The 115,512-nt window shown below is 45.8% G+C and overlaps 4 protein-coding genes and 1 long non-coding RNA gene across 5 annotated transcripts; 1 reads left to right on the forward strand and 4 right to left on the reverse strand.

Annotated features, from left to right (window-relative positions):
- Positions 1 to 2,187: 2,187 nt before the first annotated feature.
- Positions 2,188 to 20,534, reverse strand: LOC149348147 (endothelin-converting enzyme homolog). Its single transcript, XM_089585752.1, has 3 exons — positions 20,413 to 20,534; positions 15,369 to 16,055; positions 2,188 to 3,156 (listed from the first exon to the last, which is right to left on the reverse strand). Exons 1-3 carry the CDS (start codon positions 20,416 to 20,418, stop codon positions 2,188 to 2,190), a joined length of 1,662 nt encoding a protein of 553 aa, XP_089441878.1. The 5' UTR covers positions 20,419 to 20,534.
- A 15,519-nt stretch (positions 20,535 to 36,053) lies between these two features.
- On the forward strand, positions 36,054 to 40,115 carry LOC149348148 (WD repeat domain-containing protein 83-like). The gene is made up of 2 exons (XM_089587954.1): positions 36,054 to 37,108; positions 39,854 to 40,115. Exon 1 carries the CDS (start codon positions 36,181 to 36,183, stop codon positions 37,099 to 37,101), a length of 921 nt encoding a protein of 306 aa, XP_089444080.1. The 5' UTR covers positions 36,054 to 36,180; the 3' UTR covers positions 37,102 to 37,108; positions 39,854 to 40,115.
- agt (O-6-alkylguanine-DNA alkyltransferase) lies at positions 38,873 to 48,010 on the reverse strand. The gene is made up of 4 exons (XM_089587955.1): positions 47,817 to 48,010; positions 47,098 to 47,271; positions 46,051 to 46,208; positions 38,873 to 40,052 (listed from the first exon to the last, which is right to left on the reverse strand). The coding sequence occupies exons 2-4, from the start codon at positions 47,250 to 47,252 to the stop codon at positions 39,745 to 39,747; spliced, it is 621 nt and encodes a 206-aa protein (XP_089444081.1). The 5' UTR covers positions 47,253 to 47,271; positions 47,817 to 48,010; the 3' UTR covers positions 38,873 to 39,744.
- Positions 48,011 to 62,983: 14,973 nt separating this feature from the next.
- On the reverse strand, positions 62,984 to 71,942 carry LOC149348150 (uncharacterized). The gene is made up of 4 exons (XR_016292724.1): positions 71,767 to 71,942; positions 71,613 to 71,670; positions 71,046 to 71,198; positions 62,984 to 63,164 (listed from the first exon to the last, which is right to left on the reverse strand). It is a non-coding gene; the product is annotated as an uncharacterized LOC149348150 (long non-coding RNA).
- A 3,101-nt stretch (positions 71,943 to 75,043) lies between these two features.
- On the reverse strand, positions 75,044 to 112,130 carry LOC149348151 (putative aconitate hydratase, mitochondrial). The gene is made up of 20 exons (XM_089587956.1): positions 111,938 to 112,130; positions 111,083 to 111,151; positions 109,929 to 110,008; positions 107,849 to 107,987; positions 106,055 to 106,093; positions 104,716 to 104,796; positions 103,551 to 103,643; positions 101,917 to 101,986; positions 101,032 to 101,172; positions 100,098 to 100,196; positions 98,121 to 98,225; positions 95,418 to 95,509; positions 95,245 to 95,350; positions 92,239 to 92,470; positions 90,269 to 90,453; positions 86,617 to 86,920; positions 83,568 to 83,661; positions 81,852 to 81,984; positions 78,191 to 78,312; positions 75,044 to 75,532 (listed from the first exon to the last, which is right to left on the reverse strand). The coding sequence occupies exons 1-20, from the start codon at positions 111,968 to 111,970 to the stop codon at positions 75,401 to 75,403; spliced, it is 2,349 nt and encodes a 782-aa protein (XP_089444082.1). The 5' UTR covers positions 111,971 to 112,130; the 3' UTR covers positions 75,044 to 75,400.
- Positions 112,131 to 115,512: the final 3,382 nt, after the last annotated feature.

A 115,512-nucleotide genomic window follows, 5' to 3' on the forward strand; every position in this document is an offset into this window, starting at 1 on the left:
AAAGGCGCCCAGCAGCCGTCCTTGCAAGCATGTGTTTGAGTGTCTTTTTTCACCTTTTTTTTTCTTTTCACACGTGCTTATTTCCTGATATTCTTTTCTCGTTCTCATCTTATATATTAAGTTGGAGACAGCCCAAGGTCGTGACAAAGCAAGGTCATGACCCTGCTTTTTGTCCCCGTCTTTATTCGCATTGCATGTGCCACACGCCTTTGAGAAGAGCTGTCAGTCTTGAAACGAAAGTACGCAATTGAGAACCGATGGAACGAAGAGGTTAAACAATGAAATCGGAGCGCGGTAGGAAACACCGAAGCGCGACATTGTTTTAGCACCAGAGTCGACGTTCACGACTAACGACAGCCAAGCGAAATAGCACGTTCCCATTTTGCTCCATGCATTCTGGCTATGGGTAATGCGCTCATTGATGAATCGGCTGCGAGACAGCTTTTTTCTACAAGGAAAAATAATTGAGGAGAAAGCGTTGCATCATACGGCCGGCCTCAGCAAGTCAGGGTTTCTTGACGCTGTTTCCATTCCTCTTTCCTTGGTGGGCTGTGCATATGGAATGGACCGCGATATATAAGTGCGACCCAGGAAGTTTTTAGCAGTAGCCTTTAGGGCAACCTACAGAAATAAAGGGCAATAACCTTCTTAATTTTCAGAAGGCATATTACCTGCGTCTCGAGGTCAGTTTCGAGGTTAGATTGGCCTAATTAACCGGCACCCTCGATTAGCCGCGCCCTATTAGGAAATTTTCATAGCAGAGGTGCAAGGAAACATTACAGTAGTACTGTAGAAATAATACGCGACAATGTGTGGAAGCCAAAAATCTACTGCGGATATATATACCTCAAATCCCGATGCCTGGTCGTGGTTTCTGTCGTGACGTACGGCCTGCCCAGCCAGGGGCACAGCCAGGGGGGGGGGGGGGGGGGGGGGGTGCTTTGGGGTTTCCGCCCCCCCCCTCCCCCCCCCCGAAATTTTTTCGAACTGTCACCGACTGCAGCATGGCCCAAGTACATATCGCTACTTCTGCTATCATAGCTTTGTTCTTGCCTGGATCGTCTGTCTTTCCGTGTGTAAAGTTTGCTACCTGTGATTGCGCAGGGTGTTTATTTGCCTTGTTTGACGCATTATACGGAGTGACTTTTGCTTAGGCGCGTAGATGTAATGGAGGCATACGGGTATTTAAATATCTGGTTGCGAGGTTTTGTGTATACATGCAGTGACTCTTTCCAGCTACACTTTTTTGTCTTTTGTCAAGTTGTTCAGTAAGGCATGTTGCCGGGCTAGTTGGTTTAGCATCTTGAAATTTGGAATAAAACCACCTTGGCGCAAATAACTTTATAACTTCCTCGTCTTTTTTTACCTTGTGAAGTTACTTGCACCAAGGTGGTTTTATTAAAAATTTCAAGTTGTCAAGTTGTATCTTCGCAATTCTAATACTCGTTTTATATTCGCATTTCTAATGCATATCTTGCAGAACTCCTCTTTTGTTCATGTGCTCGCTGTTGCGACTAAAATTTCGGTGCAATACTGCGCAGTACACTGGAATGGAGGACATCATTGAGATTTTTCCCTGGCCGTTGCATATGTAAAAAAATGTAATGGTTCTTGAACGACAAAGATTCATTAAAATATTTGTCCTCTACTTGCTCATTTCATTGCCTTTACGTTTTCATATAAGTGGCATGCACTGCTTTGTTGGTTTCGGGCTGATATAGTTGTAGACTTCGGGTGATATTTTCTTTACTCAGCAAATACTCAAAAACATGGAAGCACTGGTATTAGTTAAGTCTGCCACGATTTTTAAGACATACGAATATACATTATTTTATTTTAAAATATACATATTTTGCTTGTCAAAACAGTGAGTAGCTTTATCTAATAGACAACTTCATTGTCAATGGGAATGCGGTTATTATTCTTGCGTTTGATCGCTCCACAAGGCCGCGATGGAACGTGAGCCCCCCCCCCCCACCCCCCCCCCCCCAAAAAAAAAAAAAATTCTGGCTACGCCACTGTGCCCAGCAGCAAGCATGAACGTCTTTCAGAAGCGTTCCAAAACGCTCGTGGAAGCCTCTTTGTATTTGTGGTAGGATTGAGATTGTTCCTTAATTATATGCCGCCGCGTGGAGCCCTCTTGGACCCGAGCTATTTGAACGAGGCTAATGTTCCTCATCCACGCGGTCAGTGGAAGGTGCACCGCTCGGCCGGGTTGAGCGGCGCTCCGCTGGGACACCGGAAGGCGTCCGCGAATCGCTGCTGGTTGGCCACCGGCAGGTTGCAGCGCAGCGCCAGGGCCGGGTAGACGCCCGGGGGGCTATGGCGCAGGTACGCGTTCGGGCCGCAGAACTCGAAGCAGGACGCGACGAAGAACAGCTGCTCCTGCGTGTAACCCAGGAGTGCCGGCTGCTGCGGAAGCGTCGCGTACGCCAGGTGCGCCTTCTCAGTGCCGGCAGTGTCCGCGAACGTCTCGGACACGGCGGCGGCAGCGTGCAGCTTGTTTCGCGTCAGTTTCTCCAACTGGCCCAGAACGCAGTCGAATTTTTTTGTGAAATTCTCGTACGAGTGTGTGCTCCACCAGGTTATCTCGTCGCCCGTCCTGGTGGTGTTGCTCAGCTTCGGGTCGAAGCTGTGCGTCAGCTCGTGGCCCAGCACTTTGCCGATGGCCCCGTAGTTGACCGCCTCGGGCACGCCCATCGTCAGGAAGGGCGGGGCCAAGATGGCCGAAGTGATGACCATGAGGTGGTTCACGGGGACGTAATAGGCGTTCACTTCGATCATGTTGAGCGCGCTGTCCTCGCGGCGCACCACGACGCTTTCGTTCGGCTGGAGAAGGCGCTTGTACTTCTCCGATCGACGCCGCCACGCGTCCAGGAAGGACGCCAAGAAGGGCTGCGCGAACTCCGGCAGGTAGTCGTGGTACGCTTCCAGGGCTTCGTCGCTCTTCAGGTGTGCCGGCAGGGAAACCACCGACAGGAGACTCCCGACGTGCTCAGCGGCGCCTGCAGCTGTCGAGCTGTCCATCCACGCGAGGCTGGCGAAGTTCCTCTGCGTGCTGGTGCGCACGGCCATCCAGATCTTCTCGGTGGCGGCGACGGCCTCGGACAAGCGCAGTTCGTCGGCCAGCAAGCGGCTCAGTGCGTACGGGGCGACCTGCAGAATTGAAGGAGAAGCTCGCTTTTGTGCTCCTGTATGCACGGCTCATCGAAATAAATCGCTGCTGGTTTGGTTTGGTTTAATAGGGTTTAACGTCCCAAAGCGACTCAGGCTATGAGAGACGCTGTGGTGAAGGGCTCCGGAAATTTCGGCCACCTGGGGTTCTTTAACGTGCACTGACATCGCACAGTACTCGGGCCTCTAGAATTTCGCCACCATGGAAATTCGACCGCCGCGGCCGGGATCGAACCCGCGCCTTTCGGGTCGGGAGCCGAGCACCATAACCACTGAGCCACCGCGGCGACGCTGCAATGCTGCAAAGCTGCTTCGGCACTGATACATCATCACCCCCAGAAAGAAGCAACTGAGAAGAGAACGGCAAAATAACTTGTGCAAAAAAAAGGCAGTCAATAGTTATCAAATTCTGGAAAATCATAGGGGAGTGTTTTCTTTTTAATTTGCGTTGCTGATTAATATGAACTTAGTAGTGTAATCACTTTTACTGATATAGAGCAGGAATGCAGGACATTATACGTCAGACAAATAGACGAAGGTAGTGCTGATGAACTTTCTCAGGGTTAGCTAACATGCAACATAAATAGCTCCGAAACTAGAAGACTGGACGGCCGCTGCCACGGCTCTGTTGGTAGAGCACAGTATGCGACATACAGGTGTTGTGGGTTCGTAAACCGCTGGTGGCATGTGATCGTTTTTTATTCTACTTTATTTGCAGTTACTTTTGAGCAATAAAGTGATTACCCTATAAATTTCCCATTAAACAAAAGCAGAAATTAAAAACAATTTCTCTGTGCTTTCCTTGTTTCCGAAAACTTTTTGCTTCCTAGCCGCTTACTTCCCTACTTGTCTGCTGAATATGCCTAAAAAAACGATCAGTTTGTGCCTTGCTGTGTGTAGTAATTAACACGTTTGCAACTGCGAACATTTAGCAGCATCTCTATTAAGGCGGAAGCCTTTAATGTCTCATCGTTGTAAGCAGCAGTTGTCGACAGAAATGTCACGCTTTTCAATTGGTTGAAACGGTCGTGACGTCACAGTGCGCGTATTTAAACGGGGCCGATTGTACTTTCGCTAGTAACCATGCAACCAATTGAAGGGATCGTATAGTGGCGCTCCAAGTAGGTAGGGCTCAGCTTAGATAATCGTTTAATTACCCAATTAGCCTAATTAACTTTTCTAGTCAGGCCATATAAATAAATAAAGCCGAGTAGGAAATTGGTCGAGCTCGGGAATCGAACCCCGGTCTTCGGCGTGCGAGACGAGCAGGCTATCCACTCCGCCATGCCCGCTTTTTTTTCTTTATCTTCGAGATTGACATGAAAGCAATAAAAACACTTCAGCTACACTTGAGCTGATACGCGTGAAGTTAAAATTTCTTAAGTTTCACTAGATCATCTAGTAGAGTTACCCACTGGGGTGGGTCACGCTGCGCCTGGTAACATTCCCGCAGATAAACAGCACTTTCAACAAAGTTCTCACGTGTACTACGAGTGTTTATATCCGCATGCCTTACTTGCATTCGCGTCTTCCACAAGCTGTGGAGGCCAAGAAGCATTAATAAGTCATAGGGAACCTCTTTACGATCAACTGGTAGAAATCTGATACCATAAGGGTGCAGTGGTAGTTTTCTTGATGGTTCTCTTCAGGACATCCCAGAAAAGTATGGCGTCCCAGCAGTCTAGGAAAACATGTTCAATTGTCTCCGGCTGCTTACATAACAGGCAATTTGTTGTCCATGGGACAAAGATTCCTTTTTCATGGAGCCAGGTTTTAACGGGTAGTGTATTAGAGTGCAATTTGAAAAATAATGTTTTCACTGTCGGCCGGACCGGCATCTTTTTCACCCGTTTTAGAATATCCTGCCCTGGGCCTCCACGGTAAGGTGCACGATACAAAGGTGGCGGCAGCATAATATCAACCAGATCCTTATACAGCTTCTTTTTGGGAACTTTATCCAGGTATTCTAGCGAAAAACGCACTTCCAGCAACCTGAAGGAAAGGACAACCTCACGCAAATATCCGTTTACAGCAGCACACATGTTTTCACACGATGACACTATGATTCCGGGGAGCAGCCTTTGCAACCTCATTTGCATAACAGTTCTCAAAAATATGTCATTTTGATCACGAAGGAAAATAAAGCGCGACACCACTTGACGCAAAAACAAATGAACCAGTCCAACGCCACCGCTTTTGACTGAAATAAACAAGTTTGTTCGCCTGGTTTTCTCCCAGGTCGACGCACAGATAAAAACTGCAAACACTCGATGGATTTTTTTTAATATTGCTGCGCGACGCACAGAGCACATTCATCACGTACCATATCTTAGAAATCAAGAAAACATTGCACACAAAGGCACGTGAAAAGATTGACAGCTGCCTTCCTTGCCACTCCGCCATGCCAGCTCGATGGTTTGGAATGAACAAAGGCGCGCCTAGTGAATACGGTGTCATCGCTCACTCTCATCCTCCTCCCTTCCCTTCCGGCGAGGTTTAGGTGTCCACCGAGATATGGGAGACAGATACATTTCCTTTCCTCAAAAACCAATTTACCGACGAGCGAGGCGTAGAACCGAATGGGCGATGGCGTTCTATGGACTCCCTGGCAGCGTTGCAAGACGCTGTCGCGTTCCACTCTTAGAGGCGAAGCTTAACATCTTAACCACACATCAGTGCCACACTTTAGGTCAAAAAAGTGCCCCCCTGAATTTTGACGGGTGTCCACCGAGATATGTGAGACAGTCACTGCGTGATTTCCTTTCCCCAAATACAATTTTCATTTTCTTCATTACGGGACCTCTTTGTCTTCTTTCACTACCACTTCCTCCCTTCCTGTACGGTGCGGTTAAGGTGTCCACCGAGATGACTGAGAATTACAGCTCCATTTCCTTTCCTCAAAAAGCGTTGCGTTCAAAGGGCAAGGCATCGCGCTGAACGGGCGGTGGCGTTCCGTGGACTCCCTGGCAGCTCTAGAACACGCTGTCGCATTCCACTCCTAAAGGCGAAGCTTAAGCGTCGTTAATTACCAGTTAATTAGTATTCAGGCATTAATCGGTAATTCTGCACGATGGATTCAGGCATTAATCGGTCATTTTTCTGCACGATGGATATTTGTTTCTCATGTAAAGTTTCGCTGACTGATGACGAGGTTTTCCTAACATGTGCAGAATGTAAATCTTGTTACCACATTGGCACCTGCTCTGGTGTTGCCGAAAATGCCTGCAAGAAAATGTCGCAGGCCACGAAGAAAGCTTGGAAATGTCCAACCTGTAAAGCGACAAAATCTCGTTGCAGCAGCACTGAGGCAACAGTAGACCTTGCCCAAGAAATTGCAGAGATTCGCCGCATGCTTGCAGAAGTTCTCACAATCAAAGAGAAACTAGAAACACTCGAGACTATAAAAACAACTGTGGATGACATTGAGAAATCCGTAGAATTGATGTCAACAAAATATGATGAAGTCATAGCACGTATGGAAAAACAAAGTGCAGACATATCCGGTCTTGAAAAGCGTGTGGAAAAGCTCGAGACAAAGTTAAAAGAAGGAGAAATCGAACAGCTGAAAAGGGAAGTCAACAACCTTGAACAATATTCAAGGCGTCAAAACCTTGAAATCCACGGTTTGCAGCAGCATAACAGCGAAAACCTTCTAGAAAAGCTGAACCTTTTGGCTAATGATCTCGACCTTCCGCCGCTTTCCGAGTCCGATGTAGAAGCAATACACCGCCTTCCTACAAGAAAGGACGAAAATAATGTTGACAAGGTAGCTCCAGTGCTTGTACGTTTTGCTTCACGCATTGTCAGGGACAAATGGCTTGCAAAAAAGAAAGAACTAAGGGATGCAGATTCGAAAATCTTTTTGAATGAAAACCTGACAGCCCATAACAAAAAGCTACTGTGGCTCATGAAAACTAAAGCTACCGAAAAGGAATACAAGTTTGCCTGGGTGAAAAATGGAAAACTGTTCGTGCGGCGCAACGCGCGTGATAAGATTATCAACATTACAACCATTGAAGACTTGGAGCTGATACGATAACCCATGACCAAAATGCACTTTAACAGGTGGCCATTTAGAAATGATGGCTTGCTTTTCAGATCTGGATCATCCTCCAACTTTAGGCTATCACAGCGCAGATTCTTTCAGGCGTTGCAAAGCTCAGAATAGCTCTAGTTTTTCCTTGTTTCATTTAAACGCTCGAAGTCTAAGAAATAAGAAAGAACCTGTTGATTTACTTTTAGAAACTTTTCGTCATGAATTTGATCTCTTGGCATTTACCGAAACCTGGTTCTCAAATGAACACGACGTCTTTAATTTTGAAGGTTACAAATCTACATCAGTATTTCGAACAAAGAAACGTGGCGGAGGCGTTACGATATACATAAAAAACAATCTTAACTTTAATGTCATCACAGAATATACTGCTATAAATTCTAGTTATGAAACGATCATGATAGGATGTGTCAACACAATATTTGCTATCATGTACCGGCCTCCCAATGGAACCGTAGGTGTGTTTTTGGATTTTCTTGAAAATGTACTAGAATACTGTGCAGACATTGGCAAGCATGTTGTTTTATGTGGAGACTTAAATATTGATTTTGCCTCTCCTCAGCCTAACAAACAAAAGCTTGAAGATATCCTCCTTTGCTTCGGATGTGAAAACCTGATTCCTGTACCGACTAGAGTAACAGAAATATCTGCGTCCTTACTGGACCTGTGTTTTACAAATTATGATATGAATGACCTAGAAGCTGGAGTGTTATCATATGAAATAAGTGATCACCTGCCAATATTTTTATTTCTGAAGCACATTAAAACTAGGGAACCTCAAAATAACACCTCTAAAACCATAAAATATAGGAATTTTTGTGCAGAAAAGGTAACACTTTTTCAGAACTTACTAGCAGAAACAAGCTGGGAACAAGTATATTCTTCAGCCGATCCTGTTCTATAATATCTTTGTCAGCGAAGTTAAAAAGCAATACGAACTTGCATTTCCTGTCGATGAATTTCGAAAAACAAAAAAGGCAAGGAAACCCTGGATAAACGCTGCCCTTGTTAGAAGAATAAAGAAACGTGACAAGATGTTCGCACTATTTATCAAAACCAGGGATCCAAATACTCTTACTCAGTTCAAAAAATTCAGAAATAAACTTAATTCTGATATCAAACGTTCGCGAGCCATGTATTACGAAAGCAAGTTCACTGAGATTTATAACAATCCCAAAAAAGTTTGGACCACCGTAAATAATTTGATGTCTAAGGGTGAGAGAAGGGACCTTACCGAATTGACAATTGAAGGTGTGCCTTGCACAGGGACCCCGCTGGCAAACAAATTTAATGATCACTTTTTAGCTGCTGGGGCTCCCAATCCCAACATAGACAATAATATTCAGCATAAAACACACATGAAATCAATATTCAGGGACTCGATTTTCCTGGTTCCTACAACTTCAGAAGAAATTTGTGCCATTATACGACAGCTAAGTAATAGTAAATCTTCTGGAATAGATGATCTCAGGGTCCAACCCATAAAATCAGTAGCACAGCATGTCAGCAGTCCGCTTTCTCACATATGTAATTTAATCCTTTCTACTGGGGTGTTCCCTCATGAGCTAAAGATTGCGAAAGTGTCAGTAATTTTTAAAGGGGGAAACGAAAACGACTTAAACAATTACCGACCAATATCGGTTTTGCCAGTCTTTTCAAAAATTATGGAGCAGGTTATTTACATTCGCTTAATAAATTTTTGTAAACAAGAAGGTATAATTGCAGAACAACAATATGGCTTTCAGAAAGACAAGTCCACTGAAAAAGCATTACTTAACACTAAAGATAAAATAATAAGCAACTTTGAGCAAAAATATCATACAATAGGACTTTTCCTTGACTTCAAGAAAGCGTTTGATTCCATCAAACACAATATATTGTTGCAAAAGTTATACAACTATGGAATCAGAGGAATCGCATTTGACTTAATAAAAAGTTACTTAGATAGTCGACAACAATACGTGTAGATAAACCAAGCAAAATCAGGTCTAGGAACAATAAAATACGGGGTCCCACAAGGCTCCATCTTAGGGCCCTTACTGTTTTTGTTTTATATTAATGACATTATCGATATTCCACTTACGCCAGATATAATCCTGTATGCAGACGATACTAATGTATTTTTTTCTGGAACAGACTTAGAAATGCTTGAAAGGCAAACAAACAGCTGGCTAAGCAACCTATCACAATGGCTTAACATTAATCAATTAGCCTTGAACACTAACAAAACAAAGTACATTATTTTCCGTCCCAGAAATAAAGCCATCAGTAGAGAACCTATTATACAATTTCGTGGGGAACACCTAGAACGAGTAAACTCTCACAAATTTCTGGGGGTTATTTTTCAAGAAAATCTGAGCTGGTCTTTGCACATAGAAAAAATACGAAAAGATATTTCCCGATCAATCGGAATTATCTTTAAAGTAAAGAACTTACTACCAATGTGGTTAAAAAAACAGTTGTATTATAGTCTAGTTTTTTCTCGTTTGCAATATTGTATTCTTGTCTGGGGAACTACGACAAAAACAAACATGGAAAACCTGCTTATACTACAAAAACAAGCCATACGATTAATAGAAAACTCTCCATATAGAGCCCCCTCAGCCCCACTTTTCGAAAAACATCAGATATTAACTATCACGAATATCATGAACAAAAGAGTAGCTTTGAAAATATATGATCAAATAAAAATGGACCCGGCTGGGTTCTCGCAAACTTTCTTCTTTAGAGACCACGACCATAACCTTCGGCATATTACCTGTAGAAAAGAACTAGTGCGTACGAACTACGGTACACAAACGCTAAAGTATCGTACCCGGGTATTATAGAAATCATTCACGACAGTCGTTCCATGAAAGCATTTAGCAAAAAGCTAACCCATTTCTTTTTGTGACATAGCAATGGCTTACTTTTTCTGCACATATCTGCCCTATAAAAAAAAATAAAAAATCCATGTTCTATTAGAAAAGAAAACCTTACTTTGGCCGGCTTAGTTAAGCTCTTCATGCCTTTTGTTATGTTCAGGGACACCGATATTTGTATTTTATGTGCAATTCTGTGTAACAATGTTGACTGACGAATATACTTTTTGCAGCATTTCTTAATTGTGTGCCTTAAGTGAATATGTGCTGTTTTTCTTGTTTTTTCTTTTTTTTGTTTTCGTGTATAATGTTATATGCAATGTCTCTTTGGTGTTACGGTCTGTTTTCTTTGGTTAAACCTGCCCACTGCTCAGTTGTAGAGTGTAAAGGGGGCGGACGCTTCGTCAGGCAACTTTTGATTGCCTTTTTGTTCGCCTCCTCGGCAACCAAGTGTTGTTGAAATAAATCTGAATCTGAATCTGAATTAACCATTAATTAGTGGTTTGTCGTCACTTAGTAATTAGTACTCAATTATATGTGACGCCACCAGTGCCACAGAGGCAGTCAAAGTGGTGCGGAATACGCTTTCGCCTCTACGCACTTTAGACAGTCAATGTGCCCCCTGAATTTTTTGCAGTGCTCTCAACTGGGCCCTGAACTAACGAAGAGCCAGCGCTGGCATGCCGAAGTGAGCGGCCGACTGACCAATCAGCATCGGCCTGTAAGTGCGTCAGCAGCTGCGTCAGGAAACTGGAAGGCGCGCGCCACAGTTTCCGATAAGTGACAGGCAGGCCATGGAAGCTAAATGAGATGAAGCCTTTTTTCAGTCATCACGAAGGAAAGAGAAAAAAAAACGAAAGGAAAGCGGCGCAGTCGCGCAGTTGAACGTAGCATCCCTTTTAGTGCGCTAGCGCATTTAGTGGCCATTCCCCGCATTTATCCGTTGTGTGTTTGACTGTTGAGTTGGCGTTAAGGAGCTCATGTCGCACACAATCCGGAGTCGCTGTCGGTGCCGGTGCTGTCGTTGACCGTCCATCTAAAAACGGCGCACAGAAAACAAACACGAAAAACAAAGGAAGAACAGGATGGACCGTGAGCGAAAAATCCATGAAAAATACCCAGAGAGGCAACCAAGGAGGCAGGTGGGCCACACAGGTCACGTGACCATGAGCGTCATCACAACCTGAACAGCGGATAGTGAACAAACTGCGCACCGTGGCAGGTGGCAGTTAATGACTGTCTGCGAGAGGTTCCAGTAATATGCGTTGTGGGGATAGTTGGTTCATTCTCAGAAACCTTTTTTGCGCACACAAAGTCGACACAATAAGACAAGGAAGACAGGACAGAGCGCAAACTCCGGAGCGCTCCTTCCTGTCTCCCTTGTCTTACTGTGTCCTCTTTGTGTGCGCAAAAAAGGATTTCTTCGAGAAGTTGCTCGGGAAGAGCAACCTCTCGCGGGTCGTCTTTGTGTGCGCAAAAAAGGATTTCTTCGAGAGGTTGCTCGGGAAAAGCAACGTCTCGCGGGTCGTCTTTGTGTGCGCAAAATAGGACTTCTTCGAGAGGTTGCTCGGGAAAACAACCTCTCGCGGGTCGTCTTTGTGCGCTCAAAAAAGGATTTCTTCGAGAGGTTGCTCGGGAAAAGCAACCTCTCGCGGGTCGTCTTTGCGTGCGCAAAAAAGGACTTCTTCGAGAGGTTGCTGGGGAAAAGCAACCTCTCGCGGGTCGTCTTTGTGTGCGCAAAAAAGGATTTCTTCGAGAGGTTGCTGGGGAAAAGCAACCTCTCGCGGGTCGTCTTTGTGTGCGCAAAAAAGGACTTCTTCGAGAGGTTGCTGGGGAAAAGCAACCTCTCGCGGGTCGTCTTTGTGTGCGCAAAAAAGGATTTCTTCGAGAAGTTGCTCGGGAAAAGCAACCTCTCGCGGGTCGTCTTTGCGTGCGCAAAATAGGACTTCTTCGAGAGGTTGCTCGGGAAAACAACCTCTCGCGGGTCGTCTTTGTGCGCTCAAAAAAGGATTTCTTCGAGAGGTTGCTCGGGAAAAGCAACCTCTCGCGGGTCGTCTTTGCGTGCGCAAAAAAGGACTTCTTCGAGAGGTTGCTGGGGAAAAGCAACCTCTCGCGGGTCGTCTTTGTGTGCGCAAAAAAGGATTTCTTCGAGAGGTTGCTCGGGAAAAGCAACCTCTCGCGGGTCGTCTTTGCGTGCGCAAAATAGGACTTCTTCGAGAGGTTGCTCGGGAAAACAACCTCTCGCGGGTCGTCTTTGTGCGCTCAAAAAAGGATTTCTTCGAGAGGTTGCTCGGGAAAAGCAACCTCTCGCGGGTCGTCTTTGCGTGCGCAAAAAAGGACTTCTTCGAGAGGTTGCTGGGGAAAAGCAACCTCTCGCGGGTCGTCTTTGTGTGCGCAAAAAAGGATTTCTTCGAGAGGTTGCTGGGGAAAAGCAACCTCTCGCGGGTCGTCTTTGTGTGCGCAAAAAAGGACTTCTTCGAGAGGTTGCTGGGGAAAAGCAACCTCTCGCGGGTCGTCTTTGTGTGCGCAAAAAAGGATTTCTTCGAGAAGTTGCTCGGGAAGAGCAACCTCTCGCGGGTCGTCTTTGTGTGCGCAAAAAAGGATTTCTTCGAGAGGTTGCTCGGGAAAACAACCTCTCGCGGGTCGTCTTTGTGCGCTCAAAAAAGGATTTCTTCGAGAAGTTGCTCGGGAAGAGCAACCTCTCGCGGGTCGTCTTTGTGTGCGCAAAAAAGGATTTCGAGAGGTTGCTCGGGAAAACAACCTCTCGCGGGTCGTCTTTGCGTGCGCAAAATAGGACTTCTTCGAGAGGTTGCTCGGGAAAACAACCTCTCGCGGGTCGTCTTTGTGCGCTCAAAAAAGGATTTCTTCGAGAGGTTGCTCGGGAAAAGCAACCTCTCGCGGGTCGTCTTTGCGTGCGCAAAAAAGGACTTCTTCGAGAGGTTGCTGGGGAAAAGCAACCTCTCGCGGGTCGTCTTTGTGCGCTCAAAAAAGGATTTCTTCGAGAGGTTGCTGGGGAAAAGCAACGTCTCGCGGGTCGTCTTTGTGTGCGCAAAAAAGGATTTCTTCGAGAGGTTGCTCGGGAAAACAACCTCTCGCGGGTCGTCTTTGTGCGCTCAAAAAAGGATTTCTTCGAGAGGTTGCTGGGGAAAAGCAACCTCTCGCGGGTCGTCTTTGTGTGCGCAAAAAAGGATTTCTTCGAGAGGTTGCTGGGGAAAAGCAACCTCTCGCGGGTCGTCTTTGTGTGCGCAAAAAAGGATTTCTTCGAGAGGTTGCTGGGGAAAAGCAACCTCTCGCGGGTCGTCTTTGTGTGCGCAAAAAAGGATTTCTTCGAGAGGTTGCTGGGGAAAAGCAACCTCTCGCGGGTCGTCTTTGTGTGCGCAAAAAAGGACTTCTTCGAGAGGTTGCTGGGGAAAAGCAACGTCTCGCGGGTCGTCTTTGTGTGCGCAAAAAAGGACTTCTTCGAGAGGTTGCTGGGGAAAAGCAACCTCTCGCGGGTCGTCTTTGTGCGCTCAAAAAAGGATTTCTTCGAGAGGTTGCTGGGGAAAAGCAACCTCTCGCGGGTCGTCTTTGTGTGCGCAAAAAAGGACTTCTTCGAGAGGTTGCTGGGGAAAAGCAACGTCTCGCGGGTCGTCTTTGTGTGCGCAAAAAAGGATTTCTTCGAGAGGTTGCTCGGGAAAACAACCTCTCGCGGGTCGTCTTTGTGCGCTCAAAAAAGGATTTCTTCGAGAGGTTGCTGGGGAAAAGCAACCTCTCGCGGGTCGTCTTTGTGTGCGCAAAAAAGGATTTCTTCGAGAGGTTGCTGGGGAAAAGCAACCTCTCGCGGGTCGTCTTTGTGTGCGCAAAAAAGGACTTCTTCGAGAGGTTGCTGGGGAAAAGCAACCTCTCGCGGGTCGTCTTTGTGCGCTCAAAAAAGGATTTCTTCGAGAAGTTGCTCGGGAAAAGCAACGTCTCGCGGGTCGTCTTTGTGTGCGCAAAAAAGGATTTCTTCGAGAGGTTGCTCGGGAAAACAACCTCTCGCGGGTCGTCTTTGTGCGCTCAAAAAAGGATTTCTTCGAGAAGTTGCTCGGGAAGAGCAACCTCTCGCGGGTCGTCTTTGTGTGCGCAAAAAAGGATTTCTTCGAGAAGTTGCTCGGGAAGAGCAACCTCTCGCGGGTCGTCTTTGCGTGCGCAAAATAGGACTTCTTCGAGAGGTTGCTCGGGAAAACAACCTCTCGCGGGTCGTCTTTGTGCGCTCAAAAAAGGATTTCTTCGAGAGGTTGCTCGGGAAAAGCAACCTCTCGCGGGTCGTCTTTGCGTGCGCAAAAAAGGACTTCTTCGAGAGGTTGCTGGGGAAAAGCAACCTCTCGCGGGTCGTCTTTGTGTGCGCAAAAAAGGATTTCTTCGAGAGGTTGCTGGGGAAAAGCAACCTCTCGCGGGTCGTCTTTGTGTGCGCAAAAAAGGACTTCTTCGAGAGGTTGCTGGGGAAAAGCAACCTCTCGCGGGTCGTCTTTGCGTGCGCAAAAAAGGATTTCTTCGAGAGGTTGCTGGGGAAAAGCAACCTCTCGCGGGTCGTCTTTGTGTGCGCAAAAAAGGATTTCTTCGAGAGGTTGCTGGGGAAAAGCAACCTCTCGCGGGTCGTCTTTGCGTGCGCAAAAAAGGACTTCTTCGAGAGGTTGCTGGGGAAAAGCAACCTCTCGCGGGTCGTCTTTGTGTGCGCAAAAAAGGATTTCTTCGAGAGGTTGCTGGGGAAAAGCAACCTCTCGCGGGTCGTCTTTGTGTGCGCAAAAAAGGACTTCTTCGAGAGGTTGCTGGGGAAAAGCAACCTCTCGCGGGTCGTCTTTGCGTGCGCAAAAAAGGACTTCTTCGAGAGGTTGCTGGGGAAAAGCAACCTCTCGCGGGTCGTCTTTGTGTGCGCAAAAAAGGATTTCTTCGAGAGGTTGCTCGGGAAAAGCAACCTCTCGCGGTCGTCTTTGTGCGCGCAAAAAAGGATTTCTGCGAGAGGTTGCTCGGGAAGAGCAGCCTCTCGCGGGCTTTGAGCATGCGCACCTCTCCCCCTCCAACTCCGTTGGTTGAAAACAAACCGCCAGCTTCTACTGCGCATGCGCAGTTCACGTTAGAGACAGAGGCATGCCGCAGGTGGCGCCAGCTGTCAAGGACACACTTGCTTCGCAGTTGCGTTTGTTTTCAACCAGTAGCAGACTAATTGAGGCTGCTCCCCAGAGTGCGCCACATCTTGTTAAAAAGGCGGATTATGGCGCACACGCATCTGCTAGAAGCAGCCCCGAAGGAGGAAATATTACCTGGTTGACGAGCTCCTGGCATCCGTAAGCCGCCCTGATGACCGTAGGGGCCGGGTGGAAGCACTCGATCAGCGGGTACGAAGCACCGGCGTACACCTGCAGGACCAGGTACCAGCCGCCGAACAGAGCCAGATCCACGTAGTTGGACGACTTGGTCACTCTCAGCAGCTCGCGAAGCAGCGTGGTAGTGTTGCTGAACGTCAGCACGTTCTCTTCCTTATCGATGGATCGGTCCTGGGGCAGGTGCTTGTTGACGACACGCAGCCAGTCGGACAGGTCTGCCAAAGGCAGCGTACCGTTCGCCAGGCTTTCGACGGTGCTGTAGTTTCTCGACGGCCGGCTCCCGGCGAATAGGGCGATCAAGATCGAGACCCACTCGACGGACGTGCGTTGCACGCGCTCGGCAGCCTGCGAGATGGTAGAGCGCGTCGCTGACGGCGCCACGGCCGGCAAGCAGGTAGCCACGACACGCTCCTCGAACGTCGAGTTCTGCTGAAAAGCGGCGACATCCAGCGTGAGGCTGTACCGCTTGTCCGTCTTGAGGTACGGGTGCAGCGTGAGCACGAATGGTGTCGCCAGGCCATAGTCGAGCGGGAGGCCCAGCAGGAAATCCATCGCGTCAAAGCCTTTTGGAAGGGAGAGTGAGGGCCACTCGAAGTTGAACTTCTTGAACACATCGTAGAGGACCTGCGACGGCGGGAGTGCGCCCAGTTAGGTGTGCGGTCTGTAGTCGGATACAACTTAATTCTGCAGTGAAACTCCGCCCACCCTTATAAAAATGGTCTATAGACAGTCTACAGACTTCTTATTGACTCTATTCACTTCCTATAGAAATTGCTTTTTGTGTATTCATAGTCTATAGACTGTCTATAGACAAAAGCCTGCTAAAATTGTATGGCCATAAATCTGTAGATTGTCTATAGACTGTCTATGGCATTTGTATTGCCTATAGACTTTTGTCCATAGACAGTCTATAGACACTATATAGACTCTATAGACTGTCTAAATCTTTTTTTGTGAGGGCAGGACTGCCGCACAGGTTTCCTCCACGACAATAAAGTAGTACACCCTACCACTTTTTTAACCTGAACGCGCGAGCGTCGACTGCCCGGCGCTGCGGCGCCGGAAGAAGGAGGAGAGGAGGAAGCGAGCGAGGGCAACGGCACGCCCACAATTCGTGCTGCTGGACTAAGGGTCGTCTGCTAGGCTATTCTGATTAGTGCGAAGCAACCCCCTGCCCATCGTCGGCTATTAAGCATCGGCACCCCAAGAAGCGGAGAGCAATTGTTTTTAACCGCTGCCTATAGCGTGGGTGATTCTGAAAAGAGCATACGTTCGGAGACAGCCTAGCATGCCCAAGAAACTAGTTGCAATCGTTACATACAAAAAAACTGACTGAAGGGTATCCTCGCTACAGCCGCGTTAATTTCGCCAAAGCAAACGCTCTCGAGGCGCTGCCGGCAAATGCAACCAGGGCCTGGAGTCGTGATTGGAACGCTACGCGTTTCCACCAGCCCGGAGCCACAAACACAGCAGATCGCAGAACTCTGCCACAAAACTTGATTCGCAGGGGTTGCTTCGCACGAAGCAGAACAGCCAAGCAGATGACGCTAGCTACAGAGGCATGATCAGCGCGCATGCTCGTTCCCTCTCCCTGTTTCCGCTCTGCTTCGCCTCGGCACCGCTGTACTGGACAGTCGACGCTCGCGCGTTCAGGTTAAAAAAGTGGGAGGGTGTACATTGTTAAAACTTTCATTGTTACCTGCACAAGAAGCTAGTCATAAGAACAAAAATTATAAGCTCTAGAATTTTGTTACCTGGCCTGTTTGATGCAGCGAAACACTACTTCGTTTGCTATTGGTTGGTTTGGTTTGGTTTATGGGGTTTAACGTCCCAAAGCGACTAAGGCTATGAGAGACGCCGTAGTGGAGGGCTCCGGAAATTTCGACCACCTGGGGTTCTTGTGATTGGCTGCAGCGGAGTAGTACACTACGCGGCGGACCGTGGCCCAGTGCTAGGAACTGGTGTTTTTTAAGTTGTATCCTACAATAGACGGCTTGCCCTGCCAATTACTCGACTAGCACGACAAACATTGAACATGATGCCAACAATCAAGGGAGGCTATTTTCGCTGTCTTTTTATTTCCCTTGATTCAGCTCTTCTGAGCACACAATTTCTTTGAAGATGATGTGCGCTATGAAAAAATTGCATATAAGGCGTTCATTATTCAGTCTGTGATCATTCAGGATTATTTGAGGTAGAAATACTGTTTATCACACGAAGAAAACGACTTGATTATGATGATAATGATTTTAATTTAATACCGCACGGAGCATCTTGGCTGAGCGGCACCATGGCTAACATATGTTTTGACCATCGGACGAAATTTACTGCGGCTGCGTAGTGCGACTCAGTACTTTACAGGTAACGTAATGTAAGGTGCACAGAGTTTGTGCAAACATTTGTGTAGTCATGCTTCGTAGTCATATTAATGACTCATAATCCTTCTGCAATGTAACGCGACTCAGCCCTATACAAGTAACGTAATGTAAGGTATATAGAGTTTGTACAAAGTGTGCATAGTCATGACTCATAGTCATAGTAATAACTCAGTCATTCTGAATGTTGCATGACTGAACGCTTCATTGCTTTGGCATTCTCACATGTAAATAGTAAGTGTCTCTGCTGAATTTCATCCCGGAGCCCTCTAGCACGGCTCAGCTTCTCCTGCTCGTTCACTCCCTCCTTCATCCTTTATATCACAGCGTAGTTCAGGCCTCCACCAAGGACTGCGACTGTTACTGCGCTTCTGCATTCCTCAAAACAAATGTGAATTTTGTTCCTCTACATTTTGTGGGGATCCACTTTACCCTTTGCCCATGGATGGATGGATGATAATGGCTTTACCCTTTGTACTGGGCGGTAGCTTTCGCCACCTAGCCTATACTTCCCCCATTGTTAATTTATTTTTATTTTTCCTTTCTTTCCCCTTCGCTCTTACAATGTCTAGTCTGTCTATCCTTTTCCCCTCCAAATTCACCCCTGCCTTGATTTCCGCCACCAATCCTCCAACCTCCCCATCGTCAATGTCACGCTTTTCCCATCCACTCGCCCGTCCTTCCCAGTAAATCCCAGCGCTATCTCTATGGCCGTTGCTGCCCCCTCTGTGAGGGCTGGGTGGAGTTCTGCGCACCTCAGAACCAAGTGCTCTATGGTCTCCGTTTCCGTTTTACAAGCAGAGCACAAAATATCCACTTCTTCAAATTTGGACCTCCTGATGCATCTCTCTCTGTTGCCCGCCATGTGGCGCAAGTTGTTCCTTGGGCCTGCGCCCTGCGCGCGACCGAGGAAGGCCGTCAGATGTGCACCAGGAGTTCCCAATAAACGGTTTCCCTGGGGCTTATTTCTCGTTCTGTTGTTTTCTGCGGCCACAGCTGTGGTTCGAGCTAGCTGCTGGCCCCGAGTGCAGGGTCCAAACCGCGCTAGAAACCCCACAGTTTCTCATTGTCGTGGTTCTCCTCGGTAGAAGCGGTGTCCGTAAGTGGACGTTGTAAGGCGACTCAGTAATCGCAATTGACGACGGCTGACACTGCACACCTTGTTTTCGGCGCCTCTTGTACCGTGTTGCAACTCGCGGCGCTGCGAAAGGTGGCACAAGGACATCGGAGGACACCAATGAGGTGTTATTAAGATGCCTGGAGGTTAGGTGAGAAGGTGAGCACAGTGTGCTGTCACATTTACAGGTATTGGCTACATAGTTCAGGTTTCCCTGGCCTCAACTGCCAAACACTAACAAGGTGCACATTTTTACGCTTTCTATATGCCCGTCACACTGAAGTCGACGTGGTGAGTTTTGAAAATCAGCGTGTTTACACTGTATTTGCGTTCACAACTGGTCGGACGCGTGAGGAATGGCGCCGCACGTTACCGTTTTCTCTATATAGGCAGCCACGGATCCATAGCCGGCGCGCTCCTCCATCATTATACCCAGCCTGACAAAATACTGCCAGCCCGGGGAAAGTGACAGCTAGTGTCAGCAGTGTTAGGTGTTCAGCACGTGAAGAGGGTTCGTGACTGGCTGGCGTCCTTGGGCTCCCTTGACAAGCAAGAGTATGAGATCAAAGGTATAGCACTCGCTCCTAGAAACCGCAGAGCGTTTGTGGCATCAAGAGAGCTCGTGAGCTCATTAGGGGCCGAGGTCACAAAGTACCCGGCCCGCAGTAGCTTCGCGAAGAGCGTTTATAGGAAATGCGGCCGGTACAGCGAACGCCTGAAGCACCCACTGAGGCAGGTATGCTCGACCATAAAAAAAGACCGGGGATTTCAAACCACCATCAATTCATCGACAACCGCTGCCAGTGGCGATAAGGCGCGTGACCGTCGCACTGCTGCTGCAATAAACGACAGGTTAAAAACGCGGAAGTTAAAAATTTGATGAATTCAATGGAAAAGAAACAGTGTAGAACTATATCGATACTGGAAAAGGCAGATCAGGAAAGAATTTTTCTATGATAACTCAAGAGGCAGTGCCCTACTTTTTGAAGCTAGGTCAGGGTGTCTTAGAACGCGCAGCTACAAAAAGAAATTTAACGAAGAAGATGACACATGTGCATTGTGTGGTAGATCTGTGGAAACAATTGAACACCTCATACTCAAATGTGATGGTATCCATCCGGATGTCGATGCAGGCACAGTCTCTCTTCCTGAGGCCCTAGGGTTTAAAGATAACAATGGTCATGCAAATAAATCTGTAGTCGAAGTTAGCAAAAAGCGATTGGAGGATTGGTGGCTGAAAAGCAGAGATGTGGCATAAGGTTAGAATTGTAGGAAACCGTCGGTAAAGATGATGGCGAATCTTAATGAGAATTGCCAACACAGTAAACAAAAAAATAATAAAGAAAGAAAAGCTGAGCATGGTGGCAATTGCCACCACCCCGTTTCAAAGGAGGCGCTCTTATCCATCCATCCATCCATCCATCCATGCTGTACTGTCCACGGAAAGTGCCAGTCGCGCATTCCTCTTGGCACTGACGCTGGCGCTCACCTTCATGTCGTCTCGCTGCTGGTCGTGCACAGCGCGGCAAGCCTGGTAGGCGAGGACGCTCCTCCGGACGGCGGCCGGCTTCAGCGAAGCGCCCGCCGGCCTCTCGAGGGCGTCGAACAGCAGCACGGACACGCGCCCCTGGAGCAGCGAGAACTGGCCGGACGGCTGCAGCGGGTGGTTGCGCTCCCATCTGCCGCACACGTGCTCGAACAGGTTGTCGCACGGGTCCACGTCGCGACTCACGCTGGCCGCCAGCTCGTCCGCGTAGTTGAAGCAGCGCGTCGGGTGGTCGCACCAGGGAAAGGCCGCCAGCGCCGCCTGTTCCACCAGGTACTTGACGACCCCGTACAGGACGCCCATCACTATGACCACCAGAGGATTCAAGGCGCCCATGGCATTCTCGGGGGCAGGGGCCCTGAGGCAGAACTTGTGCTTGTCTTCGCTCGTGGGCAATGGCTGTGCCTAGTCACTTCTGCTTCTTCGCTGCTGCTCGCGGAACAGGCGTCAAAATGATGATGATGATGATGGTGGTGTCCTCGGGCTTAATGGCATGAGAAGATGTACGACATTTTCTTCTTCGTTGCCGATTAGAATGCCTTGGTAGGCCGACCAATAAATGAGAAGTATTTGGAAGGGTAGCAGACACAAATGAAGAGGATCCAGAAAAAAAAAAGAAACAATAACGACAGCAATTACGGCGATGTTCAAAGGCGGGCACTGTTGGCAAAGCGAACAGATAAGAAATTGCTTAATGGGTGTGGTGGGAGTTCAGGAAGGGTGGCTGCGGGATCGGCCTTCGTGCGCGGTGTACTCAGGCCAGGAGCCCAATATACTTATGCGGTTATTAGCGGAAAACATAAGCAAGCCATGCATTCACAAGTGGATGCAATTTTTTTTACTATGTCTGTACCAGAAACTGAAGAGCCGCCGTCATAAGAGCTTCACGTAGACTGCACGTCATTTCTCACAGTACAGTGGGCTCTTTAATACTGGCAGAGGTGTTAGCAGTTTCGAAAGTTTTATCACCGTTTGAGGCCTAGCGCGGTGGAAGTGCGGCATATACTCGTAGGTCGGCACACTCACTCATGAGTGCACTCATATCGCCTCACTCACACTCACACTCACGTCTGTGAGTGTGAGTGTTAGTGAGTGGTCGGGAGTGTGAGTGGACGTGAGTGTGAGTGCGAGTGAGTGGATGTGAGTGAGGGTGGTGACGAGTGTGAGTGCGAGTGAGTGGTTGTGAGTTTGAGTAGATGTGAGTGTGAGTGCAAGTGAGTGGATATGAGTGCCGGTGGTCATGAGTGTGAGTGCGAGTGAGTGGATGTCAGCATGGGTGGCCATGAGTGTGAGTGTGAGTGAGTGGATGTGAGTGTAAGTGGAGATGAGTGTGAGTGGATGTGAGCGTGAGTAAAGGTGAGTGGTGAGTGGACATGTTTGATGAGTAGATGTGAGTGGACATGAGTGGCAATGAGTGGTTGTGAGTGGACGTGAGTGGCAATGGGCGGTTGTGAGTGGACGTGAGTGGTGGGTGGACGCGACAGCGAAGTCGGTCCCGTATGTTTCGCGACCACGGTACCCGCTTAGCTATCTTCATGTTGTTTACAGCTGAGGGAAGCAAATATTCACTACTGAGTGCGCTCGAGGCAGCATAAGGCATCAGGCTCCTGTCTTTGGACAATCGAAGCTGAGGATTCCGCTGGCACAGGAACGGCAATCTTTCGTTGCATTTGAAGTTCACAATTGGCACGGGCGCAGACCCTTCACGGATGCAATGAGCCGCTACAATTTTTGTGAGATCCTTTATCGAATTTCGCACTGCCAGTCCTGAAAATATAGACAGGTGTATCTTGCCACGCTCCCCGCACGGCTCGATCTCATATACAAAAGAGTTACAATGCTTACTGCTGAAACAACGACTGTCCGCTTCTTGGCAATAACTACTGTAAGATGAAATCTCGAGTACTGCAGTGGACTCTTAGGGGTTTTTTTCTGTGCCCAGGTGTGTGCATTGCAGAGCTCTGCTCTGGCCGTAATTATTTGATTGGGCCGGACCCACGCGAAAACCTGACCTACTTGGCGCCTAAGCTTTGTCACTGGGGGAGTGAAATCGAAATAAGCTTGTGAAATGCGATTTTGTTTATTTTTCGTGTTTTCAGTGAAGTAAGTGGATCAGCTTCTGTATGCACGCATTGATTTCAGCTATTCTACCCACACTGATATCTGGACTGCATGCGGTATCCTTTGATCCGGATACTACGATTTCCTCTGAGAACTTCTGGATAGCGTTTTTTTTCCAGTAAAGTCCTTTAGTTTCAGAAGGGCGCGCGCTACAAAATGGCTCACAACTTACCTGCATACGCATTCTTCTGCGAAAGACGTTTTAACAATAATCAGGTGAAATGTAAGCGCCCCCTATCACCACGCGGATGCGCACGTGGTCTCCGCACGCACTAGCCTCAAAAACATCGCGCTGGTTTGTAAAACCTCCATCAGACAGGGATTACGTGCAATGCAGAAAACGTTCTGCACTGCAGACATGTCCACAGATCGGTCACACATAGTAACTTAGGAGGTTTTGTAAATGGACTGCTAATAGCAACTCCCCCTAGCACCGTTATTATGCGGGGAAATCCTCTACTTGCGGCCCGTTCCAGCCATTTTCTTTTCCGTGAGGAAATCACTCGATCGTTTGAAAAACACGCTCCATTTTCCATGCCGCGAATGTATTCATAGTTGCTACTTGACTCCAATGTGTTCATGCAGAGTCACGGAACGTCATTGTCAAGCAAGACCAAATATTGGCAATTAGACACCATCCAAGACTATTGTCAAGACAAACTCATTATCGTTTCTTAGACACCGTCATAGGCGTGCGCACAAGGCAGGGAGGAGAGCCTCCTTCCCCCCCCCCCCCCCCCCCAATCGTCTAAGCCCCCTAATCGCCAAGTCTGCCCCATACATTTACTCTGTCGGACCTGTTCCATCATTGTTTACAGTGCAGTGCTATGGCGAATCAGGTTTTTTAGTGGACGAAGACCCATGATGTCGCGTTCCAAGAACTGTTTACTTGCCGGGTCATTTTGAGGCAAGCTTTTCAGGTTCTTTTTTGCTGTGACAGTAACACAGAGCAAATCTGTCACATTTGCTGGGATCTAGAGAGAACGAAAATTACTCTGGAAGCGCGATGTTACACTGATGCTTCAGCGACGCAGTGACTGCCTTCCTCTGCCGGTATTCACGTGGTGAACAAAGGGAGGGAAGGCCTCAGTGTGCTTGCGAACGTTTCAACAAGAGGACTGTCTTCGTCTGGGTGAAGAGCTTTCCACAAGACCTCTAGTGAAAATGCTGGCAAGCACACTGAGGCTTTCCCCTCCCTTTGTTCACATTTTGAGTGTGAAGGAACCAGCGGCTTATCCTCTCTATACCATATATTCCTCTGCCGATGTTACAGATTAAAATAAAAACTACTGCTGAATAATATCTTGTATATTTTAAAATTACATCACATGGAAATAAATGTTCTATAATCATTCCTCATCTTTGCGCTCCGTTCTGGCCATAAGGGCCTAGGTGAGAGGTGCTTGAGATGGGGGGGGGGGGGGGGGGGCAGGGGCACTGCGCTGAAACATGGCTCATTCTCATGGAGAACCGTGCGCACGCCTATGGACACCGTTCAAAAACTTGGCATCTTAGCTGACGCTGAACACGCACTCATCGTCTCAGCAGCAAGCCCGGGAGCGCACGTTCGTACCATTCAGTGCATGCAATATGCGTGATGAGTGACCACTTCCACTGAGCAGTGAAACTGAAAATTGGCAAAATAGCCCGACAAAGCCTGGGCGGCTCACCACCCCATCTCTGCGACTCAGGCTATGCTAAGGGAGCCACGAGGGAAGTCGGATGCGTTAGTAAATTTCTCCTCCCCTTCGTTGTTAGCAAACAAGGAAAGAGAGTGAACGTGAATGAGAGTGAGCGCGGACGGGAGTGTGAGTGGTTGTGAGTGTGAGTGGCCATGAGTGTGCGTGAGTGGTTGTGAGTGCGAGTGGTCATGAGTGCGAGTGTGAGTGAGTGTTTGTGAGTGTGAGAGGACATGAGTGCGAGAGTGAGTGAGTGAGTGGTTCTGAGTGTGAGTGGACATGAGTGCGAGTGTGAGTGAGTGGTTGTGAGTGTGAGTGGACATGAGTGCGAGTGTGAGTGAGTGGTTGCGGGTGCGAGTGGTCATGAGTGTGAGTATGAGTGAGTGGTTGTGAGTGCGAGTGGACATGAGTGCGAGTGTGAGTGAGTGGTTGTGAGTGTGAGTGGACATGAGTGCGAGTGTGAGTGAGTGGTTGCGGGTGCGAGTGGTCATGAGTGTGAGTATGAGTGAGTGGTTGTGAGTGCGAGTGGACATGAGTGCGAGTGTGAGTGAGTGGTTGCGGGTGCGAGTAGTCATGAGTGTGAGTGAGTGGTTGTGAGAGCGAGTAGTCTGAGTGTGAGTGCGAGTGAGTGGTTGTGAATGCGAGTGGTCTTGAGTGGGAATGTGAGTGAGTTTGCGAGTGTGAGTGGACAGGAGTGTGAGTGTGAATGAGTGGATGTGAGTGCGAGTGGCCGTGAGTGTGAGTGTGATTGAGCCAGCCGAGGTGCGAGGCGGCAGTTGCAATGTCAGCCCCCCTAACAAATCTCCGCGACTGCTCCACACTACACGCATTACACATAAATGCTCACACATTCTCAATCAGGGTACCTAGAGTTTTTGCGAGGGACCCTCCCTCGCTCCTGCGCGAAAATACTCTCCAAACTTCCACACCCACCGCCGCACCCCATCACCATATTCGGGCACTAATAAATCCGCGGAAATGAGCGCAGTCATGCATTTGCCACAGAACTGAGCTCCCGCGCCCCGGTGAATGACCTCCCGAATCCCTTCACTAGAACCCCTCGACTACAACACGATCGTGCACAACTACAGAACATAAGGCACAACCTACCTGCCTGCTCCCAAGACAGCATCCAGAGTATACGTGCTGGAGAAAACTCCAGCCGCTATCCTTCAAATCACACCGCATGAAGCACCTCCTACATTCTACCCTCTTGTCCACCCAGCCAACGATACCTCTGGGAATGCGCCTACCTACTACGAGTACCACCCAAACCTCACTACAAAAGCTTCTCCTGGGAGGCCGCACGTTTGGACGCACGGCCCCCTGGGCAGCTCCGTCTGATTGGGCGCGCTGTATACTGGAAGGGACCGCTAGGAAGCTCCAGGACTGAGGAGCCCTTCTGGGAGAAGGATCATCACTTAAGCCGGAACAATAGTTTTTTCCTCCTCTTCAATGTCTGCTAATTTTCCAATAATTTTGGAACATCAAGATGTCTAGCCATAACACCTATTTTGTCGTTAAATGGAGCGTCAGTGACATAAGATGTTTTCAGTGCAAAAGCAAAGCATCAGCTGCGAAAGGGGGTGGGTGCACTCGAGTGTCTCTCCTTTAAAAAAAAAAGGCTGTCCGTGACGTCCACCCCAATGTCTCGATGGCTGCGCGTTACAATCTACACCCTTTAAATTGCTGTCGCCTTTGCTGAAAAACAAAATTACGATCTCGGCGCACACACCAACAAGCTTCAGTAACAACAGCTTCAACCCGATAGCGCTAAAGGCCCCGTAGTCCAGAAAATCCGGTGTCGACGTTGTCGGCGTGCTGTACTGGGCGATGGTCTGTCCATACCTGCGGTCGGCGAGAGAGCGCATGATATCCTACCCAGAGGTCACTATACACTATCGCAATGATAGGTTCATCTACCCTCCTCCATACAAACTTCTCATAAAGCCCAAGCAGGTCGCCAAGCGCAGCTCCAAGAAAACCCCTATAATATACTCTGCTATATAAGGGCGAATACAGCCCCTTCTGCAACTGTGTGGTCACCCCACCCTTGCTCATATCCTGCTCGAGTGCCTTCAGGACATTCCGCAGGAGGGCGTGCAGCTATCGAACCCCGACCAGTGGGAGGCCGCGCTGCTTAGCTCTGACCTGGACGTCCAATTCCGGGTCGTGGGCCGAGCTATAGAGGCACCCGAACTTCAAGGATTCTAGGCTACCTGACGAGGCTGCACCTCCGCAGATTCCTACCACACTTTTGTCGACGAATGAACGTCTACATCACACAGCGCGGGCACCCGTCACGCGTCCATGGCCGCCGCTTCTTCTCTGGGGCCGAGAGAGGGGGGGGGGGGGGGGGTAGGTCGCGCGGCCCAAGTGCTTTCAGCCGACCTCACGCAGCAGGAAATACGGGCCAGCTGTCAGTCATGCAGCCGTCACCTCCGCAACTGGGCCACACCAGCCAGTCGTCACTGACCAAAACGGGCAGGTCCTCTTAGTGGACACTACAAGATTACCTCTTCTGCACGGGTGCGCCAATTCTGAAGTGCGCACGTTCCGCATGATCCATCCTGATCATGGCATCGTTCTGTACACACTAACGAGAGCTCAAAACTTTCCAGCACACCTTGAAGACATTCTATCCAGCCCACCTTGAAGACATTCTACTGGCCAGCATGATAATGTAGAATTAGGAGTTACGACACGTCATGCCATTTAGACAGGCGTAAGTACAGCCTTTGTCGAAAGTTTGGAGCCCAGGGGGTTTTCTTTTGAGCCACACTGTGTCGTTCTTAATGGATCTCTAGCGCTCCAAATTTCCTAGGCATAAGAAGATTTCTGGTACTGCCTCCTGCAATAAGTAGGACTTCCATGAATGCTCCTGGAGTCCCAGTATAAAGCTTGGAAGTGAACCCCCTGGGCTCTAAACTTTGGACAAAGACTGTACATGCGCATCCAGTTCAAACAATTCCTTTGCAAGATGTAAGCGAACGACTTGTTGCAACATTCAATAGAGAAGACCTCTTTTCAAGAGTGGCCAACAGACTCAAGAAGCCTAACGCTCCTTAATGTCGACGAAGGTGAGGTAACGCCTCAGGATGGCCCAGCAGTACTCGTTGAGGCCATCCAGCTGAAGGCGACCGTCTTCCCGCGGATGGCACTCCACCCGCTCACGCACCACTCCCGCGAGTCGCATGAACTCGTTCATGGGTTGCAGTCGTGCAACTGCTTCGCGGACCATCGCGGCTGCCACGGTCTTGCTGACTGACGACAGCCGGGCGACCTCCTTCACCAGCATACTGTGCCGGGACATACGTTCCAGGGCGGAAGCACCGCGCCTAGGAAAGAAGCAAGATTACGAGCTGAACTTAGTAGCAGAAGGCTGCAGTGGCGTACAGAGTAGAAACGCTCTTACACTTGATAAGTGAAACTTGATGCCGCCCTGAGATACCTCCGTGGCATCACGAAAACTGCCTCATACAGTGGTAAGGTACCGTCTTTGTCAAAAGTAACCAGGCTGCATGGTTTGCTTCTACCTCGTACAGTGGAGCCCTTACAGCTTCCGTGAAGCTGAAATGGCCGTTAAAGGTATGGACTAGGGGTCTTCTTACCTTCCAACACCTTTTGATCTTTAGGAAAGCCACAAGGGCTACACTATATAAGCTAGAAGAAAACCATGAAGCCTGGTTACTTTTGACAAAGACGGTACCTAGCCTGGCCTGTAAGGCTATCACTGTTGGCCTGTTGTAAGATACTATGTTGTCCTGTACTGTCAGATTACTGCTTCATAATGACAAAGACAATACAGAGACGATGCGTTAGGCTATCGCTGAAAATGGAGCATTTATGACTTAGAAATGGTCAGAAAGATGAACAGTTGTCACCCCCTGCAGCTCTTTTCGCAAGCAAAGTGCGGTGTGTGCAGGCTGGGAGACGCCGAGATTCGTTTCCAAATAGGGATCACGGAGTCCTTTTCGGTGAGGACGTCACGAATATGAAGTGAGGGCGGGAAGATTCTTTAAGTGCAATTTTCGCGACAAATAATGGTATAATGCTGCCGGACAAACGTCATTGTAGCCAGAAGCAGCTACAGGATCATTTTTTCATGAGAACATAAGTAGACGAAGCTTTCTACTGCACATGTCCATTTAGAGCAGCGTGATTAAAGAAGGAGGACGGGCTAGTTGGTACTTTTCATTCATGGCCGAAACATGGTTACTAGCGCTAAAAAACCCAAGGGACAGCGTTTCTACAATAGGCATACCTTTTCGCTGTCCCTTGTGTTTTTTAGCCCTAGTAGCCATGTTTCAGCCAGTGAACCAACCTTTAAGAGGAATGTCGCTCCGAACGATAAGACTCACAAACTTGCAACTGGGACGGAGCACTCAGTTGTACAATAATTATGTTCTGCCGCTCCCTCCACTCTTCTTTGCTCTGTTTTCCGTCGACCTGCGCCTCCGAGAGCTTTCTTCTTTTCAGCACCATAGCATCCGTTCCCGCTGCTCACAATGACCAAGCTCCCTTGACGTTTTCATCGTAAGTGCCGCTAGTCCGCCCGCTAACCCGCCCCCACTGTCAGGTGCACTACTATGTCATCGGGAAACCTCAAACAAGAAGTAGGAGGGCTATTCATCCTTCTTTAGAGATACCGTGTTTTCAGCTGTTCTCTCTAGCGGATAACGGTTTGCGTGGCGAAAAGGGTGAAAGGACTAGAGAAGATATGCTCCAGCCAGCTCTAGATAACTTTCTACATGGGCGCTTTTCGCCAACATGATCGGTTTGGTTGTGGTGCTAGAAGATACAGGCGATAAGTGTCGCTTAGGAACTATAAATCTGAATGTGATCGCCGTGGGAGAATTTTCGAAACGTCTGAAGAACAGATATCGCAATGCCTGTCTACCTGCCTGTCTACGTGGTTCCTACAGATCCAAAGGCAAGGTTTAAGGCTCCCTTTAGCTGCACCGAGTTGACAAGCTCTTCTGTACGCATTAGCTGAATGCGCAGTAGCATTAAATCCACATTTTAGTCTGTAACGAAAATCAACACCATGCAGACGTCTCTAGCGTCCGAAGTGTCGTTTTCCACGTGCGGGCTTCGAATTCAGAATCAACATCGGCAAAACAAAAAACAGAGAATCAATGCATGGATGCGTCTAGATGAAGCCGAACTGGTATATATCCGGCTGACAGAAAGGTACGTTATAGCGTTCCTAAATTATCAATAACAATGCAAAAACAGCCAACGAGTACAATACACAATGATCATACGCTTTCATGTGCCACGTACCGGTCATTGCGTGCTCTCCTGACAAACGCCGAGGCGCGAGTAAGAAGGTCTGAGTTCCGCCGCGCCGTTTGCAACACATTGTACCACTCCCTCTGCGCCAGCGCGTCAGTCTCGCGCGACATACGCAGGCTGGCGTTTAGAAGGGTGTAGTTTTCTTCGATGCCTTCAGACAAACGCCGAACGAAAATGCTTGACTTCTCATCGTGCTCACTTCTATATTCAGCTGTGTGGATGGTGTCACTCAGTCTGACGGCATCTGCGAGACACTGGATGTCTTCATCAATCGTGCCCGAGGATGTAACTGTACGCACCGAAAGGTATCCGAGACTCGTGTTGAGTAAAAGTGATCCAGCGACAACCTTCCAACAACCCTTGTGGCGATCACAGACGAATGCATCCAACCTGGCACTCAGATACAGTTCTTCCAGTGACGTCGTCGCTCTGAAGTACTCGCTGATAGCCGACGTCAGGGGACCATCCAAGTCACGAGTCGCAATCTGTAGAAGCAAGACCGTAACGTGATTCAATGTGACCATCCGTTTCAACGTCCCGCAGAGCTCTGGTTTTGTGTATATGTCCCGAAATGCCGCAACCTGCGTGAACACTCCGCACTCCAGCATGCTCTGATTTGCCCCTACAATATAGCGTCCTGCATCAAGCACTACTTTCTTCTTAGCACCGCTTTCTTTCAGCATTTTCCACAACTCTTGCAAAGTGACATGACTGCGAGGGGAAACACGCACAGTCACCTTCTGTAGACTCTCCTTCTGGTCCACAGCCGCAAAGAATAGTTCCCACTCGCGGACTTGCCAGATAGGCGACACCAGTCTCACTTCCTCCAGTGTTTGGTTATCCATAAAAGCTTCAAGCCAGCAGTTGCACAATACTGTGAGCTGCTCTTTGAAAGGATTTCCTCGCGGGACAAGCTCGAGGCACCGCAGAACATCGTTCTGCGTAATAAGCTTGGCTATTAGTTTGGCGCTCTCTTCAGTGATCATCAATGGCTCCACCTTCAACTTCCTCACTGTTCTGTTCACTGAAAGGCCTTCGAAGATCCACTGCCAGTAATCATTAGGACCATTGAATCCTCTCTCTTCTGTTTCAATGCTGAAAGCTTTCAGTGTGGTAGTGTGCTGCAAGTACTTGGCGAATGCTGGTCGGTTTACCAAGGAGACTTCGTCAGACGCTGACTCGCAGATCGAGAGCTCTTCCAGTGTGTTGTTTGCTCTAAGCCCTGCCACGAACTGATCCGCCTCTTCCTCAGTTATGCGCAAACGTGGAACCTTCAGCACTCTCAGACAGTCCGTCGCACAAAGGAGAGTTCCAAGCGCGACGGACAGCCCTCCTGGAGCAACGACGCCGCATTCGCACTCAATACGTTCCAGGTGAGAAAGCGACGAAATGGCATCACAAAGTCTCGCGTGCTTGGCAACTTCCCGAAACTTAATCTTGAGCTCCTTGATAGACGTATTTCCACGAAGACCATCGCAGAAAAGGTCATCTAAAGGGTAGTAATAAGCATTGGACGAATTCTGGCTTACACCCAATATGCACCGGTGGGTCTTAAGAAGCCAGTTGAGCGAAACCACGGCCCTTTGCTGTATCCAGAAATCGCCTGCTCTGCGACCGGCTGGGCGTGGAAAGCTGAAATTGAAGCCCTGCAGGGACAACTGGCCACGGCCTCCTGAGTCTTCTCGAAGTTCGCAGCGAATGTGGAAAAGCAAGTCGTTCCATATGGGCACGTTTTCGACAACGTGGCACTCTTGGCCTGTCGCTGCCGTGCAGGGCAACTTGCAGTGCTTAGAAAAGGCGCTGAACCAGGCCATTGCTGTCTGTAGAGAACCAAGGGGTCTCCCAGGGAACTCCGGACGCCCTCCTACTCTGTCTTCACAGCCATAGTGGGAAAGAAACCCGGGGTACGTCATTCTGCCCCTGCACAAAAAGTATGCATGCATGTTGCAAGGCCGAAGTACACATTTCGATGTCTATACAGCACGTATACAGAACGACTGACCACTGTCACTCGGGTACAGATATCACGCTGCTAAATGGGCTGGCTGGCCGCTTAAAACAAAAGAAGACCCTTCATGAAGGCTTCTGTGCTGTTCGTCCTTAACAGATGAAATTTACGAACACTACGAGTTTTGGCGGCCGATTAGTATCAATTACATAAACCAGCTTTTGTGGACGATGCTGTTTTCTGTTGTCCCCCCCCCCCCCCCCCAACCTCCGCCCCGCGCGTGGCGGACGATGGAGGCTGCCGATAAGCAGTGAACCATCACCCCGCTCCCCGTGCGCAGTTGCTGATAACCGGCGGCGACTCGATAACGCTATCACGTTCTACTCTCAAAGGAGAGGCTTAAGTGTCCTCCAAATTTTCCTCACCGATCGCCTTTGCTTCAATCAAATCCAAAGCAAAAAAAAAAAAAAACACGGGCAACGAGTAGTACTTGGCAAATACCGGCACTCTGCCCTTCATTAACCCTTTCACTGCCAGGTTTGTTTACTCGCAGCTGTACACACCCTGCCGGGTTTTTTTCGCATGTTAGTTTCCTGGGAATTTTTTGCTAGTAACGCACTAAAGTGCTCTGCAGGGCATGTAGACATGTTTATTCAGGATAATCTTATATATATTAGTTGTACTGAATCAAATCTTCCAGCACCAATCGTGCCTGTCGGATTTCCTCTTCTTACGCGGATTTTTCGGTGGAAGGGGGACTTTATCGCTGACATCACTCGAGAAGGCACTTAGGTGGGCTCCTTTCTCGTTCTCATTATAATTGGACTCCGAATTCACAAGCAGTTTTGAATTTCTTCGTTCGTCAAAGCGTGGACGAGTGTGGCACATAGCCTCATGGCTGCTGTGCGCAGACCAAAACGAAGTGGCTCGGATGTGGAAACATGCGTGCCATCTGTTGTTTAAAATTTACCCTACAAGATCTGTGAATTTATAGAGTCTCTCCATAGATGGCGCTACATGTTTACATAGTTTTTTACACGAGTATTATTGGGAGCGGCAGGGGGTGAGTTAAAAAGCCAAAACGAGTTAACTCGGGAGAGGCAGGGGGTGTGCATATGTGGTAGCCCGAGTTATCTCGGGAGTGGCGGTGAAAGGGTTAAACCTGACAAGTCTGTAATGGTACCAACGCAACACCAAGAGTTCGATCCCCTGTGCTGCCGGGTATTCACCGGTGGTACAACAGATACAAGCTTTCCCCTGCTCGGCTTATCTGGCTTAAAGAAACTGCAGCACTTTTTTGAGAATTTCGCGATATTCAAGGATTCAAATCTATACAGGCTGTGGGTAAAGCATGCCAAGTGTTTTTGCATTAGCATTCCAAGTAATGACGTAATCGACAATTGAATTTTGCGCTTCTCCTCAAAGCACTGGAGGAATGCAGGGAAGTTTAGTGTGACGTCACGGAAGGTATGGTTTGAAATTACCGCGCCATGCCTTGACTCGTTAGACGCTGGCAAACAACTCTCGGCTCGGTTTGCCTTCGGTGGCGTTGGTTTTTTGCTTCAAAGCAGGCGTTCGTGCGTTGGAAATGTACCGATACCTTCAATGACGTCATCATGCACCCCCCCCCCCCCCCCCACTTGGCGTTGTGCGCTGCGGAGAAGCTTGAAAGGCGTCCGGATTTTAAAAGACGATTACTTCACTATTTTAAGTGCTAGCCCAAAAAGGCATGCTTTACCTGCAAGTTTCACACATTCGACCCTCTGAGGCTCGTTGATTTCTAAAACCTATGCAGTTTCCCCTTAAGGTATTGGGATGCGAGTCTCTATCCTCACCTTGTGTGAAGGAACAAAAATACTTTGTGCCATGGCACTATTTGGGCAATGCAGCCCTCGCACTACTAAAATTCATCATTAGCAACAGGACACCAAACCATGTGCTAAGCACTATTTTGCGATACTGTTGTACCCGTGACGAAAGCGCGGAGCGTCTGCCTGGACGCAAACGGCGAGCAGCGCCGCGTCGCTGCAGGAAACGGTGCGGTTTATGGCTGGTTCAACGTCCCAAAGCGACTCAGGCTATGAGGGTCGCCATAGTGAAGGGCTCCGGAAATTTTTACCACCTGGGCCTCTTTAACGTGCGCTCACATCGCACAGTACACGGGCCTCTGCAAATCCTTTGCCGCCGCGGTGGCTGGTTATGGTGCTCGGCTGCTGATCCGAAAGACGCGGGTTCGAACCCGGCCGCGGCGGCTGTGTTTCGGTGGAAGCTAAAAGCAAAAGCCATCTGTGTGCAGTGCAATGTCAGCGCACGTTAATGAACCGCGGGTGGTCTAAATTCGAAGCCCTCCACTGCGGCATAGTCCATTGCACTAAAAGTACGCTCGCGGCCATGCCACCACCTTGCTTGCTTCGTCGTTGCCCCGGAATACTCGACATATCATCATCATCATCATCACAATCAGCCTGACTACGCCCACTGCAGGGCAAAGGCCTCTCCCATGTCTCTCCAGCTAACCCTGTCCTTTGCTAATTGCGGCTACCGTATCCCCGCAAACTTCTTGATCTCATCCGACCACCTAACTTTCTGCCGCCCCCTGCTACGCTTGCCTTCTCTTGGAATCCACTCCGTTACCCTGAAGGACCAGCGGTTATCTTGCCTTCGCATTACATGCCCTTCCCAAACCCCTTTCTTCCACTTGATTTCGAGTAGGATGTCATGAGCCCGCGTATTGTTCCCTCACCCAACCTGCCCGATTCCCGTCTCTTAACGTCACACCTATCATTTTTCTTTCCATAGCTCACTGCGTTGTCCTTAACTTAAGCTGAGCCCTCTTTGTTAGCCTCCACGTTTCTGTCCAGTAGGTGAGCACCGGTAAGATACAGCTGTTGTACACTTTTCTCCTGAAGGATATACGGGTGTTCCTTGAGTCAAAGAGACGTCAGTCCATCTCAAAGAACAAGTCACAGTAGAGAGGTTGGGCTAAAGAAAAACAAATGCCCTGCCCGCACCGTCTTGCGACACAACGGGCTAGTCACAGTATAGAAAGAGCATGCCCATAAGGAATTCTTCGCATTAGGCGCATAAGTTACGGTCGAAGGTACGTCAGAGTGGTACTCACGTAAATGGCGGATGGACAGACCTACTTCTTCTAGCGCACGCAGTTCTTATAGGCCCTGGAAAGTGCCGCCGATATAAAATACTGATGATGGTGGTGACGATGCTACACCTTGCGCCACCTTCTGGACCAGTTGAGATGATGCTCGGTTATCAGGAAATGAAAGGCGTGGTAACTCTCTCACTTCCGTATGGACACATCAAACGCGCCGTGAGGGAAGGGAGGAACGTGAGAGTGAAATAGGAAAGAGAGGTGCCGTAGTGGAAGGCACCGGAAAATTCGGCAGATCAGTTCCCAGGTTCGAACCCAGCCGTGTTTCTTCGGAAGCCAAACGTAAAGGCGCCCGCGTGCTCTGCGATGTCAGTGCACGTTAAAGGTTTATTGTGGTTTAACGTCTCAAAGCGACTCAGGCTATGAGGGACGCCGTAGTGAAGGGCTCCGGATAATTTCGACCACCTAGGGTTTTTTTAACATGCACTGACATCGCACAGTACACGGGCCTCTAGAATGTTTTTTTAAGACGCGGGTTCGATCCCGGCCGCAACGGTCACATTTCGATGGAGGCGAAATGCTATAGCTAGGCCCTTATACTGTGCGATATCAGTGCACGTTAAAGAACCCCAGGTGGTCGAATTTATCCGGAGCCCTCCACTACGGCATGAGTCGCTTTGGGACCTTAAAAGCCATAAAAACAAACCAAACCACTATTTCTTTAAAAACCTTGCTTGTTACTCATTTACCACTATAACTCATATGACATACTTCAATAGTGCCTATATAAGCTCGTGTCCATAGTGTCCGTTCAGAAGTGAGTGATTTGTAGAACTCAAGTGTCACGCTCGTTGTTGGTCCTTGCAAAGCGCCGTTAAAGTTGTTCATCTTGTAAGATTACTTGAACATTTTTTAGTACAAGTTGAATTTATATTGCTGGAATGTTTAATTGATGGTAAAAGCAACGTTATTTCAGCGTTTATCTGTAACGTTCTAGGAAAGTTCGGAAAAAAAGAAAATTAATGGCGTTTTAACATTTCGGTGCTACCTAGGCATGTGTGAACAGTTTGACAGGAAAGGGGCCTGTTTAGTTTTAACAGTAGAACCACCTCGAACACTGTGGTTACTTTAACGCTACACGTTAGCTGCAAAACCCAAATGATGCAGGCGCTGGAAGCCGTGGCTGCATTCGAAACCGAAACTTCCTTTTAATCATGCACCACACCTGTCAAAAGTGAGACGTTGACGCTGGAGTCTGTATTTATACGTATTAAAAAATGAACACCGAGACACTTGCAGATTTGTTGAACTTAACAGTTTGATAACACCACAACAACAACAAAAAAAAACAATTCGCTAACGTTTTTTACTTTGGCTTTGAAGCAGGCGGCATCGAGCCAAGCCACATCTTAGTGCGCGTGAGTAATGGCGCCGCTTATGTCGGGTGAGATGGAGAAGTTAAGCGTGAAGCTTTGCAACGACGGCTCAGCGTCTTGCAGATTGTGTGCAGTCATTTGAAAAACGGACAGAAAGACAATCGATAATCCGCGGCAGACATGGTGGCCGGAGTTCCGAGCCTTAACATCAAGCAGCTAGACTGCAAGCAGGGCGCCGTCCGTGTTGTGCGCTTCAACGCCGACGGCAACTACTGCCTCAGCGGCGGTAGCGACCGCACCGTCAAACTCTGGAACCCGTTCCGCGGTTCTCTGCTGCAAACGTATCTGGGACACGCCGGCGACGTCCTTGACGTCCGGGCTTCCTGCGACAACGCTAGCATCGCCTCGGTCAGCTCCGACAAGTCAGTCGTGCTCTGGGACGTGACCACGGCGAAGAGCACACGCAAGTGGCGTGGTCACGCGGGCTCCGTGCAGGCAGTTTGCTTCAACGAGGACTCCTCGGTCGTCATATCAGGCTCCATCGATTGCAGCGTGTGCTGCTGGGACACCAGGAGTCGAGCCCGCGACCCCCTGCAAGCGCTCAAGGAGGCCCGCGACGCCGTGACAAGCGTGCTCGCCACTGATCACGAGATCGTAACCTCGTCGCTGGACGGCTCGGTGCGTCGCTACGACCTGCGCATGGGCAAGATGTACAGAGACGCGTTGGGGTGCTCCGCTACGCGCGTCCAGATGACGCGGGACGGCCTGTGCATGCTCGTGAGCTGCCTGGGTGGGGTCTTGAGACTTCTGGACAAAGCAAGCGGACAGTCGCTGCAACAGTTCAGCGGTCACAAGAACGCGCAGTTCTACCTGGACTGCTGTCTCAGTCAGGACGACTCGCACGTCTACTCCGGCTCGGAGGATGGTCACGTGTGCTGCTGGAACCTGGTGGAAGGGTCGCTGGTCGACCGGCTCCGCCACCCGACCGAGGCCCCAGTGTCGTCGCTGTCCCAGCATCCGTCGAAAGCGGTGTTACTGACTGCTACACGAGGACTGGTGTATTTGTGGGGAGAGCCCGAAAGCGTCTCCAAGGACTCCTGATGCTGAGGTCAAAGTCTAAACACCACATTTTCGTCCTTTTGACCAGACGCGAACAAGCGTTTTCGTTGTGCGGTTTGCTCTTCACTTGAGGATTAGTACGATGGTAATGGAAGGTTTTTACCAAAGTGGTTTTTACCGATGGACAAGTTTCGCCCCCCCCCCCCCCCCCTCCTTCTTTTCAAAAAAAAAAAAAATGCAGAATCGCTGCAGTTTGGCATATGTGGGCTGTGACATCGTGCATACACTCTACACTCTTCAGACATGAAACGTGGCACTTTTAGTGCAAGGCCTTGCATGTTTTTTGGAGCTGGCAGTACCTTTGATAGGGTTTTAGCTGAAAGGATAACGTCAGAATAAGAACTCTAGTAGTGCGTATGCTACTCGCGCTTTTTTTTGGGCGCACCCCGCGGTGTGTGTGTGCCACCATCATGCTGAATCTCCTAGGGCGCTTGCCTGAATTATCATGCTTCAAGCATTGGCAAGTATGTGTCACAATGTGTGCCACCCATGTGGAGTGCAAGTTTGGAGCATTAACTGAAGCATAACTTGAGCCTGCAGTGTAGAAAGTGTTGCAAATAGTGTCTGGAATGAGTTTTGTAGCGTGGGAAATGCAAATGGTTTACCTAACAGCAGGCAATTGCCCCGCATGGCTAGTGTTGAAAAATGATGGCAGTGTGTATGTGTGCGTGTGTGGGGGTTCACATTGCAAAGCTGCATGTGGGCTATGGGGAACAGTGCAGTGAAGGGCTTTTGAATAATTTCAACTGCCATTATGTACTGACATCACACTCCACATTGGTGTTCTCACATTCTTTCATCTTGTATTCATCTGTAGAACATCTTAGAAAGTGTTCCACGATGGCAAGTCGATATTGGGAAGTAGACACTCTTAAGAACATAAATTCTGCACGCTATTGAACTTTCTGCGCTTGCATGAACTGGCAAAGAAGTGTGCTTGAAATTATGTCATTTCATCTGGACATGGAGTGCAGAAGTCGAGGAATAAAAAAATATTTACTTAGCATGAGCATAGAACACATGTCAACAAACACTTGTTGATTCTTGCAGTAGATACGTACTCGTAAAAAAACCTTTCACAAGCTCACAAACATTATTTCAAAAAGAGGGTAAACAGCACTTGCACGTAAACATGACAAAATGAGTAGTTCAGCAACATGGTCCTCCAATCTTTTCTGACAGCTCTGAAGCAAGAGAACATATAGCCAGCAATAAGAACATGAGCAGTTGCTTTTAAATGTCATTTTTTCAGCTCACTGACCTCATGCACTTTCCTGGTCATATTAAACAAACAGCTATTAAAAAGAGAATGAAAGGAAAACAATGGATTCTCGTGCAGCATTTAGGCAGCCTTGGCTAAGATGGCTAACTTTAGCAAATGTGCAGTTTCCTAGAGTAACACCACTAGATACAAGCAGTTAGTAAACACAAGCACATAGTACTTCCACAGTACATGTCGGAACATTAAGGGTATTACAGTTACTGTGAAGCCACGAGTTATGTCAATCTTTCACATATTCACAAGCGTGCCTGGCTCATGTTTAAAAAAAAAAATTGAGGCATGAAATCATGTCTCCTTGCTACAAGGTTAGTTTAGCTTTATCATATAAACAGCGAGAAAAAAAAATGCACCTTGGGAGCATGTGTAAAGCAGTTTGTTTTTTCAGAGCAGTATCATAGCAAGGCCCACAAATGTCAAGCAGAATTGCAAAAGAAAAAGTATAACATACTGCACTATCTTCAAGAACAAGTTGTGGACAAGTTAAAACTAAACTAGCGTCCACTTCCGCTGCATCCCCATTAGCACATGACAATGCGCTTTCATCATTGGGTAGATTTCCCTAAAAACTTATAGTAAACACTAAACCAAAACAGCAGTGTAGATTCAACAAAGCACAAAATATAGCTAGCAGGCATCTTCAGAAGCATGCAAGATGGCAAACAAGCAGCCAAAGATATAGCATAAACTTCCCTATTCATGCTACACTTCGCAGTGTGAACAAAATTTGCAACTAGAAAAAGCAATGCACCCTGCAATCAAACTAAAAAACTGACTTATGTTGGTACTCTTTCATTGGTACCAGAACACCGGGCAGGTAAGGCTGGAGAACCCAACCTGCTTCACTTTTGCTTCCAACTGGCTTCTAGCGAGTCAGGCAACCTTCACAATGCTGAAACCTATTTCCCTTAAAGATATCTTCATGCCTGAGCTGTCCAGTTGCCACAGGATTCAGCTTTTGACAAAGCAGACATACCACCACAAAAATAAAGTGTCCTCCGTTTGCTGACACCAGACCAGCATTGGCGAACACAGAACATGATTTGTACAATGCACATTCTGTGCAACACAAAGTATCAACATGAGTGGAAACATCAGAACTTCTTAAATGTAACTAGCCAGTAGGCAAGGATATATATATGTAGCATGATTTGTCCACCGGCACCTCTGAATACAAGGCTCCATGTAAAAATCTGTAACAAGCAATCAAACAGAATAAATTCTTAGCACCCTGTTGGAGCTTGCAGGATTCTCTCTAAAGGATAACCACACATTTATGACATTCCAACTCAAGTAAGTTCAAACATTCTGCCACATTGGCTCAGTGGTAAGAAGGCTCTCGGCATTCAGAATGTCCGTCTAACCCTCTGTTTCCAGGTCTTTGCAGCTTTCTCAATCGCAATGCCCTCGCGAGTGAGTAGCCACTGTTTCACTCTGTCTCGCTTCCCGGCGCAGTAGTGTCCCAAGGAGCCATCCTGGCGTACGACGCGGTGACACGGGACCAAGATTTGGAGCGGGTTGTGCCGCATGGCAGAGCCGACAGCCTGAGAGGCCTGGGGGTTGTCACAAAGCTCGGCCAGTTCCCCGTAGCTCACTACTCTCCCAGCTGCGACCTCCTCAGACAGCCTCCGCCACACCAATCCCGAGAAGGAACCTGGAGCAACAACAAAATTGAAGTGCATGATTAAAATCGCATCACATCACAGAGAACTAAGAATGAAGACGCAAGTAAGGTAGATTTCAGACTACCTTCAGCTTAAAGGGACACTGAGGAGAAATTGAATTTGGCTTATACCGACAGAATACCAGCTCCTGATTACAAAAACGCCACTCATACTGACAACAAAGCTCTTGTAACGTAGAAAAGAGCAAGAACCAAAATACAGGCATCGCCGCCACAGGCCAAACTCGCAACTACAAGCGTGAAAACGTCGTAGGACAAAACAGTGTTGCTAGAATGGTTCTAGCAACACTAGGACACGAGAATTTACGAATCACCGAGGCGCAGCCAATGCATGCGCAAATCTCCTTGACATCGCCAGATGGCGCCACGTACCCGGCAGCTACGCGCGCGCCTGCAGCATCGGGACCAATCAGCGCCTGCTCAACGGCAGTAGGCGGGCTCCCGGTATTCCGCTAACGGTAACAAGGTACACGGTATGCTAAAGGTGTCTATTTGCGAGAACTTCGTTGACAACTTCGAGAGCAGGATCCATCGTAACGCTGGCAAAACGCCGGTGCAAACGTAAACGAAGCGACGGTAGCGACGGCCGCAATAGCCGATAGATGCCTTCAACGTGTGACCAGCGGTAGCTTTCTTTTCAGCTGCTGCTAGGCCGCACTGCTGGCCGCTAGAAATCACAGAGTCTGCGTTACGTCATGTGCACGTCATGCTTCACGTCACTTAGTCCTGTGTCGTCATAAGAGAATCCCAAGTTTGAATCAGAGCGGAGGGAAAAACTTTTTCAACTTCGAATCCAAATTTTTTAGAAATCAATGCATCTTTCGCTGCCGGCCAAGTGGCAACAAAGCCATGAAATGCCGAACTATCGGATTTTGCTTTAAAAAAAAATATTAATAGAGCTCTCCTCACTGTCCCTTTAAAGGTGCACTAAAAAGGAATCTGAACTCGGCATTTTTATCGTGGGAACTCGATCTGCTCGTTCCAAGCATTCTTAGAAACTTCGAATTATTGTCCTGTGTGGGCGATTTCCATAATTTAAATAGGATTGATTGTCCCGGCTCCCACCTTGTTTTGAACTCATCGCTGAAGGTAGGAAGAGTCAACTAACGCGTGGAGTGCCTTTCAGGCGGTCGTGCGGCGGCTTCACTTTCGCTTTTATTTTGTTTTTCAGGTTTCCGTGAATAAATAGAACCAGTCAGAGACTACGCAGCTACAAATTAGGCCCACAGAAATAAAAATACGCGTGGACTCTTTGCCTTCGCCGATCGCTACGTACCACTCCGCCGATGGCAGAACAGCAAGCTACCACGGGACTGACTGAAAGGTTGCCTGACTCCTCTTACCGTCAGCAGCGAGTTCAAAAAAAGGCTGTAGCCGGATGTTTAAACAGATTTAAACAGGGGAAATATGCCACGCAGAAATAATTCGAAGTTTCTAAAACTGCTCGGAACGTGTAGATCGAGTTCCCGTGGTAAAACGACGAGTTCAGAACCCTCTTTAGTTCACCTTTAAGCCATAATCTGCTATTTCTTACTCCTTCACTGCCGAAGTGGCCTGATATGTACGGGGTCCATGGACGCACTGGTGTTTCGAAAAGTGCGGTCACATGCTTGCTTGTTCACACTAAAAGTGGACGACCCTGTACTTGGATTGCCTCATGAAATGGTTTGCAACATATATCAATGGAATGATGCAGAAATGCATTTTTAATGAGAGAGCATTAGGAGAGCTATGATGGCAAAAAATGTCTGTAATAAGGGAGCAATTACTCATTGGCATCCACCCGAGCGCAGCCAGACGGCTACAAAGGGAAGCTATACAGCCTTCTCGGAAACTTTGCAGTTAAAGGTGCACTGAAGAGGATTCTGAACATGTCTTTTTGCCGCGGGAACTCGATCCACACGTTCCTAGCATTCTTAGAAACAGGGACTTATTGCCCTGTGTGGCCGATTTCCCCAATTAAAACGAATTAACGTCCGGCTTCCGCCTTTTTTTTTAAAATTCTGCCTCGTACGGTGGGTGGAGTCGACCAACGTGCGGAGCGCCTTTCATCCAGTCCCGTGGAGGCTTTGCTTTCGCTTTATTTTGTTTTTTAGGTTTCCATGAATAAATAGTTTCATTCGCGGATAATATAGCCGCAAAATAAGCCCGAAGAAATAAATATACGTGCGGGCTATTTGCTACTACGGACTACGACGTATTACTCCGCCGATGGCAGAGCGGCAAGCCGCCACGGGACTGGGTGAAAGGCGCTCCACGCGTTGGTCGACTCCGCCCACCGTACGAGGCAGAATTAAAAAAAAAAGGCGGGAGCCGGACGTTAATTCGATTTAATTGGGGAAATCGGCCACACAGGGCAGTAAATCGCAGTCTCTAAGAAAGCTCGGAACGTGTAGATCGAGTTCCCGCGGCAAAAAGACAAGTTCAGATTCCTCTTCAGTGCACCTTTAAAGGAAACTGTGAAAACTTTTTTTTTCACCGCGAAGTTTCTGAGAAAGTTGTATAGCTTCCCTTTGTAGCCGTATGGCTGCGCTTGGGTGGATGTCAATGAGTAATTACTCCCTTATTACAATTCTACTCCACCTTGGAGGATTCCCCTAAACATCTTGATGTTTAGGGGAACACCATCACCCAGGATGTTTCACCATCACATCCACCCAGGATGTTTCACATCCTGGGTGGATGTGAAACATCCACCCAGGTGGTCGAAATTTCCGGAGCCCTCCACTACGGCGTCTCTCATAGCCTTAGTCATTGTGGGACGTTAAACCCCATAAACAAACAAACAAACAAACAAACATCCACCCACCAAACAAGGCCAGCTGACAGGTGGTGCTTAGGAGGAGTCCCCCTCTCCACTTGTGAGGGAGAGGAGAGAGACGCCAGATTAAGAATGACTCAGCAAAAATAACAATGACTAAGAGGTAAACAACTGACAACAGGAGGCCTACGTGCAAGATAGCCAGCCTCCCAAAGAGCTTTATATGCGAAAATGAGGGTTCTGGGAACTATTTCTTCTTTGCATTGCTCGGGAAGAGCAGTCTGGGTCTAAAGCCCTACTGGTGGCTGTGTTTGACAACTCTTACATTTCCTTAATCGGACCACAGTCCAGATCCTCCGGATTAATACCAAGCTATCCAAAGGACATCAGGGACCCAAGGCTGCTGACACCATCTGGCTCGTTCAGGCGCTAGTCACCAGGCGTACAACATAATCCACTCCATATCAACTCAAGCATATACATTCTGTCGATATTCAGATTCTGAAAGCCTATAAGCGAGCACTCGGTCTAACTTCATACACGCCTACCGAGAACCTCCTCACCCTGGAATGCCATAATACGACCAGGGGATTAGTAAATGAAACAGCCACCTGCCAGTGTAGTGGCGCATCATTTAATCGCTGCACCACTACACTGTTACTGCTCTGCTGCAGTGCAGGATATGACATAATGAGAGATGGGAAGATGACACCATTGGCATAGAATCGGAACTGGAATAGACTGGTGAGTGAAAAAATAATGCTCTCTCTTTTAATCTGCATCAATCCACCAATTTATCGCCCCTTAATTTTTCATTTTCTTCCACAAATTACATCTCATAAAAGTTCGAGAAGGCAAGAATTTTCATTGTACGGTGCTGCAGGGAAACCAGCCCATGAGCAGAATGGTAACAATGAAAATTAAGAAGGTTGCAATGAAATTTTTCAGGGCAAAGCTGTGCCCAGACTAGAATGAATACTGCAGTGAACAGCTGATTAATAGCAGCACTTCGGGGGCACTGACATCTCTGGGCATGGGCACTCTCAGGTTTTTCTGCCACTGAGACGCAGCCACTATGGCCAGGGCTCAAACCATTCAATTTGCATTCAGCAGTAGGAACAGTTGGCTCTGCTTAGTGAACCAATATTCTACTGTTTTATTAATACTCACCACCACGACCTCTTTCCTTGTGACAGTTAACTACCTCTAGCATAAGGTTCTACACATTGCTTTTTTTTTTCTTTATGCGTCTTACTGGTTATTGTGGGATTGTCCGCGAGTTGGACAGAAAACCCAGACCTTATTTTCTGCTCTATGATGATGTACAGCGTTTCTTGCAGTATGTTAACAGTGAGTGGCACAGGCATCATAGGAACTGAACGACCGCATGGGTCGTTAAGCGCGACTGAGGTGCCAGATGCTCTTGTGTTGGCGGCTGGTATCCGGTCTGTTTTGAGTCCCTTTGCTGCAAATGCGATAAGCGATGTTATGCAATACATGGGTAACTGTATGAAGGAGAGTGAGAAATCCTATCACTTTTGACGAACTGGAATACTCCAAACTGATATCAGGGGGAGCTCTAGTTTACCTCTTTCACTTTTATGTGTGGAGAGGGGGGGGGGGGGGATAATTTCCTATTCAATCGCCACAGCACTGCTTCTCAGATGTCGACTTTTCTGGAGCTAGGTGGGCAGACCCCTTGCTTGAGTAACCGCAGAGGGGGTCCGAGGGGCGGCCAGAAAGTTTGTCCATTGCAAGTAGTTTCGAATACTTTGTACATATTTCCTGCTTATAAATAATTTGTCTTTGATCTCTCTCGAGTTTCCGTAAAACCCGCAAGTCTGAAGAAGACGAAGACAATGGAAAAAAAGAACCTAAGAAAACAAAGCCACTCCTCAACACCTTAAAGGGATACTGAACCAAACTTTTGGAGCTGCTCTTTTACATGAAACAAGAGCTGGACTGCTAAAATTGATAAATGTGACAAGGATTTTAGCAAGAAAGACTGATAACACGTTTTTTTTTTTTGCGATTTATTGCCGTATCGTTGTACCTGGCGGCCACCTGTGGAAGCTGCGACTAGACGTCGTTACACCCGTGTGCCCACCGTTTCCGCAGGAGCACGACTGCCATCGCTACTCGCGGTTGTCGTCTGCTCACGGTGTACACAGATATGTCAAGATGTTAATCGATGCAGTCTACATACAATAACCGTATGCACGCTTACCTTCGCTAAATGCAGCTACTTTTCCCGGACTTTACGCCATTTCTAACATTCTTACTTTTAAAACAGAGGCACGACGATGCTTAGATTAGTGGCGCCATCTAGTGGTTAGAAGGGGAACCATGTTTGTCAACAAACCGACGCCCCTCATAAGCCTAAAGGGGGCAGAATCGTCACTCTAAATAAAAAATAAAGCAAATTGATTACTTGTAAGTTTTCTTGTGGGCAACAGGAGACGAAGCGAAAGACCGGTGGCCCATTTATGGCCATTGAACGCGCTGAGGAAGGCAGTAACAACGATGAATGCAGTCTGAAGCGAGGCGTCATGCATCGAAGGGCGCCACCATATTTGCCGCTGCGGGATGTCATGACGTCACGCTCTTCACCTCGCGCCGGCCGGGAGGGCTTGGCGTGCGCGCTCATAGAACATCGAAAATAAAACCATCAGCTGAAAAATATGCGCAGTGACGACTAGACTTTGGTGTTATCACATTCTGAGAATATATTTTCAGCGTTTTTGTTCAATTTTAAGATTTTGCTTCAGTATCCCTTTAACGTTCACCATCTGCAATATAAACACGAATTTTAGATGCAATGAGCACCACAGCTCTTATTTTGAGTGATATGAGCGCAACAACAGAGACACAAAAGAACACGACAAGACAAGCCGTGTACTTTCTTGAGCTGATATCACTCAAAATGAACACTTCTGTACAACTAGCCCAACTTTCTGTTCTTATGCACTGCCCTTGTAACTTCCAGCAATAAATTGGCACCAATGTTAGATATTTGAAAGCAAAGAAGAGGAGAGACTTTCTCAGGCGAACCTTTCTGTCCATGGTTTGTCCACCTTGGACACAAATAAAAAGCTCGTGACACATCCGAATGTAGCAACAAAGCTAGATGCAACAAAGCAACTTTACGGTTGTCACCAACCAAATATGACAGGAAAAGGAACGTCCTCGATGCTGCAAGCAACACACCTCGAGGAAAAACAGTTGCTCCACATATAGCAGGCAGAAGCCGTGGCTCTTGGCATGGGTTCTTGAAGTAGGCGTCAAGCCATGACACGCAGCTCAGCACTGGCCGGTATGTGTAGCCATTGTCTTCAAACTCCTGACTCAGTAGCTTCACTTCAACGCTGAAATGAAAAAAAATTAAGGGAATGCAGTAATGTTCTGTCCTCACTTTATCGTAACTGCCATGGTCAAGGCTCCTAGTTTTCGGCGATTCCATGAAAAATGGCAGATTTAAGCATTTTTTGGGGAATTTTAGAGGAGGGAGTCTGAGGGCTCAAGAGAATCGTAAAAGAAATATGGTTACAATAATCATGTAGTCACAAACAGTTCAGAATCAGAATCAGTCTATTGGAATAAAAAAGAAAATACAAGGTGGACAAATTGATACAGGCTAGCCACAGCCGAGAACCCCACAGAAAGAAAAACCTAAACAGCATGCTAAAATATGGAAGCAGCAAGTATGTCTATGTTTAATAAGAGGCAATGTTTCAGATGTGAGTGCCACAACTGACAACTGAGCGACGCCAAGCCTCCAATACTTTAATGCATGATATCTTAATGCACAATACAAGCTACAATGGATTAATTCCCACATGCTTTTCTGACATGCAAAACACTTCGTGATAGCATTATGCCCCTGCAGCAGATCAGATCAGATAAGATCATCAGCCTGCCTACACCCACTGCAGGGCAAAGGCCTCTCCCATGTCTCTCCAATGAACCCTGTCCTTTGCCAGTTGCAGCAACTGTATCCCCGCGAACTTCTTCATCTCATCCATCCACCTAACTTTCTGCCGCGCCCTGCTTCGCTTGCCTTCTCTTGGAATCCACTCCGTTACCCTTAAGGACCAGCGGTTATCTTGCCTTCGCATTACAAATAATGCTCGTGAAGTTTGCTCCGGAATGGAAATGTAGCGGCCTGATACAGTGGATCGAAGGCGGTGCAAGGAGTGTTGGTTACAGGGTGTGATAACCGACATGTGCATATGTTCTCCAGGGCGATTGTGTTACCTCAGGTCCGGGGAAAAAGTCGCGTCGTCGATGTCGTCTACCTGGTGCAGGCTGTGAAGGCCGTTCGGGCAGCTCTTGACGGCGAGGCGGCCGATGGGGCTGCTCAGCACGTAGTCGTTGGTCGGCCCGTAGGGACACGACCGTTTTCGCTTCATTGCGCCCCGAGTAAGGGCGCTACTACTCGCAGGGAAAAGGCAAAGAACACAGAGTAAGCAACTGTACCCGAAAACAACGCGGCAATTTGCACACAGGGTGCGCAACAGTAAAGTATACGCTTCCGCACTTTCCAAACAAGCAAACAAACAAACAAACAAGTCCGTAGCACTTCGCGAAACATTTATCTTTAAGGAGTTACATAAGGAATGAAAAGTTTACCAAGGAAGGTCAACTTAAATGTCCACAGTAGCAGAAAGCAGGACTGATTTAGGAAAGTCGGCTAACAAGTACGCATCTTGCAACGAAAACAGAAACCTTTCCAAGCAGTGGGTTTACATGTCACTCATTCCAAGTTGTCAGAATGTTTGGACACGCTCTCGAGTCGACAGCGCATGCACACACAGTGCGCCTCTCCCAAGCACGAAATGCAAACAAGTTCGCTAAAGAGCACCCAACTAGAAGCAATACGTAAAAGGGGGCAAGTTTTTCGAGGGCCTGTATGATACAATAAAATGTGCTTTCAACGAAACCGAAAGAAAGTGTCAATTTAAACCAATACCAACCTGGTAACTCACGGCAAAACTTTGTTAGTGCACAGCACAGATACCGACGGCTGGAAACTTCAGCAAGAGTTTTCTCTGCCTTCGTGCAAAGCTTCTGCGTTATGCCAACTTAGCTAGCCAGCTACTGGTCAAAAGACAATATTCTCGTGCAGCCAAACACGAGTACAAACAGCCTAAACAACCTAAACAAGCCGCCGCCAGGGTTGCCAGGTCCTAAATTTTAAAAGTAGCCACAAAAAGCTGAAAAATAGCCAAAAAAGTAGCCAACCAGCTGCCGAAGTGTCAAAAGTAGCCAAAAGTAGCGCCAAGGTTGCAGAAAAGCATCACCAGAAGCATAAAGGGCGCAAGAAATATGTAATTCTTGTAGGACGCAGGGTAATTTGTGAATGCGAATAAGTCTGAATTACAAACGCATCGCAAACAAAATGAAAGGAAATACATGAACGCCATGGGACAGAAGCACGGAAACGAAGGGAAAGAGTGTGGGAAAAGTAATCAGAACAGTTTTTCTTCTTTTCAGAGGAGAAATAATTGGTGTTCCTAAGCCACAGCCATGGCAATTTTAATTCCCAGACATATATATATATATATATATATATATATATATATATATATATATATATATATATATATATATATATATATATATATATATATTGTCACCGACAAACGCAGTCGACAGCGCATGCACACACAGTGCGCCTCTCCCAAGCACGAAATGCAAACGGTGACAATATATATATATATATATATATATATATATATATTGTCACCGACAAACGCAGCAGAAACCGTGAAGCACAGCCGTTTTCTAGGACGAGGCTCGCCGAACCGCCAAGCTCATTCAAGACAAAGAAGACGCTCGGCCACGCGCTGGGAGACAAGGTTCGGCTACCAGGTGGCGCCGGCAGAGTGTCAGCAGTGTGGCAATATATTGATATGGCATGCCTGGCAATGTTTTTTGCCTGAAATTTCTTAACTTCTCCATAAACAAGGGTTTGATTTGATGCGCCTATTTCTTTTTCCGTTTCTCTCCTGTGATCTTTTTTCAGCTTTATATTGCAAAAATAGACTGATCACAACATACAGATAATATGTTCTAAAGGCATAGAAAGCATAGCCTTGGTCACATTTTTTCAGGTCACATGGCTTCCTTTCCAGCCGTATACTGGGGAACTCATGGCTCTCGGGATATCGCTGTACGATACGAAGAGCCTTCGTCATCGCGTTTCAAAGCCTTTTGCTCTTCCCCGTTCCCCAGTAATCGGCTAAATGGAAACCGTATTTGCCCTGAAAAATTTTAACCAAGACTGTAATCCTCAGCATCATCATGTTTGGGCGATCAACGCGCTTTGAACCAGTATCCAGCTGAGGAAACAAGGTATATCAGCTAAGTAGCAATTCACATCCTTATTTAGCGTAAGCGCATTGAGTGCATGATTGAGTGAATGGAGATTGGACATTTCTTATTGCTGGTTCTAAGGAAACCTACATATCAGCATTGCATAGCGGAGGCGAAATCTCGCTTGGGAGAACGCAGGAGCCAGTGAACACAGGAGCGAGGAGTATTTGAAGTCTAGGACATGATTACAGGCAAAATTTCAACAAAAAGACTTGCACCGCAGAATAATGGTGTTCGCGTAAGGCAGGGGTTCTCAAACTTTTTTGCTTGGAGGAACCCCAAAAGCCTTCAATAAGTTCCAGGGACCCCCCGTTTTCACTTACCAGCAATGTTGTCGAGTGCATTTTTGCAAAGAGAGAGTTGCAAATGTTAAATGTTTATTACACAGATTAATACAAATACTAATGTGATGGGTGGTACTGCTTCCCTTTTAAGAGCAAGTCAAAGCGTGGCTCAGTAGCACTCAGAGCCAGTCTCATATCAGCTGCCGGGTCAGGGCCGGTGAGGGTTCTCGCGGAACACAAGAAGACAGCCCGCGGAACCCCTGTGTTCCGCGGAACCCAGTTTGAGAACCCCTGGCGTAAGGCATTCTCACGCACTCAAGCAAAGATGCATGGATCATTGGCAGAAAAAGAAGTCCCTTACCCTACCATTACAGCCCTAACTTCGATTTCAAAAGTAGCCAAAAAGTAGCCAAGTAGCCAAGTTCAAATTTTTGGGCCGGCGTTATTGCGACCGGGTGAGAATAACGGAAATCCAAGCCAAAGCGTTATTGCTACCCGGTGGAAATAACGAAAAGCCGGCCCAAAGCGTTATTTTCACCCATGGATTGCCTTGGCTTCGTTTATTGTTGTCGGACGGGATTTGAGCCGCCGTTTTTGCATCGTTTGCTTGTGATTGCGGGGTCGCGCTTCGATTTTAGGCGGTGTGGTAAAGTTTCCTATGGTCATGCAGGCGTTTTGCATCATTCTCACCGTGTATATGTGACCTTGGCTTTTGCGTGACGCGTTGTGATCGCTTGATTCGTTGTGAAAGGACTCTTGTGTGCTTGCGTTGTTTGGGTGCTCGCGCTTGTGCAGTGCCTTCGAAGACGCTCCAGCTTTCTCCGGAAAATCTTGTTATAATTAATCGACATGAATATGTGCGCTCATTCATTTCGAGCATTCAACCTGATTTGCGCGGAGGATATGCAAGTTAATAATGTGAATTCATTACAACGTGGGGCCAGGGTCATAAATACGATCCAGGCACCGTGGTTTTGCAGTCTCCGAGGCATTCGTCACTTGAAGCGAGCAGTGGTTCCGTATGTACAAGGTCGTCCACCCTTAACACGCGAGTGCGTGGCCTCACTCTGGAGGGCCACTGCGTCCGGCACGGCCGCTCATCGCAGTCAAGTGGCGCGGGAGAAGTTGGACCTGGACGTGGTGCTTCACCTGATCGACCACTTCGCTTCGATGCGCGGCCGTGTCGTGCGCAGTGGCCCTCCAGAGTGAGGCCACGCACTAGCGTGTTCGTACTAAGAGTGGACGACCCTGTACATTCTAGACGAAGGGCAGGAGTTTTCAAAACGCACCAGGTGAATATTGCCCACGTGCTAACTATAGTAAATTGCGCGGGGATTTCGCAAATGTTGAAGATGCTCTGCCTCGTTCGAAGTTCCCTGGAATCGTTTACTTTGCGACGATTAATTCGGTCTACATAGGGGGAGACAGCTAGAAACGTACCCAGGCGGCTGATGGAGCATCGCAGTGACGTCTGCTGGAATCGAACAGCTGCTGTGGCAGAACATGCACAACCAGGGCGTGAAATTGCTTGGGAGAATGTGGAAATCTTTGCCACTGAAAGAAATTTGTAAGTGTGGCTGCACCTGGAATCCTTTATAATATAAATGATGCTGAAGACAGTCATCAGAACAAAGGGAAACCTTCACCAGGCTTATGCAAAGTCATTGCCCTGATTAGTTAAGGAGCTGCTTTGTCATGACCGGTCCTTCATTTTGAACGAGCAACCTGTTAGGGTTCTGAAATGTCAGTGTGTTCAACATGGTCAGTGACCAACGTTTCATTCTACTATTAAGGCAAAATGGAAACTTCACAACAAAGTGTGCCCTATGCACCGAAGCTAACAGCAGTTGTGCCCTAAGCCCACAATATATTCCACAGTTAACATCAAAAAGGTGGCCAGCAGGCTCAGAATCTTTAATTGTTTTGTACCACTTCTTGTCTGAATCCACGCACATTTTGTGTTAGAAAGCATGGGTGGCAGAAAAGACATTAAAACAATTGGTGTTCTGCATTGGTGTTCTGTGGGAATACTTAATTCTGTCAGTAGGTCATCTTAGATGGCGTGGTAATGGAGTGTACCCCCCCTTTAAAACATTCATTTACCTATGAGATTGAACGTCGTTTAAGAGATTAGGGTACTGGTTATAATAGCATAGACATGATGGCACATGAACAGCTTTCATAACTGGCTTGTCTTTTGAATTTTTTATTTAACTGCAGTATTGCTCTCCATTGAAGCCATACTAATGATGATTCATTTCTTCCTGTGTACAGTGCTTCAGCCAGGAAATAAATTGATTGGTTGCAGCTCATTTCCCATGTTTTCATTCCTTGTTTGTGTGCTTAAACTACTCAAACTGATATGATATGCTTTCTTCAATTCTAAGCCAACTTTCTCAATAATAACTCACCTTGTAAGCAATGCATATAAGCAGGAGTAATTCACAAGGCACATTTCACTTGTCCGTAAGTGTCACAAATACTCAAAATCAGTAACTTGGTATTGGTTAACAGCAAGGAAAACCTTTTTTTCATTGTAATAAATCTTGCTACTGTGTAGATATTTGTGTATGTTAGTTGCTGTTGAAATGAGGTCCTCGACGTGAGCATGGTCGGCCGCAATTTCATGGCACTTTGTGCACTGCCAACTTCGTGCTTCTGCTAGCAAGGTTTTTTGAAGTGCTGTTCAAAGAGCTGCGATCATGTATTGTTGGGATCAGCTTAGCGAGAACCACTGGAACTTGCAGAAGCACAATGAGTCCTTCAACTGGGGCTATTTGATCTTGCAGTGTAATGATCATTTTAATGTTGGATAGTTGTAATTCTGCTCTTGCTGTCTTATTAATATGAGTGGTAGACACCTTTGACCATGCCCCGAAATCTCAACTTTACAATTCAGAGGTATGGACACGTTATACAAAAAGTGTTTCAAATTGTGCTCCTAGGTATTACATGTTTCGAGAAAAATTTTTTACCAGTTTTGGCATTGGCAGAGCAGCAAAGGCGGGTATTAAATTTGAATCAAAATAGTTATTTTACCACACATTCTAAAATTCTCTGCAATTCTTGATAAAATTTGGGAGTGATATTAGGATGGCAAGATGTTTTTAACATTTCAATTGCCCTTTTTTTGACGACAAATTTGTCACAACAATATTGATATTTCTTTTGCTTTACTATAAATTTTTCTTTCTTTTTACCATTCAGTTTCAACACTGCAGACAGTCTTGTTTTCTGTTTTACAACATCTATTTCTTTCCTCTGGTGCACTGATTTTCAGCTTTTCACAAGCACTACAATGAGCCCTACATTTCATCACGTAATGACCACATGTTTAAAGTCTGTGTTCTTGCATGTCATATGGTCATTTTATCCACACACCAGTAACGACTGGAACCACTTTTTTGCCTTTGTCACTGCGATCGTCAATAACATCGCCTTCAAGAAAGCTGCAACTGATTTGTTCTGTTAATAATTTGTTCTGTTCACCCATTTCTCTAAATAATGCCCTTGAGCCTTGAGAGTGAATAAGTAAGGTGATGGAACAAAATATTTTAACGCATAATTTCTTTAAATTCAAATTGAATTTTCTTTTCGTGCAAAGAGGGAGCAGCCACAAAACGCTACTGCTGTCAGTGGCTTGACAAGGTGACCCAACAGGTGATGACAAATGCAGTGTATATACCGAAACACTGAACGAAAAGCATGGGCAGGCCGCCACGGTGGCTTAGTAGTTTTGGTGCTCAGGTGCTGACCTGAAAGATGTGGGCCTGATCCCGGCCTTGTTGGCCTCATTTCAATGAAGGCGTAATGCTAGAGGCCTTTTGTACTGTGCAATTTCGGTGCACGTTAAAGAACCCCAAGTGGTCGAAATTATCCACAGCCCGCCACTACGGCATCCCTCATAGCCTGAGTCACTTTGGGACGTACGATAAACCACATAAAACCAAACCTCAGACAAGCATGGGCTCATTCTACTTGGTCATAAACTGCACACACATACTCATTACAGCTTATTGAACAGCAGAACAAAAGCAAGTGGCCAACTGTCCTATATACGATACGAAAAATAAGTAGGTGAATAAGCAGCATTATTTAAAGACGTGGGGTGAAGCAACGAATCATCCATTTAATTTATACAAAGGGAAGAAAGTTGATATATGGCACCCACCAAGCTAAAGAATAGACAGACACTCCAACATAATCACCAGTAAACAAAATATATTGAGGAAAACGAGGTTTCAGACAAGTTTGTATGACACTTCAGATGTAACTGCAGCGCAAACACCCACATTCCAATTAAGGAACACACGCATCCATGGATTCTGCAGCAGCCGCATGTGTGTCTGAGAGAGAAACAGATTTATTATGACGCAACGTGAAGTGCCGTGGATATCTTGTGCCAGGGTCACCAAAGCCATCTGGTCCATATCAGCTTGTCCGATGCTGTGGGTAATGCTGTAATTGAAAGGCAATCATCATCATCAGCCTGACTACACCCACTGCAGGGCAAAGGCCTCTCCCATGTCTCTCCAATTAACCCGTTCTTTTGCCAGTTGCGGCCACTGTATCCCCGCAAACTTCTTAATCTCATCCGCCCACCTAACTTTCTGCTGTCCCCTGCTACGTTTGCCTTCTCTTGGAATCCACTCCGTTACCCTTGAGGACCAGCGGTTATCTTGCCTTCACATTACGTGCCCTGCCCAAGCCCATTTCTTCCTCTTGATTTCAGCTAGGATGTCATTAACCCCCATTTGTTCCCTCACCCACTCCGCCCCCTTCCAGTCTTTTAACGTCACACCTATCATTTTTCTTTCCATAGCTCGCTGCGTTGTTCTTAACTTAAGCTGAACCCTCTTTGTTAGCCTCCACGTTTCTGCCCCATAGGTGAGTACCGGTAGGATACAGCTGTTGTATACTTTTCTCTTCAGGGATATTGGTAAGCTACCATTCATGATCTGAGAGAACCTGCCATATGCGCTCCACCCCATTCTTATTCTTCTGGTTATTTCCCTCTTATGATCCAGATCTGCGGTCACTACCTGCCCTAAGTAGACATATCTCTAGCCACCTCCTCTGTGACTGCCCTCGTTTTGAGCGAGAGCGCGGTTGCCTAGTTGCTTCTCTGCTCCGCTTGGACTCGCGTCCTTTAACAGAGTCTAACGTTCTGGGTCCTTGGACACAACCTTCCAGACAACGGAAAGCGGTGAAAGCGCTCCTGAATTTCCTAAGGGACTCGGGGTTGCATTCCCGCCTATAATCTTTAAGTTTTCAGTGCGCGCCCTCTGTCCCTGTGACATAGTGGTCGCTGGTCACTTAGAAGACTCATTTCCTTGCCGCTCTTTTTCCTTTTTTCCCCTTTGTTCCCCTCCCAAAGTGTAGGGTAGCCAACTGGGCATCGCCTGGTTAACCTTCCTGCCTTTCCGTCCTTTTCTCTCTCTCTCTCTCTACTACTTCCAGCACCTTGCTACCAATTGCGAACTGCAGTTCCCTTGCTAGGCTGTTGAACATTACTTTGGTTTTCTGCATGTAAATTTTTAGCCCCACCGTTCTGCTCTACCTGTCTAACTCATTGATCATGCTTTGCAGTTCTTGTCCTGAGTGGCTTAGCAAGGCGATGTCATCAGCGAATCGCAAATTACTCAGGTATTCTCTATTAACTCTTATCCCCAACTCTTCCCATTTCAGGCCCCGCAATACCTCCTGTAAGCAGGCAGTGAATAGCATTGGTGAGATTGTGTCTCCCTGCCTGACACCTTTCTGTACTGGAATTTTATTGCTGACTTTATGAAGAACTATAGTAGCTGTGCCATCGTTGTAAATATCTTCCAATATTTTCACATACCACTCTTCCACACCCTGATTCCGCAATGCCTGCATGACAGCTGAGGTTTCCACTGAGTCAAATGCTTTCTCGTAATCAATGAAGGCTATATACAGGGGTTGGTTATATTCTGTGCATTTCTCTGTCACCTGATTGACAGTGTGAATGTGGTCTATTGTCGAGTATCCTTTACGAACGCCTGCCTGATCATTGGTTGACTGAAGTATAAGGTTGTCCTGACTCTATTAGCGATTACCTTAGTATATACCTTGCAGGCAACGGACAGTAAGCTGATTGGTCTGTAATTCTTCAAGTCCTTGACGTCTCCTTTTCTTATAAATTAAGATAATGTTAGCGTTCTTCCAAGCTTCTGGTACTCTCGGTCACAAGGCATTGCGCATACAGGGTGGCTAGTTTTTGTAGCACAATCTGTCCTCCGTCCTTCAACAAATCTGCTGTTACCTGATCCTCACCAGCTGCTTTCCCTCTTTGCATTGCTCCTAAGGCTTTCTTTGCTTCCTCCTTCGTTACTGGCGGAATGTCCCATTGCTGTGCTCGACTGCCTCTCTCAGTAACCTGATGATTGCATTCGCTGCTGTATAGGAAGGCAATGGAGTCCAGCTCAAGTTAAGGACATTTTTTTAACATTTTCTTTAACAAATTTTTTAAACATTCTGTGTTTTTTTAATCATGAGGAAGGCGATATTACAAGAAGGGGCATTACATTAATTCTTGACAAATTTGCAGCTGAGCTGTATTTGTCATTTGACAAATTGTTTAACTGCGCTTTTTTTCTCAGTGTTCAGAAAATCTTTGATGTGATAAAACATAGGATTTTACCAAGCAAACTGTACCTGCTAGGCTTTTGAGCTCCCTTTTTCGCTATCCTTGAGAATTTTTTGTATAGCCATTCATTATTAAATTAAATAGCCAAACTGAACCTGGTGGTAAACTACCAATATATAGAGGCTGGTAAACTGCTGGATTCTATTTTATCTTCCATACTATTTAAAAAAATTTAATCACTAATGGCTTGAGCTCGATAACTTCAGGTGCTTGGTCTTCCAGTGCATGGACTGCACAGTTTTGCTCACAGATCAAGTACACTTTGAAACAACAATGCATTAGTTGCAGGAAAACATAAATTATATATGCTTAAATCATTTTATGACAATGGAATTTCAGTTAACGCACAAAAACAATGATCTCTTTACTTAATCGTGGTTCTCTATCCTGCAGCTGTAATTCAATAGAATATGTGAACTATATCAAATATCCTAGCATATTCTCTTATACTATAGTGGTAGCTTATTATGTTTGTGTCACATTACAGAAGATTCTGTGGTTGCTCTTTAATGTGAAATCCTTGGCTCTAGTATGCATGAGAAAAAAACAATATTAGAACTCAGTTATGATACTCTTAGCTAAGATATTACAATATTTGTTTCAACTCCTTCATGTTTGCCATGTGGGCAATATAGCTCGAAGAATGTTTGAAATGTGTTTTGAATAGCCGTCTTCTGTCACCAAGTCTACACATTTTCCTGTTTCTAGGTCTTTCCATAGTCTTTCTTACAAACAGACATCACCATTTTTTACAAACAGAAATTACTCATCACCATTTTTAGATATGAAACTTTTCAACAGAATCTACTTCCCATCGAAAGTTGCGGAACCACAAAATTTAGCTGGGTACAGCTAGGAAGGCAGCACACTGGCATATATATACCTGACAACTTTGGTGGATCACACAAACAGCTCTTTACTGTACCATCCGTGCACAGCCTAAAGGGGCAGCTGAAGCTGCTGTATTATTCTTCAGTGTTTTGCTGCATTACCACGCGCAGTCTTCTGGCAGTGAAAAAGGTGTGTGTGCGTGCAAGTTAAATGAAAGTGCTTTTCCGAGATGGCATCTTGGGAAAGAACAGGTGAGGCTGAAAATGTTTAAGCACACTTCTTGCAAAATCACATTCTCATTATTGATACACTAGGATCAGCATGACTGTAACATTTCAAAAAGAAAAAAAAATAATCTGTATTTGTTGTGCCTGTAATAATTGTTTCGTGTAGCTTTTGGTTGTTTTGATTCTTTTGCTTCCGGTAGGAGTAATTGCACAGTTTGCCCTTATGTATCTACAATTGTCAGGCTGTTTGTAATCTTTAATTTAATATTGTGTGAATGGAAGAAAAACAGCAAAGAGGTCTTTTCAAAAATGTGTGAACAGAACGAATGCAGTACATTTTATTTGTTCTGCTCAGTAAATGACCTGATTTGAAACTTTGCAAACATTATTCTGAACATATTGATTTATGATTGATTTATACTGCAATCTGGGCCTTTAAATTATTTCACAGGGGCTGTTGGCTCTTATTGTACTGTCTGCATTATTTTTTCAGTGAGCACAGGTTCATCTGATGGTATGTTCTTCCATGCTTCATCTTTAATGGGGTAAAATGTGTGCTTTACACAATTTTCTTGCTCAGCAGCTTTGATAACAACTAAAGTCAAGAGCTTTCAACCTGACATCTTAACAATAAGCAAATTATTTCTACTTCTATTTAATAAGGAAAGTTGAGCTTTGTGATGACCAAGTAACCATATGACCCATGTCTCACATTGCAGTTCTAAATCCCCACTGTCTCTCTCTGCTTGATGAAAATGCCATCATACCTTTCAATGAAAATTAAGTGGGTCTTGTACTAATATTGCACTTACTTGAAGGAGCTTTAAACCTTTTTTTCTACAGTCATGAAGGCAGTAGATAAGCTATAGTTCAGGTGAATATAATTTGCTTTCACTGGGCAATTGCCATCTGGATTTACATACGTGCAAGGGAAACATCCTAAACTGAGAATTTGGCATAGTAGCAGCTGATATGAACTAATATCACTCAGTCTCAAGCAGAAATCTGTTGGCCACAGTTTCAAATTAAGAATCATAGCTGTTTGCTAATATATGATGCCACACCTTCTCTTGCAAAGCAGCTTCACTGTTTGAGCTGGAACCAAGTGAAACTGTGTAATCAAAACTGAAGTGTGCCTGAAATATCATTGCAAATTGTTCTAGTTAATGACATAATAAAAGCCAAATGTTTGTCCTAGTCAATAGCAGGTCAACTTCACAAGAATGGCAGATTTCGACTGGTCACCAGCTATGGAAACCACAGGGTTGTGTGTGATCTCAGCAGGGGTCAGTTGGGATTTGCCAGACTAAACTGTCTACATTTTCAGTTGATACCAGTCAAAAACCTGCAGGTATTGCAGCTGTGTTAAGGCTTCTGCTGTAATCTTTCTCTGCACGGTGTGTCCCAGCTGGGATTAGTTCTTTTATGAGGAATTAACAGCTCTTAAAGGGATCTGCTTTTCTGAGCTTGAAAAACAGTAGTAGGGAATGAAGTGTGTATATACTTTAGTGACCGCAGTGGGAACTGCTCGAGGAAAGAGCTGGGTATGCACTCGTAGGCGTGGCTGCGAGCGCTCCTGGCCCGTGCAGTTTCGCCCATTTGGGCACCCCAAACTCAGTGCACTGCAGCCGAGAGAATCACAATTTGAGGAATCTAAAAACTGATGCGGATATTATGGTCAGCTATAATAAGAGGCATTACTGTAACTGGTAAAAAGTTAAATATTATATATTAATTTACAAGCTTGCGGGTTAAATAAATATCGTAGCTGTATTTAATCTATTTAAAAAATTGCCACATTCAGTGAAACACTCTGTAGGCCATCACTTTTGGACTAATTATAGCTTGTAGAGTACTTTCTGGAAGATAAATTAGGATTGGCATATATACTTTGCAACTGAAATCTCTCACATTCACCAGCTGAATTAATTTTTTTATTTTTTTTTGTTTCTGCAATACACACTTTACTTATTTTCTTCTTCAGTGACTACTAAAAATTTCACATTTCAGTAAAAACCAGTTCAGCTGCAAATGTCGGTGCACATACTACGACGCATTTCGCTAGTGATTACTTCTCTGTTGCAAGCGATCAACCTGTGCCAGCTCGCCCCGCTACCCATGCTTCTGGCCGAAAACCTCAACTGCAGCCATGGAATCAGCATTCTTGAATATGCATGACATCTGTGGTCATGTTGTCCAGGTGGTGATGTACGTGATTTGTGTGCATCTGGGAGAGACAATATGAAGTTAAATTTTTTTGGGCTACACACATGTGTGTACGACCTAAAGTGAGAGTTGAGAGTGCACTCAAGTGTCCACATATAGTTGTTAAATGCACCAGAGCATCAAATGCAACAAAACACATTGCTGCAGAGTTTTTCATAGGACCGCAAAAAAAAAAAAGTAACAGCCAGGAAACATAGCAGATGAATGTTTTGAGTGAAAAAAAATTGTGCACTGTTGCCTGCAGTTTTTTTTATTATTATGAATTGTGCGCCATATCCTTTTCTGTAATTAGCAAGGCTGTGTGGTTCTCAGGATCGTTCTGCATGAGCAAAGAAGACCAAACAACACAAGTGATGAGTGTGCCATTTTTTCCATGATGCTATGCCAACTATATATATAGCTAAAATTTTGATTCCGCTTCTGAGCAGCTGTCTGTGGAAGGGTTTTAGCAGCTAAGAGGGAGCGTGCGAAGGTGCGGTACGCGCGCTCCTCTTCGCTGTTATCGCGGTGGCCACATTAATCCCATAGGATCATCGCCTATTGAAATCTCGAAATTGTGTATCTTAAGGTGCAGGTGACAAGAATAAAGCGGATGGCAGAAACAAAACCGTCGGAGCCAACGCGCGCAACTGCATCTCGTGTGCCGTCTGCCGCGGCATAGTTTCGTTTTCGCGCGTTAGGGTCGTTCGCGCTGGCATCACAGCGGCGATGTAACTGTGCCAACAGCCGCACCAAAAATAACCTATTCAGTAAGCGCGCTCACTTTGGCGTGGGGGCTTCCCGCCAGAAGTCGCCTAACACAGCGGCGGACAAGCGCCGATATATGTATAGTTTCGCTTTTTCTACCCGGCACTGACATTGCACACGCATTGAACAAATGCCGGAACGGTGTAAACTATCACCGCGAGGCGACTTCCGCGGCATGCGATGCGGAAATGATGCAACAATTGCATTATGTAACGGATACAGGCGATCGAGTTTCAATTACGTATACATGGGTTTCGATCTATGGCAGCTGGACTGGCTCATGAAAACGTAGCACTGCTAAAATTCAGCAACCGCGAACGTAACAGCGGGGTTCTACTCGAGGTTTGTTTTGCAGAAAAAAAAAATCAATCCTTCCACTTTTCATTGTGAGGACTATAGGAGCGCCAGCTGCGGAACAACATATCACGCGTACTTCCATCTCGTATATCGATATCACCGTTTCCCTGTACCGCACGCAAGCACCACGATCAGTGCTTTTAGTGGCAAAACCTATTGTGCTCGACCTTTCCTCAAACACACGCACACGGTGAACTCTCGTTGTTTCGTGCTCGCTTTCTTAGCTCAAACTTTTGGTCAAATTCTATTCGAACTGAGGGTGCCAGGAGTGGACACGTGTGTGCGGCACGGTGGTTTTGTAGCCGCGTGCTGTTCTCTTTTAGCAGTCTTATATTTATGTTTGTTGCGAGTAAACTTTTGAGATTTGCGCCAAGACTTTTGAAGATGAAGGCAAGGACCATCACGTTTAGAGCCAAATTGTGTGCGCGCCATGAAAATGATATATATCGTTGCAGCGCCAATCGCCAATGGTCGGGCATAAACTGTTAAGGGTCTGAAAATTTGTTCAAATCATGCCGATTTGAAATTAAGGGTAAGGGGACCGAAAATAGTTCTCCACACAGAGTTCGGAATAAAGAAAGCCCGACCAGAGAGTTTAATTCATTCACCGGTCTTGTCATTCTTACGCGACCGCTCATCAGCACTGGCAGCATTAGCGTCGCCTAGCTCATAGATGCCACTCGATCGGCCTCGCACGTTCTAAAATAAACTGGTCCCACGTCGTGACAGGAGCGCAGGGGAAAAAAAAAGAACTGCAGTGAAGCAGCCGCAAAGACCACAACCCACACCAAGCAACGCGCGCATAGTGCATGTAATGGCCTTTCATAGACTATCGGTCCGGGGGCTGTCGAAAACACGATGGCCGCGTGCAGCACACTGCACTGCCATGCTTCATCATCGGCCAGGACAGGTAAACTGGACGGCCGTTGAATAAGCGTGTACTGCCGGCAGTTTTGTCGCACTGAAATACGAGATTTTGACGGGACCGAAGTACCTTTTCGTAAATACCGCAGATTTGAATGAAGCGATTTCCGTGTGTGTACAGTACACACCCTGGCCCTTAGCAGCTAAGAAGGGTTAGAGCAAGAAAAAAATTAAATCTGACATTAACAAGTGATGCGAATTCAATCAGCCACTGTTCTGTTTGAGGAAAGATAGGTCAGAAACGGTAAGAGAAGACTGTAAATCGAATTTACCAAATATCATTTTAAACTTTTAGGGCCCTTTGTTAACAGGTAAAGACCAACATTACCCAGTTTGTGCACCCAAAGCATCACCATGAAAACTGGGTGAAACCCAATTCCTGCTCAAAAATTGCCTTCAAGAGAAATGTAGTTTGCAACAGACTGAAGCTACCGTATAGAAATTGGCAGATGTCTTGAACCTGAAAACAATGGATGAACTAGCCACGTGATGTTTTCCATGTCATGTTGCATGGCATGAATTACCGTGGAAGAGTTTTCTTTATGCTCTTTCAGAGTGCAGTTTAGGGAGATACCAATTTCACTAACTGCCAGCGAGAGCCAAGCGCTACAGAATCTGCCTAGTTTGCAGTGGGTTGGAACCCCAGTAGTGCTAGGATGGTTGCCTAGCCTTTTTGAAATACCTACAAAGACCATTCAGTTAAAAGCACCCAGATGACAATATTCAGCAAGAGCTTTCCTAGCACTGTCAGTGCTGAATGAGGTGGTGGTATAGGCAGAAGCATCCCACATCAAGGGATGGTGCAATCAGAAAAGATGCTACCTACCTGTAAAAGAAAGTTGAAACTGGCCCCTCCTATGCATCGAAAGTACACGTGCAGCACCCACGAACATTCATTACCTGATCTACATTTTCACGGGGCTTCAGTACCCTTCTAGCAGTAGTCTCAGAGCAGCTTGTCAGTGAAATTTCTTTTCCTCATTAACTTTGTGCAACATTTTCTGCTGCAGGGGCATAAACAGAAAGGCAATATGCGGCTCTGCAGAGGAAACAATGTGGAGGCTGGGTACGGTCTCAACCGACTGTTTTGTAACATGATTTTTCTATAGGGCTAACCAAGTTGTTAGTAATCTATTCATATGCTCAAAAGAAAACATTCGACAGAAGTCTGTCTGGTTGGGAAATTTAATGTTAGGAGAAGGTAAGTGACGCCAACCAAGTAAAATACAGGAAAAACACGACGTTTCGGGACCGGCTCGGCCCCTTCTTCACGGTGTGACTACGGGCGAGCGCAGCTTGGCTTTTTAAGCCCCTGTGTGGAGGACCGCAGGTCCTCCACACAGGGGCTTAAAAAGCCAAGCTGCGCTCGCCCGTAGTCACACCGTGAAGAAGGGGCCGAGCCGGTCCCGAAACGTCGTGTTTTTCCTGTATTTTACTTGGTTGGCGTCACTTACCTTCTCCTAACATTCATATGCTTCATTAATCACCGACAAGGCACGTTGGTAGGAATACTTTATTTGGCACAGCAGTTCTGGCAGCAATGGGTATATTGTCATTCTGCTTGTAGGCCAAGGTGCAGACTTGTGAGCATGTTCTTGAGCCAGTAGCCTGGAACGATGAATAGGTGCCTTGGACCAGAGAATGCTGCGTCATGCAAGGTCGGTTGCTGCAGTCCCTCCCCTAGTGTCAGCCATATGCAGGGTTGGATGCCATGAAAAGAGAAAACAAAAGTGGGCAAGCTCAGAAAAGTAAAATGCAACTAATAAACCACCAGGAGAAACCCACAAACAAATGCACACACAAAAAAATGGAATGCATGCAAGAGAGAAAAAGATAAGAACATCTCCCAATTGTGTTCAGGAAAGTAAAAACAGTGCTAAATTCTACACAAACCACACAGAGAGACTGACAAGACGGGCGCTGCAGTCTGTGTGGTTTGTGTAGAATTTAGCGCTGTTTTTACTTTCGTGAACACAATGTCACACCAACTAGCCCAGGAAAAGGTACTGTTAAACATCGCCCAACAGACTATAGGCCGGTTCACATGCAAGCGACTGAGCGATTGAGCGACGCGTCGCAGCGAAAATTTCCAACTTGTTGAAACCTCGCCGCTCGTCGCAGCGACGACTCAAAACAGGTTTTTCCGCCGCGGCGACAGGATTCGCTAGCATTTTCGCTGTCATGTGAAACAGGCTTATCGCAGCAGCCTATGCACTCCTGTAGTGGCCTTGTGCATGGACATTTGAAAGACCTAAAAAAAAAAAAGGATAAAAGCAACATTGTTGAATATGTGCTGGAAGAACCACACTCAAAAAGAAGTGTGCACAGAGCTCAAGAGAGAATGAAAATAGTCAAGACAAACAACAAAAGGGTTTCACTGGGTCAGACCAGTACTAATTAAGAGGATCAAATTATCAGGTATCAAGTCTTGGCAGTTAAGCTTGGCCAGCCAGCAACACTGCTGCATTTCCTTTTGTGGCTCCCGACGCTGGCGGCAAACAGGAGGTCAAAGGCTCCATATGCTAAACCCAAAACCTATATAATGGGGAAGGGAGGGGGACACCAAATTTTTTCGTTGTCTTTGTTTCAACATTGCGTATTGCCCCAGGGCACATATACATGCTGCACGATTGATATATGCACCATAAATAATTTATTATCGTGTTACTTATACTGAGCGGTTTCGCTTTCTGAGCGCCGGGGTGTGTCATAACGTCACTCCCAAGGAAGAGCAGCAACCCTGGTCACGCGGGCTCCAAAAGTAGAGACAAAGGAACTGCTGCGTCGTCTGCTCTCGTACACACGCTGTGTATAGCAGGGCTTTTCGAATTGCCGGCCGGTACTATGATATGCTTAGCAAAGACAAGCGGGTGAGGGGCAATGTTGAGTTTTGAAACCAAGCAGCTCACTTGGGACAATCACTGTTGGAATACGCGATTTGGCCGTTGTATTCAGCTTTGGTTTTTAGACTTGGAACACTCAACCCATTCCAAAAGGATAAAAGGGTGCAACGTTTTCCGGCAGTTTTTTTTGGTGATCTCGCACTGTATGTTGTGCATTCATAAGCAGATAAAATTTGTTTTGTACAATGCATTTTTAAAATAAATATTTGCTTTCCTTGTGATCTAGATGCCAACTGAAAGCAGCATCTGCTTGCAATGGATGAAAATGCTCCCAGTGCAGCGCATTGGTGCTATCCACATTGCACATAAAGTACAAATCCAATCCCACGAAAATATCTTTCCGCGTGCGTTACATGGTCGAGTTTCCTTGCAGTGTGGATGGAATAACAAAAATCTGCGGACAAAAAGACAAAAATGTAGCCGCTAAATGCATTCCTGAGTTAAATATGCTATCTAGGCGAGCTGGAACATTCAACAAAGAAAATTAAAACCGGGCGTCCAGCAAGCTACTCATTTTGAATTCCCGACGGTTGAAGCGAGAAACATAGTGGCGATAATAATGGACAGTATACATGATCAATTCACAGAAAAAAATTAATGAAGCTGCAAAAGCTGCATTGAAAAGAGATTTGCTTTCCCTGTTTGAGAAAGCTTCTTTTACGAAGTCCATCTCTTTATTATAGGTGGCTACCCTTTTCTTTATTCTTCCCAGCATTTGATGTTCTCTGCCAAGTGCGTGTCAACATCAAATTTTTCATTTTGAAGCAGACAATAGTAATAAAATTCAGAGCAAATACAACTGAATATTCTAGAGTAGTTCAGATATCAATACAGATAGTTAAAATTACAATACAAACATGTTTCCTCAAAATGCAGCAATGAAACCGAGTATTCCACACCAATATTTTACTCCTCATAATATATCACATCCTAATGCTTATTGCCGCCGCGGTGGCTCAGTGGCTATGGTGCTCGGCTGCTGACCCAAAAGACGCGGGTTCGATCCCGGCCGCGGCGGCTGGAACTTCTTTGGAGGAGAAATTCTAGAGGCCCGTGTACTGTGCGATGTCAGTGCACGTAAAAGAACCCCAGGTGGTCGAACTTTCCGGAGCCCTTCACTACGGCGTCTCTCATAGCCTTAGTCGCTTTGGTACGTTAAACCCCATAAACCATAAACCAACCTAATGCTTATTGAGCATCTCAATGAATGAGGGGAAATCATGTAGAATGGTACAATTTGCCTGAAGCATAACTGTGAGCAGGGAAAAACGTGACAGCCTGAATTTGTAAGCTGGCAAGTGGAAATGCTCCTCTTGTCCCAGTTCACACTGAAAAGGCGTATGACCTGATGTGGCACACTGCTGAGAAACAAAAGATTACACAAAAAAATAAATGAACAGCAGCTTAAGCTACAACGCGAGTGAGAGCTTTAACAAGACTACATCTTCCACGCTGCCTCGTGACACCTAGAGACAGCTACAACCGTGGAATGCTGTCCCAGATGCATCGTTCCTGACGGAACATGGCCCGCTTAACTCTTGTGTATGGGTTTCACCACACTGGAATCCCTTGCCATAACAGGCCCACAGATGCTGGCACATTTCAATTCGGAATCTGTGCAGCAATTTTGGCAGCTGTTTTCCTTCTCACCTGACGAGAAGTGCCTCAGTGATCTGGGCTCTTAGATCTGGAAGTTTCTAAAAATTATGCTCACAAGTTTCTGCTCTCTTTTAATGGTTCATAAGAGTGGTGGTCATATGTGCTTTTACAGAAGAAACAAAGAGCACCACTTTGAGAAAATGCTGGAAAATTATCTAAACGAAACACTCCGCATGCTTTCAGGGGATTCATAAACTGCTCATTGTACTGCCAGAGATTATCTCAGGCTTTCAAAGGTTGGTTTTTAAATCAGTGAAAAGTACTGCCGTTTCCTGCCTTTCCAATGAAGGCACCCTGTGCTCACACTGGCATCACTTTCGACAGCAGCAATGCCATGGGACAAGCACCAAGAGATTTCCATAAAAAATATCAGCTTCCTATGACCTTATCACAGCTCGAACTGCAGAGAAACTAGCCTCTATTTGCTTGTTTCTGCAATGGCCCACAAGATTGATGAGGCCTGAGAACAAGATTTTCAGATTGATTTTGATGCCACGCTAGGGTGGCGTGGCTCCTTGCATGAGTACACTGAAAGTGCATGAACTCTGCACATTGCTACGACTACGGCTTATTCCACAGAAAATACTTTTGAATGCAGCTATGTCTATCCATGTGCACCAGCCCAAATTAACTGTCGAGTCCGGGAACCTGTACAGAATGAACCAGTATATACAATGCTCACATCATGGACGACAAGAAAAAGGCACCCAAAACAGACAGGCTGCCATGCCTCATACATGTTAGAAGCAAAAATATGCCACGCCAATGTGAACAGACCGCGTGCTGGGCACTCACAGTACCGTTGAAACTTGCGGCAGACCACTGCGTTAATTTCAGTCAGTCCTTTTTTCCAACTTGGCCACTTTCTTGACCGTATTCCTCCCAATTCACTCATTTTTACAGGTAAAGAAAATTCCCCTGATGGTTCAAGGTTGCTACACACCCTGTAAAGCCATCACAGCCCTTCAGAGAAATATAGTAGAACCTTGCTATTCTGTTCTTGGTTCGTGTAATCTGCCGTATAACAAACCCAAAAATTATGCAAGTTACACTATATTTCTTCACAATATAAATTTTGGATAACTTTCTGAAACGATTCCCCGGTGTACATGTCCATAATTTCGTCAAATTCTGACGGCATGGTGCATTCATTGACTAAGAGGAAATGCCAGCCAAGCTAGTCATCATTTTTCGATACTTTGCCCAAATGCACCTGAGCACTGCGGAGAAGGCTATGAAAAAAAAGCAAGGAGACAAAGCATCCTAAGAGCAGCGGCGGCTCCTCCACACTACACAAATGCAATGGGACAAAGTATCTGAAAATGCAAAGGAATAGTTGATGGACTGGATGTGCCATGAAGCTCCAGCCCCATGAAAAACGAAAATATAGAAAGAACTTGCAAGCGCTAGAAAAAAGAGCTTTCCAAAATTTGTGCCAGCACACACACACATACACACAACTTTTAATGAAGTGAAAGTGCCAATAAATGCCAGGGATTAGGAAATGGCGCAAAACCTGGACATGGAGACAATCACGTGCAGACCAGCAATCAAATTTTTCGAAGCTCCTAATTCAAGCTTCTTGCATAAAACAGCACTTGCAACATCCAAGAAAATAATAATAAAAGGAGACAAAAAAAGGGGGGGAGGGGGGGAAGGTGGCAAAAAAATTTGCAGACACCATCACGTCAGGATTTAGCATTAATTGAAAAGCAGAGTGCAATCACCTTGAAATCAGTGGGTGGCCAAGCGGCTGCCTAGGGAATTTCTCAGTGCCCTTAAGTCCTTACGCAAACGATACACACCACCCAGCTTGCCATATGTGACAATGCCCATGGGAAAAATGAATATTACACACCACACAGCATGTGCAGAGGAGGGAATGGCCACGAGCATTTTGGAGCAGTCTTTGTCGCAAGCCAAAATTCCATAGGAGCAGTTTTCCAGTTTTGTAGCCAGTGACCAATACTGAGAGAAGGTAAAGATACGTATATGCCAAAGTTTAAAAAACTACTGGCTGCACAGTTTTTTTAAAATGCATATTATTTAAAAGGAAAGTTCATGAGTGCTTTAATGCATACGCCACACTGACATAATAAGACATGTTGCTGACATGCCTAGCCTACTTGCAGCTGCTTGACGCATCTGGAAAGAGAGAACTCTTCCCTCCCATTGTAAGGAAAGGGGGGTGCCAGCCTGTCCCCACCACACCCGAGGCTCGTCACTAACCTGTTTGCAGGTGCAGGTGTACGAGCAGCCACGACCCTAGCCATGCAGACGTGCCACTGCTATAGCTACTGCTTATCGCTGTCACATGACTTGGCCTTTCTGCAGCAGATTTCAGTTTTCCTCCATGCGCCGCACCTATCATTGCTGCATTGCCGGCTGATCTGCGCCACTGTGCAGCTGTGGTCCGGCCCCTTCTCATTGCGTTCTCATATTACCAACGCTGTCATGGATAGCGTGCTTCCCAAATTAAATAAGCTGCAGTGTGTCACATCAGGGCGAAGCTCTCAGTATTGACAGCCACGCTGCCTGTGAAGGGCTCTTTGCAGATGTTCTGCAGCAGGATGGCAGTGTCATCATCATCATCAGCCTGACTACGCCCACTGCAGGGCAAAGGCCTCTCCCATGTCTCTCCAATTAACCCTGTCCTTTGCCAGCTGTGGCCGTATCCCGGCAAACTGCTTAATCTTATCCGCCCATGTACCTTTCTGCCGCCCCCTGCTATGCTTGCCTTCTTTAAGGACCCTTAAGGACCAGTGGTTATTTTGCCTTAGGATTACATACCCTGCTCTTCGAGGCTGAATGGTAGCTATGCAGTTAAAAGGTTTCGTGTGCACATTTTAAAAAATTGATCAGGAATCATTTTTTATCAGGTAAGTGGATATATTCAGGCCGCTTTCAGTTTGGGCATATTGCCGCTTTGCACATAGTTTTTCTGCAGTGCTACGAGGTACACCTTAATGAGGTTTCACTGTACTTATGACTAGTAAGGTTGCTGAATTTGATGCGTTTCAATGTGAAATCTGAACTGACTGATACACCTCCTGCAGTGAGGCCCATGACCCAAGTGTAAAAGTGAAGTTCTGATCTACTGCTATGCGATGCATTCAGAACAGGTGCTGCCCTCGATGGCCTCACAGATAACTTTGACAACAATGGCAACACAGAGATCAAAGTTTGCTCTCCACCATTGGTGCCATGTTTGCTGCTGGTCTAATGTCATTTTCCACAGTGGCCCACTCACAACTCACCTCAATCCTGACCGCGGTGCCAAACCAGCAAACAACCTATAAGTGGTACTGTGCGGATGGATCTTATGGCCATGCCACTGCTCTAATTACATCACACCAATTTCTCTCACTCCCATGGCGACATTCCGAGCAAAGGTGGGGGAAGGAGGAAGTTGGAGCACCACAAAAGCCAAATGTACAACAGGGACACAATGCAGTGGCCTCGCTCAAAGCTCTTAACCAGAGCTCAAACAGCACAGGCATGTCTGGCTGAGCTTACAACTTTTGTCACACCCAAGTTGACAGCTCACCAGCCACATATACCGCAACAATCACACACGCCAACAGTGCAAGATCTGGCGATATGATGTTAAGCCATCTGTGCTTTAACCAACCCGAAATTCTTACCACTCAGTCCAGTAGATGACTTCGGTTCTCTCCGGCGATACACCCAGCCATTACTGTTTACAGCTATGGTAAATTATCATTTCAACCTCTCAGATTCCCTCATCAAGAGGCATGAGGGCAATTGATTACTGTTTGGTTCTTCGGACCAAGAGGCATTAAGGAATAACTACAATTTCTGGGTAAACACTCCCTGAAGGGGCCACAGAAAATCCTCCACCAAAGCTGCAAATTATACTGTCTGAACAGAAACTACTTTTTGTTGTTTATTTATCAGTTTATCTGTACCTCAACGGCCCAAAGGCAGCATTACATAAGGGGTGGGCTGACATGTAACCTCCTGCCACAGAATTTTTCACAAAAAGTAAACTAAAGAGCTAAACTGCCCATCCACATCTTTGAGGCTTTTTTTCCTCTCATAATTCCTGCTGCACTGGAAGCCCTATGTTGGTGCTTGAACCTGAATGCCACACACCCATAGGTGTGCAGCATAGCACCACGTAAGATCATGACAATGCCGCATTTGAGGTCAAGAGGTGCAAGTACACAAAACAGTAGGAACGAAACGAAAACACTAATGCTGTGTGAGTCATCCCTGTGCTCTTACCTTTTGGCTGCCTCAAAAAGTGAAACTACAACAAATATCGACTTTTAACTTGTGGGGGAAAAAAAAAGAGACAAACATCGAAGGAACAACACAAACAACGCCTCGTCCTTGTCTTTCCATGTGTTCTTCAAATATGGGAACTACTCCCTCGTTCAGCTACCTGTCCTACCTACATTCGCCTATGGCTTCTCGCCTCTGCTTGTCTCTAGGGGCACAAACGTTCCCGGTTTCACAGCAGGAGGCCCACTTTCAAAATTATAATTTGCTAGATCCGTAACAGCAGAGTTGCTTTGTTCACTATATGGGCAGGCTTTGTTCACCTGGTGTCTGCAGGTGAAAGCCACATTAAGAGTTAATGTTCCCACATTTTCCTTTTTGTTTTTTCTTTCTACTTGACAGCCAGGGCGAAAAACTGCCACTCACCCGTGCAAAGCAAATGGCCACATAATCATCATTACCACAATGACCTGTCACACACTGCAACAGTGCCTTGTGAGCTTTATGCAACTCACAAGCTTCCAAAATATCAAAGGACATCAAGCACTTTGTCCACAATGTTCCCCTTCTTAAGGACTCTTTGCAGTATCACCTGTAATAAGCTCTTAATAAAAGAAAGCTTGCTTTTCCAGTAGCCTCATGCGCTCCATGCTAGTTAGCTACGTGGGTCCAATCACCTTCCCCGTGTAATACTGAAGCTCAGTGCAGGTGGCACAGCACTAGTTTTAAAATTCACAGGAGGTGGAGAGCTCACCTAGTGGCGCCTTAAAGCCTTTGCTGCTTCCGCATTCTATCGTCCCATTTTGTTCAGCCTCTGCGCCAGCAAGAGAACGCCGGACTCGATGCAGGAATCGGGAAGGTCCGTGCATACAAGTAAACTGCATTTCGGTTTTTCAAGTGCCGTTTTCTGAAATGGAAATAAATTTAAAAGAACATGTTTACGCGCTGCAGACACCAAAGCGTAATCGCTTATCTCGCCGCAATTAGTGCCCCTGTTTCGGAAAGCGGCTCGTATGGATAAACAGCAACACAACTGAAAAATGAACCATTAAATCAGTAATCTATACACTTTCCTATTAGCGGGGGCACAAAAAATCGGACCGCGCACAAAACTCACCGCATAAATGGTTAGTTCAACTGGACTGTTGTCAAAAGTTTCCCGCCTTTTTTTCGGGCGCAGGCTAACCATGCCTGTTTTACATGACCAAAAGTTACGTTTGGCCGGGCTGACAAAAGGTACAACATACTCAGCGCATATTCTCTTCTGTCGAACTGCACTGAGCTTTTGAGCAGAACACAGGATAAAACAGACGAGTCTCACCTTTAGGGCCTTTGTGTCCACTGCTGGGCAAGCGGGCTCAGTGCTAGTCCTGGGTGATCTGCAAACACAAAATATTCGGGCGCAAGGAAGTTCAAAATGAAATGCCGAATGCCATATAACGGGCAATCACTCAATACATACAGTACATACATACCAAAAGACAGGAAGAACACGCGTAGCTCCCACCGTCCGTCCATTCTCCTACTGCAAGCACAATGCTCGGCTCGGCTGTAGCTCGGCTCAAACATGACAAAAACAACAAAAAAATGGCCGGACGTGGCGTCATTTTTTAAACCGGATGCGACGTCACGGGTGAAAATAACGCTTGCGTTATTGCGACCGGGTCGCAGGAGACACTTCCAAATTTTTGTCGCCAAGCGGTCCTAAAAGTAGCCAATTTGGCGCAAAGTAGCCAAACCTGGCAACCCTGGCCGCCGCCACCGCCGCGCGCTTTAACCCATGTGACTTTAAGCGCGCTTGCTTAAGCTTGCGTTGGATTGACTTCCCCACTGCTAGCACATAACGATTCTCCTAAAATATACAATAAACAAGGTGAAACAAAACATTCAGTTTATGCCGCCTTGCTCTCGAGAACCAGCAGCGAAAAATCCGTTTCTTTTCTCTTCCGCGTTGCTCAGCAGTCGTTCTGAATTTCGCGCGGGACATTTAAAATCTGCTTCATACGGTAACCCCCAAGATACATCATAAGTGACTCCAAAACAGCCATTCGAAATTTTGCAAAAGGAAGGGCCCACTCAGCAGCCATCAAAATCTTACAAAAAATCTCCAATACCCGCCAGATAACATTGATCTGGGTCCCCGCCCATCCTGGAAACGAGGCGGCGCACCAATTTGCCCGAGGATTCGTGGTTAACCGGGAGGTGCGCTACCCCGAGCTCAGATCGGCCAAGGAGCGAGTGGCAACCTACAAAGAAATTACTACCCACTTCAAGAAAGAAAGACAGATCATCCCAGAACCACATAAATCCCTCAGTAAAACACAACAAGTCAGTTGGCGGCAGCTCCAAACAGACACTTTCTTTAATCCATACATGTACTCCATATGGTTCCCGGAGCAGTACAGCCCCGTCTGTTCTCTCTGTGGGCACCAAAAGGCAGACACACCGCACATCCTATACTCATGTACTCAAGACAAGCCATCGCACAGTCTGCAGCTCTCTACCCAATCTCAGTGGGAGGCCGCGCTGCTCAGCTCGGACCCGGAGGTTCAACTTCGAGCCACAGAGCGAGCCGAAGAGGTCGCCGAACGACATCGTCGGTCGGCCACCTGGCGTCCGGCCTAGAAGAGGAGCCCACCGCGGGGAGGGAACATCACCCCAACCCGCGCCTAAGACCTCTTCTTTAATAAAGTTTACCTCCTCCTCCAAGATGCAACAACCTATTAAGCAACAAGGTTACCATGTGGGCTAGTTGGTGTGTATCAGACATCTCCTACTTCACCAGCGAAAGTATGAGAACAGCAGGAGAACAACACAGAGCAACGCAGGACAACACAGCATTGTGCTGTGTCCTGGTGTTCTCGTACTTTCGCTGGTGAAGTTATCTCCAACCTATTAAAGGCCGCAACTGCTTCAAGCTTTTACTACCACTTTCGGCCAATCTACTCACCAGAGAAAGTCAGGCTGCCATTGGCGGCTAGCGATGATTCTAGGCGCCGTTTGCAACAATCAGAAATGCCCCGTATATCCGTGTCAATAACGTGCAGTCACAATGCGACGACACAAAGGTCGCCTTGTGAGGAAAACAGACGTACTTGGGCGGCCTGCTGAGTAACTAAAGAAGAAATACGTGCTAGTTGGCGTTTTTGATTCACAGCGAAAAGGTACGGACGGGACAAACGCTTTTGTTTGTCCTGTCAGTATCTTTTCGCAGCCCCTTGTCCTTTCTTTAGCACTGGTAACAATGTTTCCGCCTGCTATGCACGCCGGTCACCAACTTGGCGCATAAAGCATCATAGATTGCAAATATGCACAGCTGCATTCTACACTTACAGCAAACTGAGCTGTTGTACCGACTGTTGCGTAAATCTGAGAAAATCGAAAAAAAGTTCTCTCGGCCTATCCGCACGTTTGTTGGGGCTCAAATTTCGCCCAGAGGTTGAATTTGGTGGTCAGTTTTGTTTTATACTTCATTTAGGTGGGGTACTTGCCTGATTTGGTCAGAATTATTTGGAAATCCCCATCGTCTGCAGCGACGACGAACCAAAACCAAAAGACTTCACAGCACTGGTACCCATGGCGCCATCTCGCACCCACCGGAGAAACGAGACCTCGATTTTTCGCTGCTTCGCAGCAGAGACCACCAAGCATTTAGCACAGCTGGGTTTCTCCGGTGAGTGCAAGATGGCGCCATGGGTACCACTGCTGCGAAGCCTTTCAGTTTTGGTTCGTCGTAGCCGCAGACGATGGGAATTTTCAAATAATTCTGACCGAATCAGGCAAGTACCCCACCTGAATGAAGTATAAAACAAAACTGACCACCATATGCAACCTCTGGGCGAAATTTGAGCCCGAACAAACGTGCAGTTAGGCCGAGAGAATTTTTATCCGATTTTCTCTGAGTTACGCAACACGCGATAGTCCATATAAGCATTTAGGGCCAACATCACAACGCTTTGGGCAAGTTTATAACCATTGTGACAGATTTCCAGCCGCCAAGACAGAAACATCAGTTGCGAAGCATGTATCTGCAAACACTAAGGTTAACCGAGAGCGAGCTGTCTGGTCGAAACATCTTGGACATGCTCTGAAGATGAACTGGTACTCTCCAGAGGAAAGTTGTTCAATGCCTAGATTCCTGCCTCAGATTTGAGTGACTGCTCATAGAGCACTCGGAGTCCACATTCACTAAAATACTTCCCACTTAGTACTTGGGCATCCTTAGGAGTTTTCTTATCCGAAGAACACAATAAACTAGACAATGCTTGAATTTTGGAACACTGAATTTGATGAAAGGTTACTGAAAATGCACAAATTTTGGCAGCTATCGCATCAAGGTAGAGGCCGGCATGCATGAATAGCAGCAAAGTGCAAGAAACAGTTGAATAGCAGCAAAGTGCAAGAAACAGTTAAGATGTGCTTATCGAGTCTGCGCTAGAAACAAAGCCAACCAATAGCAGACGGCGGCAAGCGTCCAGGCTGCTGAATAGTCGCAGTGCACAAAAAAAAGAACTGAACATTGACAATTGCTTGCCTGGTTCGGTATGATAACTTATCGTAAACTGTGAGATATCTTTTAATTTAAAAATCGCGATGATTCAAAGCTGGCTCGACTACTTCAAGGGCGACAGCCATGCGTCAAGGAGGAACCAAGCCAGTGCTGAAACAGATTTTTAAATTAAAAAGTTTTTGGTTAGAAAAGGTGTCTCGCAGTTCACTACGAAAAAAGAAAGGAAGACCCATACACACATCCACAGGAGTGCTTTCTTTTATTTCCCTCCCTGCTTGTTCTCTTCCTATGTGCGTTCCTATATGCTACACATTTAAAAAAGGGAAACAAACAATACCACAGGACGTTGTTCCTCTAAAAAGCAAAAAGAAGAGGATAAAGAGTCCAGCTGAGCTGTCCCACAAACAAAAATGAGGCCGTGGTGTTGCCGGTTCTGCAACAACTAGAAGTACTATGCTGAGATGGAAACACGCGAGACTCGGAGCCTTGTGCTGTGACTGTTGACCGGGGAAACGGGATGTCCCATATCTTTTCTCCCTTCCCGTTGAGGAAGACGGTGCTTGGCTTTTGTACATGATGCTGCTGCTTCTACGGCCACACTATTTAACTTCGGCCATGCGGTTGAGAGCACTTCCAGCACGGAACCACTCCAGCTGTGTCGCGTTCATGGTGTGGTTTAGAGTGATGGTGTCCTTAGAGCCATCCTTGTGCTTGATCTCACACTTGACGGGCTGGCATGGCAAATAGAAAAGAGAGAAAAAAGCAAAACAAAGGTCAAAACTTTAATGGTAGGTTGCAAAACAACTTCAAATGAGGCTCTTATTGTGAAAGGTGCCAAGAGGACAAGTTAGGATATTTTTTTTTTCTTAGTTACAGTTGTAATGATAACTACAAATTGTAATGATGAAGAAGACGTCAGGAAACCTACTAAATCACTACATGAAAGTTACCTATACCCAATAAATATAAGTTATAGCTAAACTGCTTTTCTCAGGTTTCAGTTTGGTTTGGTTTTGTGGGTTTAACGTCCTAAAGCGACTGAGGCTATGAGAGACGCCGTAGTGGAGGGCTCCGGAAATTTCGACCACCTGGGGTTCTTTAACGTGCACTGACATCGCACAGTACACGGGCCTCTAGAATTTCTCCTCCAAAGAAATTCTAGCCGCCGCGGCCGGGATCGAACCCGCGTCTTTTGGGTCAGCAGCCGAGCACCATAGCCACTGAGCCACCGCGGCGGCAGGTTTCAGTTTCAAGAGCTCAAAGGTGGCAATGATATCAACTTTGACTTCAAGTGACACGAGGTAAAAAAAAAACAAACTAACTAGACTTTATTGTACAGGGCGGTCCCTTCCTAGGGTGAACAAGTGAATGTATGGCCAAGCTCTTGGGAGCTGCCGTGGATTCGACACAGCCGTGCACAGAAGTGACATACATGCAGAAGCACCTAAAAGGTGGTGCTTCTCATCGTTTGGCACTTCGATTTGCAGCTGGGATGGGCTCACCAGCGCTCTAAAGAGCGCACCCACACACTCATATGTTCACTCTAAAAGTGGATCGTCCTGTATATGGCTGTTCAGTTATCATTTGTGACACTTGCAGTATCCCAGTGTAAGCGTAAGAGTACACTAAACTGACGAAGCAGTGATTATATTGCAGTTTACTTATGCCTCGTGTGACCTGAAGCACTAACCTAACAAAACTTAAATCTGATGCCCTGTACTCCTTCAACACACTTTTTCCGGTCGAAAATTGCTGTCCAACTCTTTCAGCAACATCAGCGCTGACAGGCTCATTCCATCTAAAAAGGGCTCAAAAAGGAAAACTAATGACACGATATGCTAAGAGGTAAATCTGACTAACACGCCCCTCACCTAACACAAAGCACTCTCACTGTCTCATTCTGCAAACTGCTATGCATGTCTAGCAGCAAAATGGCATCCCAAGACTGGTTCACTCAGCTGCTAAGCACCACATACACATACTCCGAAATGCTACATAGGGTTGACAGAGAATCTGGCATACAAGACTACAATACTACTATTAATAATAATAATAATAATAATAATAATAATAATAATAATAATAATAATAATAATAATAATAATAATAGGTTTCTCTCTTAACTTCAAAGAAAGAAGCAGCCGCGAAAAAGCTGGTTCGATAAGCAGACTGACAGGGTGGCTGCCCCTATATCTGAGAGCTGCTGACAGCATCAACAAGATACCTCCTGTGCACTTACGTATTTACTCGCATAATAGGCGCACCCCCAGTTCGGTCGCGAAAAATCGGATTTTTTTTATTTCCGCGCATAATAGGCGCACCCCGAACTTGGCACTGTGATCAGTACTGTATTCACACGCTTGCAAGCCGACGCCTCCCCACCCCCACAATCTTTATTTTAACTTAACTTACTACTAGTCCTCACTAGTGCTGCTTCCGTCTCAGATGCTGCGGACCCACAGCACGCACGACGACATCGCGTGGAACAGCCGCACACAGTTTTCAGGGGTGCTCACTTTAAACGTCTGTTTGGAAAGCTTCGTCAGCCGGAAACCTTCCCGACTTAGGACCCCGAAAACCGCGGCGATACGAGTCGCATACGAAAATTTATGGACGGCGCAGTCGCAACTGCCGCACTTCTCGTCCACATCGAATTTCCGGCCTGCCGCATGCTTGCCGTGTTCGAGATTTAACTCCCAGCCGTGCAGCTGTTAAGGCGCTTGTCCGTTGTGCTAAAGTAGCAACGCTCGATGACAGCGCAAGAAAGCCACAACTACGATGAACTAACATGACAGAAACCGGCCCTTTGACAGCCATAAAAAAACTGGAGCTGGTGATGCTGATGTCGATATGCATAGCGAAAGCTCGCGGCTGCTCGCGGCGGACGAAAAAGTTGATGATGATGATAAGTTTGACCTTGGGCACTATCCGTGGACGGCACCTAGAAGCTCCTGTGCGCGTGTGGGGCCTCCGCGACCAAGCGCGCGTTGCTCGCAGCCAGAGCCGATCGCGGAGGCTACGGCGCGTGCATTTCGAAGGCCATTCCCGCGTGGATCGTGGAAAATTTGGGTGCGGCCCTTACACGGATATTTTTTTTCAATTATTTCCTTCGGGAAAACAGGATGCGGCCCGTACACGGGTGCGTTTATGCGGTATGTTGAATTTTGCGAGTCGAAAAATTTCCAGAAATTTTACCCCGCATAATAGGTGCACCCCTAACTTTGAGCCGGATTTTCTAGAAAAAAAAGTGCGCCTATTATGCGAGTAAATACGGTATTTACACCTCATATTACATGTGGGTCCGTATTATAAGCAAGTTTTTAGGTAAACGTCATATAAGACAGTGGAAGCGAAACAGCATGTGCACTGCAAGTGTAGCGTCTGCCTACCTTGCCAGGCGCGAGGTCCTTGAGGCCAAGAAGCGAGATCCTGTCGTCCGATTTGATCTTGTCGTAGTCGGCCGGGTTCTGGAAGGTCAGCGGGAGCAGACCCTGCTTCTTGAGGTTCGTCTCTGCGAGGGGAGAGAGGACACACAAAGCTCAGACACTGAAACATTGGCGGTTTCCTTGGACAGCTCCATATATACTGAAAACCCACTTCATTAGAAATTTAGACTGGCGTGTCGTGGCGGTTCTTAAAGGTGCACTGAAGAGGATCTGAACTTGTCTTTTTGCCGCGGGAACTCAATCTACACGTTCCTAGCATTCTTAAAAACTGCGATTTACTGCCCTGTGTGGCCGATTTCCCTAATTAAATCGAATTAACGTCCGGCTCCCGCCCTTTTTTTTTTAATTCTGCCTCGTACGATGGGTGGAGTCGACCAACGCTTTAAGTTCCTTTCAGCCAGCTCCGTGGAGGCTTTGCTTTCGCTTTATTTTGTTTTTTAGGTTTCCATGAATAAATAGTTTCATTCGCAGATAATATAACCGCAAAATAAGCCCGCAGAAATAAAAATACGCGCGGACTATCTGCTACTACGGACTACTACGTATTACTCCGCCGATGGCAGAGCGGCAAGCCGCCACGGGACTGGGTGAAAGGCACTCCACGCGTTGGTCGACTCCGCCCACCGTACGAGGCAGAATTAAAAAAAAAAGGGCGGGAGCCGGCCGTTAATTCGATTTAATTAGGGAAATCGGCCATACAGGGCAATAAGTCGCAGTTTCTAAGAATGCTAGGAACGTGTAGATCGAGTTCCCGCGGCAAAAAGACAAGTTCAGATTCCTCTTCAGTGCACCTTTAAAAGTCGTAAGCTCGGCCAGGTGAATCACAGTCTAGGACAATAGCTTCATAATGTGTGAAGCTCGACTGCAGTGTTTCATTTCCTATGAAAGAAGAACTTCAGGGGGGACGCTGGCCTTAGACCTATTTTCCTTATTTTTAGTCCAATCCTAATGAAACTATACCACCCTGCTCAGTTTTCTATACTGATTTCAACAAAGAAATTATCTTTCTGATAAATCAGTAGGTTCCCAAGATAATTAATTTTGATTAGTCATTCATTAGTACCTCCGTGCAAAAAGAACTGGTCAATGAAAAATCATTTTTAACCCATGGCTACATAGTATGATGAGTAGAGTGTGCAATAATCAAAACCATTTTTCCATTTTACCCTTATTAGTAATTTTTACAGCACTTGGAATATCAATGCTCAAGGTGGGAATGTCATGCATCGATAAACTTTGCGAGATTATAAATTTTTGAAGACTGATTGAACAAATCTGCTTCAATTATTGCACAAACTGTGCCTTCAGCTTCCCTTAGCAAACAACATGACACCTATGTCTGTCCTAGATGTTGAGATATTGACATACTAAGGCAGCCAGATGTCCAAAATTTTCGTGCCATTAAGGGGGGACATGGGTCTTAGATAATTTTTTTTATTTACAGACCAAATGCAATGAAACTGCACAGACTTATTCAGTTTTTTCTGCTGATTTCAAATATGCAATTTGTTTATTTCTAGGCCAATTAGTTCCTTAGGTATTATATATATCATGCCATTGTCTGCTGAAACAATAGAGAAGAAATGGGCCACCAGAAATTTAATTTTAATGTGTGGGTAGATACTACAATGTGTGAGGAATGCAACGCTGGAAGCAGTTTTCAGTTTTTTGTCCATGTGGACAAATGGGCTTAATAGTTAGTTTCATGTGTTTTCTGGCACTGTATGTCTGGTCAACTCACTTGAAAACTAACTATTAAGCCCATTTGTCCACACGGACAAAAAAACTGAAAACTGCTTCCAGCGTTGCATTCCTCACACATTGTAGTATCTACCCACAGATTAAAATTAAATTTCTGGTGGCCCATTTTTTTCTATTGTTTCAGCAGACAATGGCATGATATATATTAATATCTCAGGAACTAATTGGTCTAGAACTAAACAAATTGCATATTTGAAATCAGCAGAAAAAACTGAATAAGTCTGTGCAGTTTCATTGCATTTGGTCTGTAAATAAACAAAAATGCTCTAAGACCCATGTCCCCCCTTAAATTGTCTGCTCCTGATGGAAATATTATCGTCAAAATGCACCTGATGGAAATATAATATTATGGTAAAAATGCTGATTTCTTGATGGAAAAAATTGGTACAGTTTGAAAATAATAGCTGTAGATTCCAAACATTTCACTTTTTGAAAATCGATTTTTTGGTCATTTTTTGGTCTCAAAGACCAGTGTCCCCCCTTCAAGGCCCTATTGCCTTTCGTGAACTTCCTCCAGACTGGTACGGAACTCCGACCTTTGAGCAGTGCCAGTGGTTGAATATATGCAACCACAGAAGCAGACATAGCAGTAGTGGCAGCAGCGGTGTGGTGTTGTCTGCTCGGAAATAGCACACCAGTGCCATTAAACTCTACGCCAGCGCCCCTGTCGGCGGTCAGCACTTCCAGCTTCATTCCGGCTATGCATCGCAGCTCCTGCCTTTTTCATAGCCACTACTTCTAGTTCACTGTACCCAGACATTTTTTTATACTAAGCCCATTGTCACTCTGTGCCTTTACAGTGTAGCCAGCCTTTTCCACATGCGATAGTATGCAACTTGGGCTCAACTGGTTCGGCAAAAGCACGAACAGAAACAGAACGGCAATTTCCTATTTCTTACAACTCACATCACTGAGCCTTGCCCTTCAAAGAGTAGAGCTCTTGTGGTCCTTCAACGGCATGGATGATTGGGTTGAAACGTAAATGAACATAGCGCTAACAAACGGGACAGAGAAAGAACGGACCCACATGTGAGCGCTACTGCAGGTGCAATGCACAGAGATTACAATCTGCTGCAGTTCAATCAGCACCATGTCAGAGTCCCTAAGGATGAATGCAGCGAGTGCAGCCAAGCTTTTAAGGGGGGACGAGGGTCTTAAAACTAACTTCTTTATTTATGGCTAGAATCTCATGAAATTTTGCACACAGATGTGTTTATCTCTTCTGATTCCAAATATGTAATCACAATTGAGCTGGTGGTCTTAAATCTTGCAAATTCTAGAATGTAATTAGGTAATTTCTTACGCAGCTTTAATGAACTTTCTCATTGCATTTTGTTGCTTTTATTCCCATGAATTGATAGCCAGAGAATTCCCATACTCGATGACATTCTTCGTTTTTCTCTAAAGGCATGTCATCCTGATATACTGTGTTGAGAGTAAAAGGTTGCAGTATTTGACACTGCAACTTGTTAAGCTAATTGTAAATTGCTATTCATTTGTGGCCTAAACAAAAAAAGTAAGAATGTCATCGGGTATGGGAACTCTCTGGCTATCAATTCATGTAATTAAAAGCAACAAAATGCAATGAGAAAGTTCATGAAAGCTGCGAAAGAAATTACCTAATTACATTCTAGAATTTAAGATAACTCTTGATCTAAGACCACCAGCTCAATTAAGACTACATTTTTGAAATCAGAAGAGAAAAACACATCTGTGTGAAAAATTTCACCAGATTCTAGCCACAAATAAAAAGGTCAGTTTTAAGACCCTCGTCCCCCCTTAAACTGCAGTCACATGCTTTGATGGCTTGGCAGCACACGAGAAGCCCAGCACAGGAACGCACCGTGGATACGAGCGAAGCTCTTGACTATGATGGCATGGCCACCTAGATGCCTCGGCTCAAGTGCAGCGTGCTCTCGACTGCTGCCCTCACCGTAGTTCTCGTCACCCACCACGCACCACTTGATGCCTTCAGCCTGTCAAAAGAGAGACAGAGAGAGAGCGTGGGATCACACAAGATATGCCAACTTGTTTACCAAAAGCTATACAGCAGAAACTCGGTGCTACGAATCGCACAGGGTTGCAAAGGAATTCTATTATCCGAAGATTCCTATCATCCAAAGTGAACAAAATCTGTATGCCGAAGTACAAGAAATGCATTCATGCAGATCTGTTTACGGCTGATGGGATGTAATGGCTGCGTAATTGCAGTGTGCACAATGCAACTGGCGGTCACGACATTAGCACTGTGCGGGCCGCAGGCCGCTGTTCACTGCTCGCAGTGCATACCGCACGGCAAGTGATCATAGTTTTGGCAATGTGCAGGCAGCATTTCGTGGTCAAGGGTGCGGTACGTCGAAGAAGAGAACAAGAAAGAGACTTCATATCTGTATTCTTCTAAAGTGCTCTTTATAGCTTTCCCCATGTACTCTCGAATCTCCCGCTCTAGGCGCATGGGGCCATTGATGATCCTCTGCTCAGGCAGCGCGTTTTGCAACAGCTGCCGCAGATGGACCGGACTACATTCCTCAGCTCTCCCTCCTCCTCCCTTATGATGGTTCCCACGGCAACCACCCTCCAGTTAAGCATTCCTACACTCTCGCCACACCCTCACCTCCTTCCACACTAACCACCCTTCAGACTGTTCAGGTGGTAACCGCCCACTGGTTAACGCACTCCTCCACTCCCTTCATACCTTCTTCCACGGTAACCGCCCTCCGAGTGGTTCCCATGGCAACATACTCACTGGTTACACCGATTACTACTACTACTACTACTACTACTACTACTACTACTACTACTACTACTAGTACTACTGCTACTACCTCTACTACTACTACTACCTCTACTACTACTACTAGTATACTACTACTACTACCTCTACTACTACTACTATTACTACTACTAGTATACTCCTACTACCTCTACTACTACTACTACTACTGCTACTACTACAGTACTACCTCTACTACTACTACTACTACTACTACTACTACTGCTACTACTACAGTACTACCTCTACTACTACTACCTCTACTACTACTACTACTACTGCTACTACTACCTCTACTACTACTACCTCTACTACTACTACTACTGCTACTACTACCTCTACTACTACTACTAGTATACTACTCCTACTACCTCTACTACTACTACAGTACTACCTCTACTACTACTACTACTGCTACTACTACTGTACTACCTCTACTACTACTACTACTGCTACTACTACTACTACTACTACAGTACGACCTCTACTACTACTACTACTACTACTACCTCTACTACTACTACCTCTACTACTACTACTGCTACTACTACCTCTACTACTACTACCTCTACTACTACTACTACCTCTACTACTACTACTACTACCTCTACTACTACTACTACCTCTACTACTACTACTACCTCTACTACTACTACTACTGCTACTGCTACTGCTACTACTACTACTACTACTACTACTACACGAAACCCAGAAACGGGTGCTTCAACAGCCGTTACTGTAAACACCCCATTACTAAGTGCATGGAGATGAGGTAGACGGCCTTACCTTGTACTTGCGGGCAGTGTCTGGCACGCCACCCCACTCGCCACTGAGCCGGTGCTGGACCTTGTTGGCCTCACCACTCTCTTCACTGATCGCACTGCGGTATACAAGAAAAAGGGTACGAACAATTAAATCTAACACGGCTGATTACCACCAAGTGGGACAATGAGGTAATGTGTAGGTGTACAAACTTTTCAATACCGCGGCAAGCATGTCACCTACTTGCTGCCATTTGGCTGTCAGTGAGCCTCACTTCTGAATCCCTGTTACCCAGATGAACACCTTGGTATAAATGGCCACCCGCACAATTCGGTATCATCGAAGCATAGCCACCACTGTCCAGGATTAGACACACAAGAATAGCAAAATACAGTACAATCTTGACGACAATCACGGTTGGTACAAATTTCAGGATGGTACGCAGTTGTATACATGATACAGTATAAACCCACTGTTATGTTACCGGGTGTTGTGTTTTCCTGGCTGCTACGTTTTCATGAGCCAGTCCTGATTAACTCCCATAGAAACTGATAGAATACAAATTCGGCTGTTAAGACACAACCTTCCTCACCAGAACAGGATTTAACCACCCTGGTGTAGTACTCGGCCGCAACCTTCTATGAACAAACCAATTTAGGCAAGATAACCACTGGTCATTAAGGGTAATGGAGTAATGGCAGAACGTTAGGTGGGCAGTTGAGATCGAGAAGTTTGCGGGGATATGGTGGCCGTAACTGCAAAAAAAGGACAGGGTTAATGGGAGAGACATGGGAGAGGCCTCTGCCCTGCAGTGGGCGTCGTCAGATTGATGATGATGATGATGTCACAACTTTGGTAGCCTTCCCACATGCTATGTTGTGAATGTCACTTCATGATAGTAGTCTACCCTGTACCAGCACTTTGACAGCCTACATTTAGCGCACGTGAAACGGCGACAGCAGACTGGCCAAAGCGGAACTCTAGATGCATTTCCTGGGTACCATGTTTTCCATGATACAAGGCCCATGTACAGTGTGATGTCAGTGCACGTTAAAGAGACCCGGGTGGTAGGAATTGCTGCAGTCCTTCGCTACGGCGTCCCTCACTGCCTGAGTTGCTGTGACGTTAAACCCCCATAAACCAAAGCAAACCATTCTTGGAACGCAGCAACTTTAAGTGATGAAAAAATAGGCAATGGTTGCCTGCTTGTGAGAATACTGTCTGGCATTGGAGATTTTTCTTAATTCCATCGTGATGTGCGGCATGCCCACTGCTGGGAATATCAGAGCAGAACTCCAGAATAGTGAGACCTTTCGCAGCCTCCTTCACAGGTGTGACACAGTAGAGGTGAAGCCTCCTCGCAAGCAGCGGTGTCCATGTAAGGCTTCACCACACAACCAGCAGCTCATGGTTAGCGCAGGACTGTACCGGTCCTGTGCATGAAAATCAGGTGCAGGTGCAATTGCCGAACAAGCATTCACAGTTAAACCAGCCTCACTCAATGTCATGAACACGGAGAGACATTTCATGATTGAGGCCGCTGTCTCAATCACGAAATGTCTCTCCGTGTTCATGACATTGAGTGAGGCTGGTTTAACTGTGAATGCTTGTTCGGCAATTGCATCTGCACTTAATTTTCATTCTGATTTCAGTTCTGCATTGCCCTTTTAAGTTTTCACAAGAAAACAGAATGTACCGAAAAACTATGGGCTTTTCTTAATTTCATTATATCCAGTAGAATCCAAATCTAAAAACAGGAGAGCGTTCAGCCAAGCTGCTGTTTAAAAACGCTGCCCTACATTCCAGTGCACGTGGCAGATGTCAAAATGATTCACAGAGATTCCAGTGGCACTGATTCAGCATCACAACTGCATCCTCTCGGGAGACATAAATGTTACAAGAATCTTTAATCCAAGGCAAGGCCAGATTTGATAGGACAAGGTAGTGAGCCATACCATATACAACAGGGATTCTCAACTTTTCAGCCTTGGGAGAAACCCAACAGTTTTAGAAAGATGCCCACGAACCCCACGTGTTGACTTCCGTCCCTTCCTGCCTAAGACTGCACGCAAAACAAAGCATACAAACACAAGGCCCCTCAGAAAATAACCCAATGGCTGCCTATAGAGTGAAACAGTTTGCTACAAGCAATTTCACATTCCCAAAATACAAAGTGGGTAAAGGATTATGCATACATGAATCTACGTCCTCCAGGAACCCAAAAAGCATTCCAAAGTACAGTCAAGCCCACTTATAACAATATTCAAGTGCCATGGAAATACCATTGTTATAACCAATAATTGTTATGACAGGGTTGTGCCAAAAAAAAAAGAAAGGATGACAAACTTCAGAGCATTTATTGACAGTAAATACCCGGAGGGGTTTGATTGTTCTAATGCCTGTAAAAGCTTGTTAATTTGAACTTCAGGGAACCGGAACAATGTTCACCGTTCACCGATGACCAAAGCACCGCCATCACTGCGCCACTGGGAGCTTCGCGCACCTCCATGTCACAGGAATCAAGCCGGCTTTTTGGAAGCTATTCTTATGGGAAATTCAAGAAGCATGCAGAACCAAGGGTGCGGTGACAGCTGACAAGAGAAAAACCACGCTGGCTGCATGCGCGTGCATTACACTGACTGATTGGGGGTACGCACGGTGCGCGTAGCCAATGCAGCAATGCAGCAGCTCTCCTGACACGATGACGCCTGCCTCTTTTGCTTTCGTGGCGTTGCTGCGCCAGCTTAGTCCATTGGTCGGCCCCCCACGTGTGCGCTTTTGTGTTGTAAGCATGGTTTTGCTGGTGTGGTTGTAGCATTTCTTTTCTTTTTCTGTAATGGTCGACGCCCAATTACCAGATTTAATTGTTATAACCAATAATGTGCCTTGACAGCATTGCTATAAGCAGTTTATTTTACCATAGAACACATGGCAAAGCTGATGGTGCCATGACCGACCATTGTTATATCCGATATACTGTTATAACCAGTATTGTTATAAGTGGACTTGACTGTATATGCAAGGGTTCGACAGCACCCACTCTGACCACTCCTGCTGGAATGCTTTGCCTCACCCAATGAACATGTTGTTGGAGATGTTGTCCAGGTGGCCCCGGTACTTGAGCCAGGGCCCGGCTGCGCTGATGTGGTCGGTGGTGCACTTGCCCTTGACCTTGATGAGCACGACCATGTCCTCCAGGTCCCTGCCGTCCCACTTGGCGAATGGCGAGAGCAGCTGCAGCCGCTGGCTCTTGGGGTCTACGTCCACCCTGACGGAGGAACCGTCGGCGGGGGGTGCCTGGTAGGTGTCCTCGCCGGGGTCGAAGCCCTTGCGCGGAAGCTCATCGCCCTCGGGACTCTTCAGCTTGAACTTCTCACCTGGCAACACACAGAGAGATAATCAACAAAATTTCAGCCTGCCCCATGACTTCTAAGCTCGCCACACCTCAAAAAAAAAAAAAAAAAAAAGTGGACAGGAACTCTAGAATGCTCAAGTCTTCATTTTAATTGAGAGTACCGTGTTGACGATGACATAGTAACAGGGTCAGAACTATAATGACAAGCAGTATTTTTGAACCACTCTCTGATGCGGCTATGATGTGGAGTAGGCTAATACCCGTGCCACACGCGCACAAGAAATGGCAGTAAATGCTTAAGGCCTTAAGTTTGTTAATGCCATTGTTTTCGAGGTTGGTGCTACACGTCCACATTTAATGCCATTATCAAAAGCGACAATGACAATAACACTTGCAAGGTAATCAGAAGTTTCATTTGAATATAAACGTTCCTAATGAGCACAATATATCGGAAGCGTTGTTCAAATGTAATGTAAAAACGATTTTCCAGAAAATACGGCTGTTCCTGCTTTACAAGTCGAAAAAGTAGCCATAAACTCGCATGTCAGCACATAAGTCGAGAGTACCAGTCAATAAGGCTGGTTAAAATGGCGCTCTTCGCATCGAAAATGCGGTATAGATGCTTCATCTGACTGAAAATTAAGAATTAACCATTTCCTACTGGTTAGGAAGTTGTTACTAACAAAGCTGCATGCTTTTCTGCGTGTGGAATGACAACGAGAGAACACATTGCACGGGTGAATGAGTTGTGGCGAACTCAGTAGGTCGCGAATGGCAGTAAGGCTAATAATTTATGCGTGTGGCACCGCACGAATGCCATTAAAACTTAAGGCAGTAAGCACTTAATGGCATTAAATCTGTTCGTGTGGCACGGGTATAAGACCAGCAACATCCAGCGAGGAGCATGCTACAGGTCAGCCATCTCTGAGCATGCCAACACTCAACAAGTCAGTGCAGGAAGCATGGCTTGGCATGGGTTCAACCTATTGCCGTCATTACGCAGCATGTGAGTGTTGTAATAATGTTTGTGTTTCCCTTTCTGGTGCAACTGCCCAGTACAGAGATGAATGGAGCACTGATGAATGGAGACGCTACTGCAGAGTGGAAAATCATCCACATGGTAGCAGCTATTAAAGGAATAAAGGAATGGTAGCATTTCTCGGCTCAGCACCAGCAACAATGTAAAATTATAAACTGTGAGGTTTAACATCCCAGAGCGACACATGGGCTATGAGAGGCACCATAGTGGAGGGTTTTAAGGCTAATTTTACCCACCTGGGGTTACTTAACGTGCATGACACCACAAGCCCACAGTCATTTTTGTATTTCGCCTCCATCGATGGCCACCACGGCTGGAACCGAACCCATTACCTGGGATTGGCAGCCAAATGCCAAAGCAACTGAGCCACTGCAGTGGGTTAGTGGTGTGTTTCTGTGTCTCCCATCACACAATGCATCACAAAGCACCACTGACCACTTTTAAAGCAATTGATTCTCCAAAGTATCAAATTTTCTCTTCAATGAGCAAAGATGTGAGCATGTGTGCACCTCAACAATGCTGAAATGCCCCTTGGCAGCACAGCTTCCATGCACATGTTCACAGGAAAAAGATAAGGGTACGTTTATTACATGAAGGAAAAAAAAAAATTAAGATTGAGTCACCTAAAGTAGAGAAGTGTTCATCATGCAAGTGCGTCTGTTACAAGAGTTTTGGTATACAGTAGACTCGCGATAATTCAAACCAAACTAAAATAATTTGGTTCATTCAAACAAATATATTAAAATTTTGGCTGGCCGTGTATATTTTCGATGCATTTTAGGCCACTTAATGGGCACTGCAGCTTCTCTTAAATTCTGGTTTGGTTTGGTTTGTGGGGTTTAACGTCCCAAAGCGACTCAGGCTATGAGAGACGCCGTAGTGGAGGGCTCCGGAAATTTCGACCCCCTGGGGTTCTTTAACGTGCACTGACATCGCACAGTACACGGGCCTATAGAATTTCTCCTCCAAAGAAATTCAACCGCCACGGCCGGGATCGAACCCGCGTCTTTTGGGTCAGCAGCCGAGCACCATAACCACTGAGCCACCGCGGCGGCATTCTCTTAAATTCTCTTCAGTTTGAACTTTTTGTCTAGCTCTCACACTTGCAGTGTAAACAGAATGGAGGCTTAGATTGGGGACACAGGTCTGCAGCACCACGCAAGATGAAAATTGTGCACCTCCAACAGGTAAATTGGACAGGGTCCGAAGGATGGAGTTTCATTTTCTAAGCTTTGCTACCAGCCCGAGACGATAGCGGCTGTCAGCTCAGCCTCAGTGAGTCAAGCCCAGCTGCGTGGCACTTCGGAATGTAATTGGCACATCACTGATCTTTTTATTCCTTTTAGAAGGAGTCTCGCCACTCCGGCGCAAATACACGTTGCCCTTGCTTCCGTTTAAGTGGTGTTGTGTGCCAAAAATGTGTGCTCATCACGAGTTGCTCATTTTTGCAATGAATCCCCTCACGTGGCCACCACGGCTCCACTACTACCATGTCACACCTGCAAAGGAGGTCACGGCAGGGTTCACTATTTTTGGAGTAGTACTGCTCCAATATTTCAGACAGTGAACATGAGAACAGCCCTACGGAATTGTGAAAGATTGTCACTGCCCCGCAGTTTTCACCCAAAGCAGATGACAACTGCCTATTTTTTCACCAATTAAATTTGCTCCAGTGCAAAAAAGTGTTTTGAAGGTTTTTTTTGCAGCCATTCAACAATTTGATTCTCGAATAATTCTGATGTTTTTTTTTAATCCACTGAGGTTCCAGTTCCAGTTAAAGTGGTTTTACTATATTGGAAAATCAGTGCATTACTGATGACTTTTTTCAACCACACAACCAGTTGGCGACTGCTGGTTGATCAACTGTATCACTGTTTCTCATATATGTTTTATTTTGTGGTAATGCATTTAGCTATGTTTGCATAAGGAAATATTCCAAAATACTGATTTGTTGCATAGATATTCATAAAGCAAAATCACATTTAGTTTTGAATCACACTACGGCACATCTCTGACAGCTCAAAGTTCTGATAATCAAATTGAACATCTCTCGTCCCTTGAAAATTGAATTAATGAGAGTCTACTGTACTATACAGAACTAAAATCTCAGACACCCTGGGACTCAGCAAGCCAATACACCAGGAAAATAATGCACTGAAAGCAATATAGTGTCATATGATAGATCACGGCACTGTTATTATGCTAATAAGCTCCTTACACACACTGATGGCATGAGCAAAAAAAGAATGAACGGCTCAGAACAAGTGAAATATGACTAACTGTCACTGCAGTAAAAGCTTAAAGCAAGAAGGACATCAGCCACGCACTCACCCTTAGCACCAGTCAGCTCGTCCGTGAGTGGATTGAAATCCAAACGACCAGCTATCGCCAGAGCTGTTACCAGCTCCGGAGACGTCACGAATGCGTGGGTGGCAGGGTTGCCATCATTGCGGCTGGTGAAGTTGCGGTTGTACGATGTTACTATCGTGTTCTTCTCTCCCTTCTTGACATCCTTCCTGGAAAAGAAAGATGGAAATGTGCAAACATGTTGCAGCTATGTTAGCTGACCACTGCTTGTTTGAACCCATTTCAACAACATGCACTGGTAGAGAGGAACAGCCTATGATGGAAATAAGTTGACAGGAGGGAAATGGGAGAGGACGGTCAAACTGCCTTGCATGAATTTCTTACAAAACTGGTTCACTGACAGTCACTCCTGACAGCTCCATTTATGCTATTTCATGTCTGGTATAAGCACTGATGGCAAACAGTTATGAGCTCGGCATAAATGAAGATTTCTGGAGCCAAACAATTCCAGATTTCTAAGCCCTAAGCTCAATGAATAGCTTTGCAGCCGAAAGATGTGATCCACACACACCACCAATACCCACACCAATGTCTGCTTCACACAGAAGCCTCAAACTGTAATGAACACAGCTTAAAGCCCGTCAAAACTGTGCAGTAGGCAAGGCAAGCAGCAGACACTCAATCAAGGGTTTGCTGAAAGTTACTCCCCAACGAAGACTAGAAGCATGCATCAAGAGGGCTGCAGTTTTTTGTGCCAGTGTATATGCATGTGCTTTGATTCCTTAAAAGGGCACATCGAAGACAGAGTGAAGTTGGCCTAGGCTGAGGAACTTAAATTTGCAAGCAATAAAGAGGTCACTTTCTGAGAAGAGGGAGCACTTGCAGGTTAGAAAAAGAGCAAAAAATGAACGACAGGTATCACCCCCAACAGCTGTTTCTACAAGTAACTGCACTGATATCGGGCGAGGTTTGGCATTCAATACTACTAAAGGTAACAAACAACTTTGTGACCAAATATACACGGGATTCCTGCACCAGCCCTGCTAGTGAGCTTTTATTGCATGAGGAGGATGACAACACAAACTAAACAGGGAAAATCAATGAAGTAAGCTAATGTTATCGCCAACTTCACAAGTTTGAATCGAAGTGGGGAGAAAAGAATTCTTTAGAAATTAAAGCGCCTTTGGCCGCATAACAAACCTCAACAGAGTGACGAAAGGGCTAGCCAATCAGATCTTACTCTGAACTGTAGCTTGATAAGAGTTATCACTGTCCTTCCTTTAAGGGGGGAGCCTGGTCTTCAAAAAAAATTTTTCATTAATGATGCCACAGCTAAGAAATCTTCAGGGCAGGGAATATGCATTTTTGTGTGCCAATTCTAAATATGTCATTTAATTTCATGTAAAAGAATTCCTTGAGCACTTATGCACTTTTTATGCATGTATTTGGGGAAGAGGGTTTTAAAAAAAGTTCTTGTGGGAAGCTCGCTGAAATGTATGCCATTTGGTTCTCTTGACACCCAAGGAATGCAATAAGGGTAAAATTGTCTTCCTGCCTATCATAGAACTTTGGTTATAGGGCTTTGAAGTTGTCACTTCAGAAATGAGAAGAAAAGTGTGTATTCCCATTTCTGAAGTGGCTGCTTCAGTACCCTATAATTCAAGTTCTATGAGAGCCAGGATGATAATTTTACCCTTATTGCACTCCTTGGTGTCAAGAGAACCCAATGGCATACATTTCAGCGAGTTTCCCCGCAGCAAATTTTCTTCAAAACTCTTCGCAAAAATACTTGCATAAAAAGTGCATAAGTGCTGAAGGAATTGTTTTACATGAAATTAAATGACATATCTAGAATCAGCGCACAAAAGTACATGTGCCCTGAAAATTTCTTAACTATGATTAGATTAATAAAATTTTGTTTTCAAGACCAGGCTCCCCCCTTAAAGGAGCACTGACCTGCACCCTAAAAAGGCACACCACTCCAATCGACGCACCTGTCCCACTGTCCGATGCAGGGCCCGCAGGCATTAGCAAGCACCATGCCGCCAAACTCATCGAAGATCTTGGACTGGCCGTCCCGCTCAATGGTCGCCCGGATCTGCTCCGAGCCAGGGGTGACGGTGAAGGCGCACTTGGCCTTGATGCCATGGTCCAGGGCCTGCTTGGCCAGAAAGGCCGCCCGGCTCATGTCCTCGTAGCTGCTGTTGGTGCAGCTGCCAATCAGGCCTGCGAAATGATCGAGACATTTGCTTGTGGCACCAATTCCGAAATTCAGCGTGAACGTATAAAGTTTTTCTGAATCTCTGCACTTTTCACCTTTTCTTGGATCCCTTTGTTTATGATACCTAAGATAATTAAGGGGGGACGAGGGTCTTAAAACTGACCTTTTTTTTGTGGCTAGAATGTGATGAAATTTTGCACACTGATGTGTTTTTCTCTCCTGATTTCACAAATGTAGTCATAATTGAGCTGGTGGTCTTAGATCAAAAGTTATCTTAAATTCTACAGTGTAATTAGGCAAACAAGGGAAGGGGAATGAGGGGCTCGTTATAAATATGAGAGAAGCCTCATATTTCTCTCATATTTATAACGAGCCCCTCATTCCCCTTCCCTTGTTTGCTTAATTGCTTAGCGAGGGCCTCGGTTCTGGCAGCCTTGACGCCATAGGAAGCATAAGAGGGTTCTCACACAGCTTCCACCTTCGCCGTTCGATGGCGTTCTACGTCACACCAGCGGTAACTCAGGACGTTCCACGTCTGCCGCTTACGAACGTGGGTGGCGCTGATGAACACTCTCAAGGTTAGGTTATTTGTAAACATAAATACCCCCGAAAGCAGAAGGTTTGACAGCCGTCGCCGTAGCTCAGAGGTAGAGCACCGGACGCGTAATTCGGAGGTCGTGGGTTCGGATCCCACCGGCGGCATATGGTTGTTTTTTCTTCTGCTTTTCTAATCAATTAGCTTTAAGCGACAACATTTCAGTAATATTCTTACTTGATCAACACCACAAAAAAAAAAAAAAAAATCCCCTGTGCTCCTTGGTTTCTGTGGCTGTTGGCTTCTCTCACAGTGTAATTAGGTAATTTCTTACGCAGCTTTAATGAACTTTCTCACTGCATTTTGCTGCTTTTAATTACATGAATTAATAGCCAGCAGATTCTCATACCTGATGACATTCTTACTTTTTTTGTTTAGGCCACATATAAATAGCAACTTACAATTAGCTTAACGAGTTGCAGTGTAAAATACTGCGACCTCTTACTCTCGACATAGTATGTCAGGATGACATGCCTTTAGAGAAAAACGAAGAATGTCATCGGGTATGGGAACTCTCTGGCTATCAATTCATGTAAATAAAAGCAACAAAATGCAGTGAGAAAGTTCATTAAAGCTGCGTAAGAAATTACCTAATTACATTCTAGACTTTTTAAGATCTAAGACCACCAGCTCAATTATGATTATATATTTGGAATCAGAAGAGAAAAATACATCTGTGTGCAAAATTTCATGAGATTCTAGCCATAAATAAAAAAGTTAGTTTTAAGACCCTCGTCCCCCCTTAAAAACCTAAGATAATTTAAATTAATCATTGATTAGTACCTCGGAGCGAAAAAAACTGCTCACAATAAAAAATAATTTTTAATCCACGGTTACATAGTCCGGTGAGTAAAGAGTGCAATAATCAGAGCCATTTTTTTTTTCATGTTAATACCATTAGTGATTTTACAGCACTTGGAATAGCAAGATTCAAGGTGTCATTATCATGCAGCGATAAACTTTGCAAAATTATAAATTTTTGTAGCATGATCGAACAAGTGTGCTTTGATTACTGCACACACTGTGCCTTCAGCTTCCCATAGCAAACAATACGACAACTCTATCTGTTGTCAATATCTCAACATCTACATACTGACAGCCAGGTGTTCAAAACTTTCATGCCGTTAAATAGTCTCCTTCTGCATCAATTCAGCCCACACGATGATCTGAATTTAATACTACGTTCTAAATACTAATACTATGTACAACTAAATACTAATACTATACTACTACTACTGCACACTTATGCTATGTAAATACTAATACTACAATCGAAAGAAAAAAATTGGTAGAGCTGGAGAACAAAAATTCACGGGGCACTTTGGCCCTCTAAAGTGCTGCAAGGCAAAAGCGCTTCCTGGCGCACTGTTTTTTTTTTCATACTTCATTTTTTTTTCTTTTTGTTCCTTTTCTTATTTTCATTTTTTTTTATTCGTTTCATTTTACTTATGAGACCCATGCATTCACTAGATGCGCCTTTATTCATGCTCAAACCCTGAGCCTCCGTGGTGGAGTGGTAGCGTCTCCGCTTCAAATGCCAAAGGCCCTGGTTCGATTTCCAGCCTCGACACAGTTTATTTTGTAAGTAGTGATGCCGAAACCGGACAAACCTGCTGACACGGCTGCTAACGACAGTATGAGGCATTAAAGGCTTTCGCCTTAATAGCTGTAAATTCCAGAAGTGTCCATTTTACAGAACCGATACTTGGGTCGTTTTCTGGCCCCAAAGACCAGTGTCCCCCCTTAAACAAATAAAATAACTGCTGATGGTTGGTCTGGTTTATGGGGTTTAACGTCCCAAAGCGACTCAGGCTATGAGAGACGCCGCAGTGAAGGGCTCCGGAAATTTCGACCACCTGGGGTTCTTTCACGTGCACTGACATCGCACAGTACACGGGCGTTTAGAATTTTGCCTCCATCGAAATTCAATCGCCGCGGTCGGGATCGAACCCGCGTCTTTCGGGTCAGCAGCCGAGCACCATAACCACTGAGCCACCGCGGCGGCTAAAATAAGTGCTGAGAAAGGAAACAATTTGTTGTTCGTAAATGCTTACAGTAGCACAGCATGCCTTCCTTCAATCCCCAGCAGAACTGCAAAACCAACCCAAGAACAGCTGCACCCATATTTTATTTCCCGCTTTTTGTTTTTCCCTTTAACTTCCCCCTGCTTGAGGCGACACTCACCAACGCGGATATCCGTGGGCCAGCCGTTGGCCTTGGCGTTCTTGCCCAGCTGGGAGATGGGGTGCGCCAGGTCCGGTGTGAATGGCCCATTCACGTGTGGCTCCAGCTGGAATGCAAGAGTGTGAACAAGCGAGTGAGTGCAAATGTGTGGACCAAAAATGCGACGGGCTAACCTCGTTAAGGTTGATCTCGACGACCTGGTCGTACTTGCAGTTGTTGTCAGGCGTCAGCAGCTCCTTGTGAGCTTCGGCAGCCGCTCCAATTTCTGCGACAGAAAATGTGTGCAAAAACTCAATCTATGGACAAGCATAATTTGCCACAGGGAGTCACCCACTCAGTCGTGATGCGATAAAAGCTATGGCAACAAAAGCTAGGCCCTGAGAGAGGATATTCAGGGGTTTAGCAGGCAATTTGTACACGAGAGAGCTCAGGCTGTTGATGATGATGTAGAATTGGTCATTCTCTACTTTATACATCAGATTTTACTAAAGCAGGGTTCTAATGCATAAATTTACCAGTACTACCGTATAAACGCGTGCAAGGGCCGCACTTTTTTTTCCAGATTCGGGAGCAAATTTTCAGGGTGCGGCCCATACACGCGATTTAGAAAAAAAATGAGGGGTGTGCGAATATCAAATTCTTCGAATACGAATCGAATACGAATATTTGGCTTCGAATATCGAATCGAATATCGAATAATCAAGGACAGACGCATTTAACCACTACAAAACATTTATTTGAGCACCCAAGAACATCGCAGTTCAACTATCGATGATTAAATGAACACAAAAGGTATGTGTGGCTGCACAAAAAGTATCAGTCTCGAACATTATTCTTAGAAGAGTGAAAATATCATAGAAGATGGCTGGTACACAGCATTGATTAATGCTAGCTCGCCATCAGCACGAACGTGCGTTCCTGGGATGAACATAGAAGGTTGTCGTGAAGGAAAACCAGCTGCTCCACATGGTCAGGCAGAAGTAGTTCCCTCCTAGCTGAAACGACTTCTCCAGCCACAGAAAATGCCCTCTCACTTGGCACTGAACTGGCACGTATTGCGAGGTATTTTGTGCACAGCTCTGACTATACCAGCTTCGCAGGTATAGCCACAAAGAAGCTCACCAGCGCAGTCAGCTACGCCATGGCCCTTGGAGGAAGGAATGCGCATTGCTCTGGGTGCCGCCTTGTTATGTCTCTGTCAATAGGGCTTGCGGACCGAAATGGACGCCGGTGCTCACAATGAATATTCGGCTAGATACGAATATTCGCGTCGGGTCGAATATTCGAGACAACACGAATACTTGGTTTTCGAATCGAATACGAATACTAAAAATATAATATTCGAGTTATATTCGAAAATTTCGAATATTCGCACACCCCTAAAAAAATTTTTTTTTAAAGCAAAAACACAGCAATCAGGGAATGAACGGCATTTATTCTACGTTCAGTCGACACTCGCGGAGCATTTCGACTCTGAGCTGGTGTTGTGCTCTGGTGCACGCTCATCCCAAAGAAGCCGCGCAGCATGTCCGCTGTCAACGCGTAGCCGTTGTTCCGCATTTCCATCACTAGCAGAGCAGTTCGGGAAACTCACACGGCTCGCCTCGGAAAGCGCGTTTTTTGCAGCTTATGTTTCTCAATGCACCCTTTTGATTGCAAGGTCATCGGACGCATTTCTCGGCCATGTCGAGTTCCCTGTCCGCCGCACGCTTGCCGTGTTCGAGAGCTAACTCCCAGCCGTGTAGCTGATAAGGTGCTTGCCCATCGTGCTAAAACTGCATTACCCGGCGCCACGCGAAAGCCACAGCAACTACGACGAATGCGCTAATCCGCCATAAAAGGCTGGAGCTGGCGATACTGAGATAGCGGGAAGTCGCGGGGGAGAAAAAAAATTGACGATGATGATGATGGCTGCGGCCTCTGGCGCCATCCATGGACGGTTTTTGGAAGCTCTTGTGTGCGTGCTTGGCCTCCGCGATCAAGCGCTCCGCGATCGAGCGCACTGTTGTTCGCAGCCGGAGCCGATCGCGGAGGCCAAGGCGCGTGCATTTAGAAGGGTATTCCCGCCTGGGTCATGAAAAGTTCAGGTGCGGCCCTTACGGATTTATTTTTTTTTAAACATTTCCTTCGGGAAAACAGGGTGCGGCCCACACACGGGTGCGGCCCTTACACGCGTTTATATGGTATTTCGGGCTGGAAAACTGATAAAATGTCCTTCTTGAGGCCCGATTAAACTACTTAGGCAAAAAAAAAATAAATTTGTATTCAAGAGAAAAAAAAAAAAAAAGGTGGCTGAAAAGGCTAACAGTCACGCATATATGTATTGAAGATGAACCAGCATGTAGACAAGAAATCAACCATAAAACAAAGCCCAAGCTAAAGAAAGTCTCTCTGCAGTTCCCCGTTCCATGACAACCACTTGCCCTTTTTTATTATTACTATTATTATTATTTACTTCATTCTATGGTTAATGTAAATTGAGGAAAAGCAGGTAAGAGGTGCCTTCAACCCAGCTGCAGCCTGCTTTCCCTGCAACAAGACGCACACACACTGAAAACACTGCATCGTATTAAGGCTGCTTCAGGCACCTATCACACCTTTCAAAAAAATCTGAAAACTGCTGTGACTGCCTAAGGTATCAATGGATGCATTCTTTCCTAACAATACCAACTGAAATATTTTCCCCAAAAACAAGGTATTCTGAACATGTAAAAACAGGCACAAGAGACTACATGTCTCCAGTGGATGAGACATGCCGAAGCGGATGTTAAGCCTCAAAAGAACCAATACCAATGAAGCAACAAAACCCAAGCTGAAGTGAGTCTGGACAAGTCGCCAGTCTTATGCCAGCAAATCCCAGCTGAGGTAACACCCACCCTTGCGGTTTGTGGCCACCAGGTAGTCTCGCATTCGGCTGTTGTAAGGGAACACAGACGTGGTGGCCCCAATCTCGGCACCCATGTTGCAGATTGTGCCCATTCCTGCATGCGGAGCAAGACACGTTTGTTCGGCCTGTTCACAAGCCAGACAGACCCACACATCGCCGTGAGATTCAAAGACATTCACATTTCCAAGTCCATCTCCTCTAAACAACGAAGGCAAAATCAGTTCATTTTGCATTGCGAATAAATGAGGCTCTCAATTCTCTATTAACCCTTTGAGGGTCGAATTATTTTGAAGAAAACTTTCCCAGGTGGTCAAATTACTTTATTGCGGATCTTGAATCTACAAAATGTATTTAATCGAGAATAAATAGTAAAAAAAATTTAGGAACAGTACTTTGGTGACAGCATCACTCACAACTGGAAAATGTTCAATAGAATAGAATAGCAACGGTGATAAGTAAGCTAAGAGCAGCACAAATAAAGACAGAAATCAACTTTCGCCGCCTCTGCAAAACAGTGCCCACAAAGAGAAAACACGTTTCGCGCGACTCCGTTGCGATCCCGCGGCGGAATCGAAACCGCGTAGGCGCATTGCCACAGAGGGCGAGAATACCTCGCGAGCAACGGTGATAAGCAAGCTAAGAGCAGCGCCAATAAAGATAGAGATCAACTTCGGCAGCCCCTGCAAGATAGTGCTGACAAAAAGAAAACTCAAATTTCGCGCGACTCCGTTGCGATCACGCGGCGAAACCAAAACTACAAAAGGGGTGTTGCCGCAGTCTGTGCCGCCGCGCTAAAGCTAGACATAAGTTCTGCTTATCTCCGTAAGAAGGCAGCACAAAATTCAAACACTTCTTGTAAGTCCTAAGAGGTGGCAGCACCCCCCAGTGAGCACGCATTGTTCTTTTGGCGCAAAATTTCAAACGGAAGATCGAAACCGTACTCGTACGGCAAAGACCTTGCGGGACAGAAAACCGCCGCCGTACATATACGGCAAAAACCTTCAAAGGGTTAAAAGATTTGTTTTATTAGGTACAGCTCTTAGTGTGACCGGTTCCAATGAGTTAAGGGGGGATCAGGGTCTTGAAACTTTTTCTTTATTTGTTAACATATCTTTCTGAAACTTAGCACCTGGGTGTATCATTGAATGCTGATTTCGAATATATATTTAGATTTCAAATATCTCAGCTGGAAGGAAATATATGGCAAAATAAAAAATCCTAATTAGGTCATTTCTTACGGGCCTTTTTAGTAATTTATCAGTTAAATAAACATTTTTAAAGAATAAGCAGACATTTGCAAAGGCCCAAAGCACATCCTAAAGCTAACAAAATGTTTACAAACTAATTTTATTGATTATAAATAAACAACAAAGTTGGAAAGAAAAAGTGGCGTTGCAGTAATTAGCCCACACTTGGCCTAATTGCTCATTTATCAAGTTTAAAGAAAAACAGAAAGCTTTAGGATGTGCTTTGGGCCTTTGCAAATGTCTGCTTATTCTTAAAAAATCATTCTTTAACTGATAAATTACTATAAAGGCCCGAAAGAAATTACCCAATTTGAATGTTATTTTGCGATAAATTTTCTTCCAGGTGAGATATTTGAAATCTACATGCATATTTGAAATCAGCATTCTATGATACACCTGCTTGCTAAGTTTAAACAAGTTATGTTGAAACATAAAAAACAAGTTTTCAAGACCCTCATCCCCCTTAGATGCTGTGAAAGCGCGACCGTTCTGTAATCAGATATTTGAAATGACATCCAACTTATCCAGTGGTTGTCTCACAAATAAACCTTACACAACTGATAAACTTCATGACAAACCTTATACAAAACACTGGTAACTTTAGTTTACGCGATGCAAAAAGGCTAACAGAGTGTATACAGATCCCTTCTTGCATTAGCATGAATATGTAAAATCGTATGGCTGTAAAATCAATGGCTGCTTGTAGTATGTGGTCTCACCTGTGCAGGAGATGGATTCCACCCCTGGACCAAAGTATTCCACAATGGCACCGGTGCCTCCCTTCACCGTCAGGATGCCGGCAACCTTCAGGATGACGTCTGCACAAGTCAGCAGGGACTAAGTGAGAGGCCATCGGTAACGGAATGCATCCAAGCCACTCAGTTCCCAGGATGCCACAGAAAACACTTTGGCACTCTTTATAGCCTTTCCGCATCACTTTTCCCCGCCAAAACTCACATTAGCATTCTTATTCAAGTGAGGTGTCATTGTATTCCAACAACCAAAAGTGACCAAAATTCAAAATCGTGCATCAAGATTTAATCATTCCGATTACATTTTCTTTACTTATGTATGAAACTAGTCTTCCTATCCTCAAATCATTCTGGAATAAGGCCCGGCTACCTACCTATGTCTTTCCCACAGCTTTTTGCACATGCTACCGGGAAACTGTCATCGCAAGTACTCCTCATATTTCACACTGCCTGAATATATAATCAGGTGGTCTGCAATGTGGCAGCATTATAAAGGTACCATTAACACAATGGCATTAAAGTGACGGCAATAGGGTATTAAAGCACCCTGTCCTCCAACTGTATATTCTAATGAAAATCTCAATCTCTTTTTAAAAAACAGCAAAACAGTGGAACGTTCTCCTTGCTGCAGCAATGAACCACTCCAAACCAGCGCTCTTTGAAGTATTCATCTCAAAAATTCATCTCACCCCCTCAGGAAATAACCCAGCTTGAGGAATACATAAAAAATAAAGCAATGTAAAAAAAAAAAAAAAGAAGCGCACCAAATGAGATGAAGAGAATATGTAGAATTGGTTGCAGCCAAAACTATCAACAGAACAAACACACATCCATGAAGACATCATGCAATCACTTATCACATCTGAGTTGCGTGGGTAACAAAGCATGTGCAAAGACTTGCCCTTGGCCGAAGTCCAGCCAGACATCTTCCCCGTCAGTTTGACACCAATGACGTTGGGGCATTTCAGCTCCCAGGGGATGTCGGCCATGACGTCGACAGCATCGGCGCCACCCACACCAATGCACAGACCACCGAGGCCACCTGTGAAGACAAGCCACACAATCTCAGCAGTTCTCGTGCCCCTCAATCACACAGGTTTAGGACACATGCTCATGGCCTGATGAAATACGTAGTAAGTCACGTCAGCAAAGCCCAACTGCAGGTTTTGGAAGTAACACACCACGTACCATATTGTATCATACCGTACCTCCGTACCATACAACCACAACATGCCACACACCACCCCACCATGATACACACCACTACACACATCACCACACCACAAGTAAGGATATCTAAGGCTTTTTAAAAAACCAGCACCAAAGCTAACATAACGTGAGATTTTACATCCTAATAGATAAGAAAGAATAGGTTGGTTTATGGGGTTTAACGTCCCAAAGCAACTCAGGCTATGAGAGACGCCGTAGTGAAGGGCTCCGGAAATTTCGATCACCTGGGGTTCTTTAACGTGCACTGACATCGCACAGTACACGGGCCTCTAGAATTTCTCCTCCAAAGAAATTCTAGCCGCCGCGGCCGGGATCGAACCCGCGTCTTTCGGGTCAGTAGCCAAGCACCATAACCACTGAGCCACCGCGGCGGCCAAAGAAAGAATAGTCTTGCAATGCACCACACTGCAAAGAGTTGGAATAAAGTGTACTAAAAAAAGGTGTACCATCGGTAGATTATGAATAAATTACAAACTGAAAGCCCGACTCAGTAGCCACACCTATTCAAGAGACGTCAATGTCTGGTGGAACAGGAGACAACACAAAAGTGACCTGCCTCCATTTGGTGTGTGGCTGTCTGTGCCAATGAGCAGTACACCGGGGAAAGCATAGTTCTCCAGAATAATCTGGAAAACAAAAAGAAAAACGTTTCGAGGTAAATTTACATACAATGCGTACAACAAGGCTGAGTGTAACTACAATGCGTACAACAAGGCTGAGTGTAACCACAAAGTCATAATATGGCTGCCAATCATTCAAGAAGGTTTTCCTCCCTACTTCTACAGCTAGTTGCACTCCATCCAGAGCTTTTACTCTGTCACTGAAATAGCCTCGCTAAGATCAATTAAACAAGCAGCCTGAGGCAAAGCTCTTGAAGGCTAGCTACACTCCATTCAGCGGCACCTAGCTTATTTCATTCATACTACACCGCTCGTCTTTTGCCACTGAATTTCACATAGCATGCTAAACCTTCGCTGCAAAAAAAAAAAAAAGCCTGTAGAATACCGCATTTACTCGATTCTAAGCACCCCCTTTTTTTCACGATCGCGATGCCCAAAGTGAGAGAGGGTGCTTAGATTCGAAAAATCTAAACTGACCCCCCCCCCCCCCTTCCCGGGCCCCTCTTTTCGCGGCGAAATCTCGATGAAACGGGCGCGAGAAAAAACATTTTATTTTGGAAACATTCAAAACAAAAATAGCTGCAGACAGTTCTGTGCCGCCATCTGTCTTGTAGTGTCAGAACGTAGCAACAAAAAAAAGCGCCGTGGACACCGCTGTCCTCGCTTGGGCGAGCACGGCCTCGCCCGCTTATCTGTTTTTTCGGCAGCGTCCGCTCCGGCGGACGCATTTGTTGCTGCGACGACGGGCGTCTTATCTTTTCTCTTTATCTTTCCTCTGATCTTTTAACTCTCCTCTATCTGCACTTGGCAGCGGTGGTGGCTTGGCTCGAGCCAGTAGGCAAATTGCCCCTGCAATTTCCTTTTCATCCTTCTCTCAGTCACAACAACAACGTAGGCCACGCCTCCTCGGGACTCCGACTGCACAGGCTCGACGAAAAAGAGAGCAAGTACACTTGGCGGCCTCGGCAACGCTCTCTTCTGCGCAAAAAAGGGGGTGCTTAGATTCGCATGCAAAGTTTTTTTTCAGAATTTTTTTGTCCGAAAATAGGGGGGGGGGCGGGTGCTTAGATTCGGGGGGTGCTTAGAATTGCGAAAATACGGTATTTCACACAGGCTACCACTTTGCTCGTACGAACTGTGATTCTGTCTGGCTATTACAAGTCATCCTGCGAAACAGCCGCCATTTTTATAAGCCTCATGTTGCACTTGGTACACTCCCAACACCATGACACTAAGCAAAAATGAACAAATCTAAGACCCAAAAGACAAACAAAAAAAAGCAGTATTGTACTGCATCTAATTTTTCCATTATCATCCTTGACATTCTCGCAGCAAGCTGTGGAGTATTTCATAGTGTCTGTATACAGTTGCATGCGAATATACAGGCTGCTCTTGGTGAAAGCATATTTGTCAGCCAACTTTAATTCCAGCCTGCACACTAAATTTGTTCAATTTCCTTAATAGGAATGAGCAGTGGTATGAAAACATGTAAAGTAACATTCAGGGATTTCACAAAAGAGAAAGATGTTGGAAATGAAGTCTCAAAGAAAGTCTTGACTCCCAAACTGACCTGGTGAATGATTCCACTGCCGGGCTTCCAAAATCCCACTCCATACTTGCTGCCTGCTGTGCTCAAGAAGTTGTAAACCTCCTTGTTCAGGTCCTGAAGTAAAGCGCACAAACAACAAAGATTTCCATGAAAGTTTTTCAGATATCCCGATCAACCAACCCCAGGATAATCTGAGCACTTAGCTTTGTTGTCACTTCCTTGACTCGAAATATTAATCTATTGAAATGATGTCATTCAATATAAGTGGATGTAAACGTAACGAAAATAAACTTCACAAGTATGCTGCAAGCTGCTTGATATTGGAACAGAACAATGCTCAAGTTACCACTTCAAAGAACAGTGCGCCAGTTCTCTAGCAGCCATGCCCTCTTAAAGCTGCAGTGAAGAGGAATCTGAACTCGTCTTTTTGCCGCGGGAACTCGATCTACACGTTCCGAGCATTCTTAGAAACATCGATTTATTGCCCTGTGTGGCCGATTTCCCTAATTAAATCGAATTAATGTCCGGCTCCAGCCTTTTTTTCTTTAATTCTGCCTCGTACGGTGGGCGGAGACAACCAACGTGTGGAGCGCCTTTCAGCCAGTCCCGCGGCGGGTTGCCGCTCTGCCATCGGCAGAGTAGTACGCAGTAATCCGTAGAAGCAAATAGTCCACGCGTTTTTTATTTCTGCGGGCTTATTTTACGGCTGTATTATCTGCGATTGAAACTATTTATTCACGGAAAGCTAAAAAACAAAATAAAGCGAAAGCAAAGCCTCCACGGAGCTGGCTGAAAGGGACTCCACGCGTTGGTCGACTCCGCCCACCGTACGGGGAGAATTAAAAAAATAAAGGCAGGGGCCAGACGTTAATCCGATTTAATTAGAGAAATCAGCCACACAGGGCAATAAGTCGAAGTTTCTAAGAATGCTCGGAACGTGTACATCGAGTTCCCGCGGCAAAAGACGAGTTCAGATTCCTCTTCAGTGCACCTTTAAGATTAGTCAGAATTGGATATATCGAGCTCAAAGGGGACCACAAAATAGTTTGATTTATCGGTAATTTTATATATAAAGACGCGTATAATGCATTTAAAAACAAATGTAGTGAATCAGTGGTTATACAAGAGCAATCTTATTGCCCCTTTAAAACGATGTTTGAATGAACAGATCCACTGAAGTGCTTACCTTGGCACGTGCCAAGTCCTTGGCCCCACCGACTTGTGCTTCGATCAAGTGATCGCAATGAATTGTTGAAGGGACTGCCACCTGTGGAGAGAACGAACAGGGCGGCAAGATAACAAATTCAAACACTTATGTCTAAAGGTTTCTTTCCACAAGCCCCTTCTCCATGCATTTCACCCCAGAGGAGCCGAGAGACAGGCCAGGGGGAAAAACTCGTACCCATTAGAAAACCGGTGGACACCCGGCAGCACTCAGGATAGAACACGCACCTCCAAAATACAAGGCAGATGCATGTTAAAGAATGTTCTTTCCTTTACAAATGCAAAGAACCAGGGGTCAGTGAATACAGTGGCACATGAACCTTGGACACCCTATTTTCAGTGAGCAAAGCAATGCAATCTCATTTTTCTCTCGAAATTGCTGTTGGAAGTGGTCGTTGAATTGGGCTTGCTATGCTGTATTGGTTTCTATTTTGCTTGTTTGTACTTCTACATGTTTTCCACTTTTTCTGGCGCTGCGTTGCCAATGACGTTTCAATTCACGAACTTCATTTTGTTTCTCATTTTGCATGACCACATTACAGAAACTGCGGGGTTTAACGACTTGAAGTGACACATGGGCTATGAAGAATATCACCATATTGGAGGACTCCATATTAATATATTTAGACCACATGTGGTTCCTTAATGCAGAGCGCATGGGAAGATTTTGTGCTTCACTTCCATTGCAAGGCAACCACCACAGTCAGCACTGAACCCAGGCCTTCTGGCTCAGTAGATGAGTGCCCAAATCATGATACTACATTACAGATTGCATCATACTGTTATGCTGCCTAATCAAGCAGTAAATATTTTTGTGCATATCATGCTTTTTTTTTAATGGTACCACTCAGTCTAGTTCTATTTATTTTAGTTGCAATGCCATCAGTTCTGAAGAAAAAAAAAATATGAACAACATTTGCCTATTTATCTTTCAAAATTTTTTCTTGCTGAGCGGATGTTCAATAATCCAAGGCATTTTTTTTCCATAATCATATTCGATACGTATTTGAAAAAAAAATCAACAGTCGCACACATCTAATTTTTTTCAATTTCTATTTTGCTTCTATTTATAGTTTGCTTGTTCCTTTAAGTACACACAAGTATACTTGCTATAGTAGTGGCTACACCTAGAAGCAGTGGTTGGCTGGGTCAGGCAAGCTGAACAGAGATAACTGAGCAAACCCATTCTGTTGTGTGCAACAATAACAGGAATACAAGGACTGCCCTCCTGCTCTCAATTCCGTCAGTGGGTACATCCAGGTTGGGCAAAGCAGTGCTCGTTACCAGGGATGCCTACTCACCCTCTTCAGGCCACTCGAGATAAACTGGAGCATAGCCATCTGTCAGCAGGAAGATAGAAGGCAAAGAAAGTGCATGAAATGACAGCACCCACAGGCAACGTGCATTTGCCACTGTTACAGCAGATCTCTGCATGCGATTAACGCTTTATATCAGCAAATAAATGACAAATAAACCTGCTTCTTTTAGCAAGAAACTGACCATGTCTCAAGGCAAAGTAACTCTGTTTAAGGGGGGATGTGGGGATCAGATCGCAAAAATCGCGAAAAAAGTCGATTTTTGAGAAGTACACTTTTAGGCATCTCCAACACTGTTTCTATGTTGTACTGAAATATCTCACCCAAAAATGAACTTTGAGCGCTCCAAATAAATATATTTGTCAGCATCTACACATAGACAGTGTGTGCTAGCTTACAACTTTCAGGCTTGTTTTCTGGAAAGCTTGTTTTGAGCTTAATACCTTGCTCGTGGAAAGTATAGCACAGCAATGGGTGCATGGATTTTTACCCCGTTTGTTTTGTTGTAATCACTGAAATGTGGTCTGCGTCAAGACAGTCTCAGATTTACCATTTAGGCTCACATGTTTTTATTACATGGCAATTAGAGCATGATACATTCTAAACATAAAAGAAGGTGCATATTGTGTCCTTTTTAAAAAGAGCAGAGAAATTTTTAAAAGAAATTAAAAGAGTCTTGATTTACACCACACTTCTTAGTAAATATTAAAAGCATTTACAGACCTGTAGCTTGTTTTTTTGTCATGCTAGGCTTTCCACAAGCAAGCAACATGGGGACAACATATGAACAATGATAAAAAGAAACCTACTGAAGCTGTCATTGTGAAACTTTATATCTGATTGTTTGATGCTGTTTAAGCCTGTCTACCTAATTTTATCACTCTAAGTTGAAAAATAGAAAAGTTTCCTTCAATCCCCTCATCCTCCCTTAAAAAGATGGCAATGAACAAGCAGATATGTCTACACCTCTCAAAGCCATGGGCAATCATGCATGCACTGATAAGAATGAATAAAATGGTAACTGGCTCGAAAAATACAATCACTCTCCCAAATTAACAGCTTCTAAGCAAAGGGAGGCAGGCACCGCACATAAACTTTGCCTGCCATGTGTTAAAATATAAATGATTTCCAGTGCAGCTGTGACTGCTTGTTATAAAAAATTTATTTTTCTGCTAAATTACACACAAAAAAAATGCTGAATGAAATTTACACAACAATGAAACAAAATGATAAAGGATTGGCAAAAGAATGTGCGGTCTAATCTGCGCTGCACCTGGATTATCCCATTATAGAGATGCACACGAAGTGGGCCGTTTTATCACACAGTGAGCACTGTCGCCAAACAAACATTTATGCACCCGTTTCAATGCATCAAAAGTAAGCAGTCACATGGCTACAACAGTGACAGAGCGAGTAAGCCATGTAGGACACTCGCCCAATCTCAGCGTCTCAGCATTTTTTCAACTCAGAGGTGTCGCATATTCCTTGCGAGACCGGTCACTTGTATGTAAGGAACGAGGCTGCCAGGGCTGGCACAGACAGAGATTTAAGCACCCACCAAGGCAAGCAAAAACACAAAAAACCTCCAAACACAGAGCTACGATGCCCACAAATGCGTGCTCAAACGTTACAGAGAACGCACAACGAAGAAAGTCCCTCGGCACATTCCAGATGATAAACAGCAAATGATAAATTTCTTGTTCAATGTAAGGACGTCACTCTGTGGCCTTGCTTCACAAGAGTGCCGGAAATCGGGGAACAGTTCCCGGGCACACCCACCTGAGCGGTGGCATCCTGCATGGCCACCCGATCTGGCCGCAAACGCAGGTAGCTCTTGCCTCGCTCAATCTCCTGCTCCTCGGGCTGGTCCAAGTGCGAGTAGAGGATCTTCTCCGAGAGGGTCAGGGGACGGTTCAACCTGACACACAACACAGTTCAGTTAGCCTTCGCTTTCGCGACAGAGCACTATCTTGCGCATAATGGGTGCCACAAGGTACTTTATGCAAATAATTAATTTGGAGTTCATTACCAGTACCACATAGTTCATTAGCACGCATATTGCCATTTTAGTCAGTCATTGTCAAACACTCTACCGTCAGTCATTTTTTTTATTTTTAACCCTCTTTAAATGCAGCCTTTCTAGGCAGACATTAATCTTAAAGGGACAGTGAGGAGAGCTCTATTAATATTTTTTTTATAGCAAAATCCGATAGTTCGGCATTTCATGGCTTTGTTGCCACTTGGCCGGCAGCGAAAGATGCATTTATTTCTAAGAAATTTGAATTTGAAGTTGAAAAAGTTTTTCCCGCCGCTCAGATTCAAACTCGGGATTCTCCTATGACGACACAGGACTAAGTGACGTGAAACATGACGTGCACGTGACGTGACGCAGACTCCGGGATTTCTGGCGGCCAGCAGGGCAGCCCAGCAGCAGCCGAAAAGAAAGCTACCGCCGGCCGCACGTTGAAGGCATCTATCGGCTATTGCGGCTGTCGCTACCGTCGCTTCGCTTACGTTTGCACCAGCGTTTTGCCAGCGTTACGATGGATCCCGTTCTCGAAGTCGTCAACGAAGTTCTCACAAATAGACATCTTTAGCATACCGTGCACCTTGTTACCGTTAGCGGAATACCGGGAGCCCGGCTGCCGCCGGTGAGCAGGCGCTGATTGGTCCCGATGCTGCAGGCGCGCGCGTAGCTGCTGGGTACGTGGTGCCATCTGGCGACGTCAAGGAGATTTGCGCGTGCATTGGCTGCGCCTCAGTGATTCGTGGCTCCTCGTGTCCTAGTGACGCTACAACCATTGGTTCTAGCAACACTGCTTTGTCCTATGACGTCATCATGCTTGTACTTGTGAGTTTGGCCTGTGGTGGCGATACCTGTATTTTGGTTCTTGCTCTCTTCTACGTTACAAGAGCTTTGTTGTCAGTATGAGTGGCGTTTTTGTAATCAGTAGCTGGTATTCTGTCGATACAAGCCAACTTCAATTCCTCCTCAGTGTCCCTTTAAGACATTGTTTCCAGGGGCAAAATGCTTCTACCATTGAGCCGCATCAAAAAACATTCAAGGTGGTTCACTTCGGTCTCAGATGAGCTTGTGGCATGGCTTGCAATGGGCACAGGAGGTCACTTTCAGCAAGAGCAATTGACTGCCAGTGGTGCAGTCAGTCAATGATGCTCACAACTGTCATTTCAAGGTAGGCCCACTTCCAATGAAACAGTTCAAGCATCTGCCTTCAAATCCTTGGTGCCAGGCTCTGGTAACCATGGCCACTCTGTCTTTTCCTAGTCTATGATAAGCACACTACACAGCAATAGCGTGGACAGCAAGCTCGTAATGCAAATTGCCCTTTCCGGCTCTAAGGTTGTACAGGGTTCAAGCACCTACAATTGAACACTGAGGTGTAGCGACACGGTCAATGAAGACAACATCAACATCACCTAATCAAGATGCAACTTGGAAGAAGGACATTTGCCCCTTCCTGCATACTGAACTACATAAAATTAGGCCACAATAGCCACAAAGTAGCATTTACTACCTCTTCCACAAATTATTACTGTAAACATTGTTTCTGTTATAACTAACTGACCTGCATGAATAAAAGGTTAAGAAAGGTAACCTGGGTCAGCTTAATATAGCGATTCCTAGCCAAATCAGTTCCATTGTTGAAGTTCCTGCCTTGCCAATGGCTGAAGCAACACCATGCCCTATGCTTCAATCAATAACGAAGAGCAAACACGGGCAGTGGCGTCATTGTGGAAAATTCAAAATAACATGAAATCGATTCAAGAATCATTATATTATACTGGCCCTGATTTCTCTGAGTGGTGAGCAATTTCTGCAAGGACATGAATAACAGACCTTTTTCGAACAATTTGCAGATTCTTCTCGAGCTTCTCATAGGGAAGGTAGCGGTCGGGCTCGAACCTGCTGAGGGCAACCTGCAGTGTATATGGAATACACTTTTAAACACACTGCAAGTTGATTAAAGAAGAAAAAAAAAAAAGAAGTGATGCATCATTCCAGCTCTGATACATATGCCTGTTCGGAATCTGTTCGGAATCAATGGTGTTTCTTGTTTGTTTGTTTTTTTATGGAAGCTCTCAATGACAGAGGGGATATACGCACTTCCACATACCCACCTCTGAGCAAGGGTCAAAACTATGCCTTTACTTAGAAGCCATAGTCATATACTTTGTATTTGCAGAGCCTATAATACAACAAGCAAGCACTGAAACCCAATGAGGCATTAATCAAACTGCCCACTGAACACCACCTCCATAAAAAATCTGAACATGAACTATACAGCAGCTTGACTGATCTACATGTTTACTAGGGATAATCTGGAGACATTTCACATCAATGTTTCCATTACTTTACATCCCTTCTATGTTCTTTACTCAGTTATATTTGTAGCACCCCCATATATTGCACGGTCACTAGTGCCAAGATGCAACAACAAGACAGCCATTAGTTCTACACTGGCAGAGAAACATTCACTACACTTGCTATGCTAAAAAATAAGAACTTTACTAGTATGAGCCAAAAGGCTGTAATGGTGTCCGTGATATATCAATAATGTTACAAGGCAATATTATGCTGCACAATAAAGCCTCAATAAAAAATAATCACAAAAGTATAAGGCAAGGTGTAGCATCACTGGTAGTTCATCAGAAAAAGCAAATAAACAAGTCAGGTAGTCTGATCACCGCAGCATTGAGTGTCGCCACTTACGGCTCAGACATGTGTGAGATTACAGTCTATTTCAAAAAAAAGCTCTACATGAAACAAGCTTTTTGGAAATCCAACCACACTACCATTCACAAGTAAACACATGCAACCCGCATTCACACAAATAACTTTGAGAAGTCCCAACGTTAAATGAATAACAGCATGAAGTAATGAGCATTAACTATGCATCTTTATACTGCCTCTCCTTATTTTAATGAAAAGTGATGGCAAACCGTTGATCAAAAATCATCGCTCATACGCATATCACAGAAGCGAAAATTCACCTGTGCTGCCGCACTGGACAGTGGGGAGATGTGCAGGGAACGTGACTGGATGAACAGCCTTTGCGCCAACTGAAAGAAACCGACGGTACTGCGGTTAGAACTTTCGCTTAGCTGGGGGGATCTCCCCGCTTCTTCGCTACTGGGGCATCCCTTTCTCCACGGGGCCCCCAACTGATAAGCACGACACTGACAGATAAGCGACTACAGCGGCACTGCAGGGCACCGACCTCTGCGAAAGGTGTAGGCGTGGCTGACCTAGAAATTTTATTCGACGTAGTCGACTCATTTTCCTTCCTAAGGCGCATGGTTCAAGTGAATGCAACAGCGCAGACGGGTGGTAAAGTTAAATGCCCTAACGGTGGGCTTTAAAAACTGGAAACTGGGCACTTGAAAAGTGCGCACTGCTCAGCAATCGGCAAGAGCTGCAGTTGCAAAAGAGGTGTCGACCATCTGCTTTCGATCGGCAAGGCAAAATCCCGAAATGCACTGTGTGTAACTTGCAGTGCGTCATGCAGCCAGCGAAAAACAAGTCAGCAAAAAGAGAGAGCACAGCACTGCAAGATTTCATCAACAACGCACTTTAGCAGCTGCCGGGAGCTACATGGCAAATTTACCGAAGACTACTCGGCAACGTGACTCGTGCACTTTAAAGTTTACTTTCACTTCACAGAGGACCCAACTCGCTAATTAAAGCAACCCAGCGAACCATAGTCGGCTCATGGCGTCTGTCGACCGTGAAATACGATCTCTTTGCATCGAATCCTGGTGGGGTCAACGTGGTAACACCACGATCAGCGTGACCCAAAATAAAAGGAAGGCGGTATTCACAACAAAACGTGGACGAATTGCATTTACCAGGCTGGTGCAGGCTCTCGATGAGTAAGCCATGGTTGTTCAAACGACGCTTGCACTGTGCACAGCGCGATCGACTTTGAAGCAGCGAATTTTTTAGGCGAAACGCACTGAAGGACGCAAAGGACGGCTTGGGGTCGCAGTCCGGTGGACAGCGGCGCAGCGAGTCCCCAAGCGGCTGCCGCCGCGAAGAGCATGCGCCGGCTATTTAAATAGGGCACAGTGTCCCTAGACGTGAGGCTCGGCTGCCGCTAAAGATGGATAAAAGCACTGCTGCTTTTGTTTCGCTTTGTTCAGCTTTGTTTTAAGACGTTGAAGCGCTCCGTGCGCTTGCTTGTGAGATGACTAGTTTTCCTCAACATGCGCGGAGAACTTCAGCGATTTAAACACACAGCGGTGCAGCGCGAGCGCACGAGCTCCAAGAACACGTTATTGTGGTTCGCGCGCAGTTTGGTTTGTCCAGCCAGCGTCACGAAACACTGCACTTTCACTGGGATAGTTTTCCTGATTGCGAGATTTAACGCGAAGAAATAACTTAGCAATGTATCTATTTATACCTAAGCGTGAACGAAGTTCATCTGTGTTTCAGATGATTGTAGCGTGTTCAGAGCCATATTAATTGTTGTCTCGGCTTCAATTACAGCTATGTCGCGGAAAAAGAAGAGGCACAAAAAGAAAACAATAGGCGCACTAAAACAAGGACGTTGTGCTCGAGTGGAAGTGCGCTGCTCGAAAGCAATTTTCTGTAATTTGTTTCCAAGAGCCCCCCAAAACTAACACGAAACCAGAACTAAGGCATAAGAGCTAGCGTTTCATCGCCATCGCCCAAAGGCTCAACGTAACCACGTAAAAGTCACGTGCACTTCTGTCGAAATGCGGCGCGTGGTACACATGGAACGTTAAAAATAAGGCTCCACTGTACACAGCAGTGTCACTTTTTTTGCGACTGATCAGCAAGTTCGTAAAGGCGGTAAAGAAGCATGGTATGGGTGCAATATGGTATGGGTGCAACTTACCTGCATGGCTGGAACTGGGCAGTAGCTCTTCAAAGCCATCAGTGAAGTCAGTACAGGCTTGTGTGAAGCATCCTGAGTCGTAGTACAAGCTCACATATCTATTGTGACAGGAGTGCATGGATAGTATACTGGGCTAGAAGCTAAAATCTTGCAAATCAGCAATTAATGTATATAAGGACACACACTTCTTAGCAGTTGCACAGCAGCAACATAAAAGCTCATATCAACTGCTTTATTGCCCAATGGCACTGGAATATTTTGAATAGGAAAATGCAGCATATATATTTAAATGCATAAAGAAGAAAAATCATGAGAATGCGAGAATAAAATATGAGAATAAGGGTGAGTATGCAGTTGCAAGGCTACATATGAAAGTAGCAATACTTCCCTATTGTACATTCAATCACTGAAGTGAAAATTTGTCCACTGTGATATTTTCAGTGCAAAAATGAAAAAGTTAGCACTAGATAGCATGGAAGTAAATGTTTTCTAGATATGCTGCATTTCTATTCACCCTGAACATTCGGGCAAAACACTGCCACCATGGCTTATTAAAGATCTGTAGTAATGCCTCAGTACATTCCGGTTCGGAGTTACCCCACTGGGCCCCGCCATGGAAAAAGCCAATGCCACATGGCCACTCAAAACTTAGAACTTCAAAAATACCTTTCTGGAAGCTTTTTATGTATGCTCTTTAAACTACTTTCCACTTAAGTTTCACAATTAGCAACAATTCCAATGACTACAACACAAGAGACTGACTCTGACATACACAGGATAATAAGGGAGTAATTACTCTACCTTGGGGGATTCCCCTAAACATTTGACCATACACAGGACAGTGTGCTAGTCTACAAAATTTGGCTTATCTGCAACCTGCTATGCAGCCTGAAGGCCGCACCCTCGACATAAAGAGCTAGCTTATCTAACATTCATTTGCTCACAACTAGAATACGCAACGTCCATTTGGCACCCATCACAAGCGTATCTCGCCGCTGACCTTGACATTCAGAATTGAGACATCCAATTTATAACATCTTGCTATTCACTAAAAACCATTATTGTCGCACTGAAACAGTCTCTTGCCATTCAGTCACTCATGTCACGCCTCACCATACCTCCCCTCTGTCTTCATTCCTATTATCACCTATGCACGAGACACTACTCAAAGCTACAGCCCTCTCATAGGACATCTAACCTTCTAGGCCATGACCATATCATTGCACATGACCCAGACGAAAGCTTTTAGCTAAAGAAGTTATAAGAACCTGCCCGCTAGGTGTTCCATTCAACAATCCCAGATTACAAATTATAAGTACCTTCAGATATTGCAAACAATGTTTATCATTTCATTTCAACATTCTTCAGATGTTCGAATAATGCAAGCTTTGAGAAAAACCCTGGTCCTGCCCACGTGTGAGGCCGCCCTGCTAAATGCTGGGCATTTTCAGTGCCTCTGCAGGAGAATAAGAAAGAAAAGACTTTTGGTTTGGTTTTGTGGGGTTTAACGTCCCAAAGCGACTAAGGCTATGAGAGACGCCGTAGTGGAGGGCTCCGGAAATTTCGACCACCTGGGGTTCTTTAACGTGCACTGACATCGCACAGCACACGGGCCTCTAGAATTTCTCCTCCAAAGAAATTCTAGCCGCCGCGACCGGGATCGAACCCGCGTCTTTTGGGCCAGCAGCCGAGCACCATAGCCACTGAGCCACCGCGGCGGCAGAAAAGACTTTTTTTTTAGCACTCTGGAAAGCGGGCTCACTGGCGATCTCGCCCCAGCGCACAGCCCTGGCCTTCCTTTCTCAGTGGCACTGGCAATGCGGTGACCACTGACTGAAGGTTTGAGCAAAATTGGGAAGATTGTCAAAGAGAGTTGCAGCTTCACACAGCCTGCAGTGGCAACTCTCTCCCCCCCCAGCAGAACCGCTAAGTTCAGAAAATTTTATGCATTTTTACAAGAGCGTACTGTGTGGCTTAAAGCAGTTCTCAGTCAGGCTTTGTCGAGCCAAGATGACAGGCATCAACATTTTGGGAAGCCGTAAGTGGGAATAATGTGCTCAACAGTTACGTACTGAGTCAGCATTGGTAGCTGACAGTTGTGTCTGTTAACATTGGAGTGCAAATGTGTTTCTGTGTTGTCGTTGAAGTTTTACTGCAAAGTCAGTAATTTAAATTAATGTTAACAATTTAATTTTAATATGTGGGTAGATACTACAATGTGTGAGGGATGCAACGCTGGAAGCAGTTTTCAGTTTTTTGTCCATGTGGACAAATGGGCTTAATAGTTAGTTTCATGTGTGTCATGTGTTTTCTGGCACTGTATGTCTGGTTAACTCACTTGAAAACTAACTATTACGCCCATTTGTCCACATGGACAAAAAACTGAAAACTGCTTCCAGCGTTGCATTCCTCACACATTGTAGTATCTACCCACATATTGAAATTAAATTTCTCGTGGCCCCTTTTTTTCTACTGTTTGAGCAGACAATGGCATTATGTATATTAATATCTCAGGAACTAATTGGCCTAGAAGTAAACAAATTGCATATTTGAAATCAGCAG

Source organism: Amblyomma mixtum, chromosome 4 (assembly GCF_055824585.1).
Source record: "Amblyomma mixtum isolate Tamu chromosome 4, ASM5582458v1, whole genome shotgun sequence".
Lineage (NCBI taxonomy): Eukaryota > Metazoa > Arthropoda > Arachnida > Ixodida > Ixodidae > Amblyomma > Amblyomma mixtum.

Excerpts from the sequence above, each read along its gene's own strand:
- agt (XM_089587955.1), bottom strand. The coding sequence starts at position 47,252 with ATGAAGCGAAAACGGTCGTGTCCCTACGGGCCGACCAACGACTACGTG. Across the intron at positions 46,209-47,097 it reads ACTTTTTCCCCGGACCTGAG|CGTTGAAGTGAAGCTACTGA; the intron begins GTAACACAATCG and ends TTTTCATTTCAG. Across the intron at positions 40,053-46,050 it reads AGCAACTGTTTTTCCTCGAG|GTTCCTTCTCGGGATTGGTG; the intron begins GTGTGTTGCTTG and ends TTGTTGCTCCAG.
- LOC149348147 (XM_089585752.1), bottom strand. Across the intron at positions 3,157-15,368 it reads GCCAGGAGCTCGTCAACCAG|GTCGCCCCGTACGCACTGAG; the intron begins GTAATATTTCCT and ends TCAATTCTGCAG.
- LOC149348151 (XM_089587956.1), bottom strand. The coding sequence starts at position 111,970 with ATGGCTTACTCATCGAGAGCCTGCACCAGCCTG. Across the intron at positions 101,987-103,550 it reads GCAGTGGAATCATTCACCAG|ATTATTCTGGAGAACTATGC; the intron begins GTCAGTTTGGGA and ends TTTGTTTTCCAG. Across the intron at positions 101,173-101,916 it reads CAGCCACACACCAAATGGAG|GTGGCCTCGGTGGTCTGTGC; the intron begins GCAGGTCACTTT and ends TTGTCTTCACAG.
- LOC149348148 (XM_089587954.1), top strand. The coding sequence starts at position 36,181 with ATGGTGGCCGGAGTTCCGAGCCTTAACATCAAGCAGCTAGACTGCAAG.